The sequence below is a fragment of the Ostrea edulis genome, chromosome 3, assembly GCF_947568905.1.
Source record: "Ostrea edulis chromosome 3, xbOstEdul1.1, whole genome shotgun sequence".
NCBI classification, from domain to species: Eukaryota; Metazoa; Mollusca; class Bivalvia; order Ostreida; family Ostreidae; genus Ostrea; species Ostrea edulis.
In genome coordinates, this window is record NC_079166.1 from 87,888,240 (window position 1) to 88,010,135 (window position 121,896).

Below are 121,896 nucleotides of genomic sequence, written 5' to 3' on the forward strand. Positions count from 1 at the left end.
ATTTTGAAAAACAGTTAATCACATGGTTAACTTTAACACAGAAGTTAACACCGAGTTAACACTGTGTTAAAGTTAATCAGCTTTCGAAAAACCGGGCCCCGATCGTTTTCCTATATAGATACGAATTGGGTCACTATGACGTCATGGCAGTTTGAAACAGCCTACATTCAATTTCTTTTCTTTTTCTTTTGACGAAAAGGGTGAGATGGTAGCGGTATTCTAAATCTATTTTGAAAAAAAAATTCAAGTATTTAGTTTAATGTTAACAGATTATATAAATTGCTTTGAATACAGTTCAAGAAAAACTTGTCTGTGCATCGCCATGTTTACATGTGTATGGCTCCCGAAATATAGATGCTTGGTTTACATTGAATGACAAATGTTCTTCTGTCATTTATGAATTTGTTTTACAACATATATTAATTTTTATGATTATAAAATTGAATTATCAGCTATCAACTTTATTGTTGCATTAGAAACTCAAATTGCAAGCGAGATGTGTGTCATCATCAGTTATACGTATGAAGTTATATCGTAGGATAATGACCGTAGCATTCCTTTGATCTTTGCAATAACCGTGGTAGAATTACAGGCGTGTGGGTATCCCCCTTTTATATACATCTCAGCGATGCTTGTTTTACACATGTGGGGATCTTAGTGTAAAAAAAAATCTTCGTTTGGCGTTCGACCGTTCACTGGTGTGCAAGTATGTTTTGTAACAGATGAGAGCTATTTGATTACAGGACAGATTCGATGGTATACATGTAGGTACACTTTCTAGCATTTAGGTTTCAGTTTTGCCCATAGCTCACCTTTCGTCCTATTCCTGGTAAGATTGTAATTATTTCTAACCATATTTTATTCTGAAATATGAAAAGAAAACTGACAAATATGTGATATTAAAAGGATCATGGTAAACTTAATGTTAATCAGCCCAAAGGTCAAACTTCAAAGTCTCGCGATACAGTAAAATATATGTAAGCTACTAACAAACAAGTTGATGGTACAGGGGTTTCAACAGTCTCGATTGAAGTCAGCATTTCGCAAATTCTATGGTCGTTATAACGATCTAGTTTGTCAATACAACCTACCATTGGGTCAAATGCTGTCTAACGTGTTTCATACCGATTGTTAAGCCGTTCTTGGCACACTGATTTTGACTGCGAATAAATCCGTTTACCTGAACAGGATATAGGGCTCACGGTGGGTGTGACCGGTCGACAGGGGATGCTTACTCCTCCTAGGCTCCGGATCCCACCTCTGGTGTGTCCAGGGGTCCGTGTTTGCCCAAATCTCTATTTTGTATTACTTGTAGGAGTTATGAGATTGATCACTGTTCGTTATCTTCACCTTTCATGTAACATACCCCTCGCAGGATACCATATTTAAGCCCTCCTGCGACACATTACCAATTGGTAAGATTCTGTGAAAATTACATATGAAATGTAAGTAAAAGGGCGATATAATAATCAACAATCATGATATCGGAATATACATACAAATCCAGTAGGCAGAGAGATGAAAAGACCACGGAAGGTATCTTTAAATCCTCAATATCAACTTTGTAGACCTACTCGTGAAACGCGAACGAGGTGTATGAGGTAAGTACCGGTTTCTGAAATTAGGTGACAAATTTTAATGATCAAAATATATCTACCACACTCTATGCAATACGATGTTTGCAGAAATACGGTGTATTTTATAAGAAAATTGATCTCATACTCGGTGATGCTGCGTTTTCTCCGCTTCGGAGCCGAGCCCTCATGCTCCACAGTGACGACTCCTCGAATGTGACGTTGTATACGTTGGGTTTTGACACAATCTATGCAAACTGGTATAGGCATATACCCTATATAGTATAGGCTCAGTAATAGTTTGCATATATTGTGTCAGAATCATGTGAAAACACACACACAACAACAACAACAACCAGGCACTTAATGACACGTATGCAGGGGATGCTTACTCCTCCTAGGCACCTGATCCCACCTCTGGTGTGTCCAGGGGTCCGTGTTTTTGTATTGTTTATGAGATTGATCACTGAACAGGATTTCGACACAATCTGAACAAACTGATATATATATATAAAGTAGATCTTTAATATGGAAGCTCTCCTAAATTATACTATTAATTTATACCAGTTTGCTCAGATTATGACAAATCGGTCTAAAATCGATATCATCTTTAAAATCAATTACATCATTGTATCATGACATGAAAATGGTTTTTTAAAGCCTACACTAATTTCTTTGGAAACGAGGGGGTTATTTATATTCGGTCTAAGAATGTACAATGTTGGCTATTTCATCTTAATAATCATAATCAATACATGTAATATAATTGTCTATTTCATATTGATAATTAATTAATACATGCAATATTGTTTATTTCTTATTGATAATTAATATACATGTAATATGGTCTATTTCATATCAATAATTAAATAATACATGTATTAATATATTGTCTATTTCATATTGATAATAATAATAATAGCCTTTATTTAACCAGGATAACACAAATTAGCATATAACTAGTTTCCATTGTGGTCCTGCATTAAAATATATACACAAACATAAAATTAACATCTAAAATTAGTATCTAAACATGAATACGATATAAAAGGAAAAGGGGGAAAATATAGCATAAGACACACCTAATTAGTGATAAAATTACTACCTAAATATGAATATAATACATGACATAAAAGGAAAGAGCATAAGGCACACGCACACACAGTTTCACATCATAACTACATTTGGCACACCTGAACAAAAAGAGGAAAGCACGATGTTTAAGTGCTACTTCTATGAAAACATTCCATCAAATACACAGTTTTGAAAATGCCAACCGAGCCAGAGTTTCGAACATTTTGAGACAGTTTGTTCCAAAGGAATGCAGAAGAGTAACTGTATGAACGTTTAAAATTTTCAGTTTTAGCTCTTGGTAAATATAATGAATTAGACATATAATCATTCGACCTGGTTTGGCGGCAACTCACATCTCTAGATCTTGTATATTTAAACACGTTTAGGAATTTGGCATTTGATTATTTAAAACTTTGAACAGAAAAACAACCTTTCTAAACATAAAATAATCCTTAATTGGCACCCAGTTCAAACAAGAAAATAAAAAGCCAGTAGAGGTCCTGATATCTCGAATATTTAAAAGTATTCTTGCTACCCTCTTTTGCAGCTTGAATTTTTTTTCTAAATATAGTTGAATTTGCACGTTGCACCAGACAGTACAGCAGTAAGTAAAATGTGGAAAAACAATACTATTAAAAACCTTGATAAGTGCATTTGGTGGCTTAAAATAACTCGCTCTCTTAAGTACAGCAAATTTTCTTACAATTTTCTTTGAAATAAACTCCACGTGTGCATCCCATGATAAAATATTATCTATTAATAGTTTGGCCTGCTTCGCAAATTCAATTTGTACACCATTAAAATCTATATTTAACGTTCTACATTTCCGTAACCTTTGAGACGTGCCAATAAGCATACATTGTGATTTTTTAAGATTTATACTGAGTTTATTTTTAAGCATCCATTCTGCACCCAACATAAGGTCCTCTTGCAATTTTGATTAAATTACATCAACAGATTTATCGCTCACATCCTGTGAAGTGTCGTCTGCATACATTGTAATTGAAGAGTGTTTAAGACATTTTGGATAATCGTTAATGTACAAAATAGGAAATGATGGTCCTAAAATAGACCCCTGAGGAACTCCTAAGGATATACTTTTTTCTCTAGATAACAGACCTCTCCAACTGACACATTGCTAACGAATTGTAAGATTTGACTGAAACCATTTAAAAGTATTGTGACAAATTCCAAAAGATATAAGTTTATGCATAAGTACTTCATGGTTGACTGTATCAAAGGCCTTGCAAGTCAATAAACAGAACCCCTGTAAGCTTTCCACCGTCTATGGTTTTGAACCATTTATCAGTAAGACCATTCAACGCTGTCTCACATGAATGACTTGGCCTAAATCCAGATTGACTATCTGTAATTAATTTGTTTGTGGATAAATACTCATAAAAGGAATTGAAGACATGTCGTTCAACAATCTTACTGACAACTGGTAAAATAGAAACTGGTTTGGAATTATTTACCAAATGCTCATCACCTGCTTTGTACAATGGGACTACCCTAGCTCTTTCCCAAGCACAAATGTGCATGAGGATATGGATTTGTTAAAAATAAAATATTACCAATATGATTAAATGACAACTTTAAGAGGTTTACAGACAAACCACCAATACCTGTGGCTTTCGAAGATGCCATTTTGATAATTTCATTTGCAATAAATTCAATGGTAATTTCTGGAATTTGAAATGAACCTGGCGGTTTTAGATGTTCCACATCCGGTAAAGAAGAATCAAAATGCTTTCCTATTTCATGTCCTACATTACAAAAGAAATCATTAAAAAAAATTAGCCATTGATTAAAAAGAGGTAATGGTACCGTTGTCAGTTTGGAAATGTGTACATGTATGCTGTCGAATTCTGCCTCGATGGTAAAGATTGTTTCAATCTGGACCGCATATCCTTTGGTCGAGTGGTACATTGATCAACTGCCTCCTCCACAAAGCCCCGTTTCGCTTATCTGGTCTCAAGAGTGACACGACTTCTGCTTGCTCTGGTTTCTTTGATTTGGACCGTAATGCTCTTTCGTTTAGGTACTGACGATTATGCATCTCATTCAATATTTCATCAGGCTTTGAAGAAACGAGAGTTGAATTCACACCACATTTCATTTACATCACTCAATTCTTTAATATGATTCCAATCGACATCATATGGATGTCACGATGGAATTGGTCGTCTTCTAAATTCCGGAAGCTGCGGTATTTTACATTAATGTGACAGTTTGTACCAGACTTTAATTTCCCACGGACAGCATAAACTAGATGATGGTCACTGATGCCTATGTGTATTACGCCAGATTTACAAACATTCCGTGGTTCGGACACATACACAATATGCATGGTCAATGAAAGTGCTGGAGTCCTTTGTTACTCGTGTGGGCTCTTTAATTATTTGAAGAAGCTCGTACGTTTTCATTAGGTTTTTAAGATTTGAATTCTTATTTTTAACGATGTTAAAATCACCCATAAATACAATGTTATTTTTAATAGTAGTTAATGTTTCCACATGTTTCTCAAAATGTTCAAAACCATTCACATTTAGAACTTGGCGGCCTGTAGACGCAAAAGTGAACCTTGGGGAGTTGCCTATTTTGATGTCAAAATCTAAAACCTCAATGTCTTCATGGTGTTGCACACCAGTAACCTGAAATTTATTTTATAGGAAAACGCGTCATATAATAGGTCCTGTATGTACATCATAAGGTAGAATTAATTTAAGACAGAATAAGTTTTTTTTTGTTTTTTTTTTAAAATTTAAATTTGGACGTGACTCAAATTTCTATAACAATGTCTAAAATCACCATCTTAATGCGGGGGTGGTGGTGTTAGGGGTAGGGGGTGCATACACCCGAACTTTACGCCCGCCCCCTCTTCTTGACAATTCCTGAATCCTCTCCCCGCTCATATCGCTCTCTTCCGGCCTCGCCCTCCACAGACAATCCCCCCTCCCCCCATTTCCCAAAGAAATTGTCCCGCTCAATCATCTTATAACTGTAAGGCAGATAGAAATACACGTGTTTAGTTTTATTCCCGCGGATTTCACAACCTGGAAGAAAAAAAACAAACAAAAAAACAAAAAACAAAAAAAAACAACCTGTCAGCCAAAAATAGCTCGTCTTGCTAGTTTACATTGGGTCACGTGATCGTAAACAACAAACACGAAAAATACCGACATGGCTACGAAAATATTTTGACGTTGTGAAATGTGGAGTTTGTGAGAATTCTGATTGAAACAGGAGCTTTAGCATTCACGGAGACTTTTATATTTGACTTAAGGGTATGTTATGAGATTTTGTAGTCAATATTATTGATAATAAAGCCTGCACTTGTGCACTGCATTTCGCAATGCGAATCCGAATTTCCTCTAAATTCATTGATGATATGGGTCTTTATTTACCATGCTCTTAGTGCAGCCAATTTGCTCTCTGTGGACAATTTAACATACAGGGGTGAGAATTAAACTAGACTATCTCCTTTTACCTGTTTTATTTTAATCATTTGATATACTTACTAGCCTACTAACCGACTTTTTTTATCAGGTCCAGTCCAAAGACTATTTCTACCTATCAGTGATTTTTCTACATATTTTACAAGGGTCCTGTGGCTTTTCGAATTGGGAAAAATTGTCGACATTTCAGTCAAATTGGGAAAAATCAATTTTATCATAAATAAGTTTTAATATCATATCAAACATTATATTATCTTTATTTTACACATCTGATTTTCTTTAACCTTCTAAAATTTTCAACTATTCTATCCAAATCATAATTCCCATAAGTAATAACTTAAGTCGTATGTATATAATTCACAGCGAATGTTTATATTTTTCAAATGCATTTTTCGTTCATGTTATTAGTGGGAAAAATGCAAGCTAAATTGGGAAAAAATTGACAATTTTTAGGAGGGGAAAGGGCTGAAATTCGGACCCAAAATGGGCCTTAAAAAATCACTGCCTATGTAGGTACTTATAGCTACGTAGGTATTTAAACCTACTCCAGGTAGCTACTTTTACCTACTTTTTCCTTTACTTGCATTTTGTGGCCAAAAGCAGGAACGGCGCAATATGGTGTGTACCAAATTTCTTGATTCACTCAGTACACTGACGATGAATACCACAAAAATATTGGACAAAAATGATTACTTTATAACTTTTCAAATTTGCATCAATAACAGCACCCAGTTCCATTTTCTAGGAATTTAGGATCAAAGCTACGTGAGAAAATGTGTAGAATGTCGAACAAATCTGTATTAATTTTAAAGTTTACCTTCCTGCAGTTTTACATTATAGGTTTTTGGGGCGAATTTTCATGCATTTCCTCTGCATTCTCCACCCTCGTGAAGTATTCAAATTTACACTCTGAATTTTACCGTGCACGTACACAACATGATACATGAAACAACTGACCTGTTTAAAAGATGCGCTTTAATTATTATTTATATTTTCAAAAACAGGTAAAAGTAGGTAGAAGTAGCTACTTTAAGTAGGTTTAAATACATATGTAGGTAGAAATAGTCTTTGGACTGGACCTGTTTATGTGTAGTCTACAATCAGGCCAATAAATGTAAATAACAGGTCCAGTAAAATATGCTGTATCATAATTCCGGTTTATTTAATTTTTTTTCATTAATTGATGAAATATACATGTACATGTATTTTATTACTTGATTATGAAATAAGTAAAATCCCTGGGAAAAAATCCGAAACATTCCGAGTAAATAGATCATTTTGCGTTCAGCGTGCGCTCAGCGTTCGTTCACCGTTCACTTTGCGCTCTGCGTTCGCTCACCGTTCACTGTTCACTCTGCGTTCGTTCACCGTTCACCCTGCGTTCGTTCACCGTTCACTCTGCGTTCGTTCACAGTTCGCTCACCGTACGTTCACCGTTCGCTCACATTACGTTCACCGTTCGCTCACCGTTCAAGTGGGAAAGAAGAACGTTTCAGGGACTGTACATGTAGCTATAAATAGCTACGTAGGTAGAAATAGTCTTTAGACTCAGAGCTCCAGATAAGGTGCGTATCAGCGTAAATACTCATTAAATTTTACGAAATACGCATTAAAGTTTAAAATCAGGCGTACAATTACGCATTCGCGAATGTAAATACGCTTTACACTCCTAAAGTAATGCGTAGAGGTAACTCAATACACAACTGTATAAGTCTACCGGGTAATTATTATACTTCTTTCTTAAATAAACAGGTAGGGTGCGATCGAAAGCAGATGAAAACTTATATCATAAATCGTAAACGATTGATTGGTGGCACAGAAAATGGTACAGGACAAACGATATACATTTCTTCTGTTAAACTTACTAAGTTTTTACTTAAATGTCACTCCTGCAGCATTGTTTCGCTAACTATTTGAAAGTATTTGCAAGAATGGGAGTCACGCATTTATTTACCGACTTCCGTCACACATGCACTCATTTTACACAGATGGAGGAAAACCAATTCTTGGTTAACGGTACAAGGTTAGGGGAATCCGGGGAGAGTAATTTGCAGTGAAAACAAGGTGCAAAAATATATATGGGCAGAATTAGGTTCGTCTAAATTTTAAAAAATGCTATAGAAAGTCACAAAAACTTTAGACTTTGAAACTGATATGTTTTGGTTTAAAATGATTTTAGTTTCTCGGTTTAACAACACTTTAATTTACAATATGACAAATAGTTTTGTTGTTTGTTTGGTGCTTATGAAATTTGTTCAATACTGCATGTACAAACAATCACAGGGGATTCTTATCCATTTTGTTCTCAATTTATATGCTATATATAAATTATATATAGATTGAGAACAAAATGAATAAGAAGACCCTGTGGTACAATAAATGATTGTATGTTTACAGGTGAAAATTCTCTGTAGTTCTTTTTATCATAAAGTCCAAGGGTCTTCATTAACATTGCGATTTTGAAATTTATTGTTGAGGTATTAAATTTTAAAATGCCAGACACACAGTCATATGATATCTGATTATATTTAGACTAAGTGATAAAATTCTGTATTAGTGGCAAACAGCAAATATAATCAGTAAATTAACAAAATACTCTTTTGACTTTTCTGAAAAGCAAAATACTCAATGATTTGAAAATCAGGGGGTAAATACTCTTTGTGGTAAAAAATTATCTGGAGCTCTGAGACTGGACCTGTATAAGTCTCTCTCTCTCTCTCTCTCTCTCTGTGTGTGTGTGTGGAATATGGGGGATACTCATACTGAATATTAAGATTAAGAGCAGTCTGAGAATTTAACAGTAGACCAATAGACCGCGGCAATGCTAAATGAGGTCGGGCCATGCCATGTGCAAATAAGATATCCCAAATTGTCTATGTCAAATTCTAAGAAACAAAGAAATAATTATTATACCTGTGTGATAATGCACTTAAAATAAATGTTTTCCCTTACAATCATCAAAATCTATTTTTGTGACCTGGATTTCCCTCTGTTAATTTTAGAGCATACGACTTAAGCGTCTAAGCGATTTGAAGATTATGACTAGTGCTTAAGACAAATTTTTCAACATACGATTTGTATGTCTTCAAATGTCGATGCTTTTATTTTATCAGCATTGATGAATTTTATTGGGATCGATATTTAAACTAAAATTTTCCTCAACTATATAACTAGAGTTATCCTATTTTTCTTTATTTCCCAAATATTCAAGTATTGCAAGAATGTCAAAACAAAATAATATACATTTGACTTAATTAGCAAAAATAATTTTGAGGTGAAGGTCAAACAAACGGCATATATATGATTCCACAGTTAAAGTATTTTCTGGACAGTGATTATGATGAGCAAAATAAAAAATAAAACGAGGACCATATCAATAGATTAAATGTAGAATTGGAAATGGAGTATGAAGTTGAATAAAAAGAACCAAAGTTTGTTAATAACTATTTTTTCTCGATATATGTGTTATTTTTGTCGTCAAATTTTGGTCAGGTCTATGCCAAATGCCAATGGTCTATGCCGCATCAAAAAGACATAGACCTATTGTCTATGACATTTAAAAAGTTAAATTCTCAGACTGTAAGAGCATTGAATTCAACTTTCAATTTATCCAATAATGTTACAAAAAAGTTAAATTGTGAAATTTTACATTAAAAATAATTTGCAAATATCATATTGGGTATTGATAAAAAAATCTGTTGACCATTATTCTCTTTCTGGGTTGGATAGACATCCATTGTGTTGTGATATAATCAAATTTAGCATACATGTTCAAATACTGTTATAGATTAGAATATCTGGTTGAATTTCCACTTTTGCAGCCTTTGTATGAAGTATTTACATCATAAACATGATAAACATTAGTGATGGGAATGGGGGATAATTTAATAATCAATGATTGGTTTACTGTAACTAATTATCGATTATAATCGGACATACAGAAATTTTATAATAAAGTCATTTAATTACTGAAAAAGTGTAAATAAATATTTTCTACGTTTATATTTGTTGATTTTATTGCTGAGAGAATGTAAATGAATATTTTCTGTGTGTATTTGTTATTCTTTTACTATCATGATTATATAAAAGTCAATACAATTTTAAAAGGGTTTACGCGCCAAAAAAAGATATCGTTTGCTTCAGTTATATCCCCGTATGTCAAAGTTACACGTCATTAACATAGTAATGCCAACTAACTTAATTTTTCGGGTTACACCTGATTTTTCGACCTGTAACCCAATTATTTTTTATGACCCGGTGGGTCATACCTTTCACTCAATTACCGTGTTTGGTTTTGTATATTAGTTCGCGCATGTAATTTCCAGTTTGCAACACAAGCTTGGATCTACATAAACAATGCTGATGCAGAGTTGTCGAAAACTGTCGGTCCTGTCTGCAAGGCTGGTAAAAAATTCCCTGGACCAATTACGTGCTAGAAAATGTCAGTCCAAATGACCATTTGAAAATATCGGCTGTGATCCGATTATTTTAGAGCTCGGGTTTGGGATGCACAAACAACATGGCCACACGGCCGATCAAATCTCTACCCAGGAAGAAAAAGCTCAGTGGTAGAGCGCTCGCTTCGTAACTGGAAGATCGTGAGTTCGAGTTCTGCTCGTGCCATGGCCACGTCAAATCTAAGATGTAAATATATGCTCGTCAAATGCTCAGCATATAGCAGTGAGAGTCACAGGTCTTTCGGATATGACCTCCAATGTCGCGGCAGGTTTTAACATGTTAAAGAACCCTCACTACTATGGTCATGGAGTCAGAGTACAAAGCATAGGTCTAAATTTGTGGTGTTTCACTCACAGCTGGTGACGTCTCAATATGAGGGGAAATTCCTGACGGGATGTAAAACATACTACTTTGTAAAAAGAGGGGAAAAATGCTGAACTTGGACCACTTAAAAAATTATGAAGTCTTTCGTGGTGTTACTGACTTCCAAGTTGGCTGGAAAACTGACCGTTTTTGGCTAACTATGAGTGGAAGATGCATTGCTGTTAAAACAATAAAAGGCTGATGATTTTGGTGCAGTTCTTTTTTTTTCTTTCTTTCTGTGCAATACAAGGTACATGTATCTGGCCTGACAAAACTTTGTCCGGTCTGACAGAACCTTTAGCTCTGCCAGACCAAATGTCTGACAGTGATTTAAAAATTTCGACAACTCTGCTGATGGTCATGTACATTATAGACAAGTTATCAAAACAGGTGTTAACAATTATCTGCGAGTTGTTTGACAAATCGGGGATTGAAGTCATTATGTAAAATGGCTACCACCATATGATAAAGAGATCCTTATCAGGGTTAGCAGACACGCCAACAAAAAGAAACCGATACTTATGCACCTACAAACAAATCTGGGAAAACTACTTTTCATGGATAAAAAAGGTTATTGATTGAGGACAGCATGAAGCTTATCATCCATTGTGTAACTCACAATTGTCTATTAGGTCTGGGTCTAAATATAATCTGACTACACATGCCACACGCAAAATCCTTACTCACAAAAGTCATCTAATCACTGTCGTAATTCTTGCCATCATCTTCGAATGATAATACTGTAAAGAAAATACACACTGAATTCGGATCTGAACAATACAATGAACAGTAAATACCCTCTCATCATGTAAATTTAATAAATCTATGTCCTGTTTTGTATATATCAGTCTTGAAAAATTTAAAATGTGCCACTTTCAGTTACAATGCTTCTCTTCAATAAAATAGTACACAAAACACACATTTCTGTTGTAAATACAGTAAAACTCTGATATAGCGATTTTCTGGGGACCCTCTATAAAATTCGTTATAAGCGTAATTCGCTATATGTTTATAGCAAATTCATAATTCAAATATAACGAATTTGTGATAAAACTGATTTGTTCTACATGTATACCAGTTATATAAGAAAGCATCAATCGATATACTTGCGTTTGTATTGTCTTTAAGTGAAATGAAGCCTATATATTTGTCTAAATTCGCTATATCTGTGTTCGTTATAGATGCAGATTTTTATATAGAATAGATAAAGAATTTACCGGGGAAATCGTTTTCACTTTGATATAGCCGTAATTTCGCTATATCCGTGTTCGCTATATTCGAGTTTTACTGTATTTTTTGAAATATAAACACTTATGACACATGTAATCCTAATAAATATGTCATGAATGCCGTTACGCATTATGACCAAATTTTTTGCCTTTCAAAGAGGGTCATGACCCTCTTTTTGCATATTGGAGGTTGGCAACTATGGTCATTAACTGATGACGATCTGGCATAAAATCAAAATATGATTAACGTTCAGCAAAGAAAGATAAGGAAAGAAATTTATTTTACCAAAAAAAAACCATGCTTTTTGAACAGCATCAAAGCTAAGCAAATGGTATATGTCTCATGATGACAGAGTACCAAATTTTCGCGGTTGTTTTTATAATTATAGTCATGAAACCCAACTTAACTGTGTGACATTTAGAATATATATGCTACATGTTTATGAATTGAATTAAAATTTTTAGAGCTCTGACTTAAAGACTATTTCATTCTTGATAAAAACTATGTGTCAACTGTATGAACAATGAAACATGAAAACTAATTCCACGCTGGTGAACATGGTGACTTGGTACCAATGATTTGGGTCACAGCTCAAGGTCAAACAACATCAAATGTGCATAATCTCGAGTATAACAGCCATCAATTAATGGAAACGTCACTGGGAGGGGTGGTGTATTGGTTATGCAATGCTACGAGAATGCTTGTTTCTCTACAGTAATGAATAATTCGTGAAATTCTGCAAATTCAAGTGTGTTAGTGTAACTAGTGTTAGATACATGGTGTCCTAGTTCTGGCTAGTGGGTTTACTCTCTAGCTTGATCGGGAGATCACTGGACTGTCATGCCCGAGGTCCTGGGTTCAATTTTCAGCAGAGACATAAACCCGTCTCTGAAATTGTACACAAGCACCAGCATATGCTACTGAAAGAGCAAAATATCAAGTTCGGTGTCTGCAAATTTAAACCTGTACAGTATTTCATTGGTATTATCTATTGGTTAATGATTCAGATTTTAGAATTTCTAAAGCCAGATGCCTGGACTGTAAAAAATTAAAAACCACACTGTATTGTCAGAGGTTTGCTTCTCTAAAACCAGACTTGGAAAATGAATGACTGGGTATGGGACTGAAAATGGAAAAAGCACGAGGCTTGCACCTTCTTTTAAAAATTTTCAACCCTTGCAGTATGTTACGATTATTAAGTTGGTTCATTATAGGTTTGATTGACAGCCACACAGCATCCTGACATCAGTAAACCCCGCCCCAGACATGGCTGACACAGAGGGATCATTCCGGACATTGGTCAGTGTCAATGGGACAGATGAGGAAGAGAAAAAATCTAATGGAGTGGAGATGAAAAATCTTCTTGAAGATGATGATGAGCCTCAAGTCCAGCCCAGCGGGATGAAACGCAGTGACACGGCCGACCTCCTAAATCTCACACTACACCAGGTAGGTCTCGAGACACGGTCGACCTCCTTAATCTCACACTACACCAAGTAGGTCTCGGGACACGGTCGACATCCTTAATCTCACACTACACCAGGTAAGTCTTGAGACACGGTCAACCTCCTTAATCTCACACTACACCAGGTAGGTTTCGAGACACGGCTGACCTCCTTAATCCCACACTACACCAGGTAAGTCTCGAGACACTACCACCTTAATCTCACACTACACCAGGTAAGTCTCGAGACACAGCTGACCTCCTTAATCATACACTACACCAGGTAAGTCTCGAGACACTACCACCTTAATCTCACACTACACCAGGTAAGTCTCGAGACACTACCAACATAATCTCACACTACACCAGGTAAGTCTTGAGACACAGTCAACCTTAATTTTACACTACACCAGGTAAGTCTCGAGACACAGTCAACCTTAATTTTACACTACACCAGGTAAGTCTCGAGACACGACCAACCTTTTTAATCTCACACTACACTAGGTAAGGCTCGAGACACAGCAGACCTCCTTTATCTCGCACTGCATCAAGTATGACTTGAGACACAGCCAGTATCCTTAAAGTTGTTTATTTTTTCAGTGTGCCAGGAATGGTGACACTCGTAGTATGGAGATCCTTCTGAGGTCCATCACTGGAAACTTAAAGAAGAAAATCAACATGCGTGATGAAGAGGGAGTAACAGCCTTGCATTACGCAGCCCGCTATAATCAGTACGACATCGTCAAAATTCTACACAGCTACGGTGCAGGTAATTGATAGCATGACCCGCTACAATCAGTACGACATCGTCAAAATTCTAAATAGCTACGGTGCAGGTAATTGATAGCATGACCCGCTACAACCAGTACGACATCGTTATAATTCTACACAGCTACGGCTCAGGTACTTGATAGCATGACCCGTTACAATCAGTATGACATCGTCAAAATCTTACACAACAATGATGCAGGTAATTTCTTGGCATGTCCCATTATGTTCAGGACAAATTTGTTGACTATTTCATTGTAGAAGTTGTCAAGGAAGCAATAGAATTAAGATGCATATTACACGTATAAATCACATTGTGCGAGTCAGGTTTTGGTTGGTTGTTTGTTTTTGTTTTACGTCCCGTTGAGAATTTATCACTCATTATTGAGACGTCACCAGCTGTAGTTTAGATTTAGACCAATGCTTAATGCTCACAACCATAGCACTGAGGATTTTTTAACATGTCAACGCCTGCTGCGACAAGGGATCCCCCTATTTAATGTCAGATCTGAAAGACCCGTGATTCTCACTTCTAAATGTTAAGTGTCAGGTGTAATAGGTAGTTAAAGTCTTAAGTTTGACACAGCCATGACAGGAGCGGAGCTTGTTTGAACACAACAAAGTTTGAAGAAGACAATGCATGTACCTTTGTGTTCTGTGGATCTGTGGAAAGGAATTCAATGGTCAAACTGGACATTGTAACACTGAGATCTTCAGATCATTAGAAATTCAATTAATGGTCCAACTGGACATCATAACAAAAAGATTATTAGAAATTCAATTAATAATCAAACTGGACATTGTAACAGAGATGATTAGTTGGCACTTGGACTGACAAATGAGGATTAGAAATTCACTAAAACTATGCATTGGGCATGCTAACAAAAACAAATAGGAACTAGTAATCCTAATTGTTCGTGAACAATTAGAGGGCTTTCCACCTACAATGATATAAAAAAAAAGATATTTAAGAATATTTAAGATGATGTACGAAACTCAACACGACCTTGAAAATTTAATTAATAATTTTCACGATGACCTTGACCTTTGACCTTGACCTCATTTTGAAGGTCAAAGGTCATCGCTCTTAATGCAAGTGATCCCAAGTCTCTATCTATATTAATGTAAAAGCTATAAGCTTAAAACATGTTAATCAAGACATTCAGGGGCAATAATTTGTTTAGGGGTTTTCGGTTAGCTTCTCAATGCTAAAAATAGGTTGAAAGACCTTGAAAATGGGAAAAAAATAATTTTGATGATGACTTTGACCTTGACCTCATTTCAAAGGTCATAGGTCTTAATGCAAGTGGTCCCATGTCTCTATCTATATTAATATAAAAGTTATAGGCTTAGATAATGATATTGGAGACTTTCAGGGGCAATAACTATGCTTAAGGGTTTTCGTATCCCTTTGATTAATTTTTCTTTGCAAGAGGGTTTTACTGTGAATTCATTAGCGAAGGTTTCGTGTCTCTATGACATTCCATTAAGTAGGAGTAGCGATAACAAGGTTTTCGACGCGAGTCTCCGAATTTCACTGGAGTCTCAAAGTTAAAAGTTATAATGCATACTATCAAAACCAATCAAGAAGTCAATACTTACCCATATAAAATTTCAATGCTATCTTAAGCAGGAAAGAGAGTATAAAAAGTGCTATTTTTCCTCTTTTCTGATGACTTTGACCTTGACCTCATTTTCAAGGTCAAAGGTCAAGTATCCTATTACAGTTGGTGCCATGTCTCTACGACAAACCGTTCTGAAGTTCGACATGTTTTACGAATAAATCGCAAAACATAAAGAGGCATTAACTCCCTATAGGGGACACCAGATCCCTTCATCCTTCATTTGAAATTCTTCGCTTCTACTAATTACCCTCTATGGTTTAGAAAAGGTTTCATCTTCCTATCATTTACGGTTAAAAAGTAGAAGTGATAACAATGATTTCTGCGAAAGGTCCAATAACTCCGTAAGGGGTCAAAGTTCAATTAAGTTGGGTGAACTGTATTTGTTTCTCAAGAAGTACTATATGATGGACTATAAAGTTTTTCGATAAGTCTTAAGACGAACATTTTTTTTGATGGCAGGAAAATAATAAACAGAACAATAACAATAGGACTTTCCACAGAAAGGTGGAAAGCCCTAATTATGATAAAATTAATGTTGATGCATGGAAGTTGTTTTATTAGTGGTGATATCTCATTCATGTAATGAAGTCCTCCTAATTAGATCTAATGGAGAGTCTCATGTTAAATTCGTCAGACTGTGGTGATTTTGATTATCACTGGTTGACTCTGTAGATTTTTTACCTTGCTATAAACTTGTCACCCATTCAGCATGCTCAGTTCATAATTTGATGGAACAGTGTTTTGTCTCTTTGTGTATGAAGGAGTGATCTCCCCTGAATGTTTTTGTGTTTACAGATATTAACTTGCTGGGTTTTTTTTGTGTTTACAGATATTAACTCGCGGTGAATGTTTTTGTGTTTACAGATATTAACTCGTTGTTTTTTTTTGTGTTTACAGATATTAACTCGCGGTGAATGTTTTTGTGTTTACAGATATTAACTCGTTGTTTTTTTTTGTGTTTACAGATATCAACTCGTGGTGAATGTTTTTGTGTTTACAGATATTAACTCACTGTTTTTTTTTGTTGTGTTTACAGATATTAACTCGCTGTGAATGTTTTTGTGTTTACAGATATTAACTCGCTGTGAATGTTTTTATGTTTACAGATATTAACTCGCTGTGAATGTTTTTGTGTTTACAGATATTAACTCGCGGTGAATGTTTTTGTGTTTACAGATATTAACTCGCTGGATGAGGAGGCGTTGACCCCGCTGCACTACGCGGCCCGCTACAAGCGAGAGAAACAGAGGAGGGGGGCTGAACTTGTGCTGGATGATCAAGAGGTGTGGATCTAATTTCTAATTACTGTACTTCATAGTTGTCAGGTCATTTCACATTATTCGGGGAGGGGAAAGGGGATTTGACAGCTTGATCAGTGTCTGTACATATTAGATTGGTCAAGTGTTGTAGATATTGGGATGGCCAGTTTCTGTAGACATTTTGATAGTGATATTCATACACAGTTGTGTTTACTTTCGTTTTAACGTCGTCTACTGCATATTCTTAATAAGTAACAGATCATCTCTTCTGAGATTGTTAAAAAGTTACTGAAGTTTTGGAATCATGTGTAGAGATAAACCTGATTTAGATAATGCAGTGTTGAAACCAGACAGTTGTCATATGTTGATGACATATTTTTGCCATGAACGATACTGAAGCCAGATCTGGAGACCGTCGTGGATTTCCTCTCCTCCTGATCTCAACAATGCATGCATTGTCCATTTCCCTGTTGCCATTAGACAAGATGCTCCTTAAAATTTATTTGAAATTTTTGTTTTTTTATGACCCATTCAAGAATTTTTTTGGATATTAGGAGCTGTACGACCAGTGCATATGGCTCTTAAGGCCGTAGCAGTGAGGGTTCATTATCATGTCGAGGCCAGTCTGAAGGACCGGCTACCATAACAGTTATATAAAGCAGTGTGCGAAATTAACGGTGGATCGATAGACACTCTCTATAGAAAATGTTGTCAGTCTGTATCGATTGAAACGATGATAGACCGACTTGTCTGTAGGAAGTCTGAAAGACCGGCTACCATGACCGATATATAAAGTTAACAAAACACAGGTACATGTAATTCTAAATAATAGCTGTTTATTGACCTGCATGGATGTGGGTGTTAGGGGTCATTTGGTGGGAAGCTGTGTGTCCGAGCGGGTGACCACCATACCCTCTCACATACAACCACTACCCCGAGCAGGTGACCACCATACCCTCTCACATATAACCACTACCCCGAGCAGGTGACCACCATACCCTCTCACATATAACCACTACCCCGAGCAGGTGACCACCATACCCTCTCACATACAACCACTACCCCGAGCAGGTGACCACCATACCCTCTCACATACAGCCACTACCCCGAGCAGGTGACCACCATACGCTCTCACATACAACCACTACCCCGAGCAGGTGACCACCATACCCTCTCACATACAACCACTGCCTTGAGTGGGTGACCACCGTACCCTCTCACATACAGCCACTACCCCGAGCAGGTGACCACCATACCCTCTCACATACAGCCACTACCCCGAGCAGGTGACCACCATACCCTCTCACATATAACCACTACCCCGAGCAGGTGACCACCATACCCTCTCACATACAGCCACTACCCCGAGCAGGTGACCACCATACGCTCTCACATACAACCACTACCCCGAGCAGGTGACCACCATACCCTCTCACATACAACCACTGCCTTGAGCGGGTGACCACCGTACCCTCTCACATACAACCACTGCCCCGAGCGGGCAACCACCATACCCTCTCACATACAGCCACATATCGGAGTGGGTGACCACCGTACCCTCTCACATACAACCACTGCCCCGAGCGGTGACCACCATACCCTTTCACATACAACCACTGCCCTGAGTGGGTGACCACCATACCCTCTCACATACAGCCACATATCTGAGTGGGTGACCACCATACCCTCTCACATACAACCACTACCCCAAGTGGGTGACCACCATACGCTCTCACATACAACCACTGCCCCGAGCGGGCGACCACCATACCCTCTCACATACAGCCACATATCGGAGTGGGTGACCACCGTACCCTCTCACATACAACCACTGCCCCGAGCAAGAGACCACCATACCCTCTCACATACAACCACTGCCCCGAGCGGTGACCATCATATCCTCTAAGTATGTTTTTCTGATCTGTCATAGTCCAATAATCATTTGTACAATATTTTTTGATCCAGAAATATGAAATTAAAAGAAAAGTGAAATTTGTGAAAATAGATGTTTTACTAAAAATTATTTTCTCTGAAGAATTGTTGTTTAATATCATTTTAGAAGTAATGCATACATAGGTCATTATAGCATGATCATTAATTAAGATGATATGGCCATATATGTCATATCCCTTTTTGGGCTCATGTAGTTTGAATCAACTTTGTTAATTGGTGCATCTGTTGAGAAATGTGAATTGCAGCATATAATCAGGTCATTGAAACTTTTAAAAAAAAAAAAAAATCTGTTTTAAGGGAGATAATCCCTACATATGTTGTAGTAAGTATTTCATTAAAAGAAATTATCTAAAGAGTGACAATCATGTAATTAAATGAACTATCATTTCTGTAGTTATTTAAACAATTCAAGAAATATCTTGACAAGTCGATTGTTGTACCAAAGTTGACGTGATTTTGTCCCATGCACACTCATCTGTTTATGAAGATAAAACATCTGATGGGCGTGGCATGGGACATGGCAGTGCACTTTATTGGGATATAAAACTGTCAAATTTGGATGTGTCCGTTTTCCAGGGTGCGAGACCAAAGTCACTTAAGAGACGCCCTGCATCTACCTTAACAGAGTTAATCGTTAGTGATCACAAGAAATTCACAGTTTTAGTATTGCTGTTTCAATTAAATTCACTGTTAAGAAATATCTTGGATTGGCACAAGTATTAATTTTTAATGAGGCCAAAATAAGATAAATGTGTGTTTCCTATTTCAAAAAAAAAAACATTAGGTAGAGTAGGTAGGTAAAACACTTGGTTTTTGATACACTTTCAATACAGATCTAGTACTATACCTTACAAATACTTCTCACAAACGTTAAAGATCAATAGTAGTTAAAATGTAAATCAGAGAAACTCGAATGCAAACAGAAATCATTCCCAATTCAGGATTTTTATTTTCTTTCATATACATGACTTGTATATCATCAATAAAATAATTTAGGATTGGCAGGAAAAAAAAGTTAGGTATGGTAGGGAAACCAGAAACACACATATTTTATTTTGGCCTTTTACACCACTGGTATTTGTAAAATTCAGTGGTGAATAATGTATAATAGTCAGAATGAATTTCAATCACAAATTGTATAATAATCAATGATTAGAATTTTAGCGGGGATATGAATAATGAATAATTTTCCATGATTTCATGTATTCCTTTGTATTCTATCTTGTTTCTACAAAAAATCTTCGGGTATATCACCAGGTCTGTTTTAGAGTTAGCATATATATTTTCATAATTCCTGGTTGTTACAAGTAAAAATATAAAGTCAGCTCTTATTTATTACAGTAAGTTGTTAAAATGTAAAGTCAGCTCTTATATATTACAGTAAGTTGTTAAAATATAAAGTCAGCTCTTATGTATTACAGTAAGTTGTTAAATTGTAAAAGTCAGCTTTAATATGTGTTACAGTAAGTTGTTAAAATATAAAGTCAGCTCTAATGTATTACAGTAAGTAAATGTACTTAATACTGTAGCAAAGAAGAAGATAATTTTTTTTTTGAAACAATGAGGTATGAAACCTGGGATCAATACTTGTTTAATTAGATAATCTAACCACTGAGCTACCCAGGCCCGTATACAAAGTAAATGGTAATTACACTATAAAGATTAAACCAATTTTCAGAAATCATACAAGAACTTTTCATATTGAGGAGATGAAAAAACAATTTTAGAGAAAATGTCACAAAATGTCGCAGATGTCCCTAAATTCAAAGAAGATAACTTTGAAATTATTTAACTTTTACAACAGCTAGACTGAATACTCTCATTTACTGAGTATCATGCGAAAATGGTTTTAGAAAGTAAAAAGAATTTATGCTCAATGTTACAGACGTGTGTATTTGATTGATAGAGGCATCAGTGAAATAAAATGGATGGTGAAATTTTCCTCTATGTGCTGGTGCTCATTAACATAGTTTTCCATTCAGTTTTTCAGTTGACTTATCAATCAATCAAAAATGAATTTGATATTGTGATTAACTACCTTTGATGTGTTTCCATGATTCACTGTGATCTTGACACTTTTGGATGATGATTTAGTTCAGAATATCACGTTCATTTATATATTGAAGATTTCAACACAGCAAGCACCATTGAATCCAAACTTTGATTTAATATTAAGGATAAGTTTATATGCGATGATTTAGGGGTAAAACCTTTGTCTGTTGATAAATATTTTACAGAAAATCTTAATGAATGAAGAGGAAAAGACTCAGCTAGAGCATCTCTGATTTAAATTTGTTGTCTGTCTAGTGTCCGTCTGACTGTCTGTAAGGTTTGTTTTTTCATTGAGTGATCAAAGTTAAAGAAGAACAACACATTGTCATAGTCATGACTGACTTCCCTTTGTAACACCAAGATGAACATATTCAGCAATGTTTTTCTTGTCCTTTTATTTATTTACTTTGATGGCAGGATAACTCCATTTCTTAACCTGTTGATCCTGAGTTCAAATCCTACCGAATTTCCCCCCATATAACTTTCTACTAAAATTGTATTTTTTCACAGAGTAAGGTAAATTTGAAGTTTCCCCCAATGCATTTTCCTGCACACAGTGTAAGAAATCTCAGAAACATGATGATCGAGTCCACAGTTTATTGATTCTAATTTTGCATGCATTCTTTTAAGATATGTGAAATGATTATTTGTTTGTTTAATCTTTATATGATTTTTCGGTCTAGGGAGTTAGCCATTTTTTAATTTGTTTAGTTTATTAACAGCAGTAATAGGTACACATAGATAACATTTCAATTGCCTGGGGCTAGCATGTGCAGGATAAGACCACAGTTGAAAATGCCCTTTCTCTTTTAAAAAGCTTGTATGACAAATCAGGTGAGTGTTGTGGCCTGAGAGCCTTTCATAATAATCGTGTATAAGATATATAAATTTATGTGAAATAACATACTGATTGGTTTATTCAGCAAAGTGCAATTCCGGCCAGTCACTCAGCAGATGAGCTGGCGTCGCAAGACATCGTCGTCGCATTCCTGATCAAGAATGGTGCAGACATGAACCGTGGGGACAAATATGGATTAACTCCCCTGCACTACGCGGCCATGAGGGGCAATGAACTGGCCACAAGGGAACTGCTTCAGTTCAGAGGAATCAACATCGAGGTAAGACAGAACTTGTGTGTGGGGGGGCTGGTGGAATAACGCAAAAAAGTTATATAAGATCTCGGCATCAAAGATAGCTATATAATGATGTTGTATTTGTCTTTTGTTAACTGCAGGGGCTACAATACTGTATTAGAGGTAGCTGAAGAAATTTTGTAAATTCAAAGTGATAAGATTTTAAAATAATTATGCATGGAATTCAAAATTAAGTCAACTGGCAATGAAAATGAACAGGAAATTTCAATTTTGCTTCTCACAGACATTCAGTATTTTGCAAATAGAAGTTTCTATGAAGGTTTGTGAAAATTTGTGATGGACCCTTAATCCTTATATTTGAGAGTATTTGAAATGCAGCCACTGACTATGATAAATGACCCTACAGGAAGTGATGTAACAGCTCTGTATCTGGACTAAGAATTAAACTATCTCTACTTGCCAGGCGGAGGACAAACAAGGAATGACGTCTTTACATATGGCAGCAACACACAACCATGTGGAGATTGCCAGGCTGTTGATCGATTCGGGGGCCCAGCTTAGATGCAAGGACAACGAAGATCTGACCCCGCTCCACTGCGCTGGGTCGGAAGGGAATATTGAAATTGTGCAATTGATGTTCCAGGCGGGTGCCAAACAGGATGGCTGGGTTACCATCTCAAATGTAAGCATTGTTGTACAATTAGCTCCCTCATCACTTATCTCCCTTACATGTATCACCTACCTCCCTCATCACTTATCTCCCTTGTCACTTATCACTTATCTCCCTTATCACTTATCTCCATTGTCACTTATCTCCATTGTCACTTATCTCCCTCATCACTTATCTTCCTTGTCAGTTATCTTCCTCATTAGTTATCTTCCTCATCACTTCCCTCCCTCATCATTTACCTCCCTTGTCACTTATCTCCATGGATATGTCGAAGTGATTCAGATGTCTCAACCACTTATTCTCTAAGTAGTTTACCTTCAATATCTGGAATCCTCGGATATCTTGAAGTTATTTTTCTCAGTTTGAGATAACGAGATTTGACTATAAATTTCTGTAGGAATTATTTTATTTGACATATTAGTATTGTCTTAGTTACACATGAAATAAGAGAAACTAACAAAATAAGCTTGCTGCGGAATCTTTCAACATCAGGTTATGATTGTCAAGGTTTCGCTGGTCTGTGTTGTGTTTTGTGTAACCTAATGATGAGTGTGTTGTTAAGGTTTCGCTGGTCTGTGTTGTGTTTTGTGTAACCTAATGATGAGTGTGTTGTTAAGGTTTCGCTGTTCTGTGTTTTGTGTAACCTAATGATGAGTGTGTTGTTAAGGTTTCGCTGGTCTGTGTTGTGCTTTGTGTAACCTAACGATGAGTGTGTTGTTAAGGTTTCACTGGTCTGTTTTGTGTAACCTAATGATGAGTGTGTTGTTAAGGTTTCGCTGGTCAGTGTTGTGCTTTGTGTAACCTAACGATGAGTGTGTTGTTAAGGTTTCGCTGGTCTGTGTTGTGCTTTGTGTAACCTAACGATGAGTGTGTTGTTAAGGTTTCTCTGGTCTGTGTTGTGTAACCTAACGATGAGTGTGTTGTTAAGGTTTCACTGGTCTGTGTTGTGTAACCTAACGATGAGTGTGTTGTTAAGGTTTCGCTGTTCTGTGCTTTGTGTAACCTAACGATGAGTGTGTTGTTAAGGTTTCGCTGGTCTGTGTTGTGCTTTGTGTAACCTAACGATGGGTGTGTTGTTAAGGTTTCACTGGTCTGTTTTGTGTAACCTAATGATGAGTGTGTTGTTAAGGTTTCACTGTTCTGTGTTGTTTTGTGTAACCTAACGATGAGTGTGTTGTGGTTGTAGATGGTGACAGACAGAGATTGTGACCAGAACACCTGTTTACACTTGGCTGTAGAGAATGGACATTATGATGTGGTCAAGCTTTGTCTGGACAAGCGGTCAGATGTCAATACACCCAGCAGTAATTACATGTATCCTTTACACCTGGCAGCCAAAGCAGGAGACATCAGGTAAAAACTATACACACAGAAGGGATCAAACCCCTTGTCAGGTGAGATTTTACCCCTGGTCAGAGGGGATGTAACCACTGTTCATATGAGAATTGACCACTATAGGTGGTATTTTACTCTTGTACAGAAGGGATTTTACTCTTGTTTCATACTGATTGTTAGGCCGACCTTGGCACACAGATTTTGACTACAGATAACTCCATTTACCTGATCAGGATAGAGGGCTCACGGCAGGTGTGACCGGTCAGCAGGGGATGCTTACTACTCCTAGGCACCTGATCCCACCTCTGGTATATCCAGGGGTCCGTGTTTGCTCAACTTTCTATTTTGTATTGCTTATAGGAGTTATGAGATTGATCACTGTTTGTTATCTTCACCTTTCACTCTTGTACAGGTGGGAGTTTATTCTTATACAGGTGGGAGTTTACTCTTGTTAAGGTGGTACTTTACTCTTGTACAGGTGGGAGTTTACCTCTGTATAGCTAGGATTTACCACTGCACTGCTGGAATATTAATTTGGTCTGTGGAATTTTAGAACTGTACAGTTGGGATTTTATCACATTCAATTGATAAAGTAGACTGTGATATTATACAGTGGTCTGAGATAAAGTAGACTGTGATATTATACAGTGTTCTGAGATAAAGTAGACTGATATTATACAGTGGTCTGAGATAAAGTAGACTGTGATATTATACAGTGGTCTGAGATAATGTAGACTGTGGTATTATACAGTGGTCTGAGATAAAGTAGACTGTGATATTATACAGTGGTCTGAGATAGAGTAGGTTGTGAGGTACCGATGAAAAAGTTTACTGACTGTTTGTATACAGGTGCGTGAAATTGTTGGTCCAGCATCACGCCAGGATTGACGCTCTGAATGATGAGATGGCCACGCCCCTTCACATCGCTGCTGGATACAACCACAAGGATGTTGTAGAATTCCTGATAGAAAGGTACGCATCACAACAAAATGTACGCATCACTAAAAAATACCCAAAATGTATGCATGGCAACCCCCTTCCTCCCCCCCCCCAATGTACACATTGCGACAAAGCCAAAAAAATTGTATTATGCATCACAACAAAACACCTAGAATGTACGCATGGCAGGCATCCCCCCTCCCCCCCCCCCCCCCCCCCCCCCCCAAATGTATGAATTGCAACAAACATCAAACTTGTATTTATTTCAGCAAAAACCCCAAAGTGGACATTTGTCAACAAACACTTTAAAGTATGCATGTATGTAGCAACCAACCCCCATGCAAATTACAACAAATGCACGTATTGCAACAAAAACCTGAAAATGTGCAAACCACAATAAAACCCCCAAAATGCAATGTATTTAATAAAATCTCAAAAATGTTTCCATATGTACTTCTACAAAAGCCACAAAAGATCATATCTCATTTTAACCTCAACCAATAAACCCATACCAAAATAACACAGCTACAGATGATATACCAGAGCAAAAAATAATTATATGAACGTCAACTGGACAGCAACAAATTACGTACTTTAACATGTAAATAATGCAACATGAAAGTGTCCTTACATGTCGACAAACGAAAAAAAAAAAAAAAAAGAATGTATTGAAAGAAATATCCAAATTGGAGGAGAAATAAGAAAATTAAAAGATTTTAGTACTTAAGAAAGGTACATAAATCTACAAAGACCCCCCACTACACCACCACCATTTAAAAAAATCCAACAAATTCTGTATTTCTATGTTTAAGAAATAATGGGGTCATGGTTTGGCTGTAATTGACGTGGTAAGATGTTTCACTCATTTAGATAAAAAAAATTGCAAAGTTTCATGTTGCAAATCTGACTATACTTAAGACCGAAATAGAGTTGGATTTCAAAATTATCACATTATCCAAGGTTAGGGGAGGAAGCATGAATTTTCAGACATGTTTAAATGTGCATAAAGAAGGTGTTTGATTAATCTTTTAATTTTTCCTCCAATTGAATATTAACCAAGCTATAATGCAAGTGTACGTGTACCTTGTGAAGAAGCTGTCTATTTCTGCATGGCTATTGTTGTATGATATACTCATTGAATGTATTCCATCATTGTGTCGTTTTCTCAAATCATCAGCTGAATAATATTTCTCATAAAAGCGTTTTTTTTCTCTGTAATGTCCAATTTTTTTGGTGGTGTCCATTTAAGGAAAGCTCCGCTGGAGAAACGAGACAAGGATAACTACACGCCGCTGTTGATGGCGGCGTATTCCGGTCACGCGGAGTCTCTGGACACTCTGCTGAAGAAAGGTGCGGATTACGAGGCTGTCGACAAAAACGACAAAACAGCGGTGTATCTCGCCGCCGAGGAGGACAAACTTGACGCACTCAAGGTAGAATTCTAAATATATTTAACAAGGTCATTATTAAGTTTTATCAACTTGATGCACTCAAGGTAAAAATCTAAATATCGATTAACAAGGTCACCATAAAACTTGATAACCTCTATGCACATAGGTAGAATTCTAAATATAGATTAACGAGGTCACCACAAAGTTTGATAAACTTGACACACTCAAGGTAGAATTCTAAATATAGATTTAACACAGTCACCACAAAGCTTGACAACATCTGACACCCCCCGGAAATAATTAAGGTGAAATATTGAAGGTAGATTTACAATGCCACTTGCAAAATGTAAGAAGCTCTATGCAGTCATGTTGAAATTTGTAAGTTAGATATCACGAAATTCAAAAAAAGTTAACTTCACCTCTGTCGTCAACTTGTAACTTTTGAGGTTCAGACATGATTATAATGATATTCAGTAAAGTTAGGTCAAAACTGTGACTTGAGGAGTTCAAGGTCATTTGTAAAGGTCGAGATGAAGTTTGTCATCAAGAGATTGGACATGTTTAGTGGCACAAAATTAAAAATAACCATGCTCAAGAGCAACATGATTCACAAAGACAGAGGTTTTATTGAATTTTCTTTCTTTCTTTCTAAGACTATGTTGGCATACCCAGACGTCCGGAGACTGGTGGACGTTGGTGATCGCTATGACAATCATCCCCTCCACATTGCTGCTCAGGATGGCTACCTCAGTATTGTAAAGGTAGGTTTATAAATGCTTTCCCCTGACTGTTTTCTGGTTTACACAACAAGTGGGGTTTTTGTTTTATAATTTATTGAAGTCTCGATTTCATTGTTTTAGTGATGAAGTCCAGGCCAGGAAATTTTTTAATTATTGGCAACGTTAAATCGAAAAACAATCATACAGTATAGCAAACTACAAATATCTAAATCAAAATCCAGAAAATTTCTGTAAAGTCTCGTACTTAAAGTTTTTCAGAAATTCCTTTATAAGATCATTTTTTTAATGAAAATAATCATTGGTGAAATTAAAAAATCAATGATATCGTAAATCTGGTTATTTTTTGCTGTCGATTAATTTTAACGTTTTTGCGAGTCAGTTGGATTCACAAAAATATTTTGTCTCAAAAATAACTCTAAGGATTGGTATATATATGCTTCTGCATAGATTCACAAAAATGATAACCACAAAAATAAATATATAGGCGTTTTACTCATATTCGCAAAAATTAATTGACGCAAAAATATCCAGATTTACGGTATATCATTGTTTTTGCATGGAATTTGAAGAATCTCCACACTGATACACAATATAATAGTATTAAAAAAAAATTCAAATTCTGTTGTTCATCATTTGTGTCCCAGATATAATTTTTTTGTTAATTTTCTGCCAAGAATATGATAGTCACAGTTTTATAAATGATTCTAAAGAACACAGGAGAGGTCTGACTGTGTTCGATTTCTGATTCGAGACTCGTGCAGTTACCAAATCAGTGTCCATAAAAATAGCAGTTCTTAGATGATTCTAACTGATGTGAGATCTCTTGTGTAGTGACTGCTGAAATACAAATTTTTGAAAAGTGAATATGTACAGGTAATTTTTGCTTGTTACAGTGCCTGATTGAACACGGTGCAGACTTGGATTGTAAAAATGAAGAGGAGCAAACTCCACTTCATCTCGCTGCCAAAAACGGCAGGACCAAGTAAGTGTGGACGATTCAATGGAAGAGCTCAATCTGCAGGTGATATATCTTAACCGTGAACAAACAGGTCATCACCAAGTCATGGTTGCAGAAGAATTTTAAATTCTCTATTTATCCATTATCAACTACAGAGGAAGCACTGAATTAGAATACATCCATTGTGCGTTTGATCCCATTGTGCCAAATTCTAGTACACCAGCTTAGATTCCCATTCAGTACCTTTTGTGTACGTGTGCAGTAAAATTCAGTATGAGGAAGTCTCTCTTATCCATTACTGTATAACACTAAATTTTGCAGCCCTTCACCGACAATGGTGACGTCTCCACATGAATGAAAAATTCTGGAGAGGGACATTAAGCATCAATGATATACAATCAATCAATTACCGTATAGCATACATTGTTAAATATAAAACCAAATGTTCTGAGAAATGTGTGTGGGGAAGTTTCTGTTATTGACATTCTTACGAGCTGAAATCCTCTGTAACGAGAAATTGAACTGTGGGAATGGCACACCATCATAAAACCCAGACCTCGTGAACCTGAGGTTATTTGCTATGTGGAAATTTGACCTGAAAAGAAAATAAGGAATTTGACATCATGTATCAGATTTACAAATTTTTCTGATATATGCTCTTTTTTTCGTGTCATGCAGTGTTGTGAGAGAGTTGGTGATACGTGATCACTCATCTGTGAACGACGAAGACGAGGACTCCAACACGGCTCTACATCTGGCCACGCTTCACGGACACACCAAGGTCGCCATGATTCTCATTAAGAACGGTGCCGACGTCGCAGCCAGGTGAGATCCCACGGGGACACTTGAAAACTGATTTGTAATTGAAATATATGCTCATTTACAGCAGTGATCCCCATTTTTCTAATGGCTGCTTATCAATGAAAAAAAATTCATGATTTTATGATTTCAATGGAATTAATTCATATGCATCATTCAATGCTTGACAAAAACAAGGAAAACTCAGTGATGGAATTTCTATTGGAAATTTCATGCGGGATTATGGTGTAAAATGTGACAAATAATGAGACTTGTTTTTTTCTTTCGACTGAAAAATTCTTGGATAGAAAATTTACTCGATTATAGCATAGTATTTTATCACAACGAACACAAAGTTGATGATATACAGTGAGATCCCCTCCTGTAGCTGATGTACAGTGAGATCCACTCCTGTGGATGATGTACAGTGAGATCCACTCCTGTAGATGATGTACAGTGAGATCCTCTCCTGTAGCTGATGTACAGTGAGATCCACTCCTGTGGATGATGTACAGTGAGATCCACTCCTGTAGATGATGTACAGTGAGATCCACTCCTGTAGATGATGTACAGTGAGATCCTCTCCTGTAGATGATGTACAGTGAGATCCACTCCTGTAGATGATGTACAGTGAGATCCTCTCCTGTAGCTGATGTACAGTGAGATCCACTCCTGTGGATGATGTACAGTGAGATCCACTCCTGTAGATGATGTACAGTGAGATCCACTCCTGTAGATGATGTACAGTGAGATCCTCTCCTGTAGATGCTTCTTAATTTCAGAAACTCTGTTTTATGGACGCCGCTGGATTGTGCGGCTGCGAAGGGTTGGCTGAAGACAGTCAAGTGTCTGTTAGACGCAGATGCACCGGTTGACCCCATGGATAAGACTAAAGTAAGTACCATGGGTCAGTTCTCAACAGATTTGTGCTGCCCTCTCGTGATCGGTAATTTGGAGCTATGTGTAAAACAGTTATTTATTTGGTTCTCAAATCCAAGATAGATTGACAGGGATTCTGAGAACCAGGTGATTTACTTCTTTATCAAGGAATTAAAGCAATGTTGACATGACCTTTCACGGCTGAATTTTTAATATTTACTAGACAACACCCCTTCACTTGGCATCACGCTACGGACATGCTGATGTCGTGAAATGTTTACTGGATCATTTTGCAAACGTTTCACAACGAGACACAGATGGCAACAACTGTATGGATATGGCCATCGACAACAACAAACCGTGAGTAGAAACACAATAGTGTCTGTACATACATTGTGTGGGTGTGTCTATACATACATTGTGTGGGTGTGTCTATACATACATTGTGTGGGTGTGTCTGTACATACATTGTGTGGGTGTGTCTATACATACATTGTGTGGGTGTGTCTATACATACATTGTGTGGGTGTGTCTGTACATACATTGTGTGGGTGTGTCTGTACATACATTGTGTGGGTGTGTCTATACATACATTGTGTGGGTGTGTCTATACATACATTGTGTGGGTGTGTCTATACATACATTGTGTGGGTGTGTCTATACATACATTGTGTGGGTGTGTCTATACATGCGGTGTGTCTGTACATACATTGTGTGAGTGTGTCTGTACATACATTGTGTGGGTGTGTCTGTACAATGTGTGGGTGTGTCTATACATACATTGTGTGGGTGTGTCTGTACAATGTGTGGGTGTGTCTATACATACATTGTGTGGGTGTGTCTGTACATACATTGTGTGGGTGTGTCTATACATACATTGTGTGGGTGTGTTTGTACAATGTGTGGGTGTGTCTGTACATACATTGTGTGGGTGTGTCTGTACAATGTGTGGGTGTGTCTGTACATACATTGTGTGGGTGTGTCTGTACATACATTGTGTGAGTGTGTCTGTACATACATTGTGTGGGTGTGTCTGTACATACATTGTGTGGGTGTGTCTGTACATACATTGTGTGGGTGTGTCTGTACATGCATTGTGTGGGTGTGTCTGTACATGCATTGTGTGGGTGTGTCTGTACATGCATTGTGTGGGTGTGTCTGTACATGCATTGTGTGGGTGTGTCTGTACATGCATTGTGTGGGTGTGTCTGTACATACATTGTGTGGGTGTGTCTGTACATACATTGTGTGGGTGTGTCTGTACATACATTGTGTGGGTGTGTCTGTACATACATTGTGTGGGTGTGTCTGTACATACATTGTGTGGGTGTGTCTGTACATACATTGTGTGGGTGTGTCTGATCATTTGATATCAGCTGACAACACGCGAAATAGAGAAACTTTGAATTATGAATGATTAGTCCCCTTATATTTACAGTGAGGTTGCCTTGGTAATCATCAACAGTGACAAATGGGAGGATGCCATGAGAAATGAGACCCCGGATATTGGCACCGGGCTGAGGACCACGCCCATGAGGAAACTCATCAAGAAAATGCCAGGTCAGGATCTAAAATGCTATAAATTTTATACACAAGACTGGATACAATTTTAGTCTGGACCAGATCTTTGTAATGTAGAGGTAACCTGTTTGGACTGTTCTGACCTTGAATTCAGTCATTTGTCAGGGATCAAGGTCACATAGAATCAGAACTAGAGAAGTGTTATGTAATTATGCAGTGTTTGAGACAAGATCAAAGTTGCATTACCACTGCAGGGGGTATTTACCTGTCTGAATAAGCTAGGAGCTGTACATATCAGTCAGCCATTGTGGGTGTAATCATTTAATATATTTAATGTTGCATGTAAATATGACAGTGGTCAGTCAATATATTCTATCTTGTGTCCAGATGTGGCAGAGTCGGCATTTTTGCGATGCATGACCACAAACAACAGGAATCCAGAGCACCCAGACTACAAGTGCACATTTAACTACGAGTTTCTGGACGACACATACTCCAACTGGACAGAGGGCGGAACCAGTGATGGGTCAGGATCAGGTGAGAAAGAGAGAGGGGAGAGAAAGGGGCAGAGAGAGAGAGAGAGAGAGAAAGGGGAGGGAAAGAGGAACCAGTGAGGGGTCAGGTGAGAAAGAGAGAGGGGAGAGAAAGGGGCAGAGAGAGAGAGAGAGAGTCGGGAGGGAAAGAGAGGAACCAGTGAGGGATTAGGTGAGAAAGAGAGAGAGAGAGAGAGAGAGACACGCAACATAGTACTTTTTTGCCTTTACAATAATATATGTGTGTATTCTCTTCTACACATTGTAAGTATGTTCTCACTTGGTAGGTTTGGTCGGCTATATATATATATATATATATATATATATATATATATATTGTGATTATTTAGTGCTTTATATATTAATTAATTGATTTTCACATGTATCGTTTAGATCCTAGGGGTAAACGTAAGGTTGGGTGTTATAATTGTTTGTTTGTGCTTTATATAATTATATATATATATATATATATATATATATAGAGAGAGAGAGAGAGAGAGAGGAACAAGTGAGTGGCCACAATGAGGTAAGAGAGAGGATGAGATAGTGAGCATTTTAAGTGGAAATAAATAGGCCCATTTTATGCTTAAAGTGACCTTTATTCTTTGTAGTATGTTCTGTGTAGTTGTAGATTAATCAATGTTTTGTGTTGGATAGTGGGGTTTAATTTGTTCATGGGGTACAATGTTAAAAAGAGGGTGGGTGATTGTATAGGTTTTCAAGCATGGCATGGCAGCATTTTGATAGTAGGCTTAGTAAGAAGCATGATATATATGTTAACTTTCCATTTCTGACCTAATTTGCTCTGCATGGCTGAACTCATTTGCATGCCAACAGACCGAGGAAAGGGCTCTGGTAAGAGAAATGTTGTATATTACCTGATATTAGTGTTCATTTTAATTTATCAGTTACTTAACACAAAATAGGGGGTGCTGTTGCTCTCTCACTTCACAGTTTTTACTACAAGAGTTATCTCACTTTGAACAGTTTGAAATACAGAGTTATATCTTAGGGCTATTCCAGCAAAAAAAATATGGGGGGGAGGGAAGGCACTTTATTTTTAAGACAGCCACCCATACAATTAAATTTTCCTCTGCTACCACCACCCATACAATTAGATTCTCCCCTGCCACCACCACCCATACAATTCAATACTTTCATTTAACGTAACAAATGGATCAACCATATGATATTTTAGAACTTAATTCTAGTTTATATTTTTAAAAATGCAAAAAATATAAACAATAAAATGTCTTTCTTTGTTGTTTCACCGGGAGACGAAAGTAGCAATCATTGCAGAAAAAATTACATATTTTGGTTTCCAATGCAATTTTGGTAGGGAGAAAAAAAGGATGATCTCAGCATATAAAATGAAAGAATAAATGCAATTGATTTTGTATACTCTGGAAACATGCGAGTTGTAGAAACCTAAGCTCTGTTTGATTATTATAAACGAACAGTTTCACTAATGATGTGGGGTATTGTCATATCATTTCTGGATTAGATGTGCATGTCCTTTTTACTCATGTCATGATCTGGGTGCTTGTTAATTGTTGAAATAACAAGAAGTTATTTTTTTAATGATATAAAACTAAATAAAATATGAATATATTATATCACTTTAAATTTAAATTCATATATATTGTTACTCTCTTTATTGCTTTTAAAAGACAAGTGTCTTATTACTTCAGTTACAATATGTATACTTAAAATGGCATTGTATAGTGGTGTACAAATTCAAGCAAGCAACGGAGAAGAACTTTTCAACGAGTTAGGTTTTCTCGCAACTTAAGTGCAAGACATAGATATTTCCCTAAATTACAAAGTGTATGCATATAGATTGTGACGTTTTTCCTTTGACTTTTCCCCCTACAATCTCTCGTAGGCCTACAGGAAACTCGCGAATATTCCATTTAAAATTTCAGTCCCAAGCATAATATTTACCCGATTTATATCGCAATCAGGCAAATTTTCCACTCTGTTAAACGTAATGATATAACAGGTGGGAGATTTCATATCCGAATTACCCCGCACATCTCAAAGTCTGTCGAAATTCACACCTTCGGAAACAACGGTCGTGATTCCCTGATCCTTGATTTTGTTAAATAAACAACAACTCGGGTTTTGGTAATTAACCTCACACGACGCTGCATGTTAATTACACGTTAACCAATTGATAGCTTGGGTATAATAATTGATTCAGAGTGCCGATTAAAGAAGATCACCTCCGATCTATTACCTGTGTATTTTAAAACGAAAGTGTTAGGAGCGATAATTCCCAGAATAGTCATGCTCGACTGAAATCGAAAGTAGGAATCGCGTTGTAATCGAAAAAATGGACAGTCGTTTCTTAAAGGTGAAATTACACGAAAAGGTTGTAAAATTCATGATTGTTGGTTGCGTTAGACAGGTGGTCGTTTAGGACAGGTACAATAGGTTGGGTAACGCCTTGGAGGGGAAAGGTTTACGGTAACATTGAGTTATCTGCCCATTTATCAATCTTTTTTCCGTACTTAAGTTAATGTAGAATGGCTCCGCTTTTCTTCTTTTGTAATAAAAGAAACGTAACGTGATACGTTTTCATTTTTATCATAATTCACAGGCACCCATGTTTTTTATTTAACCTGGAAGACAACCACCCATACAAATATATTTTCCCAAATCACCCCCACCCATCCAAAAAAATATCGGCTGCCGTCCCTCCCCCCCATACGTTTTTTGCTGGAATAGCCCTTAGTTGATGTTAGTGTTCATTTTAATTTATCAGTTACTTAACACAAAATAGGGGGTGCTGTTGCTCTCTCACTTCACAGTTTTTACTACAAGAGTTATCTCACTTTGAACAGTTTGAAATACAGAGTTATCTTTCTTGAGCACATTTCATGATTAATCACTTTAATTTTTTTCTATTTTACAAGACCGCCACTTGGCTCTTGGGTAGTCTAAGTGATAATTTATACCCTTTAATATAAATAAGTAAGTTTCTGGAGCTGGGATGCAAAGTGTTACTTTCACCAATAAATTTCAAATTAATTTATTTCTTATTTGGTGTATGGTTTTGAGTAGTCTACATCTTCTAGTTTATAGAAATACAAAGTAAAAGATAATCCATGGCACGGATTTAATTTGAAATTAGTTTGAATATAGATGACTAACAAAATTATGGAAGTAACATGGTGTCTGAATGAAAATACATACTGCAGTAATAACTGTATTTTTATTGTAAATCTGTTATTCAACTTTTAAGATATCTTCTGAAGAGGTGATTAAAAACTTTTTTTTCAAAATTTATTATTACAGACCTTGCAGTCAGATTGAAGAATTTAAGACGCATTACTTCCATAATTTTCGGCTTTGATTTATTCCATAAAATTATGACAGACATCATTAGAGAAACAGTCACAATCTTTTCCTTCATAAGAAGACATCTTTACTGCTATGACTCTGTTACTTTGAGTTAGCAGTACGATTCTTAGGATATATTCATAGCAAAACTATCATCTGATGGAAGTAACGCAGACACAATTTTTTCAGCGCAAAGGAAAACATTTATTTCAATGCAACAACAATATGAATTTTGAATAGCATGAGCGAGTGTGAATGTTTCAAAGTTAAAATAATTGTCTTCTAGAGGAAGACTGCTTAATTGGACAAAACAGGTATTGGCAAAAGTTGATGTATGTTATCATATGGCTCCCAAGAGAAGTCATCCACAGGGGGCCAATAAAATCTGTCTCCTTTCCGCAGCATAAATTGGAGAAGGTATTCACCCCCACAAACTTCCTTGATCTGAAAAGGAGAGAGCATCTATGAAACAACTCTCATTGTGTAAAATAACATCTTTGATAATGATTACATTGATTGATTCTGAAAAGTTTAGATGAAACAGAATCATTAATATTATGTTCGTAAAAAGACAACAAAACAGCCCAGTATCATGTGTCCGTTTATAAATTCATAATACGAACATCATCCATAGAAAATTTACAGTTTGTTAAAATAATTCATAGTAACCAATCAGTTTTCTTTTTTTTTAAATCGAACATCTATAGGCTAAAAATTACCCTCCGTGTCAGAAATGCAAATTTCAACTTTTAGAATAATGTTTCCGTACGTTCGTTATGTCAGACACGACAAAAAATTCTTGGGGTCTCAGTGTTGACAAACCTGAGTAAGAATATGTCGCAAATAACTCATTTATGTATTATCTAATATGCATAAACGTAAAATAAACAGTACTTACGAATTTTTCTGCATCAGTTAACGACGTATCATGTTCGTAACGAAATCATCGTTTTGTGGACACTGTATTTACCGCCATCGCTATCCCACAATGCAAATCTGTGGGCGAGTTCAATTACACATAGGGAGTTCAGCATCGGTGACGTAATAAAATAGAAATCGAAATACATCATGTGAATCTCAATCGTACTAGCAACCAGGTGATTTATGTTCGTAACGAATCGGACTCCAAAAGTAACTATGAAAATCGTTTGAAAAATAAAATAAGTAACACAACCACAATTGGCTTGGTATTCATTTACTGAGTTAATAACGACATGAAATATGCAAACAACACGTGATATCGTAAATAAATTCTCGTCATGAAATATTAAGAGGCATCATATTTTTTCTTCATTTTCGGACACGACAGGCTACGAACGTAATATTAATTTCAGTAATGTTTTTTTTAATTCGTTTCAAGGGTGGCATTTATGTTATTTTCAGAGCATTATATAACACAATCATATTATTCAAAAACATACTTATCATATGCCTCTAAGCTTATTAAATCTCTAATCTATCATTTAAAGATCCTAAGAAAATTTATGTAACATTTTTCAATGGAAAAAAAGTTGGTTCATGGACTTTGAATTTTTTTTCTGAAGTGAAAACAATTTAAAAAAAAAATATATATATTTTATTATCAGTACACATTCCTGAGAGCTGAATAAAAGGTGTTTGGCAATTTTTCAGCTCCATTTTACTTTTATACATTGGGTTTAATGAGGATATTAAGAATTTACCCAAAACCAAAAACATACATAAATATTCATTATATTGTTATGAATATATCATTCATTTTGATAAAGAAAAAAAATAGGTAAATAGATATTTTGCAAATTAAGGTAGCTCACTTTACTAAAGCTTATACTTTGTGTAACACATAGTAACACCACAACACAAGATGGCGATTTTAATATTTTGTGAAATTAGTTGTATCGATCAATTTGTTTGTCTATCATCATAGCTCAGTGGTTAAAGCATTGGGCTGGTGAACCGCAGATCTCAAGTTCAAATCCCCCAGAGTCTTTTATTCATATGTGTTGAAATGATTTTTTTGAAACCATGTTTTTATCCAAATTTGTATATTTTTTGCCTTGTTTGGCATATATATGTATTGTATATCATCATATCTTTTATAATTAAATTAATTCGTACTGATTTGAGAAACTATTTCTGGGTGTAGTGAGCCACCTTAAGTGATCTACATGTATTATTTAAGATTACTAGTAATTGTAGCTTTGATAGAAGTAGAATGTCTCCATTTCATACTGCATTCAGTTTGTGTTTTATAAAGTATCACATTGTCAAATTGTGTTGAATTTTGAAGTATTGCATGAAGTTTCATTATTATTTTATTTTTATTTTTTTTAATTCTATGGTTTGTAAATATACTAAAAGGTTTAGTATATATACATCGTATGTATTCTGTGTTGTACACAACATTTCGGATTGCATAGATCCAGATTAGAAGTCAGATCCAGATAACACAGATTTTACTATACAGTCAGATCTGGAATAGACAAGTTTAACTATACAGTCAGATCTGGAATAGACAAGTTTTACTATACAGTGAGATCTGAATCAGACAGATTTTACTATACAGTCAGATCTGAAATAGACAAGTTTTACTATACAGTCAGATCTGAAATAGACAAGTTTTACTATACAGTCAGATCTGAATCAGACAGATTTTACTATACAGTCAGATCTGAAATAGACAGATTTTACTATACAGTCAGATCTGAAATAGACAGATTTTACTATACAGTCAAATCTACACATGTGGAGTTTTTTTTTATTTTCTTAATTTAAACCATGGATATCAACAGTAAATCAAAATCAATGTCTACATTAACCCCCCCCCCCCCCCACCCCCAATACATGTATATACGTTACAACCCCCATACCACCCCACCACCCTCAAAATGAGGTAACTGTTCTCCTTATCAATTTATTTAAGAAATGTATAAATTTACATTTGAAACCTAGTAACTTGTAACACTTCAAATTATCTAGTAACTTGTAACACTTCATATTATCTGCCATTATGAGGTTTTCATCTTCTGTCTTCATTGTAACATTAAACTTTGAGTAGCCTTTCGGTGGTTTACGTTCACTCAGGTTCCCGCCCTGCACACACAGTCGTGTTAATGGAGCAGTCATCGGAATAGTAGTTGAATAATTCATTTTAACATAATGTAGGATTTACAGGAAATATAAAACAACTAGGATTTCTGTTACAATGTCTGATTTTATAGGGAGTGTGTAAAGATAGGATTTATCTCTCTTTAGGGATGTGTGTAAAACTAGACTTTCTCTGTCTTACTTTCAGGAAGCATACATTTATATAAAATGCAGGATTTCTCTGTCTTCTTTACAGGCAGTGTGTATAATGAGGATTTCTATCTCTTCTTTACAGGCAGTGTGTATAATGAGGATTTCTCCCTCAATGTCTTGGCTAGACCATACACTTCTGACTCCAGTGAAATGAAGAGCAACCATCCACTCATGATAATGGTATGTGAAACAAATTATTGTTACTTACCCATTAATAACAACTCTCTCATTGAATAAAGAATCTCGTCAATATTGTTGCTGAATTTCCATCTTGTTTCCCATGCCTGTAAGCTCTTCGTTTTCCTATCGCTGTAGGTGAACTCTAAGCGGGAGGATCTTCTAGCTCATCCTCTGGTGAACGCTCTACTCCGTCACAAGTGGAACAGCTTTGGGCGGACCTTCTACTACATGAACTTTTTGATTTACGCTGTCTTCCTCGTCTTTCTCACTGGGTACATCGTATCCACGGACCCTCCTTTTGAAGTGTAAGTCTCGTCTTTCTCACTGGGTACATCGTGTCCACGGACCCTCCTTTTGAAGTGTAAGTCTCGTCTTTCTCACTGGGTACATCGTATCCACGGACCCTCCTTTTGAAGTGTAAGTCTCGTCTTTCTCACTGGGTACATCGTGTCCACGGACCCTCCTTTTGAAGTGTAAGTCTCGTCTTTCTCACTGGGTACATTGTATTCACGGACTGTCCTTTTGAAGTGTAAGTTCAGGGAGACTTATTTTGTACAATAATAGTGAGATTTAACATGGCTGTGATAATTATATTTAGATTAACATTGGCATCGAATCTTGAGATGTTCCCTTATGATTCAGCTTGTACATTGTCCGTGACGTGTCTGTCAGAGTTGAACACGAGGCATACACGCGTTTCACCTGCCTCAGACTCAGCATCCCCTCTAAATTTATTCTTTTTTTGCAATTAATTGACCAGATCCTCTATATCCTTAGATAGTGTAAATCACATTGTACTGGCCACCGTCCATAATGAATAGAAACAAATCGTCTATGCGTATGCCTGGAAAATTTATTCTTAAGTCAATGATTGGCATCATGTGACTTCCTCAACTTCATACGATATACTGTAATAAAACAAAAAAATAATTGTAAACAGTGAATTGATACTGACAACACATATGATCATGTCTAATAATAATTCAAACTATCCAAAAACTATGTCATATATATCTTAATACTATCATTGAATTATATTGCACAATACTGTAATTCTGTAAACATAGTTTGCATAAATATTCAGGACATGAACTACGTACACATGTGTTTACTCAGAGAACATGCTTTATACACTGTATCAATTCAAATAATACACGTTTTCAAATAAATCAATGGAATGTGCTAATGTTCATTATTCTTATACCGAATAAGTAGTTTCTCTAGAAAACAGCAGTTCAGTACAATGTCCAGTGAAACAGGAACATAATACCCACATTCTTCGCAGCGAGCTCGTGCATACACAAAAAATATATGTGCCCTAAAAACTATGACGTAGCGCGCGGATAACGTGTACAAATTGGCACAAAAATTTAAATGTCGAAATTGGCTGCTACACACATGCATGATAGCCACATGATAATTACATAATAGTCACATGATAATCATTTCATATTCGCATGATAATCACATGATAATCACTTGAAAATCACATGGTAGTTACGAGTTTCACCAGCAATGTGACTGTCTCTGAATTGAATATGACCAACGTATTTACTTTCTATACTGAAGAGTTCCAGATCTTTAGATTATGACTTAATATACATGTAGTCTTTGGCAAGATGAGTAAAGAGGGAAAAAAAGCAGACTATACATTTAAATTAAACATTAACTAAGAGAAAAGGAGAAGATTGATACTGCAACACTTTAAGACAGAAAAAAGAAATGAGAGTCTCTAGGTTTTCATACACACATCTTGACAATTTGCAAACATTTCACTTGTAAAAAAGTAATAATATTATGTGGTTGAAATAAAGTCTCCTGGGTCAGTGACAAACAATAACAAGTAATGGCAACATTTGTGAAAACCGTATGGGACTGGAATGAGTGAGCCACTGACTGGCAGTCTTTCACCCTAACCAGACAGGGGAAAGGTTTGTAAAGGACAAAGAATTTATTTCTGATTTTATTTTGCACGTTTGACACACTTCCATTTGAACTGTTCATGTGTTACTCCTTAAATAAAAAACAATGTGAAGATGTATTATGCCTAAGGCTTCTTAAATTAAAGTTTTTAGAGAGATTGCATAATTTGTGAAATCTCGCTGTGTCATGGTAATTTTATCCCCTTACAACATTTGTCTTTTTGTCTCCAGGTATCAAGCTTTAGGTATGGAATCGAGTGTCGCAGAGAAAACAGCGTGTAGCAATGCGTCGAGTAGACATACACTGGACAGCTCGGAATTCGATCAGCCCCTGTTTGCTACAATTGGAAAATACGTCATCATGGCGTTGTCTGCTTGGAATTTACTAAGAGAGGTGAGATTCTGTAGTCAAATCTCGGCACACACTCACAGAGGCGTGTCTTAGAGAGGTGAGATTCTGTAGTCACACTCTCACAGATTAGGGTCAATGTAACGAGTAGAGGCGTGTCTTAGAGAGGCGAGATTCTGTAGTCACACTCTCACAGATTAGGGTCAACGGAACGAGTAGAGGCGTGTCTTAGAGAGGCGAGATTCTGTAGTCACACACTCACACATGGGGATCGATATAATGAGTAGAGATGCTTCTGTAGTCAAATCTTAGCACACACTCACACATGAAGATTGATATGATGAGTAAATGCATGTCATTTGAATGTGGGCAGAGAAGTAAAACTTGGGAGATCTGTTAATGAGTAGCATAGAGTGTTGCCTATCTAATGTGAGTGCACATGTGAAACTTGTGACCTCTAGGACGAGTAGAGACTTGCCTGTGCAGTATGAAGATAAGTGACTTTCCGGAATGCACATTTTCATGAGATTTTTTTTCTTTTGCAGTTGTTGCAGATTTACCAGGCCAAGCTGCAGTATCTGGGGTTCGAGAATCTGATTGAGTGGGTCACCTACGTCTGTGCCTTATTGCTGGTGATCGACTTTGAGAACTGTCAGCGATCCACGGGATACAGATTCGTAAGTTTCTCGTGGTCAGTTCATTTCTTTTCAGCTGTCAACAATCCACAGGATACAGATTCGTAAGTTTCTCATGGTCAGTTCATTTCTTTTCAGCTGTCAACAATCCATGTGATCAGGTATTAGATCTTAGAAAATCTTCTCTACTTTCATGTATATTTGAGAAAAACTAGGCTAATTATGTCCATGAAGCTTTCTACCTTGATTGTGAAATTCATGGCTCCTGGGTCAGTAGTTGAGGCCCTAGGGCAGGGCCAATATAGCCATATACATGTAGTGGAGGGAGGAGTTGGGGGGGGGGGATGTGAAAATGATTTATTTACTTCAAACTTCCATTTTTCCATCTTCTGTAAATGAATAGGAATTGTATGGATATTTTGAAAGATCATAAACATGTGTACACAGGAATCCATATTGAGACTTAAATGTAAATATGAGACTCCCTGTATGGGTTATGTATGGGCTACGATACTCAGGTGATCGTTAAAGTCCATGGGCCTCTTATTAATTATGACATCATAATTGTTTAAATTCATGATTTGTTCATTATGACATTGCTATGTGTAACATCAAGGCTTGTCAAATAGACAATACCATGTGTAACATCATAGTTTAATTATGACATCACTCTATTTAGATTGAAGGCTTGTTATTTATAACATCTCTGTGTGTAATATCAGGATTTATTTAATATTTTGTAGACGTGGCAGTGGTCAGTGGGGGCTGTGGCAATCTTCCTCTGCTGGATTAATCTGGTTCTCTTCCTCCAGAAATTCCCGCGGTTTGGGATCTACGTTGTCATGTTTAAAGACATTCTTAACACCTTCCTTCAATTCGCCATCGTCTTCTTTCTGTTCGTTGTTGCCTTTGGTCTGGGATTCTACACAGTGCTACAAAACCAGGTCAGCCTCAATCTCATATCAGTTTTTATTTAGGTCATCCCAAATCTCATATTTTTTTTTTTATTTAGGTCAGCCTCAGTCTCGTATTATTTTTTATTTAGGTCAGCCTCGATCTCATATCTTATTTAGGTCATCATTAATCTCTGTCACGTTGTTAACTCGTATTATTTTTGATTTATTTTCTATTGCATTTTCAACTTAGGTGTCACTTTTCTTTTTACTGAGAGTTTATGAATTTCATACTGTCAATTGATGTAAGCATTTCATACCATTGCCAGCTGACGAAATGAATTTCATACCATTGTCAACTGACGAAATGAATTTCATACCATTGTCAACTGACGAAATGAATGTCATACCATTGCCAATCAACCATGAATTCAGACTAGTGTCGATTTACCATATGAAATTCATACCACTCTTAATTGACCATAAGTTTAACATTATCAATGTTGTTTCCGTTTTTTGTCATGATTTTGTTTCTATCTACAGGATGCATTTGCTACGGTGTGGGAGTCGCTCATTAAGACCACGGTGATGATGATTGGCGAGTTTGAGTACGAGAACATTTTCTATGGTGAGAAGCAAGGTGAACAAGATTTCTACCCCGAGATCACCTACATCATGTTCGTCGTCTTCATGATTTTGATGTCCATCATCATCATGAACTTACTGGTAGGCTGTCTTTTTGTTCTCTTCCATGTGATTTTAACTCAACACTGTCAAGTTTATATTACAAAATCACTCGCATCTATGGAGGTCTATTTTCGCTCTTTCAGATTTTTAAACCCCACACAACGAGTTGTGGAGGTTGTAATGTTTTTGACCCGTCCATCTGTTTGTCCTGTTCTTGTCAGTGCAACTCCTCTAAAACTCCTCAATGAATTTCTTGGAATTTTGTAGTTAATAAGGACTTAATGTGTAGATGTGCATGAAATTCTGATTCCATTTTTTTTCTGGGAGTTATGCCCCTTTTGAACATAGAAGTCTGGCTACTGTATGGACCGCATATATATATTTATATATATATTTTAAAAAAGACATTAGAGTGATGGCAGTTCCATATTCCCAACATACTTTCAGTGAAGTAAAGAGTAAGATGCAATGGTAATTTGTTTTAGTTTATGCATAGCAAAGCCATTCATGTATAGCATGCCATTCAGTGGAAGGGGGGGGGGGATATGTGAACTTGCTCCCCCTTTTTTGTTTTAAATATATTTTTAGCATCCCATTCAGATTGATAATTTTACTTCTCCCAACAATGAAATGCACTGTTAAATCTTATTAGTCCAATGAAATTTTCAGTGGTCAAAACCTACTGCCTGGTCAATTTAACAATCCTACCACCAGCTGTGGTACTTTAAAAAAACCAAACTTATTACCGAGGAGAATTAACAATGTTAAAAAGAAATAGGGTGTATTGATATATCTTTACGGATTATTGTTTGTCTCTGAAGATTATTCATTCTGCGTATTAAAATCAATGGGGTTTTTGTGTACTACATGAATGTTAGCAAATACATGTACCCCTATACATGTGTTGATAGTGTACACTATTTATCCTTACATGTGTGTAAAGCACACATTATGTGTCCATACCTGTTTGTGCAGTGTACAATATATATACATGTGTGTGTGTACATTGTACAATATGTATACATGTGTGTGTGTATATTGTACACTATGTGTGCATACATATGCGTACAGTGTACAATATGTATACATGTGTGTGTGTACATTGTACACTATGTGTACATACATATGCGTACAGTGTACATTAACAATATTTATACATACATGTACAGTATGAAAGATGTATGCGTTCATGTATGTACAGTGTACATCAATAAATATGTGTGTAAATGTGCATTTGATACTGTATGATTGTGTACAGTGTACAATATGTGTGTGTGTGTAAATGTGCATATATGATATTGTGTACAGTGTACAATATGTGTGCACACATATGTATAGAGTACAGTGTACAGTACAGTGTTGTCAATCTATGGTTGCACTGAAATTTCAGTAAAAGTATAATTCATGGTATGAATATTGAAATGAAGTGAATGATAAAAATTTGTATTTTCCCCTGTGTAGGTTGGTTTGGCTGTAGATGATATCAAGGCTGTACAGGAGCAGGCTGCACTCAAGAGAATGGCTATGCAGGTAGACAGAAAATTCTAAAAGTATTTAAAATGAATGTGCTACACCAGGTTTAAGAAATAAATTCATATTACAAAAGTATGATTTGTGGTATTGCAGTATAGGTATTATACAGTCTATAAACAGAGAACATAAAATATCAATCATATTTATACACTGTCAGTCAATACATCATATATTTACACACTGTCAGTCAATACATCATATATATACGCACTGTCAGTCAATACATCATATATGTACACACTGTCAGTCAATACATTATATATGTACACACTGTCAGTCAATACATCATATATGTACACACTGTCAATCAATACATCATATATATACGCACTGTCAGTCAATACATCATATATTTACACACTGTCAGTTAATACATAATATATATACACACTTTCACAATACATCATATATTTACACACTGTCAGTCAATACATCATATATATACGCACTGTCAGTCAATACATCATATATGTACACACTGTCAGTCAACACATTATATATGTACACACTGTCAATCAATACATCATATATTTACACACTGTCAGTTAATACATTATATATATACACACTGTCACAATACAGCATATATTTACACACTGTCAGTCAATACAGCATATATTTACACACTGTCAGTCAATACATTATATATATACCACTGTCAGTCAATACATCATATATTTACACCCTGTCAGTTAATACATAATGTATATACACACTGTCACAATACATCATATATATACACACTGTCACAATACATCATATATACACACTGTCAGTCAATACATTATATATATATACACACTGTCAGTCAATACATTATATATATACACACTGTCACAATACATCATATATTTACACACTGTCAGTCAATACATCATATATTTACACACTGTCAGTCAACACATCATTTATTTACACACTGTCAGTCAATACATTATATATAATACCACTGTCAGTCAATACATCATATATTTACACACTGTCAGTTAATACATTATATATGTACACACTGTCAGTTAATACATAATATGTATACACACTGTCACAATACATCATATATTTACACACTGTCAGTTAATACATAATATGTATACACACTGTCACAATACATCATATATTTACACACTGTCAGTCAATACATCATATATTTACACACTGTCAGTCAATACATTATATATATATACCACTGTCAGTCAATACATCATATATTTACACATGGTCAGTTAATACATTATATATATATACCACTGTCAGTCAATACATCATATATTTACACATGGTCAGTTAATACATAATGTATATACACACTGTCACAATGCATCATATATATAAACACTGTCACAATGCATTATATACACACACTGTCAGTCAATACATCATATATATGCACACTGTCTCAATATATTATATATATCAATACATTATATTTATATACACTGTCAAACAATGCATCATGTATATACACACTGTCAAACAGAATATGAATCATAGAAAATGCATTGAAATTTAATGTAATGTTTTTCAATTTGAGAAATGTTTTTATTTGTAGGTTGAGTTAGCTTTAGATGTGGAGAGGGTGGTGCCAGAATTTATACGGCGCCGTTTTGTGACAAAGTGTGACACTTACAGACCCAACAGGAAGACCTTGAATCCCCTGAAGCTCCTGGCCCGGGCCGAGGCTGGCGACCTCTCCTCACAGGCCATCTCTAAAGCCCTGGACCCTGACCTGGTCAGTGAATTCCCAGTATTTAGCAGATTATTGTCAGTAAAAAGACATGATTTATCTAGCTTATGGAGAGATATATAAGTTTCTTCAATATCCAATTTTTTTCTTCCTTTCAAAGTTGATTATTATTTCTTCAATTTCCAAAATCTTTTCCTTTCTTTTTCAAAGTTTGATAATTTGTTGAATATATCATATAATTTTAATACTTCATATAATTGATTAAAGTGGAGAAAATCATTTTGTAAAGGTTTATTTCAGAGATGTGTAGATTATTGTTAGCATTTTATTCTGTGACCTTGACCTCTGTAGGATGAGATAGAGAAGGTCATGGAGACTCAGGAGAAGTTGCAGAAGGACATCACCAAGCTGAAGGGCGGAGTTAAGAACATCCGGGAACAGACTGCTCGTCTGGAGAGCATGCTCATGTGTCTGCTAGAGCAGTCGGGGATCAGCGACTTTAAAGAGGAAGACTTCCAGGAGGGTGACTGAGAGGGCAAATCTCAAAGGACAGAAAACGTCACCAGGGTCATTTGTAAACTTTTGTCATGTTTCGTCAATATTGAATATTGTAATGGATTGTTTACCATAGTTCTTAGAAGAGGATATCTCAAAAGACAAGAAATGATTACAGGAATCATCTCAGAACTTAATTCTTGCATGTATTGTGTCACTGTTAAAGATGTATATGCGGATCCTCTCAAAGGATGAAAAATTTAACTGAGTGCGACATGGATCATCTCAAATATCATCAATGTCGGGTATCCTGTGTACTGCTCAAGGCTGAATTTTACAGCCCATTTTAAGAAAATTTATCTCATTGTTGAATACCCCACTGCAAGTGTTGTGCTGATTTTGTGATAGTTAAAGAATTTATTATATCCAGATAGCTGTCATTTTATACTTCATCAAGTATCAGATCACACAAGTGACAAAGGCGTCATTTTGAAATGAGAATTCTGATAGAGTCAACCATGGTAATGTTACTCAATGATTAATCGACAAAACTGTCAGCAGAGATTGAAAAATAATGTTGCATTATGGACGGGTAATATTTTATGAGTTTGATCACTTACATGCAATATTTGTCCTCTTTTGTTTTAAATCTGTATATATAAGGCATAATGTACTGGTACTTGTATATAGCCGTCTGTATTTATATTTGGAAAAATTATTTTTGTCCCTAGCAAAAGATCACATCGATCATCATGAATATTCAATGCTACATTTTATTTATATGTTTATCAAATTGGATTTATTTATAAGGTTTGGGATTTGTAATTATATAGTAACCAGATAATTACAGTGTATATTATTTGATTTTAGTTGCTTTAATATTTTTTTGCAGTTTGTTTTCAATATAGATAAATCATGACTGTCAAATTCCTAGGCTGTTTTTGTCTACAATCTATTTTATTTTGGTCTACAATCTATTTTATTTTTGTTTACAGCTAGTTCTGTGACCTGATATTGTATGTGAATTGTCTGTATAATTAGTTTTGCCCTACGTGGGCAGAGTTTTGTTTGGTTGTTTCTGTGCTAAAGTTTTATTTATACAAACCCATGCCATTGTTTGTCGATGTGATCGCAGATTTGTGTACTTGAATTTTGTCTTTACGCATGGAAGCGACGGATTCTGATGAGGCTTGCTGTGCATAATGATTCTCATTTCTACACACCACAGGGTACCTAGTTCTCCCACCACTGATGTTTTGTGAAACAGTTTTTACGAAGATAAGTAATTACAAAATACCTCAGGATTTTTTTTTATTTTCAACATGTACAGTTTTTTTTAACATATCGGTCAGCGTCATAGAACCGGTATTATGATGTGAACAAGCCTCACCTATTTCACATATCAACAGATAATCGGGTAAAAGTGAGAGAAGTATCGGGTTCTGTTGCTCCAGTCATTAGTACATGGTTCTCGTAAGTACAGCTTCTATCGAGATAACTTGATTCTTAAAAATTGCCGGTATTTCGAAGTCAGAAAGAAAAATGTACTACATGTGTGTTTGTGTTCGATTGTGTATATCCAAATTCTTGTGTTGTAAAAATATGTTTTGTGTTATTAATTGTGGTATGCCTTTTGAATTACCTACAGTTTAGGTGACTGATATTATGCATTATGGAGGTATAACACACGTATTAAGACTCTCGGGAATGGAAGTTTAGGAAAGGTATGAGAATTTGCCTCATGTTGCCGAATATTGCGTTTTTTGTGTAAACTCGTGGAGGATAAATATATTGAAATTTCTATGGAACTGTAATGCATGATTTACAGATTGCCTGCCTTATCTCCTAATACTATGATCTAATCAGACAGAAAAGAATTGTTGATGAACAAGACTATCTGATTTTAACATATCATGGCAGACATCCGATAATAAGTCTCGGGGTGTGATTTTTTCTCTTTTCAGAGGAAATCCCCTGATTTGCTCAATTTTGGAAAAAATGAAACCGCTTGGATTTGATCTAAAGTGGTAGAAAATGATATTTTTCCAGGTAGGGTGAGGTGTTTTCCTCCCTTTTTGACCAGTTTTCCTCTGATTTTTGAGGAATTCAGTCACATTCCTGAAGTCTGGGTGGTGTGTTATTTCTCCATAATACGCTTACAAACAAAAAGTCTGTGATAGCCTAAGACACATCGTCAATTTATGACCAGGTTTTGTTTGCCCTTCAGCAGGACCAAGAATTCAACTTTTTTTTCTGTGTACATTTAAAATTTTTCCCTTTACGAGAATGCAGATGACCAGATTACTTATTTTTTTTCTTTTTATAGTTTATTTCTTAATATTATGTTTTTCATGTTGAAATTCTGTTGGTGCATTTTGTAGGCTTAAGCCAAGGTTGTTCTTGAATATTTTAAGAAACAATATTTCTTTTTATCAAGTTGAATGTACCTTACATTACTCATCCTATTTGGTCATATCTTCACGTTTTCTAGAGTCTGTTAAATATCATACTTACTCAGAGTACTTTGTTAGATAAAACGGAGTTCTGTATTTCATTTATTGATTGTATATTGATTGTATTTGAACAGAACTTTAATTGTTTTGGATGTCGTAATAATGCATGAATATTGTACAGTTATATTCAGAATATATTTCTATTTTTTCCCCCTTTTTTTTCAAACACTGATATTTTGTACAGCTTTTTAAGCTACAAAATGTGGGATTTTTTTCAGATTTTTTCCTTGTTAAACTATACCGACCAGTATCAATGTGGCATTACAAAACGAGCACTGGATAATCTGCTGATTGTTTTAATTAAGGTTCCCATGTTTAATTACACAGACATGTCAGGATTTCTTTTGTTAGGTGAATATACCAATAGAATTCAGTAATCTTGTCATGTACGACATTTCTGAAGTACCAAACAGATGCTGATTGTATTAATCATGATTTTTTTTTTATTCTTTGTCCCAAATATTGATAAACGCAATATATCTCAATGTCCTTGAAATTCGGTGATCTTGCAATCTATTTTTTTTTCATCAATGTAACTCCCATCCTGTCTGTGTGATTTTTTTTAATTTTATACCAGTATTGGAATGTACTGTCCAGAATAAATTTTACATGTCTAAAAATCTACAAATCTTCCTTACCATATTTTTCTGTGTTACAGTACTTGTGCCGTTTGTTATTTTTTTTCTTTATTCTTTTATGAAATAACATTTAATGTAGTTCATAATAAAATGTATTGAATCATATGTTACAAAGTCTCTATTGTTATTTTCACTCACAATTTTGGCTATTGAAAAATATCTAACCTGAGAAAATTAATTGTTTCCATTTCTTAACAGTATTTTTAGTCGTTATCGAGTAGATGAGATGTATTTATAAACGAGTAGAGGAAGTGAAATAGTTTACCTTTAATAAGAAAACATACTTGCATGGATGACAAAGGAGAATAACTTTTGCACAATTGATAAACCATTTTAAGGTAGCTCACTACACTAAAGCTTATACTCTGTATGACACCATGTCACAAGAAGGCAATTTAAATGTTTTGTGAAATTATTTGTATCGATCGATTTGTTTGTCTATCATTGTAGCTCAGTGGATAAAGCATTGGGCTGGTGAACCGCAGGACTAGAGTTCAAATCCGCCAGTCTTTTGTTCATACATGTATGTGTTGAAATAATTTTTCTGAAAATCATGTTTTTATCCAAATTTGTATATTTTTTGGCATATATACCTATTTTATATTATCATATCTTTTATATTCAAATCAATTGGTACTGATTTGAGAAAGTATTTCTGGGTGTAGTGAGCCACCTTAATTTCTGGGTGTAGTGAGCCACCTTAATTTCTGGGTGTAGTGAGCCACCTTAATTTCTGGGTGTAGTGAGCCACCTTAAGCTCTGGATTCTTGGACTTTGACTAAATGTTCTTGGTGATTTGAAATAATTCTGGTGTCATGAGACAGATAAGATTCATCCTTTGTAGACCTTGTTAACTGTATTTACATTTTGTACATAAACAGTTGAAGTGGGTTGTGGGCCTGGATTTTTCTAAACAAAATTTGAGTCAAAACTTTGACTCGAGTTTGAAATTTTATTTAAATTTTGACTCTTCAAATAAATGAAAACTCGCACTGAAGTTTGAAATTTTTCGGAAAAATGGAACACTATGCATAGTGATAGTAATAATGAGCTTGATATGTTTTGATGTGAATTTCATCCCGAACCGAAGTCACAAGCTCAGACCCCATGGCTTGAAATTCATTAGAAAGTAATAGAAACTCAGTGTCCATGTGTCATAGGCTTAGATCCCAGAGCTTGTGCATGAATCCATATATAGGTGGGGAAAAATCAAATCTTTGAAAATTTTCTTTTTACTCCTGAGTATTTAACACAGACTGACTGCATAAAAACAACTGTATGATGAGATACAGGCTTCTTAAGTCGGAATAGAAACCAGCAATTCCACAACTCCCAGGTTAAGAATTTCAGACTTGGAACCAGCTAGAATCCACCACTTGGAAGGTTATCAATTTAATACTTTCTCCAGTGATTCTGATGAAGACTGTATTTTTAGCTCGCATGAGCTGAAATCTCAAGTGAGCTTTTCTGATCACCTGTTGTCTGTAAACTTTTCACATTTTTGACTTCTTCTCCAGAACCACTGGGCCATTTTCAACCAAACGTGACAAAAAGCATCCTTGGGTGAAGGGCTCTCAAGTTTGTCTAGATGAAGGTTCATGCCCCCTTTAAAGGGGCGATAATCACAAAAATAGGGTTGGGTCATTTGAAAAATACTCTCAAGAACCACTGGGCCAGAAGAGCTGAAATTCATATGAAAGCTTACTGAAATAGTGCAGATTCAAGTTTGTTAAAACCATGGCCCCCGGGGGTAGGGTGAGACCCCAATGGGAATAATTTTAAAATATTTACATGTGAATATATATATAAACCATTGTTTTTGTACTATCTCCATCTGTCTCTCAGAAAATCTTTTGAATGCTCCTCCTATACGACTTATTCGCTAGACTTCAATCTTTGTACAATGCGTCATTGTCATTTGTAGATGCATATTGTTGGGATGTGAGGATCCAAATATTTCCCTAAAAGTTGGAAGATCTAAGAGGGGTGGAGGATGTCAAATAGCTTGTGAACAGTTCTCCTATATGGCTTATCTGATAGACCTGAAATTTTATACAATGCTTCATTGCTATTCGTAGATGTGCATTTTGTCAGCACACTAGGATCCAAGTTTTTTTCTTAAAGTTGGAGACTAATAATTGGATCTAAGAGGGGTGGAGGATGTAAAATAGCTTGTGAACACTTCTCCTATGTGACTTATTGTATTGACTTGTATGATAATTTCTATTTGCAGATGTGCATATTGTCAGGACAGGAGGATCCAATTGTTATCCTATATGTTAAGTGGATCTAAGAGGGGTGGAGAGTGTGAAATATCTTGTGAACACTTCTCCTATATGACTTATTTGATAGTCTGTGCTTTATTATCATTTGATGATGTTAACATTGTTCTGACCCAGGGATCTAATATTTTTCTACAATTTACAGTGGATCAAATAGCGTTTTATTTTTTTGTGTGTGTACAAGGGTATGTTCACTTTTCTACTGGTACTTCAGCATAACAGTCATTATTTTTGTATCATAGACAACAATGACATTAGTCACATCGATGTTGAATCTTTTCTCCATCTTTTTCCTCAATCCACAAAGTGCAGTTCATAATGTCTATGTTTCTGCTTATGCTTCCCCCGGCCTCCATACTATGTACTGGCATGCAGTACAATAAGTGGTAAATTGGAGCACTTTAAATCTAGGGAGCTGGGGAGACATTTGTTTTTACACAAAGATAGAATTATATATAGAACAGCTCAAATTTCCCTTTCTATATTTATTTACATAAAAATTGCTTCACTTTCTCTGCGAGAAGCAATACAAAGCCAAGCAGATCTAACAAGATTTAGTAAAACATTGAAAAGATTCAGATGGTTGTCATCATAAGGTATTTATAATGTACACATTTATACAGAAATTTGTACAGGTCAATATCACATAGTGTCGCATACACATAACGATATACTGTGATGTCACACTGTGATAAAATAAAACATGCTGTATGCCACCTATCCAATCCATACTAAAGATATTACCTTAAATAATTTGAGAGCAGCTGAATTGAACCCAGTCTGGGAGTTTGTCAGTTACATACCTCATTCATAAACAAAGAGACTGATTAGTGACAAAAGATTAACGGGTGCTCTTAAAGGGGCATTAGTTGTCGTAGTCACATTTACTGATTGTTATCAAACAGACTGAAACAGCTGCTCTATAGTACCTAAAATCCTGCTTTATAGTACCTAAAATCATGCACCATTTGACATATTAAAATTCATACATCCAATACAATTTTTTGTTATGGTTTTGACAGTAAAATTTCTTTTGTTTGAATAGAAACAATGATGGAAAGATTATTGTGTGGAAGTAAATAATTTAGAGAAATTCTACATAATTTTCTTAAAATTGAATTGGAGGGCAAATGCTTTTATACATGTATGTGAAAATTCTCTAAATCTTGAAATTACATATAAGTATTTGTATAGGGACTGCGACATGTTATATATACTGACATATATCATCAGAAAAAAGGTATCTGATGCTAAATCTCCACATAGGAATAGAACAAGAACTAAGGGAGATAATTCATACATTACTAACCTGAAACGCGTGCACATGATTTACAAATACACAGGCAACTTTAATGATATTACACATTAATTATACATATACATACATGTAATTAAGAACAAAGGAACATAATGAAAAGCAAATAGAAAGAAAAGTTTATATATATATATATATATATACACACAATCAGAGACCACCATAGCTGTATATAGCATGCGACACAAGACTATCTATTGAACCGCTAACAGAGTTTATCGAAAAATTTCAAATGAAGATGTCCATTCTTACAGGCCTAATTCCCAAATAATGTTCTTGAGTTCAACCTATTAAACTGACATGCCTAAACCACCCCAACAGAAATATGCAACTATAGTCCGGAAGTGCAATCTAGCTCCCTCCATCTGATGTCATGCCCGATGCCACAGTCGTCATCAGTGGAGTCATGTCACCAACAGCAACGAAATGGACATCGTTTTGAGGATTTGCAATATCCCTTAGGAATGATGCATATCCAGGAAACTCAAACCTAGCCACGTCCCCTTCCTTCAAACAAACGCCCTTTATCAAGTAGTCACCATTGTCATCAGAGGTGGTCAGGGGTTCACAAGGACAATCACGGAGATAGACCGACACGTTGACCATTGGTGTGTTTCCTGTTGTGGCATCCCGGACGGTACCGGTCAAAGTGACATCCGGACAGGAACACAACGAAGTGCAGCATGATGGGATTGCTACGTGGTGGAAATTCTTGTTGCATGTTTTACCTGTTGAAAAATAATATCATAAAGACATTGGTTACAAAATAACACGCACTGCATATTGAGGTAAGCCTATACATTTATGACTTAAACACTTTAATTATCAATATGTTGTACGGTATTTATTTGAAGTCGACTGGGACTCAAACCCAGGTCTACGACCAACCGTGCTGGTCCTCTACCAAGCAACCAGTAATACCGAAACCCAGGTCTATGGCAAACCGTGCTGCTCTTCTACTGAGCAACCGGTGGGAACAAACCCAAGTCTCTCTCCAGAAGAATTATTGGGATCTTTGAGACCCAGTGTGATTATGTCAGGTGTAATTAAAACATGGAAAACTCAAGAGACATATTTATGGTGTAGAGTGGAGATGGTGAGGGATACACAATTCAGATATAGAGATGAAGCTGAACAATAAAGGAAGAGACAAAACCTTCTGGGTGAAGCTGAAAGCTGATTGGATAATGCAGGTCAAGTGTGTATAATGTCCACCAGGCCTCCTGTCAGGGAACCAGACAACAGACATCTACAGACAATACTCAGCTCTCCTGTCAGGGAAGCAGACTACAGACATCTAAATACAATACTCAACTCTCCGGTCAGGGAACCAGACAACAGACATCTACAGACAACACTCAGCTCTCCTATCAGGGAACCAGACAACAGACATCTACAGACAATACTCAGCTCTCCTGTCAGGGAACCAGATAACAGACATCTACAGACTCAGGCCTGGGCTGTCAGGGAACCAGAAACAGACATCTACAGACAACATACAGCTCTCCTATCAGGGAACCAGACAACAGACATCTACAGACAATACTCAAGACTGGGCTGTCAGGGAACCAGACTACAGACATCTACAGACAACACCCAGCTCTCCTGTCAGGGAACCAGACAACAGACATCTACAGACAACACTCAGCCCTCCTGTCAGGGAACCAGACAACATACATCTACAGACAATACTCAGGCCTGGGCTGTCAGGGAACCAAACTACAGACATCTACAGACAACACTCAGCTCTCCTGTCAGGGAACCAGACAACAGATAATACTCAGCTCTCCTGTCAGGGAACCAGACAACAGACATCTACAGACAATACTCAGCTCTCCGGTCAGGGAACCAGACTACAGACATCTACAGACAATACTTGTACTTATAACCATTTGCACTAATCAAAGTTAAAGGAATTTCTCTAACTTCTGACATGCGCACAACAATTATTAGCTGTATCAATCAACCTTTAAATGTGGAATGCAGTACACTGAACCTGTAAGTTCTAGTAGCCAGTTTCAATGACTTTATCATTCCATCATTTATTAAACAAGAACCCGTGTCTCTAATTAATTTAAGCTGTATAGGTCTTGCACTGTATCTGCATACAACTAGGTGTGTTGGGGCAAGACAAATGCCTCCACCCAAGGGCCATAACTCTGCCAAAAAAGTTAACCAACTGGATCTAAATAAGTACTTAACTGCGTATTTATCACCAGTGTGAGATCGACTTTACTCAAGTGAAACAGCCATATATATTGTAAGATTTTTCCGTCTTCCATTGCTGTCACGTCGTTATCCCGTTTTCTATGATTTTGAGGACATGTAGCAGTAAAATTTAGATGTGATATTTAACTTTCTGAGGGGCAGTCTTGGAATTTTTTAGTGTACACATTAATTGTAAACTATTTTTGGTATCATCTTTTTTGAATGTCTACTTTGTTTTTAAATTTAAGTTCAAATGAAGAATTTAAATCTTCTGAAAGCTCTTGAATTGCATTAAACTGTAGATAAAATGTGAGAAAGACAATCCTTCATTATTTATTTAAGGAAATTCACCGAGAGGACAAGGTTTGCTTCTGTAGGACTAGGCAAAATATTGTAATATAAAATACAAATGTAGCATGAGTATGTAATTCATAAAGAAGTCAACATTTTGATCTATCGTGGAAGAACCTGTTATAATTTTAATCTCAATTTTTATCATGAATTGTGAGAATCAATATTGACAACATATTTTGGATTTGAACAGCATGATAATTGATTCCATGTAAATATCATTAATGATTCAGATTATTATTTATGATATGATTTTATTTTGGTTCTTAAGTATAGTTGACTTGAGACGTAAATCCATAAACCAACACTAATGGGCCATATGCTACACTGTAGGAAGGATATCTTTAAATGATCCGGGGAAAACTCAGCGGACTGGGGAATTAAATTAATTGGGTTTCTTTTTTTTTTTCTGATAAAATAAAACATTTATATTGTACTCCGCAATGGAGTAGCATAGAAGTCAGTCATTTAATGAGGAAAAGAGCACTTTTAAGGACTTTGAATTAATTATCTAGGGTAGGATGGTCCAGCGTCGACCGATTGTGTTTTGAACTACATGTATGTGAATTTAAAGCAAATATCCATTGCTAGAGTTGAAATTATTTCCTAATTGCTCTCATTTTGTGTTTAATGAATAAAAATTAGGAATATAGGGACATTGTAAAAAAAGGGTTACTTTGACCTTTTATGGGGGTCATTGGACCACATACCTATCATCCACCTTGGTTTGTCGGTATATTTAGTTTTCTCGTCCTTGTATGAAAATTTCCGGATTTTCTAAAGTTCTAAATGTATTTTTTTTTTATTTATAAATTTTTAATTTCACAAATATTGACATAAGACACAAGAACATTTGTCATTTTTTTTTTCTAACCACTTTCACACTCACACTCATACTTTTGTTGGCAAGTGCTTGCATTTTTAATATAATTGTAAAAGAAAATGATAACAATACAGAGCTCTGAATGTATTTAATTGCAATGCTATACATACGTATATTGTTCACCAGTGTTTTATGTTTTAATTATATAAAAATAAAAAAACTGTACAAGTCTACCCAAAGAGAGGAGTCGCGATTTGTTTTCAGAAAGACAATTAATCTAAATAGACAGAGACAATCGCGTACAGCACGCAGCACTAGTGGTACTTATCTGTTGAATGGATATTGCGCTAAATATTAAAGGGGGAATTATGAAAATATGCATTGTAAGTTATGAAATATTAAAGAATATATCGTTTATATATTAATTATTCAACCAAAGTATGATATATTTTGACCAAAACTTGGAACTATCCGAAACAGATGCGGGAGGATTTTATCGATGGTGATAACCTATTCCCCCCCGTACATCGATGACTTGGACGAGTCCAATGTTACATACGGTAACTACCGCGCCTTTTAATTGATCAGACGGGCAATTTATGGCATATATGTACATTTTTTATCATAACAATTATCTGTATAAGAAATTATTTATATAAAAAAGTAGCCGTGCCTTTTTGAATTTTTTTTTACTTGCATTTGCACGTCTCTTCAATGAAATAGAACTTCAGAACTCAAAATTAAAAGTCACCGTCGATACAATAAAACTTTGCAGAACACATGACTGATATATATAGATATAATATAAACAAATAAGATACTAATGTACTTATAAATGGCACAGTTACATCAAAGTTACAGATTTCCTTATACCCCTAACGTGCACACAGTGATTCTACTTCATTGCAGTAACAAACGGGAAGGCTCTCTCTCTCTCTCTCTCTCTCTCTCGTAGTATCCATTTACTATATAACCTTCTGCATTCTGCATATTCAAAAATCCAAATCCAAAAAGCTTGTCATTAAAACTTTCTAAATGGCGTATTATCGGTACCCACTAAAATCTACTTCATATTCAATAAAAAAAAATCCAAATCCAAAAATCTTACCATTAAAACTTTCTAAAAGGTTTATTATCGGTTTCTTTCAGTTTGAAATCAGAAAAGCAATGGTCCCCCGGATTCATGATTATCAATTAAATAGGATGGAGTTCCGGAAAACTGACACCTGGGTGATGTCGGTGTGTATGTTTTGATATATTATACATATATTATGCAGTCAGACCTAGTACAATGTTGTTGAAGCAATGTACCCCGTGGTGGCGTTTGTGGGATTTCGTTTTACAAGATGTGCCCTGCAGCACAGCCTGATGGGATTGTCAGAGATGTAATTCTTATCTTAACCAGGATTACACCGGGAAGACGTATAAATCACACCGACTGAAAAGTAAGAAAGTTTTTTAAAAATATATTATGTTATTTTTTCATGAAACAATCATATATATATATATATCTTCTATGTGTGTATATATAGGAGATTAGAACCATGTATGTAGATTATACATAGGAATAAATCATTGCTGCAATTTGTGGTGAATATTTTAGGGTTGAATAATTTGTTAATCATTCTATTTATCATAATGTGAACTGTTATGAGAGAACACTGGAGATTGAATCTGCAATGGACTTTAACTTTTAATATTTACTATATGCCTGGTTGTAGTATTCAAGGGCAGTCATTTGTATGGCATATTATAAACAGGCTTGGATTTCTCGAAAAAATCTTAAACTCATGGCTCGAGTTTTTCTTTGATTTGAGCAGTCTCAATTTCAGTAAAATCCCAGATCATATAAGTCAAAGTTTCGACTTCGGTTGTAAGGGGGGGGGGGGGGGCAGATCTATACTTTTCCCCCACTATATATCTGACTTTTGTGTTGATCTATGTTAGGTTTTGATACATTGATTACAGAAAAATATATGTTTAAGCAAATTTTTTAATCATCATTATAAATGTAAATTACTATACAGTGTATGGCCCGGTTTTGTGACTTTTGAGTCTGTATATACACACTGTTACGATGTAATCTGAGTAGTCTAACGTCCCTAGACGGTGGTAGCTTAGACAAGTATACAATGTAGAAACATTCTGAGTGTTTCTGAGGTACCGATCATGTTACTAAACGGGAAGCGCAACGAATGTAAAACAAATTAAAAAAGGGACAAAGTTCGAGGGGGGGGGGGGGGGTATAACTGGATTCATGTCATCAAACTAAACTTTGACTTTTTTAAAATTTGATTCTGTTTATCTACTGATTTTGCCTGTCCATACCAAAATCTTTGATTCTATTTATAGAAACTCCACGTCTAACATCACAGTGTGAGTAACAATGGACAAACAATCAGAGAGAAGCTGGGCACCACTCATCTAAAACCCTCTCCCTACTCAGTCTGACTGACCCCAGTAAACCAGCTGTCCGCGTCTGTTGTCTGAGTGATTGACGTCTGTCGTCGTTATGCTGATTCTAGCGGTGATTACGGGGATTATAATATGGCGTATTGTCATTTACTGTCAACAGGACAAGGAGGAAGAGACCAAGCCAGTCTCCATGAGAATCAAGCTGAAACAGACCGTAATCAAGTACAAAGTTTATATCGCTGTGGGGAGCTGCGTCTCCTCCGTCGTGGGGGGCCTCTGGATCTATTTCATGTACATCCATCCGCTCCTCGGGAACGATCTAGACTTCCACTTCGAGGCCCACTGGGAAATCGGGCCCCAAGAATCGTGGGCTGCTCATTTTGAGATGTTGACTGCATCATCAGAAGTGGAACCCCAGCCCTGTCCACATTTCTCCCGGGAGAACTTTATACACATCATAGAAACCTTCAACAATGTATCCTCGGGGGAATTCCTACACGACACAATGGCGAATGTCAGGGTTTCCCGAGACGCTGGGCTGTTCGGCATGTACGGCGATAACGACAGTTTCCCGGTAGTCGTCTTAGAGACTTCTAGTTATAACTACCGAGCAGTCAGGCACTTCATACGACACAGAGAACAGGTACTGCTACAAACATTCCCCAGTCTAAAGATTCTGGTATACGACATGGGGCTCACGTTTCAGCAGAAGTACAAGCTCCTAAACTGTAGTCAGTGCGAGATCGTGGAGAACCTGCCCGGGGTGCGAGCCTACTATTGGACACCTCTGTTGATTTATCTGTCCCTCCAGAGGTTCCATTCGGTCATCTGGCTGGACCCCTCCTCGGACCTCGATGATGACACGCTGAAAAACATACTGGAGAAAACCGAGACCGAAGAAATTCAGATCGTGTTGAAGAAGGACCTTCCAACAAAGTGGAGCGAGTCTCGCATTCTTAAAACTCTGACCAATCAGCAGAGAGTATCCTCATTTGACATTTTACTGAAGGATGATGGGATTGAGAACCTAGACGACTCCAATACACAAGAAATTCCTATGTCTCAGATGACCCTTATTCAGGACAATTTGTCTTACGGCAGCAATGAAGCATGTCTCACTTTAGTGCCAAGCATTCAATCTGACGTAATCTCAATTAGGCGGAACAATTTCACCATGGAAGCTATTGTACGACCTTGGGTTTTCTGTGCCTTGTCTGGTCAGTGCATTCCGAGTGAAGACTGTCGACCATTCTATTCGTACGATTATCAGATAAAACACCACTGTGACCAAACCGACCACATTCTGAAACGGATTCTAGTGTCCCTATTCAACGACATGTTCGCTAACTTTTACTTCAATAAGTAAAATAGAAAATATATACCTTATTTACTTCGAAATATTTATTACAAAAAAGCATCAGACCACACCATTCACTGGTCTGGACCAGTGTCTTCTTCAGCGTGAGTGTCGGGCATTTAGTCATTAAACGTGCGAAACTTCAAATTACACTTACTGTGTGTGTTTGTGTGTAGGCGGGTGCGGGCGCGTGTGTGATCAGATGAACTTTTGCAGTCGATATAGTTGAAATAAAATATAATCCTCAAACGGTATGCCATTTTTACCAATGTCTCACAATTGAGAATTACAACCATTGTATTAAGCAAAGTGGGAAATAAGTGTTGGAAAGCATATCTTACGTGTTGCTACTTTTGTAAGAAAGCATACTCGGTACTACTCAGCATTTACTAGAGCTATTAGAAAACAAAACCAATCAAATCAGCACTTGTGTTTAGAGGATGACAAAATCAGCATTATACTTGTGGTTAAAGAGGGCAAAATCAGCTTTATACTTGTATTTAAAGAGGGCAAAATCAGCTTTACACTTGTATTTAAAGAGGGCAAAATCAGCTTTACACTTGTATTTAAAGAGGGCAAAATCAGCTTTACACTTGTATTTTAAGAGGGCAAAATCAGTTTTATACTTGTATTTAAAGAGGGCAAAATCAGTTTTATACTTGTATTTAAAGAGGGCAAAAACAGCTTTATACTTGTATTTAAAGAGGACAAAATCAGTTCTATACTTGTATTTAAAGAGGGCAAAAACAGCTTTATACTTGTATTTAAAGAGGGCAAAATCAGCTTTATACTTGTATATAAAGAGGGCAAAATCAGCTTTATACTTGTATTTGAAGAGGGCAAAATCAGTTTTATACTTGTGGTTAAAGAGGGCGAAATCAGCATCATACTTGTGGTTAAAGAGGGTGAAATCCGCATTATACTTCTGTCTAAAGAGGGCAAAATCAGCTTTACACTTGTATTTAAAGAGGGCAAAATCAGCTTTATACTTGTGATTAAAGAGGGCAAAATCAGCTTTATACTTGTGGTTAAAGAGGGAAAATCAGTTTTATACTTGTATTTAAAGAGGGCAAAATCAGTTTTATACTTGTGGTTAAAGAGGGCAAAATCCGCATTATACTTCTGTCTAAAGAGGGCAAAATCAGCTTTATACTTGTATTTAAAGAGGGCAAAATCAGCTTTACACTTGTATTTAAAGAGGGCAAAATCAGTTTTATACTTGTATTTAAAGAGAGCAAAATCAGTTTTATACTTGTGGTTAAAGAGGGTGAAATCAGCATCATACTTGTGGTTAAAGAGGGCAAAATCCGCATTATACTTCTGTCTAAAGAGGGCAAAATCAGCTTTATACTTGTATTTAAAGAGGGCAAAATCAGCTTTACACTTGTATTTAAAGAGGGCAAAATCAGTTTTATACTTGTATTTAAAGAGGGCAAAATCAGCTTTATACTTGTGGTTAAAGAGGGAGAATCAGTTTTATACTTGTGATTAAAGAGGGGAAAATCAGCTTTATACTTGTGGTTAAAGAGGGAAAATCAGTTTTATACTTGTATTTAAAGAGGGCAAAATCAGTTTTATACTTGTGGTTAAAGAGGGCGAAATCAGCATCATACTTGTGGTTAAAGAGGGCAAAATCCGCATTATACTTCTGTCTAAAGAGGGCAAAATCAGCTTTATACTTGTATTTAAAGAGGGCAAAATCAGCTTTACACTTGTATTTAAAGAGGGCAAAATCAGTTTTATACTTGTATTTAAAGAGGGCAAAATCAGCTTTATACTTGTGGTTAAAGAGGGAGAATCAGTTTTATACTTGTGATTAAAGAGGGGAAAATCAGCTTTATACTTGTGGTTAAAGAGGGAAAATCAGTTTTATACTTGTATTTAAAGAGGGCAAAATCAGTTTTATACTTGTGGTTAAAGAGGGCGAAATCAGCATCATACTTGTGGTTAAAGAGGGCAAAATCCGCATTATACTTCTGTCTAAAGAGGGCAAAATCAGCTTTATACTTGTATTTAAAGAGGGCAAAATCAGCTTTACACTTGTATTTAAAGAGGGCAAAATCAGTTTTATACTTGTATTTAAAGAGGGCAAAATCAGCTTTATACTTGTGGTTAAAGAGGGAGAATCAGTTTTATACTTGTGATTAAAGAGGGGAAAATCAGCTTTATACTTGTGGTTAAAGAGGGAAAATCAGTTTTATACTTGTATTTAAAGAGGGCAAAATCAGCACCATTACTTGTGATTAAAGAGGGTAAAATCAGCATTATACTTGTGGTTAAAGAGGGCAAAATCAGCATTATACTGTATTTAAAGAGGGCAAAATCAGTTTTATACTTGTGGTTAAAGAGGGCGAAATCAGCATCATACTTGTGGTTAAAGAGGGCAAAATCCGCATTATACTTCTGTTTAAAGAGGGCAAAATCAGCATTATACTTGTATTTGAAGTGGGCAAAATCAGTTTTATACTTGTATTTAAAGAGGGCAAAATCCGCATTATACTTGTGGTTAAAGAGGGCAAAATCCGCATTATACATTAGTCTACTGAGATCTAAATACACTATAAGTAGTCTTTGATTCTGTAACTGAATGAGATCCCCACAGTGTGTAAATAGTCTATAATACTGTAACTGTATGAGATCAACTTAGTGTGTAAATAGTCTATAATACTGTAACTGAATGAGATCCCCTTAGTGTGTAAATAGTCTATAATACTGTAACTGAATGAGATCCCCTTAGTGTGTAAATAGTCTATGATACTGTAACTGAATGAGGTCCCCACAGTGTGTAAATAGTTGATAATACTGTAACTGAGGGGTTTCTATATTGTGTGTTTTAAGCTGTAAATGAATAAGGTCATTGTACAAGCAAGTATTCATTTAAATACTATAACTAGGGGATTCTTTTATTCTGTAAATACACAAAAACTGTATGATGAAATACTCCCGAATTTATGACTCATCCATTGAATATGAATCTGTCACTACGCCCTGCAGTTACATAGTTAGGTAACTAGTCTTAATGTGAAGTAGTGTAAAAGTTACCCGCAGAAATTCTATAACAGGTATTTAATACTACAGTACAGGTGTGGAGGTCTGTATAGACAGGTATATAACACTACAGTACAGGTGTGGAGGTCTGTATAGACAGGTATATAACACTACAGTACAGGTGTGGAGGTCTGTATAGACAGGTATATAACACTACAGTACAGGTGTGGAGGTCTGTATAGACAGGTATATAACAGTACAGTACAGGTGTGGAGGTCTGTATAGACAGGTATATAACACTACAGTACAGGTGTGGAGGTCTGTATAGACAGGTATATAACATTACAGTACAGGTGTGGAGGTCTGTATAGACAGGTATATAACACTACAGTACAGGTGTGGAGGTCTGTATAGACAGGTATATAACACTACAGTACAGGTGTGGAGGTCTGTATAGACAGGTATATAACAGTACAGTACAGGTGTGGAGGTCTGTATAGACAGGTATATAACACTACAGTACAGGTGTGGAGGTCTGTATAGACAGGTATATAACACTACAGTACAGGTGTGGAGGTCTGTATAGACAGGTATATAACATTACAGTACAGGTGTGGAGGTCTGTATAGACAGGTATATAACACTACAGTACAGGTGTGGAGGTCTATATAGACAGGTATATAACACTACAGTACAGGTGTGGAGGTCTGTATACTATAGACAGGTATATAACATTACAGTACAGGTGTGGAGGTCTGTATAGACAGGTATATAACACTACAGTACAGGTGTGGAGGTCTATATAGAAAGGTATTTAACACTACAGTACAGATGTGGAGGTCTATATAGACAGGTATATAACACTACAGTACAGGTGTGGAGGTCTATATAGACAGATATTTAACACTACAGTACAGGTGTGGAGGTCTGTATAGACAGGTATATAACACTACAGTACAGGTGTGGAGGTCTGTATAGACAGGTATTTAATACTACATTACAGATGTGGAGGTCTATATAGACAGGTATATAACACTACAGTACAGGTGTGGAGGTCTGTATAGACAGGTATATAACACTACAGTACAGGTGTGGAGGTCTGTATAGACAGGTATATAACACTACAGTACAGGTGTGGAGGTCTGTATAGACAGGTATATAACACTACAGTACAGGTGTGGAGGTCTGTATAGACAGGTATATAACACTACAGTACAGGTGTGGAGGTCTGTATAGACAGGTATATAACACTACAGTACAGATGTGGAGGTCTGTATACTATAGACAGGTATTCAATATTACAATACTCACTAACACTACGGAAACTACCCTACACTAACACTTCAGAATGTTAACCCTATACTAACACTACAGAATGTTAACCCTACACTAACACTTCAGAATGTTAACCCTATACTAACACTACAGAATGTTAACTCTATACTAACACTACAGAATGTTAACCCTACACTAACACTTCAGAATGTTAACCCTATACTAACACTACAGAATGTTAACCCTATACTAACACTACAGAATGTTAACCCTACACTAACACTTCAGAATGTTAACCCTATACTAACACTACAGAATGTTTACCCTACACTAACACTGCAGAATGTTAACCCTATACTAACACTACAGAATGTTAACCCTATACTAACACTACAGAACGTTAACCCTATACTAACACTACAGAATGTTAACCCTATACTAACACTACATAATGTTAACCCTATACTAACACTACAGAATGTTAACCCTTTACTAATACTGAAGAACTTTAACTCTATTCTAACATTCCAGACTTACCCCCACAATATCCACAGTGGACTGGACAGTTACGAATGGCCCAGCTTTTAAAGGCACCCTGACAAGACTTCTGGGAGTACTGGGTGCAGTTTTCTTTGGGGTTGTCCTTGCAAGCTAAATCAGAATTTTGGTCGTTAGTGACTGGATTTACAGTGATACGTGACTTGATAAATTATCACTATATTTACTTATAAGTATTGTTTTGATGGAACATAGCGGGGAAGTCAGAAGTTTTTATAATTGTTTGTTGAAAATAATCAAAGTACTAGCTGTAACTAAAAAAGAAATGGACTATCTAAAAATCTTAATGCAACTGTTTTGTAATCTGAATTTTGATTAGTTAATGCACAGGTCTGAGACAGTAAATCGAGCATTGTTGAAACAGACAGCTGATCTTATACAATGACGCAAAGACTTAATGTCAAGCGTTTCCATTTTGTAAGTAAGGGCATATATTAACTATCTAGGGCATAGATTAACTACCCCAGGCATAGATTAACTGTTTACAACATTATGGGGACACTACACCATAGATTAACTACTCGGAGCATAGCCTAACTATCCAGGGCTATATACCAGATAACTACCCGGAGCATAGCCTAACTATCCAGGGCTGTACACCAGATAACTACCTGGAGCATAGCCTAACTATCCAGGGCTATACACCGGATAACTACCCGGAGCATAGCCTAACTATCCAGGGCTATATACCAGATAACTACTCGGAGCATAGCCTAACTATCCAGGGCTATATACCAGATAACTACTCGGAGCATAGCCTAACTATCCAGGGCTATATACCAGATAACTACCCGGAGCATAGCCTAACTATCCAGGGTTATACACCAGATGAAAGAGATAACACAAATACCAGTTCTTACCATCACCAGTAGGGATCGGGGGAAACAGGGTGGGGAGGGTGTGTCCGTGCTGGCCGTTAGGATTGGGGGTGTGGGCAGCTTGTGAACCTGCAAATCATGATTAAAAGCTGTCATTAGACAGTTTGTACATGTATCAAGATTCGTTAGAACCAACACATTATTGTAACAGAGTCAAGTATACGCCTCTGGCATTACAGTCCAGTGTTCTACTGATCAAGTTAAAGGGTTAACCCACTAGCCAGAACTAGTAGAGAGGCCATGTATCTAACACCACTACATTCCCCCTCTCCACAGAGAAAGAAGAGTCCCAATCTCCCAAAATGGCAGCGCCTACGGTGCAAAGTTCGTGGGACAATCGCTCTGACCCACCAGAAAGTAGTCAGGTCTCAACATCGACACTACATGTGACAGGCTGAGGGTCCAGTATATCCCTTCACTGAGGATCAAGTCCAGTACCTTTAACACAACAGTCCAGTTCTACCTCCCAAGCTAGAGAGTTAACCCACTAACACATTGTGATAGTAAACCAATACCTGAAAACAATACACACTGAGGTTAACAAGAAATGCAAAGGCCCAGGGGCCACAATGCTGACCTGCTGGGTACTCGTATGTTTACTAGGCCCAGGGGCCACAATGCTGACCTATTGGGTACTCGTACGTTTACTAACAATGTTTTAAAACATCAAATATTCAGTTCTGCATGTAATACTTGATGACTGCATTCAGAATGGATGGCTCCATGTACGGGTAAAATTACATAGCAAAATGTAACCTTCAAAGCTGAATCCCTATTAATTATTCTAGGATGTTTTGTGGTATATGTTGAAATTGCTTCAGTGGTTCTTAAAATGCGATTTCGTTTATATACAATGTAATTCTCCTTTTGTGAGCAGAACACACACACATACACATGCACACACTAAAACACTGGTACCTGTTGTTGATACCCCCCCCCCCAAACACACACAAACACTGGTACCTGTTGTTGAGCTAGATGGTCTGGATGGCACAGGTTCAGAGGAAGGCTGCTCAGAGGCGGTCTGTTGTGTTGCCATGGAGACATCTGCCGTGTACGACTCCGTCCTCGAGGGTTTGGTCGGTACCATTACCGCCTCAGTTGTACCTGTGACACTAGGCTTGGTGGGCACAATAATGTCTGTGCACAGAAAAATAACCTCAAGTTTACATCATCAATTAGCATCCATACTCCCCCCTACACACAAATGAAACCTCAAACAACAGTACTTAGGGCTACAAATCATTAATGATTGTATGCTGATCTGGGGGATGACATCCAACATCCTTCAGATTTCTAATGAGCCATTTTTTTTTTTGCCAAAATATTTCCTTCAAAAGATGTACTGGTCATTATTAGGTGGTATACAATCTGTAACTCGTCATTATTAGGTGGTATACAATCTGTCACTAATAATGTCATTATTAGGTGGTATACAATCTGTCACTAATAATGTCATTATTAGGTGGTATACAATCTGTCACTAATAATGTCATTATTAGGTGGTATACAATCTGTCACTAATAATGTCATTATTAGGTGGTATACAATCTGTCACTCGTCATTATTAGGTGGTATACAATCTGTCACTAATAATGTCATTATTAGGTGGTATACAATCTGTAACTCGTCATTATTAGGTGGTATACAATCTGTCACTAATAATGTCATTATTAGGTGGTATACAATCTGTAACTCGCCATTATTAGGTGGTATACAATCTGTCACTAATAATATCGTTATTAGGTGGTATACAATCTGTCACTAATAATGTCATTATTAGGTGGTATACAATCTGTTAGTAATAATGTCATTATTAAGTGGTATATAATTTGTTACTAATAATGTCATTATTAGGTGGTATACAATCTGTTACTAATAATGTCATTATTAGGTGGTATACAATCTGTAACTCGTCATTATTAGGTGGTAAACAATCTGTCACTAATAATGTCATTATTAGGTGGTATACAATCTGTAACTCGTCATTATTAGGTGGTATACAATCTGTTACTAATAATGTCATTATTAGGTGGTATACAATCTGTCACTAATAATGTCATTATTAGGTGGTATACAATCTGTAACTCATCATTATTAGGTGGTATACAATCTGTCACTAATAATGTCATTATTAGGTGGTATACAATCTGTCACTAATAATGACATCATGGAAATGTAAATCGAGCCTAATCAGGTCATCGTCGCTAATTATATCATCAAAATGTAAATCGACCCCCACTTTGAATCAGGTTATCGTAAACTTGTATTGTCAGATAATGTCGATGAGCCTTTCTGCACCTCTTATAACAATCAATCATTAAGTTATAGACATTTATCTCACTTTCAGAAATACGAATGCATGGTGTCGATATATGGTATACAAAATGGGTAACTTACCTGTGCATATCTTACAGAATTTACGACATGTCGTTTCTGCAATTTTACGATATGAGGGATCCGTGCACAGTGCTGTTGGAAGCTTGTCACATTCCTCATAATCCCGGCACTCCGTAGAAGCTACGTAATAAAAACTCAACGTCAAGTGGAATATTAAATGATCATTAATTTCTGAACCAATCAATAGTATGTCCAAGACTTAAATCTGTCCGGATAAATGTTATCTATTGAAAATATGACAAGACTTAGATCTGATCAGGTAAATGTTATCTATCTATATTACAATAAGACTTAGATATCATCAGGTAAATGTTATCTATATTACAATAAGACTTAGATCTGATCAGGTAAATGTTATCTATCTATATTACAATAAGACTTAGATATCATCAGGTAAATGTTATCTATATTACAATAAGACTTAGATCTGATCAGGTAAATGTTATCTATCTATATTACAATAAGACTTAGATATCATCAGGTAAATGTTATCTATATTACAATAAGACTTAGATCTGATCAGGTAAATGTTATCTATATTACAATAAGACTTAGATCTGATCAGGTAAATGTTATCTATATTACAATAATACTAGATCTCATCAGGTAAATGGTATCTATCTATATTACAATAAGGCTTAGATCTCATCAGGTAAATGTTATCTATATTACAATAAGACTTAGATCTCATCAGGTAAATGTTATCTATATTACAATAAGACTTAGATCTGATCAGGTAAATGTTATCTATATTACAATAAGACTTAGATCTCATCATGTAAATGTTATCTATAATACAATGAGACTTAGATGTCATCAAGTAAATATTATTTATCTATACCACAACAAAGCTTAGATCTGATCAGGTAAATGTTATATCTATCTATATTACAATCACAGAAAGAAATGTGCATCATAACAGCCTGAGGGTATATCTTGTGGATAATTTCAACAAACGCAAGTCATTTGTACAGTGAAGGGACAATAAAAATCCCCCACCTGTACAATATCCACAGAGAATAAAAATCCCTTACCTGTACAATATTCACAGACAATAAAAATCCCCTACCTGTACAGTATCCACAGGTTCTGGGACAGTTTGTGAGGGCCCAGGTTTTAAAAATTCCACTACAGGATTCTTTTGAGTATCCAGTACAGTTGATTGCATCTTTACAGTCTGAAAAAGCCAAAATGGATTTCACTAAAGAATCATTAACCCATCTTCCTCTCAGTTCTAACGCTCAATATCTGAAAAAGCCAAACTGGATTTCACTATTATAGATTCATTAACCCATCCTTTCTCCCACTACTAACACTAAATATCTGAAAAAGTGAAAATGGATTTTACTATAAATTCATCAACCCACCTCCCTCTAATTATTAACGCTTAATATCTGAAACAGATTTCTGCACATACATGTACTATAAATGTGTATACATTTAGGGTGTACATGTAACTTGTTTTCCATAAATATGACATTACCGTACAAATGATCGAGATCATGCACTTGATCATTATGAGATATAGAACTCCTGTATTTTGTGAATTGATAGTAATATAAAAGAGAAAGGAACCAACTTGAGAAAAAGTTAATGTTAATTAAGAAAATAAAATATGGACCAAATCTATCCTTCAGATTCGTTATACATATATGTAACACAAGTTTCTATATGTCTACAAAGTTAGATATCTATAATTACCATTTGTGGGTAGGACTAGTATTGTACTAGATATCTATAATTACCATCTGTGGGTAGGACTAGTATTGTACTAGATATCTATAATTACCATCTGTGGGTAGGACTAGTATTGTACTAGATATCTATAATTACATTTTCCTGTGGGTAGGGCTATTTTTGTACTAGATATCTATAATTACCTTCTCCTGTGGGTAGGACTATTTTTGTACTAGATATCAATAATTATTTTCTCCTGTGGGTAGGACTATTTTTGTACTAGATATCAATAATTATCTTCTCCTATGAATGGACTATTTTTGTACTAGATATCTATAATTACCTTCTCCTGTGGGTAGGACTATTTTTGTAGTTACAGGAACCTGCCCTCCAGTCGGTTTATTAGGTGATATTGGGGGTAGAGTTCCTGTTGGCCCTGGGGTGGGGGTGTTGATTGCGGTGGGGGTAGTGGAGACCGTAACGTGCGATGGGACAGGGGGCTTGTTCGGTTCCAGATCCTGTGCAGGATCTGAAAATATAAAGCATAAAACAACATATATTCATTAACAGACAATCATTGTCACCTGTGTGATGAATCATCATACAATCGCTTTCACATGTGTAATGAATCATCATACAATCATCGTCACCTGTGTAATGAATCATCATACAATCATCATCACCTGTGTAATGAATCATCATACAATCATCATCACCTGTGTGATGAATCATCAGACAATCACTGTCACCTGTGTGATGAATCATCATAGATCTCATCAGGTAAATGTATTATATCTATATTATAATAAGACTTAGATCTCATCAGGTAAACGTATTCTATAATACAACAAGACTTAAGTAGATCTCATCAGGTAAATGTATTCTATCTATAATATAGCAAGACTTAGATCTCATCAGGTAAATGTTATCTATAGCATAACAAGACTTAGATCTGATCGGGTAAATGTTATCTATAGCATAACAAGACTTAGATCTGATCGGGTAAATGTTATCTATAGCATAACAAGACTTAGATCTGATCGGGTAAATGTTATCTATAGCATAACAAGACTTAGATCTCATCAGGTAAATGTTATCTATAGCATAACAAGACTTAGATCTGATCAGGTAAATGTTATCTATTAAAGATATGACAAGACTTAGATCTCATCAGGTAAATGTTATCTATAGCATAACAAGACTTAGATCTGATCAGGTAAATGTTATCTATTAAAGATATGACAAGACTTAGATCTCATCAGGTAAATGTTATCTATAGCATAACAAGACTTAGATCTGATCGGGTAAATGTTATCTATAGCATAACAAGACTTAGATCTGATCAGGTAAATGTTATCTATAGCATAACAAGACTTAGATCTGATCAGGTAAATGTTATCTATAGCATAACAAGACTTAGATCTGATCAGGTAAATGTTATCTATTAAAGATATGACAAGACTTAGATCTCATCAGGTAAATGTTATCTATAGCATAACAAGACTTAGATCTGATCGGGTAAATGTTATCTATAGCATAACAAGACTTAGATCTGATCAGGTAAATGTTATCTATAGCATAACAAGACTTAGATCTGATCAGGTAAATGTTATCTATTAAAGATATGACAAGACTTAGATCTCATTAGGTAAATGTTATCGATAGTACAACATGACTTAGTATTAAACTTTTCACTGTATAATCCTATATACAAAGTTGAACTCCTCATGGAGACCCCCCCCCTCCGGACATCAGGATCACAGTATGAACAAACTTATAATTAATTATCCACGCTTTCTTAGAACTCTTTCCTTATGAAATAAAGATTTTTTTCACTAAATTTTCTAGCATGATTAATTTTGTAATATAAATGATCACATTTTGAATACAAGCCAGGGGCTAAGTCGACAATTACGGTCAGAATCGAAGTCGTGAATCCCGTGGGGATCCGGGTGAGAATAGGTCCTCAGTACCCCTTGCTTGTCGTAAAAGGCGACTAAAAAGGGACGGTCCTTCGGATGAGACCGCAAAAACCGAGGTCCCGTGTCACAACAGGTGTGGCACGATAAAGATCCCTCCCTGCTCAAAGGCCGTAAGCGCTGAGCATAGACCTAAATTTTGCAGTCCTTCACCAGCAATGGTGACGTCTCCATATGATGAAAAATTCTCGAGCGGGACGTTAAAACAAAATTCAATCATTCAATCGAAGTCGCGACTTGTGGTGGCAAAATCAGAAAAAAAAGTTCGGACAACGCCAACTCAGCTGAGCTGCAGCACATCTCTGGAAGAACCTTCCAGATGACATCAAGAAGTCATCATCTCTTTAAGTTTTTAAAAAAAAATGTCTTAAAACTCATTTCTAAAAATTAGCTTTTTAGATTCTACATATTGTTACTTGTATAAAACTGAGACTGTTTTAATTATCAAATACCAAAAAAAACAAAAAAAAAAAAAAAAAACCCCACCCACTTCAGCTATCTTTTAAATCTTAAAGATAAAAGATATTACGTCATTCTGTCATTTAACTTCATTTAAATCTTACAGATATAAGATATTATGTCATTCTGTCATTTAACTTCATTTAAATCTTACAGATATAAGATATTATGTCATTCTGTCATTTAATTCTTACAGATATAAGATATTATGTCATTCTGTCATTTAACTTCATTTAATTCTTACAGATATAAGATATTATGTCATTCTGTCATTTAACTTCATTTAAATCTTACAGATATAAGATATGATGTCATTCTGTCATTTAACTTCATTTAAATCTTACAGATATAAGATATTGTCATTCTGTCATTTAACTTCATTTAATTCTTATATTGTCGCATTCCTCTTCTTTGTCTTGTAAAGCGCCCTAGAGTAATTTGTTTTATATAAGACACTATATAAATGTTATTATTATTATCATTATTATCATTATCATTATTATTATTATCATTATTATTATTCATTTCATTCAGTACAGAACGGTCCGTTGTACAATGGCGATTTACGGGAACATTTTGTATGCTCCTAGATCAAAACTTCTTTCAATAAACATACATAAAAAATCAGGAGTCAAGTTATGAACTGAGATTCTGCAAAATTATAATTTAAAATTTCATTTACATTTTCCTTGTTGCAATTTTGAATCAATTATAAATTGGACAAAATTGTTATGATAACATTCTTGTTATGTAATGAACAAACTACTGCAAACATTCGATCATAGATTATTATGATGACCATTTTGGTAAATAATTGATATAGTCCTTTTGATTCTTAATTCTCAATAAACATCAAATGCAGACTTGGATCCTCCCCTGTGATACCACATACACACTTAGATCTTCCTCTATAACATCACATACACACTTCTAGATCCTCCCCTATAACATCACATACACACTTCTAGATCCTCCCCTATAACATCACATAGAGCTTAGATCCTTCCCTATAACACCACATACACACTTCTAGATCCTCTCCATATAGCACCACTGTACTTACAGACACACTCATTGCACGTTTTTCTGCAGTTTATCCTCATGTAGGCGCGGAATGTGACGTTGGTGCAGGCCCCAGGGGTGAATTTCCCGCAGCTCACGTCCAAATCCACACATGGAGGAAGAAAACCTACAAAACGTCATCTATAAAATAGTCATATCAGACCTACAAGTTAAAAACATCGCAAATTCTCACGATATTTGTAACAGGTCTACACGAGCAACACAACATTGAGAATTCTCACGATAGTTACAACATGTCTACAACAAATAACATAATATCTAGAAAATATATACATTGAATGGGCGGACCCCTAGATCTACATTGAATGGACGGAACTCTAAATTTACACTGAATGGGCGGATCCTTAGATCTACATTGAATGGACGGAACTCTAAATTTACACTGAATGGACGGATCCTTAGATCTACATTGAATGGACGGAACTCTAAATTTACACTGAATGGACGGATCCTTAGATCTACATTGAATGGGCGGACCCCTAGATCTACATTGAATGGGCGGATCCCTACCTGGACAGTATCCACATCGGAATGCACAGTTTTTTCTGGCCCAGTCCTCGTAATCGCCGACACACTTCTCGTCTGGGTAATACCAACAGTTTAATCTATCTTGACACCATTCTGACACTAAAAACACAAAACCACGTGTAATACAAAATACTAGTCCCATCTATTATGACCTAGAAAATAATGTACTTATGAATACCTACAAATATTTTTAAATATCCAAACATATAGGCTTATATATATATATATATATATATAGATAGATAGATAGATAGATAGATTGATTGATTGATAGAAAGATAGTTACTTTTCGCAAAAAATTGTTAATCTATCCATGTCATCAAACCATAAAATAAAACAATCGTCAAGAAATCTTTTCTATTTCGATTTTATGATTTTTGCATCCTCTTAGCCCCATAGAGTTATTATTTGTTGATGAAGTTTTTCTTCTAGGTATCCCAGGGTTAATGTTGCCCGAGTCTGTCAGAAGCTGTGGTTCTATTACATCTTTTAAATCAGCATATTTGCAGCATTATTTCTCAAATAAGTGATATATAGATATGATGTATATGTTTATTTTCCCCCCAGTGATATCGTGTGTGTATTTTATGTATATATTTTATATTATGTTAATATCTATTTTTCTATTCTCTCATTTATCTGTCTGTGAATATGTTTTATACAGTTTTATACAATGTACTGTCCGTAGTTGTCGTGCTCTAGACACTCATAAGAGGAACGCGTCTGTCCAATTCAACTCTTTAATTCTTAAAAACATAACTAAGCAATTTCACAAACCGCGTGGCTGAGGCTGTCAACATCAATTACTGACTTAATACTAAATATATAGCTTTCGCTGATAGAGCACATTCCTAAGTGTGGGAAAACATTTAATCTGAATGAACTATTTAAGATATAGACATTACATCCCTCTTCACCTTAGACAAAAGCAAATTTTTAAAATTTTAGAAATGACAGCCTGTTGATTTAAATTTTAAAATGCTAACAAACTCATTTTTATAACATCAAAACAAAATTATTATAATCTAATAACTAATCTAAGAAGTCAGAAAATTATAATAAGTCAGGTCCCTTTTTTTCCTCAAGTGGTCACATAGTCTCTTAGATACGCAGGTGGCTTGTGTTCCCGGGATGGTCTTCCGGTATCTGTGACAGAACGGTCTTTATCAGATTCATCTCCGGATTCTTCTGCGCTAATTTCCGGGTCACGCGATTCTGTTTCATTTTCGCGGTTCGATATGAATTTCTTTACAGCTGTGCAGTTTCGCTTTACTGATGATCCATTTTCATCTTCGAGTGTCACTGCATTCCTGCATTTCTCCCTCACGACAAACTTTTCAGGCGCGAACTCGGTTGACAGCTTATCGCGCTTAGGCTGACGTTGTACAACTGTGTCGCCAATTTCAACTTTGGACTCTACGGCGCCACGCCTCTCGTCCGCCCTTCTTTTGAATTTTAATTTCTGTCTCGCATCTGTTTCTCGTAACTCTTGGTGATCGATCCTTTTACTCATCTCTGGTAACTTGGTATGGATTTTCCGGTTATACAACAACTCTGCAGGGCTTTTTCCAGTTGTAGAATGCGGGGTCGTGCGATACGCAAGTAAGAACTTTGGTAATTCTCGTCTCCAATCTTTACGTTCCGCGTTTGCCGCCTTTATAGCTTTTAGTAATGTTCGGTTTTGCCTTTCTACTTCCCCATTCCCTTGCGGCCAGTATGGTGTGGTCCGAATGTGTTTGATACCATTTAAATCCAGGTATCCCTTAAACTCCTCCGACACAAACTGTGGTCCATTATCACTCCGCATGCTGTAAGGTAAGCCGTGCCTTGCGAACATACTTTCAAGTTGGAAAATGATCCTCTCACTAGTTATCTTCTTCATTATGGCTACTTCCTGGAATCGGGAGAAATAGTCTATAACGACTAATAGGTATTCCCCAGAGGGAAACGGTCCCATAAGGTCTATAGCCAGACTAGAGTTCGAAATCTGGACTGATCATAAGCCACTGACCTACATTTACTCTCCAAAGTCAAAACCACCAGCCAGGATCGAGCGATGGATTTTGCGACTACAGCCTTATAAGTATAAGATCGTCTACATACCTGGACCAAAGAATGCTGCTGATGCTCTATCGAGATTGAGCCGAAATCGGGTTGGTCGAATACGCCACATTGCAGAGGAGTACGCGTATTTCATCGCAGAAAATGCTGTACCAAAAGCACTGACCATCCAAGAAGTTCGTCAGAAAACATCGGAGGACCCAGAACTCGCGGAGATTATGAGGAAGATCAAGACGGGGGACGGCCGTCTGAGTCCAAAATTTCGTACCGTGGAGGCGGAGCTTTCAGTCGTTGACGGAATAGTATTACGTGGATCGCGCATCATATTGCCCAAGTGCCTCAGGAGGCAAACAGTATCCCTGGCCCACGAAGGACACCAGGGTATTGTCCGGACGAAACAGAGACTAAGAGAGAAGGTATGGTGGCCAGGTATCGATATAGAAGCCGAGCGATTTGTCAGAGCGTGTCATCAATGCCAACTTTTAACAAACAGCAATAGACCCGAACCAGTTCGAACAACTGTTTTACCTGACGGGCCATGGCAGGATCTGGCTATAGACCTTATGGGACCGTTTCCCTCTGGGGAATACCTATTAGTCGTTATAGACTATTTCTCCCGATTCCAGGAAGTAGCCATAATGAAGAAGATAACTAGTGAGAGGATCATTTTCCAACTTGAAAGTATGTTCGCAAGGCACGGCTTACCTTACAGCATGCGGAGTGATAATGGACCACAGTTTGTGTCGGAGGAGTTTAAGGGATACCTGGATTTAAATGGTATCAAACACATTCGGACCACACCATACTGGCCGCAAGGGAATGGGGAAGTAGAAAGGCAAAACCGAACATTACTAAAAGCTATAAAGGCGGCAAACGCGGAACGTAAAGATTGGAGACGAGAATTACCAAAGTTCTTACTTGCGTATCGCACGACCCCGCATTCTACAACTGGAAAAAGCCCTGCAGAGTTGTTGTATAACCGGAAAATCCATACCAAGTTACCAGAGATGAGTAAAAGGATCGATCACCAAGAGTTACGAGAAACAGATGCGAGACAGAAATTAAAATTCAAAAGAAGGGCGGACGAGAGGCGTGGCGCCGTAGAGTCCAAAGTTGAAATTGGCGACACAGTTGTACAACGTCAGCCTAAGCGCGATAAGCTGTCAACCGAGTTCGCGCCTGAAAAGTTTGTCGTGAGGGAGAAATGCAGGAATGCAGTGACACTCGAAGATGAAAATGGATCATCAGTAAAGCGAAACTGCACAGCTGTAAAGAAATTCATATCGAACCGCGAAAATGAAACAGAATCGCGTGACCCGGAAATTAGCGCAGAAGAATCCGGAGATGAATCTGATAAAGACCGTTCTGTCACAGATACCGGAAGACCATCCCGGGAACACAAGCCACCTGCGTATCTAAGAGACTATGTGACCACTTGAGGAAAAAAGGGACCTGACTTATTATAATTTTTGTCCTTAGTGATTGTACAATTCCTTACAATGTGGCCCTTGCGCCCGCAACGGAAACACGTGACATCCCTCTGTGAACTTTTCTCACTCCCGTACCTTTTTGGGTGATTCACCGACGGTCTGACAGTATTAACATCAGAGTTTGAAAACGTTTCACTGCCCTTAAATCTGTCTGCTTGCTCGTCTACAATTTCGCCAGCTCGGGCTATATCCATCGCGTTTTTCAAAGTTAGTTCCTTTTCCTTTAGGAGCCTTTTTCTTAATTTTGACGATTTGCACTTTTCAACGATTTGGTCGCGAATATTGTCATTTGGCTTTTCAAACTCGCAGGTCACGGCCAACTTGCGCAGCCTAGTCACAAAACTGTCGATTTTCTCTGTTTCACCTTGTGCCGCATTTCTGAACAAATGGCGCTCGAACGCTATGTTCCGTTTTGGTTGAAAATACTCATCCAATTTCGTTTTAGCGCCCTCCAAGTCGTCTCCCGTATCACCGAGGGTATCGAATATTTCCTGAACTTCACTTCCCGCTGAATGCAGAAACAGAGCCCTTTTTTGCGCTTTATCTGTAATGCCGGACGCTGTTAGGTAGAATTCAAAAGTTTTCTTCCATTTATCCCACCTTTGTGAGACACTGGTTTGGTCACCATTTACATCAAACGGACTTATTGCAGGTAACTGCAATGCCTTTGCCATTGTGCAATTTTTTTTTATCCTCGTCGCCAATGTACTGTCCGTAATTGTCGTGCTCTAGACACTCATAAGAGGAACGCGTCTGTCCAATTCAACTCTTTAATTCTAAACTACATAACTAAGCAATTTCACAAACCGCGTGGCTGAGGCTGTCAACATCAATTACTGACTTAATACTAAATATATAGCTTTCGCTGATAGAGCACATTCCTAAGTGTGGGAAAACATTTAATCTGAATGAACTATGTAAGATATAGACATTACAAGGACCACAATGTAAACTAGTCATTTGTACTAATTGTGCTATCCTGTCTAAATAAAAGAATTTATTATTATTATTATAATGTGGCATATATATATATATATATATATATATATATATAATAACAGTAGTACTATGACCATTTTTGAACACATTATTTTCTTTTTCTGTTTACAATCAGCTTCCCCCTTTTAATTACTTTGACCTTCATAACAGATTACTTACATGTAAAACCCATTGATCAGTTTCCGTGATTCTATGTTTTTTGCACGTCTACCCTAGACATGATCAGTTCGGGAATGTCTGATGTTGATTCATTTTCCTAGGCTGCTTATTCTTTGTTTTTGTTTGGAGTTAGTCCACTTTGATTACTTATTCAAACTTGTTATTTACATTATTTTTCTTTCAAATTTTGTTCATTTCTTATTTCATTTTTATAGTGTTCATTCATTTTCATAGTTTTTTTTGTTTGTGTTATTTTTTTTTTTTTGATTTTTTTTTTGTGTGTGTGGGTTTTTTTTTTTGTGTTGATATTTTTTTTTTTTTATTATTATTATCTTTTATAAATTATTTAAGAATTAAGTAATGCAGAGTTAAAACAGAACGTAATTGGGTTAACTCGTTCCACTTGAGATTAATTAAGTCTATTTTTATCACTTCGTACATTTTGGATCAGCTCTTTTGACGAATAAGGCATATCCTAATTCGCTCCACTTTTAACATTGATTGGCAAGCCTAAAGACCAAAAACATGTAGTCTGCGTTGTAAATACGTTTGTAGATTAGTGTAGTTGTAGTGTAAGATGTATTTATATATAGTTTTTGTTATCATGCTCTGTTGATACTGGTCACATTATTTAAATCTTTTCGTTTGTCCTGAAGAAGGGATTAAAAGTGATATAGTGACATTGCAGATACTGCAATTATTGTTATCATTCAGTACAGACAGCTGTGAACTAGAAGTTTTCCCCATGCATGTGACGGGACTGATTCACATCGAATCCTAGCAATACCCTTGACCTACGTTTATTGCCCGGGCCACACCAGACTGCCTTAAGTAACACCTGTGGCAATTATGAATACCTGATATTTCTCCATTATTGCACAAACACAACATGGAATGGCGGAATGAATATTAATGTTGCAGACGAACAAGGTGATCCTCTATTAAACTTTGGAGAGATAATTCAGAATTACAGTGAGTGATGGATTACCCATAATGCAATACTGACCTGGGTTGTATGGAGTGGTAGGAATTGTTGGCACTGAAAACAAAAACATTATTCCAGAAGTGAATTTTAATAATTAACACACACACACACACACATTCAAGCATTGAGCAGTTAGACTTTGTAGATTATCAATACGTAAAATATATTCAAAGATTTTTTCTGCAATATACGAAGTTATAACATATAGCTTGTTTGCCAACTATCTATTTTGTATTGCTTGTAGGAGTTATGAGATTGATCACTGTTCGTTATCTTCACCTTGCATATAGACCTTTATAATTGTTGCTTTTCCAATTGATATAATTTGAATGTATGACATCATCAAAATCTGTGCTCTTCAGTGACGTGACAAATCACATTACATGAATTGGCTACCCTGGCTTTGTAGAGACTGATTCCCATGTATGAAAGGTGAAGATAACGCACTCCCACAAGCAATTCAAAATAGAAAGTTGTGAAAGCACGGACTCCTGGTCACACCAGAGGTGGGATCAAGTGCCTAGGAGGAGTAAGCATCCCCTGTCGAAATGTAACACCCGCCATGACCCCTATATATAGAACAGGTAAACGGAGTTATCCGTAGTCAAAAGCAGTGTGCCAAGAACGGCCTAACAATCAGTATCTCTACAGCCCAGTAGCTAAGTACTTCGTTACTAGCTTGAAAATACGGATGTATATTTAACTGCTGTTATAAAATTTAGAAATTCATTTCAAAATTAAGGATTATCTCCCTCATGCATAGCTCTTATCCTTTGACGAATTTGACTCCACTTTTTTGGCACGCTGTTTTTGGCTATAATAGCTCTAAAAACTTCATTGTTATTTCGGATTTCAAACATTTCGGTTGAGCATCACTGAAGAGACATTATTTGTCGAAATGCGCATCTGGTGCATCAGAATTGGTACCGTATAAGTTTTACATGAAACACGTCACACAGCATTTGACCCAATGATAGATTGTATTGGCAAACTAGATCGTTATAACGACTATAGAATTTGCAAAATGCTGACTTTAAACGAGACTGTTGAAACCCCTGCACCATCATCTTGTTTGTCAGTAGCCTGCCTCGATTTAAAAAAAAACCAAACAAACCAAAACTTACCATACACAGGACAAGGTCTTGCGTATCGAATCAGTTGAGAGATATAAACACTATATGCAGGTGATAATGGAATATTGCTTCATAAATATGGGAAGTTGACGGAAATCATCCTGTTTGTCATAAAGTTGAGTTGTCAGTTTGCCGTTTAGAATGTCTACTTTCAATAAAATATCTAAGTATGAAGCAGAAGTGGACGACTCTCTGGTGTCTTTTATTTTGAGTTCACTTCATGTCGAATTGAGGGCCACAGCAAGAAATTTTTTCTTCTCACGTAGAAGTTTTTGAATAAATCCTGGTTCATAGGAATATAAAAACAGGTCAGCTAACAAAGGAGCACAATTTATTTTTCAATTTGCAATTCTAATGTTCATTTTCCTTTATTGCATCATCTTTATTTTGAGGACAAGAGAATGAAGAAATCGGTGACACACATTATATCTATTACAGGGTGTCAGTGTATGTTTTATTTCTAATAGAAGAGTGATATCTGTCCTTGGAAGGCCAACTGCTATTCCCATAGAAGTCATGTGACTCGGGATTTCAGAGTATTGGAGGGAAGATCAAGCTTCGACTATTGTGAATGGTAAAGAAGTTACTGTCCAGTAATTACGAATCGATAAATGAGTTACTGTCCAGTAATTACGAAGCGATAAATGAATTACACGGCAATGATAAACCACGTCAGAATTAGAACTAGATAGGGAACACTGTTTTCTATGCCTTATTTGTAATTTGTTTAGGGGTAGAGTATATAAAGAGGTAAAGTCACTGCATACATAGCACTTATACTCAGACTTATAAAACTAGCCAATGTTTAGAAATGAGATAGTCCTGGGATATGACTGTCCGACATTGAAAACAGTTTTCTTACAGGTTTTACTTGTTTGTAGTGTTATGATTGTAAAACGAACTTTGTCATTTAATAAATATTACCACGGTGACAACAATATTACCACAGTTTTACCATTAATACCATGGTTTCACGATTACGACTACACCATTATTACCAGGGTTACACCTTAAATACCATGGTTACGCCATTATTACCATAGTTACACCATTATTACCATGGTTACACCATTATTACCATGGTTATACCATTATTACCATGGTTACACCATTATTACCATGGTTACACAATTTTCATCATAATTACAATGACTGACCTGGAGTGGTTGTGGTAGTTGTACTGGACACTAAGTACTCTGTTGGAGCTGAAATATATCATCATTAACATCAGTGTTAGACGAAATATGTTATAACTATCATCAGTAATAAAAGAAACAAAGCATAATTACCGTCAGTATTCAAACCCGTGTAATAATATATATATATCATAATTACCGTCAGTATTTAAACCTGTGTACTAATATATATATATCATAATTACCGTCAGTATTTAAACCTGTGTAATAATATATATATATCATAATTACCGTCAGTATTTAAACCTGTGTACTAATATATATATATCATAATTACCGTCAGTATTTAAACCTGTGTACTAATAGAAATATATCATAATTACCGTCAGTATTTAAACCCGTGTAATAATAGAAATATATCATAATTACCGTCAGTATTACAACCCGTGTAATAATAGATATATATCATAATTACCGTCAGTATCTAAACACACGTAATAATAGAAATATATCATAATTATCGTCAGTATTTAAACACATGTAAAAATAGAAATATATCATAATTATCGTCAGTATTTAAACACATGTAATAATAGAAATATATCATAATTACCGTCAGTATTTAAAGACATGTAATAAAAGATATATATCAGTATGTAAAATACTCAAATCTGATTCGCCGAGAGGCATTTGAAAAAACATAATGTTAAACCCTCTGAGAACAGAAAGCACGTTTTATGTTATCCTCAACTAAATGCAATATTTATATAATAAGTCATAGTTAAGATGTGGTACCTCTAGGTAAATCATAGTTAAGATGTGGTACCCCTATATAAGTCATAGTTAAGATATGATACCTCTATATAAGTCATAGTTAAGATGTGGTACCTCTATATAAGTCATAGTTAAGATGTGATGTCTCTATATAAGTCATAGTTAAGATGTGGTACCCCTATATAAGTCATAGTTAAGATGTGGTACCCCTATATAAGTCATAGTTAAGATGTGGTACCTCTATATAAGTCATAGTTAAGATGTGGTACTTCTATATAAGTCATAGTTAAGATGTGGTACCCCTATATACGTCATAGTTAAGATGTGGTACCTCTAGGTAAATCATAGTTAAGATGTGGTACTTCTATATAAGTCATAGTTAAGATATGATACCTCTATATAAGTCATAGTTAAGATGTGGTACCCCTATATAAGTCATAGTTAAGATGTGGTACCCCTATATAAGTCATAGTTAAGATGTGGTACCTCTAGGTAAATCATAATTAAGATGTGGTACCTCTACAGATGTTACAATATTTCCGGCAGTTCTCCCTCATATACTGTCCGTACAGCTCATTCTGACAAACATCATCTCCAAACTGGTCACAGTAGTCTATCTTGTCCACGCAGGGCAACTTCTCTGTAACACACAGACATCAGAAACAATTCAAAATGTCAAATCTACACACACAGGCTTCTCTGTAACACACAGACATCAGAAACAATTCAAAATGTCAAATCTACACACACAGGCTTCTCTGTAACACACAGACATCAGAAACAATTCAAAATGTCAAATCTACACACACAGGCTTCTCTGTAACACACAGACATCAGAAACAATTCAAAATGTCAAATCTACACACACAGGCTTCTCTGTAACACACAGACATCAGAAACAATTCAAAATGTCAAATCTACACACACAGGCTTCTCTGTAACACACAGACATCAGAAACAATTCAAAATGTCAAATCTACACACACAGGCTTCTCTGTAACACACAGACATCAGAAACAATTCAAAATGTCAAATCTAAACACACAGGCTTCTCTGTAACACACAGACATCAGAAACAATTCAAAATGTCAAATCTAAACACACAGGCTTCTCTGTAACACACAGACATCAGAAATAATTCAAAATGTCAAATCTAAACACACAGGCTTCTCTGTAACACACAGACATCAGAAATAATTCAAAATGTCAAATCTAAACACACAGGTTTCTCTGTAACACACAGACATCAGAAACAATTCAAAATGTCAAATCTAAACACACAGGCTTCTCTGTAACACACAGACATCAGAAATAATTCAAAATGTCAAATCTACACACACAGGCTTCTCTGTAACACAAAGACATCAGAAACAATTCAAAATGTCAAATCTAAACACACAGGCTTCTCTGTAACACACAGACATCAGAAATAATTCAAAATGTCAAATCTACACACACAGGCTTCTCTGTAACACACAGACATCAGAAATAATTCAAAATGTCAAATCTACACACACAGGCTTCTCTGTAACACACAGACATCAGAAACAATTCAAAATGTCAAATCTACACACACAGGCTTCTCTGTAACACACAGACATCAGAAACAATTCAAAATGTCAAATCTAAACACACAGGCTTCTCTGTAACACACAGACATCAGAAACAATTCAAAATGTCAAATCTAAACACACAGGCTTCTCTGTAACACAAAGACATCAGAAATAATTCAAAATGTCAAATCTACACACACAGGCTTCTCTGTAACACACAGACATCAGAAACAATTCAAAATGTCAAATCTACACACACAGGCTTCTCTGTAACACACAGACATCAGAAACAATTCAAAATGTCAAATCTACACACACAGGCTTCTCTGTAACACACAGACATCAGAAACAATTCAAAATGTCAAATCTACACACACAGGCTTCTCTGTAACACACAGACATCAGAAACAATTCAAAATGTCAAATCTACACACACAGGCTTCTCTGTAACACACAGACATCAGAAACAATTCAAAATGTCAAATCTACACACACAGGCTTCTCTGTAACACACAGGCATTATAGAAACAATTCAAAATGTCAAATCTACACACACAGGCTTCTCTGCAACACACAGACATCAGAAATAATTCAAAATGTCAAATCTACACACACAGGCTTCTCTGTAACACACAGATATCAGAAACAATTCAAAATGTCAAATCTAAAGATGTTTTAGTATGGAGGAGAGGGGCATTGTGTACGAATGGTCTACACAGCACGAAGCATGTGTCACTCATCAAATCTGTCATAACATGATAATGACTTCAATATAGCGATTGACTATGATTTTTTTCTCTGTAACAATTCAATATAACAAGTTGACTATGATATATTTTTGTTAATAATTCAATAGGCCTATAAAAAATTGACTATAACATAATATTTCAATTAATAATTCAATATAACAATTTCAATATAACATATTTCAGTTAATAATTCAATATAACAATTTCAATATAACATATTTCAGTTAATAATTCAATATAACAATTTCAATATAACATATTTCAGTTAATAATTCAATATAACAATTTCAATATAACATATTTCAGTTAATAATTCAATATAACAATTTCAATATAATATATTTCAGTTAATAAATCAATAAAATAGATTGACTATGACGTTTCAGTTGATAATTCAATAAAACAATTTGATTACAACATTTCAGTTAATAATTCAATATATCGACTTACTAGCACAGTATCCACACCTCAAGGAACAGTTTTGTCTGGCCCATGTCTCGTACGGGCCCACACATTGCTCGTCCTTATATCGGAAACAATCTTGGCCCAGGACATCATAACAAACTGGAAGGAACGAAGAAACAAAATGATTGAAAACCAGCTTTCATGTGTATGTGAAAAATTTCTGCAAAAGTTACGAGCTACACAGACTCAAAATTTTACCTTTACCAAGCCTGGGTCATATAAAAAATATAATAGTTATCAGGCAATAATTCTGATCTTGACCAAAAATTTGAAGTTTTAAACCCAACTGTTTTCTTAAAACTCATCTCTCTCTCTCTCTCTCTCTCTCTCTGTGTGTCTTGAAAATGTCACATGTCCTCAGCTAATGTTCGCTTTGTTACAATATCAATATATACCTGATATGTGTGAACAAAAATAAAATCATAAAAAGAAGTTTTAAACCCTCCCACGGGCTGTACAGTATCAATTCTATTGACATGAATCAGATATGTAAATTTGGTTACTGAACTCTAACGTTTCCCGTGTGACGCCGCCGATTGATCCTCCCCGCTGATGGGGGGAAACGTGGTGCCAGACATCGGAGGAATTCAGAGACCAGATCACAGGGTCCCTCCCAGGGTTAATGACCCCGCTAATTGTTACATCAAACACTGCCTATCTAAGATATCTGGGTTATCTGTGCACAACACGGGGCTAAGATGGTATGACAAAACACGGCTAAGTTCTCGACAGACACGTAAACTTTTAACTTAATGGGGAAAACTTTTACATTACTTAGAAGCTGATAATCGGTAGTAATAACACTGCAGGTAAACTAATTAGTACTGATGGCAGGTTATAAATTGGTCATTGCTGGGGTGATGAGCACGTGGTTCAGGGGGTGGGGTAGACGGGAGGAGATAAATCTGAACTCTGATGGAAAGTTTTATATTCAAGAAATGAATTTTTATTTTTTAGTTTAAACAATATTTATTCGTAAATAATTCGATAATATTTACAAACAATGCCTTATACATGAAATAGATTGAGAAACAAGCCAAAAGGCTTATATTATTCTCGCTTTTTTTTTAAAAAAATACACGAGGACGTGAACTTCGACCTTTCACGCCAGCATACTTTTTTCTTTATAACGCGTCAGGAAACGTCTGCTGGCGTGAAGCGTCGCGGTTCATACCCTCATGTATCAAAATGAAATTTATGTACCTGTATTTAGTTTCATTTCTGTGGGAATTTCTAGCCGTTAAATTAGCCGTACTATATTTATCCAAACTCGTATGCACATTGTTCACATTCATGGGGAAATGGACATCAATTTAATTGGTAAATATATTGAAGGCAAAAACATTGGAAATGTAAATATAGTAACTATGCATTTCAAATTCATAGAACCCTGACCGCATCCAGGTTTACAGTCGAAATATCGCTCGGCGTTTTCCGCCTAGTTAAATTCTCGATCTCAGTGTGACGGAAAAGGTCGAGCGATAATCCGAATGTGAGGCTCCATTCATATTTCACCTCCACTTTATCTTGGTTATAACACATGCGAAACCAATCCAGGATAAAACTTCTCCGTAGAGTAGATTATAATACAAATGGACAGACACACATGTAATGGATAATCTTCTGAATTTAACAATGCTATTTATCAAAGCTTTATTGACTGGCACTGTGCACCAATCCGCAGGCGCGCCGGTCAGCCATCAATGCGTTGGCAAACGATCCGACTAAATACCCCCTTTCCCGGTTGAATTTTACGTTCCTGACCCTTCTTAATTCTGAGACAAGACGAGTCGTTTCTTCGTGATGTCTGTCTTACATCGGAAACTTTTCCAACTCGGAAGGTGACCGTACCATCCTCATTAATCCATTCCTCATATATAAATATATATCCGATGATAAAACAATGATATGTGAATTTATTTATTAACATTGTCCCCACGGGGGCGACCCCAGCAAAATTTTCAAGATTGAGTTGCAACCACAGATGGTTTTCGACAAAATAAAAACAAAGGATTATTATCTCAATTTAATAGCAAAACGTATTTTTTTTAAATACCGGTAATAGATTTGTTTTCCGATAAACTTGAAATTAACTTGAATTTTTTTGGCAATAAAAGGTATGCAAAACTCCAGCAGTATCACTTTTACTGAATATTTTGTGTTTTTCATGTTAGAGATTTGTGTTTGAATATTACCATGCAAGTAAAAAAGATCACATTATGCATCTAAAAAAAATATCATTAGCATTGATTGTAGCGAAAATAGTCTGGGTTGATTCACGATGACGTACTGCGTGTCAGCATGCGCCTGGAATCATTTAATTTTGTAAATCTATCAATGTTTTAAAAAACAGATACATCTTTAAAAAAAAAGAAAAGAAGCCAACTGGCTTGTTCGTTTTGGTTTGAAACATTTGATACTGGGTTATTTTCCCCTTAAAATGAGCTTGTTTATCGTTAGGCCGACATTAAGCATTAAAAATATATTTCATAGTAATTTCATAACGAAAAAATATGATATCAAGAGCTTTTCTGACCTTCAGTGGTTGAGGCTGTGGCCATGTTCGTGGAAAAGGGAACTTCCGTGGCGTCCGTCTGACCGCCCATATCGTCCGTAGCGGAGGACCCCGCTTCCGTGATCCCGTCCGTTCCATCGTCAGTGGCCATCATCATTGTCGATTCATCGGTCATTTGACCGGACACCAACCCCACAAGCACACACACCAACAACATAGACATCGCCATTGTATTAAACAATCTGCGAGAAATTTTGTTCAGAAGTTTTTACCAGAATCCTGTGTAAGTTACGAGTGACGGTACCGGCAGCCTGAGACCTACTTTTATACCGCCCTAAGAACAAAGTCTCATTAGTACTCGGTGACGCCGGAATGTTATAGAGTACTCGCACCCGTTTCTAAATGTCAGGCCAACAGCGGTCAGATTCCGCGGGTACCGATAGCAGCTCGCATTATCTTGTGGTGTACTGAAACCACTCTGACGATATTAATGACGAATACCGACTTTCTGCGCAGTTTCCCCCCCCCCCTGCTTATCTCTAAATTTGAAATTCATTTGACTGAGAAAACTAAAAGATGATAATTTTTCCATGTACCTGGTATTTTCAGCTTTGATTAGATTTTCATGGGTTTCACAGTATAATTAGTAAAAGTAGCTTAAAAACCTCTCAGTCTCTTCTCTCTTGAGCAAGCGTGTAGGGTGAGTAAAATGAGATTTCCGTATTGTCTGCCTGTACATGTACAATGTAAAGAAAACCTATATAATTTTGATACATTAACGCAAAGCTCCATGTCCCTCCCCCTTTTGGGGGCAGTATTCTGCACCTGGGGTTCACCTTGATTTCAACACTACCCGCCCCACCCTGTCCCTGACGATCTCAAATGTATTACTTCACTTGCACGTTTAAAAATGCTATCTAAAGTTTTCAAATCTTTTTTTTTTAAATATCCCACGCACCCGACTAAAAAAGAAGCATGTTAAGCACAACTCATTGACATATCAAACAAAATAGGACACTCCAGGCCAAGGAAATAACATTTTGAGTTTCAGAACGGTACGCTAAACTGCATCATCATGTTTATGCTGTGTAGTGTTCTTATTAAACCACTTGCTTCTTTGTTTCCTCGTGAAGATAAGAAGGGACGAGAATGACGAAGCGAAATTTTAAAAATTCTAAGGTGAAAGAGCAAAATGGCGACGATGCGTGTGTGCTATCACTTCTTCGCTTTGACAACATCGCTCTTCGCACCTTCACCCTAAGGCCTTGTACTTACGCTTTGACATCGAGTGAGGAAGTTTCGATACATGCATACCTAAGATTGATGACCTGGTTATCCAATTCTTTCGCCTCATTCTGGGCCAAACTAATGCAGAAATATGATCATTACAAGCCATACACAATTTCGGAATATACTCCAAAATTATGTGACCTACCCGAAAATCTATTCGAATACAAAAACCCAGAATATTAACAGCCAGTCTACTTAAATCATGTGTCGCTGCACAAATTCTTTCTGATTGATTGATTGATTGTATCTTGCTTAACGTCTCACTCGAGAATTTTTCACTCATATGGAGACGTCCTTTCTGAAAGCTAAGCTAATGTCTAAGCTGATTGTATTATATAGGGTATTTACACGACAGAGGCATGGGGGATAACTCATTCCTTACATCTCCTTACATTTATATTCTGTAGGTTTTCATGTCAAGTTAAACAACCAGTGCTGTTATCGAGAAATATGATGCAATGATTGATTGATGGTATCTTGTTTAAAGTCCCTCTCGAAAATTTTTCACTCATGGAAACGTCACCAATGCCGGTGAAGGGCTTCAAATTTAGACCTCTGCTCGGCGCTTACGTCCATTGCGCAGTGAGCGTTCTTAAGCGTGCTACACTTAATGTGACACTGGGTATCCGTTTTTAGGTTCATCCCGAAGGACCCGTCACATTCACACCTGATGTCGAGCGTTTGGCGATGGAACTGTCATTACCTGTTTTAACGACTTAGGTCTGTCGCGGCCAGGATTCGAACCCCCGACCTTCAGCATGCGGGGCGAACGCTCTACCTCTAGACCACCGCAGCGGTTGACACAATGCTACTGGACATATTCAGTTATAACTGACAACCTTGATTATTGTATTTAAAACTGCAGTTTGCTTGAAATTGGAAAGTTCTATGTAATACCACCTTTACTTTATCACTACAAACACAAAATGCGAAGTTTTTGCCACCAGGCTAAAAATACTCATAGTTGCGATAAACTTTGTTACTCCAGATCATAATTTAAGTCACCTATCTGAATTTGTCCCAATCGTACCCAAAAATAGAAACAGGGTCGCCCTTACAATGCCATCCATTTCTCTTTTTCCTTGTAGAAGCAGACGACCTGGATATCGTCTGCTTGGAGAAACGCGAATGTGAACGAGTTGTCTGGGTAGAATCTGGTACACGTCTTATCTAGGTCGAATTTTCTCAGGGTACTGTGTCATGCTAAAATGGAGTGTCAAAGCGTGTACATGTAAATGAAGGTTCACGAGAACAATCCGCCATAGAACAAGAAATCTACCCCTGTTGTTTGTAAGTAAGGGATAGTGGACGTGTAGCGATGGGATGTTTTGCATGTTAAAATCTTTACAGAATACACAGTAATTTGACACACACATACAGAATTAGATGAAAAGATGAAGAATAAGATATCTATCACGTTTAAATCTATTTTAGTGTCAAGGTCAATTCAAGGTCACAATATGATCATGACAGAGGGCGTTGGAATTCAGTTAGAGCGGACATTAGTGGTTTAGAACTGCGTAGTTTGGCTGAATTTGCAGCGCTTCTGAAGATATTTCTGCCAGTTAGAGCGTAATTTGCAGCGCTTCTGAGGATATTTCTGTCAGTTAGAGCGTAATTTGCAGCGCGTATGAATGTATATTTTTGCCCGTATACAGAGTATGCTCTAAGGTGAACAGCATTCCTTCGTATTTGTTAAAAACCTGAGCACGCTGCATTTATTTTTTTCCAGATTGATTGATTGTGTATTGTTTAACATCACTCGAGAGAATTTGTCACCCATATGGAGAGATTACCATTGCCGTCGAAGGGCTACACAATTTAGGGCTATGCTTGTCGTTTACAGCCTCTGACCAGTAACGGATGTTTATCTTGTCACATCTCCTGTAACACGGGGCCTATGATTTGCGGTCTCACCCAAAGGACAGCCACATTTAGTAGCCTCTTACGACAAGCATGGGCACTGATGATCTATTCTTACTCGGATTCCCACGGGATTATTTTTTTCCGAGAAGACTGTTAGAATCCTTCATAGTACGAGTGTGCGATAGGGAAATTCCACCAAGGGGACAAGATTCCCAGTCTAGGACGAGGCTTTGTCGAATCTTGTTCCAGTGGTCGAATTTCCCTATCAAACACGGGTAAGTAATGAAAGATTATTTTTCTCACATTTTACCCAGAATTTAGCGCATAAATTCAGGAGCTTTGAGAAAATTCAAAATGACCAAAATTCTCATTTGAACTTCAACGCTAGAACTACTTAGACAAACAGCAAGAGCATACCCGAAGAAAATATACACTGTTAAGTGTAAATTAAAAAACCCAAGGTTGTCCACTTCATGTAGAAAGCTATATCAAATTGAAATTTAAAGAAAACAATAGAGACTATTTTACTTCACGGTGTAACGTATATCATAAAAAATATATGACGTCATAATCAACGTCACAGCAGTGTAAGGCAGAAACATCTCAGATGATATATACATGTAATATAGAGAGATATAGAATATAACGGTATGAGATCACGTGATATAGAATATAACTTGATATAGAGTGATACAGAATAACTTGTGACTAGTTGCGTGCTTTCTGATTGGTTGAAACCCACCAGCCTAGGAAAAAATATAACGTTAGATATTGACCTCCACTTGCCTTCAAGGTGAATATCATAAAAAAAAAATTGTGAATTTCAAAATCGATACCATAGATTGATATTTTTATCCCTCAGTGAAAATTTGTGTTTGTACTCATTTTAAAATATATTGCACTATAATAGTCGTTCCTCCAATTATACATATCTTAAGCGGCTTTTTATAAGTACCTAAGCGACTAATCACGTGATACCCAACATTTGAGGCGGTGTAAATACAAAGTACAAATAAAAGAAAGTACAACGATGTGCATGGGACACTTGTAACAGTGATTCGTACTACAAGGACAAGGAATATAATGAGAAATGTGACTTTATGGCCAATTCTTAAGCCCAAAACATGATTACGCGAAACTTTAGTGTGGGTGAAAGCATGCAATAGGAAAAATTTCACTGTGAAAAACGTAATCAAACATGCCTCCGTATGCAGCAAGCACTTTGTGGAAGGTCATCCTACAGAGAAATATCCGTACCCGGTTATTGTAGGATCGTCATCCCAGGGAAAACCATTGAGAAAACCCCCAACTAAAAAGGCTAACAATCACGAAACCCCAACCACCGCAAAGCTTTCCCGTGATGTTGATATCGAAACTGTTCCTACCCCGGCAGCATTTATTGTGATAGATGACGTAGAGGATATTGCAACTGATTCTTTTGATGATATTGGTAAGAATTATGGAGATATATGCAATATGAATTTTGATAAATGTGTTGAATCACACACATTGAACGAATATTGAAAGTACAGTATATTTTAGAGTTGGCTTTTTAGTGATATGATCTCTTCAATGACAAACCTAATACCAATGTGTACTGATAAGATATAATCATCATTATTTGAGGAAACATGAGGCCCACAGGTCTTATCGGTCACCTGAATACTAGTGAAAAAGTATCACTATTTCCATGGGCTATGAAATCTAGAAAAAAAAATCATGTTCTGATATTTAAGCTAAATTCTAATGTTCAGCAACAGCATAAAACAAATTTTGTATAGGTAAATTTCCTGTTTAAGAGGACTTTTTCTGCTGTGTATTTTGCTTTAAATTTCAGATTCAGCGTCATGGCTTCTTAAAGGGACTTGTTGAGGGTACATCAATATGCGGAAAGAGACATTATGTTGAAGCTGCATCATTGTGCGGGTCTGGCGGAATTTTGCTATCTAGAGAGCCATTCATTGTTGGATACCGTCGTTTCCAGGTCCTTTGGTGGTGTGGTTTTCTACTCACTTTTGTTATGCAGGAAAGCTCGGTGCATCTGTTGATTCCTTGAAGCCATGACATTTACCCATATCAAGAACTTGTTCTGTTCTGTATCAAGGTCATATAGGTTTCTGATCAAGATGTCTGACCGTCCTTGAAACTTCTTTTTTTCTTCCTAGTGAGAATTCTTTTGGACATAACTTATCAAATGAATCTTTTCAATTCTATGTACATGTTCTGAGAAATGTTATGGCAATGTGAGCATATGAAACTAATTAACAAACACGTGTATACATAAGATTTTATAATTTCTAGAGATTTATTGACAATCCAATCTATTTCTGATGAAATAAATAAAATTTGTACATACAATTGAAATGAATAACTAAAATTACAATAAATGTGAAGTGTCATGACCAGTCTTAATTAATTTCACTCAGGATATCTGACTACTCTCATCCAGATACCACTGACTCCATTCCAAATAAAATATTGAATTAGACCCCATTCTGGATTAAACAGCACTTTAAAACAATTTTTATACAGGCTTCTTAAAAGTTTTCAATATTCGGTAAAACATGCTTATAACCAACAAGCATATAACAAATTCATTCTTATTGTGAAGTGATATTTATTCTCCTCTGAGAGAGGAAAAAATGAAAATTGTATTGGATAAAACGAAGTTTGGTTATAAGAAACTGTTTTTCACTGACCCTTGTTCGCTATATAACCATGTTTTACTGTGGTCGACAATATTTTGTAATACACATATATGAATCCAGATAGTATACAATTCTATTCTACAAATGTATTTTTGTTGCAATTGTTTCTCCAAGAATTGGGATTTCTTTTATGAGCCATACAACCGCACACCTTTTTAAAATTTGATGCAGTATTCATTCCTTTACGTGCAACATGCCAATTGGAATTATCAGATTGTTCATATCTGTGCCACTCAACATAGTGGATGGCTTCTTCACTGGCATGGGTATTTTCTAGAAAGGTATCATATAAAGAATCTGGTACTTCATCAACAGACTGATAGTTTAGCTTCTTTTCATCAAGAAAAAATCACTGATATCTCACAAATGGACCACATGGCACACTGATCATCATTTGTTTTTCGTACATCCGAGTCATCAAATTTACTTTCCAGCAAATCCAAAGCCTGTGTATTTGGGTCAATCTGTTATTTAGAAAAGGAATTTCATAATATTCTTTGGTTTAAAATCATCTAAAATATTATAGATTTCAGAATAATGAAGTAAAATACCACTGAATGTACAAACAAAGTAAGTTTTACACATTCAATATCTTATGGTACTTGTGTTCCTTATTAACATTAATTGGTACAGGTATACAACAGCGATACAGTGTTGAATTTTGCCATTTAGTAAAAGAATACCTTTTGTAAAGATGCATAAAAAGAATCGAGTTTTTCTTTATTCATTTCCTCAACAACAGCACGAGGATCAAACTCGTCGTTTGTGTAGTTATTATTGACATCTGCTGCAGCTGGATTCTGGTGATACCTATATATAACATGATAAAATGGATTATAAACCAAAGTAAATGTGAAGAAATTCCTGAATTTAATCAGCCACTTGTAAGATCTTTCATGAAGGAAATTGATATTGGAAGTTAATCTATGGTGCATGAAAATCTTACTTTATTCATGAAAATCTTTACTTTATTCTGTGAGTCTAAGATCCCACTCCTTTTTTAATTACATACTTTTTAAAATCATAAACTTAAGTTTTAATAGTGCATCCATTGCAGTGAAATCAAGTATTTACAACTGTACACTAGGTCTTACTTTGCTTTCATAATTTTTAATCTTTAATTGGAACTGGAAAATCATGATGTCTTGGTCTTTTGATCCAGTTATTTCCCCCGTCAGTGGATGACTTCTCATCATATGCCTCTATTTCATACAGTACAGCCGCTATGTGCCTGCATGCACCATCAGTACTACAAAACATACATTGAGAGTATGTATGTACATTGTACACATGTCACTACCAATAGCCATAATGGTAAATAGTAAACACCCCTCATTTGATAATAATTTTACATTTATTAATCAAATAATCACAGACTACATGTTGTACACCCCACTGTGATTCATTTCCAATCTCTACTTACCCTCCAATACATGTTCAGTATGCTGATCTAACATTGCCATGTTGTTTTCCAATGCAGATCCATAGTTTATAGTAACTTTCATTCAAGTAAGTTTTATCTTGTTGACTTGGTTTGACTTTTGCTATGAAGAGACATAAGGGTTCTTCTTTAGAGAGACCGTTGTACTCCAAATCGTCCACATGACCATCGAAATATAGTCTATAATCCTATCATGATTTGTAAGCTTTGAGGTTTTTTTCAGTCGTAGTCAGATCTCAATGTTATTAGATTATTAAAAACGTCATAAAGAGTAATATTTGGAATATCAGACAGAGTATTTGAAAACCCATCGATGGTGAGAGGATCCTTGCACTCCAGTGCATCGAGCTTGCGAATAACGTCATTCGTTGATGAAATATTTATATATTCGGGATTATTTGGTAAGTCAAGATGAAGTACCGCTTCACAAAGGTGTCCTTTGTTCAATTTCTGAGTGCTAATCCCCCGTTCTTTCAAGAAATTTTGTAAATTGCACACTGTTGATCCACGGATTGTACTAACGTCCATTTTGTATCGAGTAAACATATGTCGGGTATCACGTGATAAAACATATCATAAAAGCGAAAACTAAACCGGATGTAGCTTTTCGGAGGAAGGTCTATTGTAAAGAAAGGTTTCGATGTTTTGAATTTTTTAGTAGTCTGTCCCCGAGGACAATTGTCGCTCGATATATGTTCCTTCATGGATATACACAATAATTGATCATTGTTCGTTATCTTCACCTTGCATGATAAACAAAACGCCACATCTCTATAATTACTTTCGCACTAGGTCTTTCAGTCTAACTTTATACAAAGATGACGGACCAGATATCGTTTCATAGCCTCTATCAGACAATTTCATAGACTCTATTAGATATAACGATCTAGTTCGTCAATACAACCTCTCATTGATCGGGATATAGGGCTCACGACGGGTGTGACCGGTCAACAGGGGATGCTTACTCCTCCTAGGCACCTGATCCCACCTCTGGCGTGTCCAGGGGTCCGTGTTTGCTCGGCTATCTATTTTGTATTGCTTGCGGGAATTATGAGTTTGATCACTGTTCGTTATCTTCACCTTCCTAAATGAGGATTCCATAGAGAAAAATATATCTTATGAAATCTTTGAAATATTATGAGACTGTTGAAATCCCTGTACCATCAATTTGTTTGTCAGTAGCTTATCTCGATTTAAAAACTGACTATACGCAGAACAAGCTCTTGCGTATCGAATCAGTTGAGATACATAAACACCATATGCAGATGATAATGGAATATTGCTACATAAATATGGGAAGTTGACGATGGAGAAGCTGAAATTATCCCGTTTGTCATAAAGTTGAGTTGTCAGTTTGCCGTTAATGTCTACTTTCAATAAAATATCAAAGTATGAAGCAGAAGTGGACGACTCTGTGGTGTCCTTTATTTCGAGCTCACAGGGATTTATCAAATCGACATGTGAATGAAAGTTATTATTGTTAATAGTCAAAACGTAATCGATATATCTAAATGTCGAATTGAAGGCCACAGCGAGAGATTTTTTCTTTTCACGTAGAAGTTTTTGAATAAATTCTGCTTCATATGAATATAGAAACAGGTCAGCTAACAAAGGAGCACAATTCGTGCCCATGGGAATTTCAACAGACTGTTAGAAGACCTGATCACCAAAGACCACGAAGATATTTTCAATGAGGAACTCTAGCATATTTTTATTTCAACTTCAGAGTACTTGTGCGTGGAATCAGAGTGGTGTTTAACAAAGTAAGTTTTTGAATGACTGATCACTAGATATGACTATTTCCGTTTTCCATTTTTGTTGAAGAAGCAACTGTCTATGATGACAAAAAGTCTAGTTTTTAATTTATCGTGAGGAATGGTCGTGTATAGTGTTGAAAAGTCATAGGTTTTAATGTTATTGATTTGGGAAAAATTCTGTTATTTCAAGTTTACTAAAAGTTCTTCAGAATTTTTTAGGATCCACATTTGATGAACACCACTTCTGGCATATGTAGTTGCACAGTAAGTTTCTCCTTCACAGCTGTTAATATTTTCGTGAGGAGTAAAGATAGGGGCTTGGTAGATCGCTTACTGGATCCAGCAATGTATCTTTGTAAGGGTTTTTATGTAGTTTAGGAATCCAGTATAGGTACGGTAACTCATATTCATTCGACCCATTTACTGGAGTATTAAATGTATGTAAAACTTATACAGTACCAATTTTGATGCACCAGATGCGCATTTCGACAAATAATGTCTCTTCAGTGATGCTCAACCGAAATGTTTGAAATCTGAAATAACTATGAAGTTTTAGAGCTAAATATAGCCAAAACCAGCGTGCCAAAAAAGTGGAGCCAAATTCGTCCAAAAACTGAAGCATGGCTTTGAAGGGCATTTGGAGTATAAGTACGATTATCAAAAGTGGAATTAATACCAAGTTGGTTGAAAACACATTTTTCGGATCTGACTGCGCCTAATCATAATCAGACCTGAAGGACCGATTAAAAATTTAATTAACGACATTATTTCAATTAATTTTCAACTTGTACCAGTTTTCAACATGTAATGTAGTATTCAACGTTGTTATCTGAGGCTGAACCAAAGTTAATTTCATTTAAATTCTCTATGTAAGACCGTCAACGTATAAATGTGGATACCACTCTGTGTATCATATTTATGATATAATTTATAATGTAAATGTTAAATACACTATGTGTATGAAGAAATATCATATTTAATATAAATCTGAGATACGCATAATGTACTACATATACTGTGTACAGATTTCGGAAGCTTTACATCCAGTGCCTTATCACAATAAGGGGTGACGTCAAAACATCGTTGTCAGATGAAAGGCTAAATCAGGGGCGGATCCTGAAATCGCGGTTAGAGGTCGCAACGTTATGAGGCATTGGGTCTGGGGGCGCCTCTAGGCCCCCAGTGGGTCCAGGTGGGGACCGCGGGGCGAAGCTCCCGGAAGCTCCTGGATTTTACAGATCTTACAGAACTTGAAATATGTGTCTCCTATGTAGTCATCTTTACTATTTTCTGTCATTCCTAGTGGGTGAAATTAATTAAATGACGCACATTTTAAGGGTTTTTGGAAAAAATGTAAGTTCTTCCAGTAAAAGTAATTAAAAAAAAAAAAATCTTGTCATTCACTTCTCCGAAAGTGGACGAATTTGTTTTATCGTTTACATTCTTCTTAACCACGATTAACCTTAAATTTGAAAATTTTAGGGGTGGGGTTAGATGGCTGCCGGCTGCGCCCCCTAAATCCAATCAAAATAGGGAAATAAATAATAATATGAATCTTGTTTAATGAACTTATGCCTATGACAGTATGTAAAATAGAAACGATTACAGATCCATATAACAGCAACGAAGGCAGGATAATTTAATTTAAACAGTATTTTATTATGAATAACAGAATAAGGATTGATTAGGCAGGATAGGGGATATTTTTTTCTTAGGGAGGGTGTGGACGGAAGAGGGAGGATATGGTTTGTATCAATGGATTAGTTTTACACCAAATAATTCAAATTAAAACTACTTCTAATTTAGCAGGTGTGCTCCTGTCTAAGGTATCATCAATACATTTATGTCAAAGCTGTAGAGATAAGAATAGAATATCGATTCAATGACACGGTCTGATATCATTTAGTATCATTCAAAACACACAACTTACATTGGATAATCAAACTAATGTCGTAAACTGTGAAAGCACCGGTAGAACTCAATTTCAGTGGTATGTTTGTGAAAAACCGGACACATTGAAAAATCAATTAGATTAAAAGAAAACACAATCCTTAGTCAAAGGAAAGAAAGTTAAAAAACTTCTAGAAAAGCAATTAATTTCTATAATGATAACAAACCTGGTCGTAGTTAAGTTTTAGTTTAATTCTAATGATTACAGCATAACTGATATTATTCGAAAAGTGTGTTTGCTGCCTTTTAAACCTGGGCGCTCACATGGAAACAGTTAAATAATCTTGTTTTGATTTTGTACTGATGTGTCGTACGGAGTAACCCCTACACTGACACAGAGAACAGACTTGTATTTTGTTTTGGACGGTGGACTTTGGGGGTCCTGAACCTCCTCAGTACGGATTGTCGGTCGTGAGATTAGCGGGTCGCTCAGTACTACTGTGGTTGTTTTTGTGTATTTCCTGTATCTAGAGAGAGAGAGAGATAATGCGCGGACAAGATAACAATGTCCTGTCTGGAAATCGTCCATACTCGTCTTTGTTGTTTACATACACTGACCTGAAAACCATGTTCCCAAGAAGTTATATAATCCAACTAACATCATCTTGCTCTGGGAAACACTGATTAGATTAAAGTATCTGTGTGAAGCCTGTATATTTATCAGAGTAGCTACAAAACGGGTTCATGACTCCCAAGCATGGGTCTTTTCTATGGAAGAGCACTCCTTATAACACTATTATAATGTTCAAAAGCTCTTCAGTGTCTCGTATTGATTTGTTGAATATGTTATAGTGCCGGCTTTATATAAGTGTTTTACTAACTTACTAGTAGACCTATCCTTTAACATATTTGAATACTGTTAAAGTATAGTAACAATTTAAACTTTAGGGAAAGACTAAATCGATACCTCGTTTCCATGTGGCACTCTTAAAATCAAAATTATATTTCTAAGTCTTGTTTATTACGGTTGCACATAGTTTATCTCATAATATCTGATAACGCAAATCATGAACATTTACTCTTGCACAAGCTGCTTTTTAGTTCGCCGGAACGACTGCCCGGAGAGCTATTATCATGACCCTGGTGTCGGTGCCACTTTAAGGTTGGTTGGTTGCATATTGTTGAATGTCCCGCTCGAGAATATTTTACTCATATGGATACGTCATCATTGCCAGTGAAGGGCTGTATTTAGGTGAATGCTCGACGCTTACGGCCTTTCATTATGAACAGAGAGGGATCTTTATCGTGCCACACTTGCTGCAACACGGGACCTCGGTTTTTGCGCTCTCGGCCGAGGGACCGCCTCATCTAATCACCTCTTACGACAAGCAAGGGGAACTGAAGACCTCTTCTAACCTGGATCCCCACGGGATCCATGGCAAACGGAACCACAAGGCCTTATTTCAAAATAAAGAAATTGTAACGTTTATGGAGTCAGATTTAACCAATTATATGATAATTACTACATTGCAATCAAATTCATCAACTGCATGGAAATATTGAAGATATAAACAGTGATTGAAACATGTGAAGATTTTATTTGGAACAGGTGCCTGTTAGGTACAGATAGGAACAATACAATGGATGAACTAGGGGGCTAGTGCAAACAAATTAAACGATAGACGAATCAATATGCGCTTACAATATACGTTCATAATATTAGATATATTTGTAGATACACACAAAATATTTGCCAAAATCAAAACATGAGAGTAAAACAAAATTAATCCATTTATGACAGAAGTGAATATTTCCAATCACTTAAAAATCATCAGTACACTCACATGTAATATACCAGTGCATATGAACCCTGTTTATATGACGAGCTTTACTCATATGCCAATAATTTCCATAATATATGTAAATATAATTATGTTAGCATATCTCGCTGTATAAACACACTTGTATATATGCAAAAATGCTCTTGTAAGCATATTTACACCTAGTCAGGTGTATGTGCAAACCTGTTTACTCTTGATAAAAGCCAGTATATAGCAATGACCACTTTCTCCTGTACGCCAAGAGGTTCCTCCACGGTGTTTCTTGGTGGAGATAGCATTTCACTAAGCCTTCTACAGATACAAAATAAGTCTCTTTCTTCATTCTAAAATTATCCAACCATTGTTCATCATTGAACTTTTTAAGAACATCATTCTCAAACCAGGCGCTTGATTGTGGTTTTCTTCGATTTTCATGCCCATTGGAGCATCCTACAGTAATTTCAATGCTTAATACATATGGAAGAATTCTCTTTCTCTTGAGTGATGCCATTCTTTTTAATGATGCCATTCTTAAGGAAGTCATGATTAAAAATGAATAGAATAATAGATTACACACTGAGTTATTCAAGGTACCTAAAATCACACGGGAACTCATACCTTTGCACAAAGGAGCAAATTTGCTCATGGTAGAGGTAGGGTTAAATTTGTCGCCGTATAAACAAGCCCATGGATACCATATCAAGAAAAGCAATGTGTTACGGGTCTTGCAATTACGAAAGGGAATGTTTATCATGGGAAACTTGAATATTACAATGGAACGAAATCAAAATGAAATTATTACATCACTCTTATGTGCATTGGACAAATAATGTCTCTTCAGTGATGCTCAACCGAAATGTTTGAAATCCTAAATAACTATGAAGTTTTAGAGCTAGATAGAGCCAAAAAACAGCGTGCCAAAAGTGGAGCCAAATTCGTCCAAGGATAAGAGCTAAGTACTTCGTTGTAGTGTCCCCGAGGGTCTCTACAGCCCAGTAGCTAAGTACGTCGTTACTAGCTTGAAAATACGGATGTATATCTAATTGCTGTTATAAATTTAGAAATTCATTTCAAAATTAAGGATTATCTCCCTCATGCATAGCTCTTATCCTTGGACGAATTTGACTCCACTTTTATAAAAATGATACTCTATTAGATCACGTATTATTTCAAATGAATTTGGGTTTAATTCCACATTTGGTAATCCAAATTATAATCCAAGTTACTTTTCAAATGATTGAATTCTTCAAAATCACGCTCCAGTTTTAAAAACATTTAATTAATATCCCTGTCAATGAGACGAATGCTAATGAGTTACCGTACCTATACTGGATTCCAGAACGTCATAAAAACCCTTCAAACATAGATACATTGCTGGATCCAGTAAATGTTCTTCCAAGCCCCTATCTTTGCTCCTCACCAAACTATTTATTGCGGTATAGGGAAAACTTCAAACGTATTGTACCAAAGCATATGCAGAAGTGATGTATACCAAATGTGGAGCGTAAACACACCCAAAGAACTTATAGTAAATTTAATATCCCAAAACTTTTTCCTAAATTAATAACACCAAAACGTATTAGACTTCACACGGCCATTCATCAGTATAAATTAAAGACTAGACCTTGTGACATCATAAACAGCTGCTTCTGCAACAAAAATAGAACAGGGAAATATTCATATCTAGTGATCAGTCATCCTAAAATTACTTTGTTAAACATCACTCTGATTCTAGGCACACGTACTCAGAAGATGATATTAAAAATATGCTAGTGTTCCTCATTGACAGTCTTTGGTGATCATGTCTTCCAACAGCCTGTTGGAATTCCCATTGGTGCGAATTGTGCTATTCTATTAGCTGACCTGTTACATGTTCTTACGAGACAGGATTTATTCAAAATATTCTATATACTACTCAAAATTTGATAAGGATCATAGATATTTTTCTGTTTAAAAAATTAATAACTGCATAACTGGCAATATTGTGTCCAAGTGAAATCAAAAACGTCTTTAACAAACTTGCACGTGCATTTCATGCCATGGGAAATGCATTTCTCATCACAGTTTATGCTTTTGCTACCATTGCACGATTTTCACTCAGGCATCGGTGTCTGATTCTTTCTAAAATTTCAAACTCACTTTACACTACGTTTATCAACACAATTTTGTGCCCCCTCAACGTGTAAGGCGTCGCCTGACGACAGAACAACTGGGCAGATGTATTGGAATGCTTGACGCTGGCTATTCACAACGTGACGTTGCAAATGCACTAAACGTCAGCTAAAGCGTTGTAAACAGGGCCTGGAACCGACAGCAAACTTTTAGTACAGTAGCACACCGACATGGGGGTGGTCGTCAGAGGTCGACAACCCAACGCCAAGACCATTTTGTGGGACGCCATCCCTTCTGGACAGCAACCAGCATACGTAACGACCTCCTGAACGCCTCGAGGGTGAATGTACCCACTCAGACGATACCGAATCGGCTTCACAATGCAGGTCTCAACTCGAGAAGGGCATGTGTTGGAGTCCCTCTGACTGTTCGACACCGGCGGGAGCGATTGGACTGGGCTGAAGATCATGTCACTTGGACACAGAACGATTGGGTTCAAGTTCTGTTCACCGATGAGTCCAGGTATTGTTTGGACTTTACAGAAAGGAGGCACCGTGTGTGGCGACGACAACGTGAACTTTTCCATGATGCCAACATCAGTGAACATGACCGTTATGGTGGTGGTTCCATCATGGTCTGTGGTAGAATTAGCAGATTTTCATGTCCTGGAGAGAGGAACAATGACGGGGGTGCGGTACCGGGATGAGATCCTCGATGTTTACGTCAGACCCTACGCTGGTGCTGTTGGCCCTGAGTTCATCCTAATGGATGATAACGCCCGTCCTCATCGCGCCAGGGTGGTGGAGCAGTACCTTCAACAGAAGACAATTGTCCGTATGGACTGACCAGCACGCTCGCCGGACTTGAACCCGATTGAGCACGTATGGAACATGCTGCAGGTTGCCCTTTCACGCCGTAGAGCACAACCCACGACTTTGGCAGAGCTCGGAAACGCCCTCGTGGAAGAGTGGAACAACCTTCCCATTGGAAACATCCGGGTGCTTATTGACAGCATGGCTCGACGTTGTCAAGCCGTCATTGATGCAAGGGGAGGCCATACCCGGTATTGACACTTCATCGACTAAGTGTAATGTTGGAGTATCCTCAAAAACTGTGTAATTCTTTCTCTGGTTTGCTGTTAATTTTTTGTAATGAAATGCCTTTTGGTGTTGTTATCAGATTATAAGCATTCCGTATTGATAAAAGTTCATGCCGTTCATGAATTTTCATTCATAACCTGAATAAACACGTTTCTGAGTCAAATTTATGTCTTTTGTTATGTTAGTGGTAAATTACACACATATAACCTTGTGATCCTTATCAAATTTTGAGTAGTATATATGTCAGAAGAAAGTTTCTTGATGTGGATTTCTTATCAGTGACGTTTTATCTATTAAGTATACTCATTTACATTCAAATGTCGATGTAGCATTCTTCATTAATAGATTATTACAAAATGCCATAACAGTGACTTCTATAATCACGGAAAAGAAATCAAGAACATCGAAAATATCAGATGAATATCGTAATTTAAACATTTCGATGTGTCAGATCGTTGGTCTCGGGAAGGGATGTCCTTCATTATATGGGATGTACAATTGTATATAAGTAATATAACGATTAATCTTCGCAAGATGATAAATATGGGCTTTGTCAAAACTATTAGAAGTATAATAAAGGTCCTAAATACAGAAAACCGTGGACTCTCAATTGGCGACAGAACTTCATCTCTATTATGCATTTTGTCGAGGATTATGTCAGACGATGGGCTAAACATGAAAAAAACACACTTGATACATTGTCAGAAAGGATTAAAGTGTAAGAGGATATTGAAAATCCCGCATCAGATATATTAAAACAAAAGTACGTACCATCTATTCTTCTGTGGATAGTAAACCAGAAGTGATATAAGAATTAGATAGGTTACATGAGGTATATGTTTTGGTTCCAGCTGACAGGGCTTGTACCAACATTGTCTTTGTAAGGCTCGTTATTACAACTGTATTTGAAACGCACTTGGTATTAAGGTAAGGTTTGCGACATTTTGACATGTAGTGAACAAAGTCATGTTGCATATCAGTATGTTCAGTAGGAATTTATTGTTTAAAAATTGACTTGAAAAAAAAAATCGCCCGTGTCGTTTTTTGACCAGATGGGCTTATTTTTGTGATGTTTTACATTTTCGGGATCTTTGTACAAAAGGGAATACTAGTGGTATAAAAATTACACGAGGCAAACTTATGAGGTAAAAAGCTGGTGGAATTTTTAAAAAGAGTATTATCTATAAGATTACACTAATTAGTAGGAAAATATTAATCTAAAACACAAAAAAGGACTTTTTATATCTTGAAATTTTTTTTAAATTCGTTGCCATGTTGTTTACAAAAAATGTATATTGAGCAGCTCTACAAGGTCTACGTCAGAAAATTTTACTTTAAACATAATATTTGAACCATAAATATTTAAGAAAGCATATAGAATTACTACCCACCGGGCTTTGTTTCCATGGTAACAGATTAAAAAGAATTATCTCATTTATGCGATTTGTCACTTTGTTTTATAAATGTACAACTTTTGAAGAGTGCATTGAGCATTTTCATGAATAAGATACAATTCCAGCCCCAAAATGATATTTATATTTATTTGTCAAGTATTGTAGTATCACACTTATTAGAAATTATGATTTTAAGTGTTTTTTCTTTTCTTCTAAATCCAATACAATACAATATTTTCAATATCCGGGCGGGTTTTCCACGGTCCTGCTTCGTCAACAATTCCGTGTTACATTAGTCCGAACCTCTCGATGTTTGTTTACATAGTTGAACATACAACTGTAACCTTCGTGACAATATAAAGCCCGGTCAGTGGTGGATCTAGAGGGGGGGGGGGGGGGTAACGTAAAGTTAGTAAAATGACACTAATAAATGTGTTTCATCCCGACGTTATGCAAATGTTCCTCAGACAAAATTAAGACTATTTTAAGATGTACTAGAGAAGACCCCCTTTGTATTCTTATATGATCATATCAGTGTCGTTTTCTACATTTCAAAGTTCATGCGATAAATTGCTCAGCGCAAGTAGATGTCATAGCATTGAAATATGAGGTGCATATAATTAGGGAGCATTATCAGGTTTATTTTTAAAAAATGCTTGTGAATGTCATAAAAATTCCTAGCTTCGTTAATATCAAACCTTGTCTTTGAGGATACTATTAACAAACAGTGATCGATTAAAATAAAATCCTTTTTTCCCTGGCAAGATTCGCAGAGATTATATGGTCACAACATAATTTTAATGGAAATTAACCGTGGCGCATACTACATATGCATACTACATATGTACATATATGAAGAAAAAAACTGTTGACTTTTATATCTCAAAGAAAGTAATTTATGAATGATCATTTGAGAAACATTATTATTATTTTGTCATAGAGGGTTATATATACGCCGCTTGACACTTGGCAGCGGTAGTAGATAACAAGTACATATTCTGACATTTTCCCCCATTCAACTATGATGTCACACATTTTTCATTATGACGTCATAAAGCGCGAAGTGCACTGAGGTATATCAAACGTTATCTCCCTGTCGTTGCAAACCTTTCCTTAAGTCCATTTTTGATAATCGTACTTATACTCCAACTGCCCTTTCAAAAGACAAAAATTCTTCAAAAATATGCCTAAGTTTTAGTCTCATTTAATATCACAGTCAATAGGTCGGACGAATATGAGTTACCGTACCTATACTGGATTCCTAAACTTCACAAAAACCCTTACAAACAAAGATACATTGCTGGATCCAATCAATGTTCTACCAAGCCCCTATCTTTGCTCCTCACGAAAATATTAGCAGTTATTAAGAAGAAACTTCAAATGTATTGAGCGACTACATATGCCAGAAGTGGTGTATATCAAAAGTGGATTCTAAAAAAAATTCTAAAGAACTTTTAGTAAACTTGAATTCAGTTTCTCAAATCAACAACATCAAAAGGTATGACTCTTCAACACTTTACACGACCATTCCTCACGATGATTTAAAGACTAGACATTTTGACATCTTAGAGAAATGCTTCTTCAACTAAAATGGAAAACGCAAATATTCCTATCTAGTGATCAGTCATCCAAAATAATTACTTTGCTAAACAACACAATGATTCCACGCACAAGTACTCTGAAGTTGAAAAAAAAATATATGCTTGGGTTTCTCGTTGACAATATCTTCGTGAATTTTGATGATCAGGTCTTCCAACAGTCTATTGGAATCCGCATGGGCACGGATTGTGCTCCTTTGTTAGCTGACCTGTTTTTATATTCCTATGAAGCAGAATTTATTCAAAAATTTCTACGTGATAAGAGAAAATTTCTTGCTATAGCCTTCAATTCGCCATTAAGATATATCGACGACGTATTATGTATTAACAATATTAATTTTCATTCATATGTTCATTCGATATATCCCAATGAACTCGAAATAAAATACACCACAGAGTCATCAACTTCTGCTTCATACTCAGCTATTCTATTGAAACTAGATATTAACGGCAAACTAACAGCTCAACTTTATGACAAAATTCCCATATTCATGTAGCAATATTCCATTATCACCTGCATATGCTGTTTATATCTCTTAACTGATTCGGTACACCAAACCTTGTTCTGCTTCTGATCAGTTTTTAAATCGAAACAGGCTACTGACAAACTCGTTGATGGTGCAGGGGTTCCAACAGACTCGTTCAAAGTCAGCATTTCACAAATTGTATGGTCGTTATAACGATCTAGTTTGCCAATACAATCTATCATTGGGTCAAATGCTGTCTGATCTGTTGTAAGCCGATTGTTAGATCGTTCTTGGTACATTGATTTTGGCTGCGGATATCTCTGTTTACCTGAACAAGAGATAGGGCTCACAGCTGATGTGATCGGTCGACAGGGGATGCTTACTCCTGTAAGGCACCTGATCCCACCTCTGGTATATCCAGTGGTTCATGTTTGCCCAACTCTCTATTTTATATTACAGGAATTATGAGATTGATCTTCGTTAAGTTCACCTTTCATAACTAACACTGAAGACCTACACAATTTTATGTTGATCATGTTGTAAACCAATCGGAACTTCTCGGCTTGAGGAAAGGTCCGAGAATGTGCAATTGGTTGTAGGATGTTATCTCGTTCTAGGCGATTCGTTCTGGAAATTTCCATCAGAAAATCACGGATTGAAGAAACGAACAGGCATATTTTATGTATTCAACAATCATCAAAACTTATTTCTTCTGTAAGATCAAAATAAAACATCGATAAACAACGGATTTACTTTATATCGTATTATCTTAAGTTGTCATAAAACAAGAAGAAAACAGCTGGCTTAGATCAAAGTGTGTACCGTCACTCTACTCTCATTTTTGCTATTTCAGTGCAGTTTATCGAAAACCGTAGGTTTTTGATTAATTTTACGATATCTACAAATCAAGTAAGATTCTGTTATAGCTCACGGACTTCACCTCATTTATGGAACAATATTAAAGGCGCAAGCAGTATCTTGGGAGCAGGCGTTTCGGGGTTTATTGACAAAATTTGTTAATTCATAAGTATATATGAGATTGACCACTGTTCGATATTGTCACTTTTTCATCATTTTCATGCATTTACAATGTACCAAACGTATGAAAAAAGATACTCTATTTGATAACTTCCATACGATGACAATTTAACAAAAGAAAAAAGAAAATCATATCAGATATCTTCATGTAAAACTTTGAATTTTGATGCACCAGATGCGCATTTCGACAAATAATGTCTCTTCAGTGATGCTCAAGCCGAAAGTTTGGAAATTCAAAGTAACAATAAACTTGTAAGAGCTGAAAGGATAACTAAAGTACCAAAAACTGGAGCCAAATTCGCCCATGGATCAGAGCTATGCATGAGGGAGATAATCCCTAATTTTGAAATGAATTTCTAAATTTTATCTTTGCAATTAAATATACATTCGTATTTTCAAGCTAGTAACGAAGTACTTAGCTACTGGGTTGTAGAGACCCTCGGGGACTAACAGTCCACCAGCAGAGGCCTCGACCCAGGCATTTACAAAGCAGAAGTAAACTATGCGATTGCTAATCAACAAAGTTTAGGAAGCGATATTTCTTCACTATTAGGGAAGTAAGAATTATGCTACCTGTAGAAGGAAACGAGGTGTCAAATCGACCATCAGCGCAAACATCGGATTTAAGAGTACTCCTTGAAAACAAAATCAAAAGAAAACAAAGAAGGACAACTCTGGTAGAAAACACTGCATGGATGATTTATGGAGATAACACCCAGTGTAGGTGAACACGTTTAATTAAGGCTTACATACATGTGTGAAAATACGTCTTGATACCTGTGGAAATACTACACGTTTGAAGCGGCTGTATGAAATATAAACAGACATATCGTACGTAGAAACAGTTGCATGGTAACTTGAATATTTTATATGGGTGAATTTGTAGGTCTATGATCTATCCGAATTTTTCGCTAAAGAGCTACACTTCTGCTACCACAAAGTATGACAAGAAAGTCTTATGATTAGACACATCTTAAATGTAGACTACGGATTTTATGTGACTCTCAAGATTATGGTATATGGTACACCTAAATGTAAACTACAGGCACTGTTCACGTGTCCCATAAACCGCTGGGTCGTAGCGGCTGTGCAGTGACGAACGCTCGCTCCACTTGTGGCGGTTTCTGCAGTGACGAACGCTGGCTCCACCTTGTGGCGGTTGTGAGTAAGTGTCTGAATCATAGAGAAGCTCTTCTTGGTCCATTCAATGATGTCTGCCCGTCTATTCAGTGATGTCTGCCTGTCCATTCAGTGATGTCTGCCCATTTCTTCCACGGTCTGCCTCTCCTCTCTTCTTGGTCCATTCAATGATGTCTGCCCGTCTATTCAGTGATGTCTGCCTGTCCATTCAGTGATGTCTGCCCATTTCTTCCTCGGTCTGCCTCTCCTCTCACGGATTTATTAGGTACACCTAAACATAGACTAGGTATTTACAAAAGACTCGTTTGTTTTCTACATAATTTCAACTTTAATCTAGAACACATTACATTCAGATTACTCGGTCTCCTTAATTTTCGTTCAGTGCGAGGCGTATGACTATTACACATGCGAGGCGTCGACAACGTTACCCCCATTAAAGATTTACTTCGCTGCAATATCATTGACAGACCTCGGTGTAATTGATGAACAAAGAAGATATTCATTGTTATTTCTTTTTGTGTATTAAGTAAACATATAATGGCTATAAATCATCTACGTAAAAAGTAAGAAAAATACCATATGTAGACATAAATTGACAAACTTCACATGTTCCACTGTGGGGTGATATTTATTCTCAGTAATAAGGTTGTTATTCACATATTCATCAACCAAAGTCTTCTAATTTATCCGTCTTTGATCAAAATATGTACCGCACATCCAATCACAATACTTTAGCTTGATGCCCATGCCTAATAGCCCCAGTATACATTCAGGAACTAGTTCAAGTCTACCATCCTCAGCAAACACTTCGTTCCACGGACTCGTTATACCTTCTAAAGCCACGCACTCTTACTAAACTCTATGGCAAAAGACGGTTTGATGTTTCTTCATCAACTCTATAGAACCGCCTCCTGCTCAATTTTGTGTTGAAGGTTTTTAAAAACAGATTTAAAACATATCATTTTAAACTGGCATTTAATCTGTAATTCGGTATTCATGGATAGTTGTTTTTGAAAAAAAAAATGTTACTATGTTAACCTCAGTTTTAGTATTATTTTATGACTTTTTCTATGTATTTATTGTTCTTTGTTTTAGTTTGTTTTTATTGCTTTGCATGTATAGCGATTTAGGGTAATTGTCTTGATTACATAAAGCGCTACATAACTTTTCCTGTGCGACATTATATCAATAACACTGTCTTCATTATTTATCAGGTCTAATTTCAAACCAAAGTGTGTATTTTAATTGTACATACTTTTATGTATCACAGTAATTTATACGAGACTAAGACACAACTGTGTATTGAATATAGATTTATTTAAAAGCAATATCATTGACAGTCCTTTGTGTACCTGTGGTAAAGTAGTTTCTCATGTGCAAAATACACCGCCCCAAGAAATGACTTATTTAATACTATTTTAAGACTGGATAATTTGCATATAGTAGATACGCATGTTTTATTATGAGAAGATAACGCAACCAGTGCCACAGAAAATGAAAAAAAAAATTTCCTATGTTCAGTTATTTATATAGAGATCTGGTCGTTTTTGAGTTGTTGGGATTTTCATAGCGATTACTTTGTCGTACTACATGCATATATTAATCAAATTATATTTTTATACATACATATCTTTTGTAATATCATAATTGGTTTATGAACGTAAATCATCTTTTGACCTTTTGATGCTTTTGTGTTTCATTTCTTGAACATTATCTTACGTCATCAATTGTCATATAGGAGAGGGCGTTCTAAGTTTTAGAAACTTGTGCTCAATCCTTTTCCGATAACACCTCGTCAATAAAATCAAATTAGAGGATCACTGAAATACAATTGCATTATTAAGTAACAGAGGGATCAGAGTTTGTGCTCAAGAAGAAATTTGAAATCGCCTTATCTCCTTTTATTATTATCCTTTTATCTCTTACAAGTTTTACATTTTGACCCCTGGGTCGAGGCCTCTGGTGGTGGACTGTTAGTCCTCGAGGTCTCTAAAGCCCAGTAGTTAAGTACCTTGTTACTAGCTTGAAAATGCGGATGTATATTTAACTGCTGCGATAAAACGTAGATATTAATTTCAAAATTAAGGATTATCCCCCTCATGCATAGCTCTTATCTTTGGACGAATTTGATTCCAGTTTTTGGCACTCTGGTTTTTCTTTTAGCTCTTACAAGTTTATTGTTATTTCGAATTTCCAAAATTTCGACTTTAGCATCACTGAAGAGACATTATTTGTCGAAATGCGCATCTGGTGCATCAAAATTGGTACCGTATAAGTTTTTACATTCACATTTATGTTCTCTTAAGTCTTACATTGTTCATCGACTATTGTTCTTCAAAGGTAAAATCTAACTATACAACTTTGCAGATATATCTTTTTATCAGGTGACGTTCTAATGTAATGAGGTCAATTGCAGATACCCCTATCATTTTTCCTGGTCTGCGGGAAGTAACTCTATTTCAATTTGTTTTCCCGGGATGGTATACCCAGATATGTGTGCCTGCCGAAAATTAAGTTCACTCTCTCCTGATATGTTATTAACATTTGTATATATATGAATTCTATTGCATTTTGTTCACGATTTTTGGTCATTTGCTAACATGTGCATATTGTGTGCAAAAGTGCTCGGAGTTTGTATACCTCATATTTTCTTGCAAAGCGCAGTCGCGTCAGATGTTGGAATTTCCGCCATGGTAGAAATGTATGATTTTAAAAGTATAATGTTTTATTAGACTCAAAGTTATGAATATGTATTTTCTGGTATTAATATGGATTACTGAATAAGATCTGTGAATTTTTTTTGTTATAGATCAAGGAAGAAGATAACGAATCTCACAACTCCCATAAGGAATAGAAAATAAAGAGTTTAGCAAACATGGCCCCTGTATATACTAGAAATGGGATCAGGTGTTCAGGGGTCCATGTTTGCCCAACTCTCTATTTGGTATTCCTCAAAGGAGTCATGAGATTGATCACTGTTCGTTATCGTCACCTTTCGTGATTTATTATTCAAGTTGCATCGCCGCCTCTACCGAACCCTAAGGATTTAGGAATTTGAAAACTGCGTTTTGTTTAGTTTCTTTTAATTGTGAATCGTTTTAAACCATTGAGAAGTGAAATATTTCAGCTCCTCATTGAAAAAAAAGATGTTATATGTTCATGAATAATGTATTCCTCTACTTGGTGCCTATTCATCAAGTAAAGAATCCCTCTCCCCTTCATCTTCAATATTTGTCTTTATCAATTTTAGGGTGGTTGTATGTAAAACTTATACGGTACCAATTTTGATGCACCAGATGCGCATTTCAACAAATAATGTCTCTTCAGTGATGCTCAACCGAAATGTTTGAAATCCGAAATAACTATGAAGCTTTAGAGCTTAATATAGCCAAAAACAGCGTGCCAAAAAAGTGGAGCCAAATTCGTCCAAGGATAAGAGCTATGCATAAGGGAGATAATCCTTAATTTTGAAATGAATTTCTAAATTTTATAACAGCAATTAAATATTCATCCGTATTTTCAAGCTAGTAACGACGTACTTAGCTACTGGGCTGTAGAGACCCTCGGGGACTAACAGTCCACCAGCAGAGGCCTCGACCCAGGGGTCATAATGTAAAACGTATACGGTACCAATTTTGATGCACCAGATGCGCATTTCGACAAATAATGTCTCTTCAGTGATGCTCAACCGAAATGTTTGAGATCTGTCCCCATAAACATATTTAAAGGTGGAACTACACTGTTGTTTCATGTGTTTTATTGTATAGAATGGATCTGCGAAAACAGATACAGGTATAGGTTTGAAAAACCAGGAATGGAATAAGTGTTTGTACTTTCTCAAAAGGCGGTCTGTCATATATAATGTAAATGCTGTTAATCAAAAACAGAAGTGTACAATTGATATGGAAGAAATTAGAAAATCATTTGAAATTTAATTTAAAATGGAAACATGTTGCATCAGGATTTTTTCATGAAGTAAATAAAACTACCACTTCAATAAATCATTTATTATCATATACAGCTTTATATATATATAAAATAAAGATGAAGTTAAGATATGAAAATAAAGAAGAAAATATTAATGACATTTCCTATTTTGTAAAAAACAAACCTAATGTACCAATATGAGACTTATAAAACACTGAATTTCAACTTCAATTATAAATGGTTTCTATGACTTTGTGATGATAATAATTAAAAATAGTCAGACTATCTGAAGAGGTATGTCCTTCATTAGCGCTGCCTGAAGGGGAAAATATGGACATTGTGTATTTAAGGTTGTTCCCCACAGGCAACATGGCTTATTGGAAAATATCTCTACCATATTTGAATGTGTATCTATATGTATGCGTATATATATGTCATATATTCATTTTCTTAAAAGTAATATTGTGTATGTATTTATATATATACATTATATACGTATGTAATTAATAAAGAAATACATCCAATCCAATGGGCCCCTGGCACTATAGGTGAGGAATAATGGGAATATCCTAGGATATTTTATCCAAACCAAAATTGTATGCTTCCAAATGAAATATACATACAAAAGAAGCCCCCAAAACCACAGAAGTGTAGAGTTCAACCAAAGATTAACAGAACAAGCGATTACGACTTTTAAAGGAATTTATTGTCTGAAGTATAGCTTGATAGATGGTCAAACCGGACTGCATGAGAATCAAAGTACAATGAGAAGGTGATTGAATGCATAATTCTTTAAAAATCCGAGGAACCACACTAAGATCAGTCTGCTGGACCTCCAGCTGATCCTGAACAGCACTCTGACCACTCAACCAAATACAAAATTGACTGGAGAGAGGGGCTAGTGTGGGGCCGATAAGTGACTGGTTAGACTAACTTTGTGGGGCATTTGTTCTACTTTCCGGTATTCTCACCAGCCACCATATTGTTTGATACACCTAACTTTCTTGCTGATCCTTGCTCGGTATTTAACTAATTTTCAAAATCATGCCAACTTTATTAGAGACTTAATTGTTGTTATAGACCAATTCTTTACTTTATCAAGATAAATTGATGCCGAAATATTTGCAACTTTCTGTAGTTTAAATTGATCTGATTTCAATTGATTTATGGTGGAGATGTAGATACTAATGCGTGTTGTGACCCTATTGATGTTAAACAGAAAACTGTGACCTTGAAGATCTCTTATGAAGGTCAGACGTTTGTTTCACTGTATTGTATATCTAAGTGAGTATTCAGTAAGACTGCACTTTAAATAAAAAATACGTACATATTTATCGAAAAATGATACAGATATTAAAAGAACTATTCTGCAAACGGAAAGATGATTATCTACAAAATGTATAATTAACAGAATAATGTTTATATGTATAATATATACAATAAGAAAAATACAGAGGATGCTTACTCCTCCTGGGCGCCCGATCCCACCTATCTTGTGTCCAGGGGTCCGTGTTTGCCCAACTCTCTATTTTGTATCGTTTGTAGGAGTTATGAGATTGATCACTATTCGCTATCGTCACCTTTCATACATGTATAAAAAGATATTATTAACAAACAGAAGCACATTTATATAGAATGAAAATTGAAGATACCGAATAATGATCAATGAAAGGTAAAGATAACGAACAATGATCTATGAAAGGTGAAGATAACGAAGAATGATCGATGAAAGGTGAAGATAACGAACAGTGGTCAATCTTATAACTACTGTAAGCAATACAAAATAGATAGTTGGACAAACACAGGCCCCTGGATAAACCAGAGGTGGGATCTTGTGCCTAGGAGGAGTAAGCATCTGCTGTCAACCGGTCACACCCGCCGTAAAGCATATGTCAACGAGCATCTAGAATAAATAAAGTGAAAACTAATGATAAATGATCAACAAAAAGATTGTTGTTTGTTTTATAATATATACATTTTGATATAAAAGTAATGTGTGATGGAAAACAGCAAAACAATCAATCAATCATGAAAGTAAGACAGAAAATATATTAAGAAATAATTAACAAACATATTTAATGAGGATATAAAACTGTAGTTAACGCTGTATTTAGAGCTGTAATTAACACAATATTTATAGTTGAAATTAACAAGTAACTAATAAACATAGTAATTGTAATTGCAATTAACAACGAAATTAACAACGAGCTGTAATTAACATAGCAATTGTAATTGCAATTAACAACGAGCTGTAATTTACAAATTAATTTTAATTGAAATTAACAACGAGTTCTAATACACACAGAGTTTAGATCTGTAATGGCTTACCTTTTTTGCAGTTACTCCCCTTACACAATAAGTTCGGGGTGTTCTTATGGATATGGTCATAAGCATCACAAGAAAGAAGGTATAATAAAGCTTACGGTGACAAATGCTTCATCTTGCTGATTTCAACAGGTTGTATTATATCGATGGTAAAACAAGGTCAGTTTTAAAATGTTACGTTATTTTGTAGGGCTAGGGACAGGAGGGGGTCTTACAGCTGTATTTGATGTTTATTTCTGTCCAAGTTATGGTACAGCTAATTCCGAGAATTTCAGAAGTAAACTGTTAAAAAAAGACTCTACAGCTATCTCAAAATTCTAGACAAACTTTAAAAAAAATAAGCTCCTGGCAGAAGGTTGATCTTTCACATTTCCACTACTATTATCAAATTTGTATGAGAGTAAGGAATCGAAAATAAACCTGTTTGGGGTGGATGGGGGCAGGGTCCTTATTGCTACGAGCCTGATAATTATGTTCGAGTACATTCGATTAATTTAAATGGAGGTCGAGCTGTATAGTGTAAGTTGATTTACACAAAAACTGATTTTCAAAAGATTGAATCTCACGTAAAATTAGATCTCTATAGACAGATTACCTTAACAAGTGAAAAATGCACATGCATTGGTTGTACATGCAATTCCATACACACACAACAGTGTTTTGATCGTCGAAAATATTGATTAGAGTTATCAATGAAGAATTGCAGGTATGGCCAAGGCATCCTGATATAAAGAAGTCGAGAACGAATATGTGCGTACTTGATTACATGATAACCTTACATTGCCTGCAAAACATAACACACGGGACACATTAATACAAATTATGGTACAACCATTAAAACACTTACTACTTTAAACATGTCCTATGATGCTCCACGGAGTCCGTAATCTACCTTGCCGTGCGGCTTCCTTGCGATAACAGGCGGTAATGGTGAAATTGACGTACGGAATCACGGACTCCATTGTCTATAAGATATTGTTTAATGTGAAGTTATAAAAATTTTCAGTAATAATAATAATAATAATAGAAATAGTGATAATGAGTTTAAAGCTTCTTGGAACATTGGGAAGACTTGCAAAGGAGTCGCAAGGGCTTTATACGATTTCCGACAGAAACCTGCGGATATCTCTCGGGAACTATTAGATGATTGCACAGTGTATAAGCAATTTCTGTACAACCACCGTGCGGATTTAACCAAACCTCTTTAGGAGAGTCCGTACCAAAATGACACAATGTCCTTGTGTAATATATACGCCCTATAGAATCGCATGGAAAATCGTACACAAATAAATCGCATAGGTACTGTGGAAAGGTTTAAATTGTACTCAGTCAGATATTGTAAATGTTCTTTCCATTCCTATGAATTAAGGACCGCAACGTGTATTCAGGGGCATATTACTCGCGCAGCATTGTGAAAGATGAATCCCTTTAACACAGTGTATATAGATATTGGATTTTCTTCACTTTACCAGTGAACTCTGTCACAAATAAGTTGTCTCTGGTGTCAACACATAAACCCCATGGACCTCGTAAACCACAGTTGTGAATGTAACGGAGGAACTGTCCGTCCTGATCTAGGATGTGGATACGGTGATTGTCACAGTCTGCTGTCAGGATGTGACTCTGGCTGTCTGTAGTGATGCCGACTGGATTAAATGATTCCTTGGTATCAGAGGGATGACCAGTGTATCTAAATCGGAGTTTTCCTGACTGATTGACCACCACTACTGCTTTAGCTTTATAGTCAGCAACACAGATATCCATGTTCCTGTTTTCACTGATGTATGTAGGGACATCAGATGAATAGAGAGGTTGACCCTGATCATCAAACTGAATGGTTTGTGTTTCGGTGAAGCCAGTGTAACGGACAACCTTTTGTTTCCGGGTCAGTTCGTTATCATCACTGATCATGGTAACCAGGAGATCACCAGAGGAGGCACTGCAGATATTGCGCGGTCCCCACCCCTGTAGTGTGACCACGGTTTGTATCTGTTTATTCTTCACTATGTTAATAGTTCTTGTTTCCGTGTCAGTATAAACAAGATCTCCGTCCCTTGTCATTGCTATGTCCTGTGGCGTGTTCCCTGACTCGGTTGGGATTGATGTTAGTAGTTTGCCCTCGAGGTTGTGAAGCTTCATGGTTTTGTCATAACCACGAGTCCAAATTTCGTTATCACTGGCACAGGTAACACTGAATGACCTATACCCAGTGTCTAAGGTGGCGGTGATTCGCGGATTATCAAGCAGGGGTTTGACTGGAGGAGACGATACAGCTTCTGGTGACTTCATTGTGTAGCCATGTTTTTTTGTAATGCATAATGATGATAGAGAACCAAACATTTCTTTGAGCTGGTCCGTGTTTATCTCCTGAGGAGAGAAATTTGGTAATATTACTTGGACTGTAGGAGGTAGTCTTCTGAATTCGGAATTTCTAGATTTGTAAAACGATTTTCTGGTGACGTCATTGGAGATCAGTATTTTCTTCAGGTCCTCAATGATCTGTCTCAGTTCTTTAATCTTGTGTGTGATTTCGTCTGTGTGTTTATCTAAAACATCTAGATGTTTGCTTTTCATCTCTGCAATGTCCGATTTCCGTTGGTTGACAATAGCGGTGATCTCTCGGTGCCAGACTTCTTCTTGTTGGTCGGCTGCTGTTGTCAGTTTCCTGCAATTCGTTTCTAACTCGGTTTTCTGACTTCGGATATCGGAGACAATTTCTTCATATCGGGGATAAATTCTTGTCTCTAGTTCTTCCAAATCTTTTTGTACTTCTTGTGTTTTAGAGCTAAGTTTTTTCTGCACATCTGATACATCGTGTCCTTTATGTTTACCCGAGGTGACACAGGTTGAACAGACAGGAATGTCGCATTTTTCACAGTAAAGTTCACAGCGCTTTTTGGTGTGGTGTAGACATTTTTGGTAGTTAAGGGTAGAAATTCTATTTATATAGGACACAACGTTGTGTTCTTTTGAAAAATCTGAGAGATGTTTATCGACACAGACAATACAGAGATTAATATGACAAAGTTCACAATGACTCTGCAAGGGTTCAGTTTCACAGGAGTCACATAGTAGGACATGCTGGGCACCGCGAACCGGGTCCATTTCTGGTGTCTGGGTGACGTCTGTAGTTCACTGTAAATCAAAGAAAAAACATTAACTTTCAGTACCAGATACGGAGAGTCTGGCATGAAATAAACTTTGCATATAAATTATATGGAAATGGACTTTAGTAAACATATTAAAGTTCAATGTCTAGACAATTACACAAAAAATGCACAAATTCACCGCTTTTCAATTACGAATATATATTCCTAGATAGAATGTTCTATCGTTAAAGAGATAATATCCTACGGACCTGGTTTTAACGATAGAATGCGTCCCATATACCCACAATGTAACAAAATAAAAATTGCAGTCAGTACACGTAACGGTAAAATCATGTCACATATCATTAATATACAACCATAAGTCAGCTTCATAACTGACTCGCCACTAATTCCATTTCAATTAGCATAGAAAGAGAACTAAGTGTTAGCATTTCGCTGTGTTCAGCTTCCAGTTTAAGCGAACAGCTCACAAATTTGGAGATATGACCTTTTAAGGAAAATGTACTACGATCTTTACTACGCTGTTATTTTACAGGAAAATTAAGAAATTTAAGTTGAGTCAACATTGGAACATTGCAGCGTCAAATCAAATTAATATGAAGGTTTTATATTCTTCTTTTGAAGAAAATTGCTTTCATTAGACATATTTCCTCCCTTTAGCACTGCAGAGATTATGTCTTTTAAGTCTACAAGGTAATTCTATATCCACTGCACACCGTACTCTTTTTGTGGTCAGGTTTTTTTTTGCGAGAGGAACGTTTCACTATTGTCCGTACATGGTAGTGGGCGGTTCTTCATTGAGCATTCGTTTTGAAAAACAGCAGGATGTTCTGATAACAGTTTCCGGTAAAATGGTAGTCAGTTTGAATCGAGAAAAGTGACGTTTTCAAAGTGTTCAATTTACAATATCATTCTACGCATTTTTACGGTGTTAAGGACTTACGAATTATCAGTGAGGTTAATTGTATTCCATTTTAGCTTCAAATTTACGCGTTTATTCTTTGGTGATTTTAAAATAGTTTTGGAGTGATTCTGCATTTTTTGGTTATATTACAGGTATATGGGAGGCATTCTAACTGTGGTGAAGGCCTGTCCTGATACACGGAATTATTCAACTAATATATACTGCCCAGTATCAGTAGATATACCAGAACCACGCCCCTTTTTTACATGATGAAAATTATATGAAATATGATTAATCATTGAGTTCATTAAAATCCATCGCTTTGAATTATTATTTCATTCATTCAAACAATCATCTGCCACATTTTGAAGAATTTAATGGAACAGCAATGTATTTGATAATTGCGTCTTACCTGTAAATTCAACTTGACCTCTCTGGTATTTAGACCTTCCATCTCGTCCTGTGATTTGAATATTTTTCCGTCACCGTGGTGAGATCGATCCTTTATGTACTATCTAGATTTTATCTTTTTTAAATAGTTTTAAAGTTCACAATGAACAAGTTGATGCATATTCTAGTATCAGATAGATAGGATATGGAATGGGGGCGTTCTATTCAGAGTTAGGTCATTGGTGAACATTATAATCTATATATGTTTATTGTAGCTAATTACATCAAATATCCAACAAATGAGACAGTGATTCCTTACATTCATATTTGAAATAAAAATGAAAATAAAAAGAAATAAAAAAGAAACGTCTAAAAGAAATTGAAATGCACATGTCATTCCTTCTTGATTTCCAAATTTCCCGTCCACTAACGTCATGACAAGTTGTTGATTTGCATGCAAGTGAGAAATGTGCATGCATGTTGATGCAGTATATGGGGCAATTAATAAAATGGAGCTTGAAAAGGTGATCTCAAAATATTTACACTGTTCTCTGTGCTGTAAAACTTATACGGAACCAATTTGATGCACCAGATGCGCATTTCGACAAATAATGTCTCTCCAGTGATGCTCAAGCCGAAAATTGGGAAATTCGAAAAAAATCCCAATAAACTTGTAAGAGCTAAAAGGAAAACTAGAATGCCAATAAACTGGAGCCAATTTCATCCAAGGATAGAGCTATGCATGAGGGAGATAA

The 121,896-nt window shown here is 36.1% G+C and overlaps 4 protein-coding genes and 2 long non-coding RNA genes across 14 annotated transcripts; 3 read left to right on the plus strand and 3 right to left on the minus strand.

Annotated features, from left to right (window-relative positions):
* Window positions 1–5,135: 5,135 nt before the first annotated feature.
* On the plus strand, window positions 5,136–50,374 carry LOC125673234 (transient receptor potential cation channel subfamily A member 1 homolog). 3 transcript variants are annotated; one of them, XM_048909703.2, is made up of 25 exons: window positions 5,140–5,935; window positions 13,372–13,606; window positions 14,202–14,370; window positions 17,171–17,277; window positions 22,182–22,376; window positions 22,816–23,034; window positions 24,209–24,375; window positions 25,207–25,329; window positions 26,546–26,729; window positions 27,341–27,448; window positions 28,321–28,409; window positions 29,064–29,210; window positions 29,966–30,077; window positions 30,286–30,422; window positions 31,501–31,622; window positions 31,971–32,120; window positions 38,784–38,920; window positions 39,056–39,225; window positions 41,074–41,236; window positions 41,737–41,868; window positions 42,570–42,770; window positions 43,263–43,445; window positions 44,868–44,936; window positions 46,489–46,668; window positions 46,975–50,374. In XM_048909703.2, the coding sequence occupies exons 2-25, from the start codon at window positions 13,424–13,426 to the stop codon at window positions 47,152–47,154; spliced, it is 3,627 nt and encodes a 1,208-aa protein (XP_048765660.1). In that variant the 5' UTR covers window positions 5,140–5,935; window positions 13,372–13,423; the 3' UTR covers window positions 47,155–50,374. The 3 variants fall into 3 exon arrangements, with proteins under 3 accessions (XP_048765666.1, XP_048765660.1, XP_048765661.1); XM_048909704.2 differs by having other exon boundaries at window positions 5,141–5,935; window positions 38,823–38,920; XM_048909709.2 differs by lacking the exons at window positions 44,868–44,936; window positions 46,489–46,668; window positions 46,975–50,374 and having other exon boundaries at window positions 5,136–5,935; window positions 38,823–38,920; window positions 43,049–43,336.
* A 2,647-nt stretch (window positions 50,375–53,021) lies between these two features.
* Window positions 53,022–89,351, minus strand: LOC125674517 (mucin-2-like). 3 transcript variants are annotated; one of them, XM_056159327.1, is made up of 14 exons: window positions 88,886–89,351; window positions 86,335–86,448; window positions 84,100–84,222; window positions 82,830–82,877; window positions 80,561–80,593; window positions 74,828–74,944; window positions 74,298–74,423; window positions 71,140–71,325; window positions 70,189–70,296; window positions 69,120–69,239; window positions 67,683–67,859; window positions 66,702–66,788; window positions 65,821–65,934; window positions 53,022–54,594 (listed from the first exon to the last, which is right to left on the minus strand). In XM_056159327.1, exons 1-14 carry the CDS (start codon window positions 89,091–89,093, stop codon window positions 54,218–54,220), a joined length of 1,938 nt encoding a protein of 645 aa, XP_056015302.1. In that variant the 5' UTR covers window positions 89,094–89,351; the 3' UTR covers window positions 53,022–54,217. The 3 variants fall into 3 exon arrangements, with proteins under 3 accessions (XP_056015302.1, XP_056015303.1, XP_056015304.1); XM_056159328.1 differs by lacking the exon at window positions 66,702–66,788; XM_056159329.1 differs by lacking the exons at window positions 65,821–65,934; window positions 66,702–66,788.
* Window positions 56,826–61,269, plus strand: LOC125673603 (uncharacterized). The gene is made up of 2 exons (XM_048910213.2): window positions 56,826–58,693; window positions 59,601–61,269. The coding sequence occupies exon 2, from the start codon at window positions 59,761–59,763 to the stop codon at window positions 61,027–61,029; it is 1,269 nt and encodes a 422-aa protein (XP_048766170.2). The 5' UTR covers window positions 56,826–58,693; window positions 59,601–59,760; the 3' UTR covers window positions 61,030–61,269.
* A 3,628-nt stretch (window positions 89,352–92,979) lies between the features above and the next one.
* Window positions 92,980–94,419, plus strand: LOC130052969 (uncharacterized). The gene is made up of 2 exons (XR_008801383.1): window positions 92,980–93,470; window positions 93,858–94,419. It is a non-coding gene; the product is annotated as an uncharacterized LOC130052969 (long non-coding RNA).
* Window positions 94,420–94,513: 94 nt separating this feature from the next.
* Window positions 94,514–99,386, minus strand: LOC125675130 (uncharacterized). The gene is made up of 3 exons (XR_008801384.1): window positions 95,823–99,386; window positions 95,412–95,538; window positions 94,514–95,192 (listed from the first exon to the last, which is right to left on the minus strand). It is a non-coding gene; the product is annotated as an uncharacterized LOC125675130 (long non-coding RNA).
* Window positions 99,387–110,028: 10,642 nt separating this feature from the next.
* On the minus strand, window positions 110,029–121,302 carry LOC125675062 (E3 ubiquitin-protein ligase TRIM71-like). Of its 5 annotated transcripts, none has more exons than XR_007370325.2 (5): window positions 121,164–121,302; window positions 118,207–119,872; window positions 117,585–117,702; window positions 115,878–116,315; window positions 110,029–110,756 (listed from the first exon to the last, which is right to left on the minus strand). XR_007370325.2 is itself a non-coding variant. In XM_048912542.2 (4 exons), exons 2-3 carry the CDS (start codon window positions 119,840–119,842, stop codon window positions 117,626–117,628), a joined length of 1,713 nt encoding a protein of 570 aa, XP_048768499.2. In that variant the 5' UTR covers window positions 119,843–119,872; window positions 121,164–121,302; the 3' UTR covers window positions 110,029–110,756; window positions 117,585–117,625. The 5 variants fall into 5 exon arrangements, 3 of the variants coding, with proteins under 3 accessions (XP_048768499.2, XP_056015305.1, XP_048768498.2); XR_007370327.2 differs by having other exon boundaries at window positions 117,958–119,872; XM_048912542.2 differs by lacking the exon at window positions 115,878–116,315.
* Between the last annotated feature and the right edge of the window lie 594 nt (window positions 121,303–121,896).

Coding starts and splice junctions, on each gene's coding strand:
- LOC125674517 (XM_056159327.1), bottom strand. CDS start 89,093: ATGGCGATGTCTATGTTGTTGGTGTGTGTGCTTGTGGGGTTGGTGTCC. Junction 82,878..84,099: donor ATATTGTAACATCTGTAGAG/GTACCACATCTT, acceptor GATATATTTCAG/CTCCAACAGAGTACTTAGTG. Junction 69,240..70,188: donor AACCTGTGGATACTGTACAG/GTAGGGGATTTT, acceptor TTTATTACGTAG/CTTCTACGGAGTGCCGGGAT.
- LOC125675062 (XM_048912542.2), bottom strand. CDS start 119,842: ATGGACCCGGTTCGCGGTGCCCAGCATGTCCTACTATGTGACTCCTGT. Junction 117,703..118,206: donor ATTTGTGACAGAGTTCACTG/GTAAAGTGAAGA, acceptor AATATCTTATAG/ACAATGGAGTCCGTGATTCC.
- LOC125673603 (XM_048910213.2), top strand. CDS start 59,761: ATGCTGATTCTAGCGGTGATTACGGGGATTATAATATGGCGTATTGTC.
- LOC125673234 (XM_048909703.2), top strand. CDS start 13,424: ATGGCTGACACAGAGGGATCATTCCGGACATTGGTCAGTGTCAATGGG. Junction 26,730..27,340: donor ACAAACTTGACGCACTCAAG/GTAGAATTCTAA, acceptor TTTCTTTCTAAG/ACTATGTTGGCATACCCAGA. Junction 30,078..30,285: donor ACCCCATGGATAAGACTAAA/GTAAGTACCATG, acceptor AATATTTACTAG/ACAACACCCCTTCACTTGGC.